We start from the raw sequence: 141,836 nt of genomic DNA on the forward strand, positions 1-141,836 counted from the left end.
ATTGCCGTCGGGATGGCATATGGCATTTCTTCCGTCGCCGACTCGTATGTCTTCCGCTAACGCAACGGTGCAGGCTATTGCTTGCCGGACAGTGCGGATTCCGCCTGGCGCACAAATGTTAGTGCCCCTCCAGTTGCGAAAACCGCTTGATGTGCGCACTGTGGATGAGGGTGTTGTTTTGGGGCCCTCTAATAAACTTAGTCTCGGTATGTCGCTAGTGGCAGCCCAGACATTGGTGTCCCAGGTCCAAGAGCCTTTTATTCAGGTTCTTAATGCTGGGCCGGACACAATGGTCATCCAGGAGGGTACCGTGCTGGCACATTCTTCGTCAGCACATCCAGGGAGGGACGTTGTGGGAAGTGTCGGGGTCAGCACTCAAGCTCGCTGGTTCCGGGATGTGGACGAGGGATAGATTGATAAACTTTGCTCTGACTGCAGCGATTTATCTATGGGACAAAGGGGGAAGCTGCGTGTTCTCTTGCGTGAATTTTCTGACATTTTTAATGAAAGTACATTTGATATTGGCCGCACGTCCCTTTTGAGCCAGCATATTGATATGGGCGATGCTGCCCCGATTTGTCAAAATCCTTACCACTTGAGCCCGGCCGAGAAGGAACACGTTCGTGTGGCGGTTGATGAGATGATGGCCGCGGACAATCGTATGGAAGATTCCCTGGACGCCCTGGCGGGAGCATGGTTCTTTTCCACCCTCGACCTTCTATCAAGATTTTGGCAATTGCCGCTCGATGAGGCTTCCAAGCCCAAGACAGCCTTTCGTACGCCGCAAGGGTTGTTCGAATTTAACCGGCTCCCTATGGGCCTCCACTCCACGCCGGCCATGTTTCAGAGGCTGATGGAGCTGGTTTTAGCGGGTCTCTAGTGGGATTCATGCCTAATATATTTGGATGACGTTATTGTCTTCGGTCATACGTTCGATGAACATTTGGATCGCCTGCGGGCTGTTTTTCTTAAGATGCATGCGGCCGACCTGAAATTTAAACCACAGAAATGTCACCTCCAAAAATAGGTTCGATATTTGGGTCACATAGTGAGCTAATCGGGTATTGCTACGGACCCGGAGAAGACGGCGTATGTCCGCATGTGGCTGACACCCACCTCGGCGAGCGAGGTGCACAGTTTTATCGGCGTTGCAACGCGGGCTTCGAGCGCGGAGGATCCGTCAACCCGGCCTACTGCTCCCCGTGAGGAGCCGGTTTCGGTGGAACATTTGCACATTCCCCCCGGGACCTCCAGGGGGAGCGAGCCCACCTCCCCTGGGGGCCCGGCATCACGCACTCGCTCAAAGACTATTTTTTTTTTATTCCCTTGCACACACGCTCCCACACTGTCAGTTGCTTGTCGTGCTCGCTGTGTCGTGGTGGTCATTGGCTGATCCTGGCCACCATTGAGCTCATGAGCATCGTTACACGGTGAAGGCTGGGAGGTGTGATGGTAAGAGGGATCCCGAGGGTTTATACAGGTGGTGTTGTTGTCGTTACGGGTTCGTTGGTTCACACCCTTCTCACTGTTGGTTTGATAGTTTCATTTTTGTACAGGTGGGTTGGGGTATTTTTTTTTGTTCTGTTATTGTGAGGCACACTATGTTTCTTGCATTTCTATAATTTGTTCGGTTAAAAGGGGGACTTGATAGCCGGGATGGCTGAATGCTTTAAAGGGGGGGGGGGGGTGATGTAGTGACATCAGGTATGTTACTGTATGGTGCCGATCTGAGAGGGCCACGGCACGCGATGCACTGTCATCGCGTACACCCCGTAGACGGGTGTAGTACCAGCCCTAGCGGGGATTGGTGTGCACTGGGATGGCACGGGCACCACGAATAGCATGTAGTGCGGGCTCCCACAGGGGGGAGTAGGAGAGTGTCAGCCCAGGGGCAGGGTTGCCCCGGGCCATGGCACTCTGGTTGACCCCACAAACATGTGATCTGGAGTGTCCACAGAGAGGCCCCCAGGTTGGGGGGACTAGGGGGTGATCACGTGTCTGGGGAGAGCTCTCGAGAGCGATCGAGAGGGAGCTAGAAGGCTCCAGAAAGCGGGTGGGGCCAAGGGCGGAGCAGCCCCAACCGTGGGAGGATATAAGGCGGGTCCCTGAGAGGGACCGGGGTCGCTGCATCCTACAAGCTGAAACTCCACGTCCACAAGCTGAAGCTCTACATCCTACAAGACATCAACACGTGGTCGAGGACCTGAGAGAGAGGGCCCGACCCTTCGTAGCTGTAACTCCTCAGTATAGCATAGTTAGCTGGGTGGTCACCACCCTAGGCTGTATCTGGTAAAGGGGCAGTTACCCCTTTGTGTTAGGTGTTGATGTTCCAATAAAAGTGTTGCCTCCAAAGAACAACGTCTGCTACTCAGTTGGACTCACTACACATGCATGAGAAGATTCAGCATGCCATGACGTACATCAGCCAATATGGCAGGCCCGATCTCTTTATCACGTTCACTTGCGATCCTAAATGGAAGGAGATCCAGGTTGAGCTTTATCCAAACCAAAAGCCAACAGACAGACATGACATCATTGCAAGGGTCTTCAAACTCAAAGTTGATTAACTCATGAGGCTTATTACGACTAAGGAAGGTGGCGTCTTTGGGAAGACAAGATGTAACTTGCACACCATTGAGTGGCAAAAACGTGCTCTTCCTCATGCTCATATTTTGCTATGGATGAGGGAAAAAATTCATGCAAGTGACATTGACACATTTGTCAGAGCTGAGCTACCTGACCCCCATCAAGACCTTGCCCTTGTTGATGTGGTCTGCAAACAAATGGTCCATGGCCCATGTGGGCAGTTCAATCCAAATTCGCGATGTATGCAAGACCGCAGGTGTACCAACAAGTATCCATGAAATTTCTTGAAAGACACTCAGTCAGGCCATGATAGATATCGTTTATATCGTCGCAGAAATACTGAGCATGGTGGATTTGAAACAATGCTCAGACCTGGCACTAACTCTGAAATGAAGGTTGACAACCAGTGGATAGTTCCCTACTGCCCTCTTCTGTGCAAGATCTGTGAGGCCCACATTAATGTGGAATTCTGCAATTCTGTGCAAGCCATCAAATATGTTTGCAAATACATCAACAAAGGCTCTGATATAGCTGTCTTTGCCTTACAAAAAGAGGGGCAAAGTGTGGATGAGATAAAACGTATTTTCCAAGGAAGATACATCAGCAGCAATGAGGCCATTTGGATAATTCTTGGCTTCCCCATCCACGAGTGTTCAACCACAGTCGTCCATTTGGCAGTTCACCTCCAAACTGGTCAACACATTTACTTCACCAAAGAAAATGCCCAACAGCAGGCCCTGGCTCCATAAGATACCACCCTCATGGCATTCTTTGTTTTGTGCCAAAGTTACCCATTTGCTGCCAACCTGATCTACTATGAAGTTCCCTCCTACTATACATGGACTGCTAAAAAAAAATGGAAGCGACGTGCTGGTGACGGTGAATCCGATTCCTTAGGAAGAGTCGACACAGTTCATCCTAACAATCAGGAGTGCTACTTTCTCCGAATGCTTCTCCATGTTGTCAAAGGGCCCAAATCTTTCGAAGACCTCAAAACAATAGAAGTAGTTGTCTGTCAAACATACAGGGAAGCTTGCAATGTTCGTGGAATTCTTGAGGATGATCAGCATCTTGATAAAGCTATGACAGAAGCTTCTGTTAGTCAGTCCCCTTCTCAACTGAGATTGATCTTCTGCATAATTCTTCAGGTTTGCAGCCCATCTAACACCATGGGACACACGCGTGAGGACATCCTCCTCGGAGCTCAACGAGAAAATCCAAACCTAAACATCATTAACCAGGCCCTCATCCTCCTTGAGGACTAACTTCACTCCATTGGACTACCAACACCCTACAGGAACAACCTGCATGTCCTTGCTCAAGAGATCCTATGTGAAATATGCTACGATGGTTTAAAGCTTCTTAAATGTATTGAGGAAAATGAACCAAAGGCAATTCTAAAGGTGAAGACGTCTTTCTCCCTCGCATACCTATAATCCCAAACAACACAGTCTTTGATTTTAGGAGGCTTCAATTTCCCATCCAGCTCAGCTTTGCAATGTCCATTAACAAGGCGCGTGGACAATCTTTAACAGTGGTGTGACTGATTTTGTCAAATCCGTGCTTTTCTCATGGCCAACTTTATGGTGGATGCTCTCGTGTAGACAATGACAAATATTTACATTACTTTGCACCAGCAGGCAAGACCAGGAACATTGCTTACAAAGAAGCTCTTTGATAGGGGGGTGCGGCTCAGCAATAAGTGGCAGTTTCATTATTTTGGAGAGGCTCTATTTTGTGTTTCATTTCTTTGGAGAGGCTCTTGCTTTGGTTGGGGACGCGACTCCCCTCCCACGTGTGCACTTTACCCCACGCCTGCTGGGGGGCAGTTCGGCTGTCGGCGGGTGCTCGCTGAGCCGCGCTCACACCTCGCTGCCCTGTGCAGTTTTCACGTCGCTTTCTTCCCGGGTCTCCTGCCTGCACCCGCGCCTGCCGGCCACCATTTCGGCGGCCTGGCTGCCGGCGACTGTTCGTGACGGCGCTCATGCAGTGTGGCTTCTTCGCCATCCTACATCTCATCGCTCCATCCCCAAGTCTCCTGCCTGCCTCCGTGCCTGCCAAGTGTCCTGTCGGCAGTCTGGCTGCCAGCGGTTGTTTGCGGCACCGCCCGCGTGCTGCTCTTATGTCGCTTTGGCCATTACCTGCCCTCTCTCCCTTCTCCCCATTCACCCCATTTATGTATTACATATTGTAGACCGCCTTGTGCTTCCTCAAGCGCCTTACTACAGTACTATTAAAAACAACAGGAATAAAGACTACAGTACGATTAACCATTTACTTATGACTCATAGCATTCAATACAAGACAAAGACATATCATACAAGTTAAGTATGACCTTCACCTTCGATTACAGTGTGGTGATCCTCAAAGGTACATTACCAATTGTTTGCATTTTCCCTCTTACTTGGTTCTTTCCTTAACATGACTGAGTTAGTAACCGAGTTAGTAAATAGAAAAGTTCAAATGTGTGTGTGTGTAAGTCGATGTCTGTGTGTGTCTTTTTCACCCGGGCAATGCCGGGTACTTCCCGCTAGTTGAATATAAAGTCAGTGGCATGGGGTGTGCAGTGGAAAAGCAACCGGTGTCTCCTGACCCATGCCACGCTGGTTTGGCAAAGCCCTAGCATGGCTCTGGTACCATGGAAATTGGGGCTGAGCCCATTTGTTGAATTCATAAAATGGGCCAGCTCTACTCCCAATAATAGGAACATGGCATTGGTAGGTATTGTGTATATCTTGTCTTTAGAGGGTTAGAACGAGAAGAAACATGGAAGTCAATGCAAAAGAGATGTGGTTCACAGTGCTCCTCAGTCGAATGTTATGGCAATGTTTTTGTAAATAAAACACGGTAAAAATAACTGAAAGATGTGTTACACCTGCATAAAAACACGAGAGATGTTAAACTATAACCGGTAAAACAATAACCATTTTCATAATCGATTTCCGGTTCCAGAAGTCAGAAACCAGTAATCAGCATTGTGCATCTGCGTCCACTCCAGTAAGTGTTGAATGCTGCCGCTCGCCTGATAATTTGTAAGTGAAAAATGTATTTGATCACGACCTCATCTACAAGAGTCTGCATCATCAATCCACTCGACCCTATCTTGCCGAGCAGTGTGTGTCAACCTCAAAAGACCCTAAACGACGGCTTCTCCATTGCCGCAGCCCATGGTGATGCTGCTGCCATACTCAGGTGAAAACCTCGTGTAGATATGGCCAGTGCAGTTTCGGGGTCTCAGGCCCGAAGACATCCTATGGTCAGACATCAAAGAAAAGGTGGTTGGACATTTGATATTCGTTTGACATTCATTTGACATTTGCAACGAAAATACTTAGCCACACCATTTCAACAGGGATATAAATAACTTGTGGAAATGTGTGGTTACCACTGCTTTCGCTGATTCCCATAAAAAACTCACGTAACACACTGTAACGCTTTTAATTCAATAAACAAATCCTACTTTAAACTCTCACGGAAAAAAACAAAGCACTCTGCCACGCAGCTGAAAAGCTGTGTTTTACGTTCTATGCTTCTTCCAATGGTTTCGAGATGAAAGAGTTTTACTATTACAGGAACATCCTGAGTGTGTGATCACCTTTGGCTATACAAGTTAGTAAGGTACTGGATAAGTAAACAGACTACACCTGGGGAATAAATTAGAAACTTGCAACCATTATTTGAAGTGCGATGCCGGGAGGTGAAATCAAACTGGCGACCTCTGGATTGCAAGTCTAGTGGCGCTGCTCACGATTCCACCACCATTGTGGAAGCTCCCTTTCTCATTCATTGCTCTGGTAATTGATATGTGTAAAACCTGTTTTTCCGCCCCTATGCGGTTATATTTACTGTGTCCAGATATTTAAAGTATTTGTGAGCTCCTCACACTATCCAGCCAGGTTAAACCCAGGATGGATCGTAGGCAGGCCAGCCTGAATGTTTCTAACCGGCGTAGATTTCCCATTAGGGAGGTCCACATTTCGCAAGCATAGAGAAGAGAGGGCATGCCTGTGGCCGAGAAGACCCGAAGCTTCGTGTGGAGAGACAAACACACAGTCATACGCAGCCGATGACAAGACAATGCCGCTCGACTGATTCGGAGTGAGACCTCTGCTGGTCTTAAGCACACTGCTCAGGTACGGTAACGTCTCCACTCTTTCCACACCTGCCCCGCAAATAGGGAGTTGAGGGTGGAGTGTTTGATGATACAAAATACCCAGGCAGGTGCGACGTTTTGGAGGGGATCATGGTAAGGCCCGACCTTTAAGCAGCATGCTCCAGATCAAACAGCGGCGCCTCCAACTCCTCTGAGTGAGCAGCAATCACCAGATCATCAGCATTCGTAACATGGTTGACCAATAGGGAGCCATCCCTCGACCGCACCCGGGCATCAATCAGCCTCCAATTGTATCTTTAACAGATGGAGATTCCTGCAGTACAGCCATGGAAAGCTACTCGAACTATGTGGTTGAAAAAGTTGTTGAAGAATATAGGAGCGAGAGGACATCCATGTCGCACCCCAGGGTGAACAAGGAATGGCTCTGACTCCCGGCCACGTAGTTTCACCAGGGCCTGCCCACCATCATGAAGGTCCTTAATGATTGTGAGCAGAGAGTCAGGGACTCCGAAAACAACCCAGAGCCCAGGCCTATTGATGCTATCATAAGCCTTGACCAGGACAACCACGTGTGTGTGGTTGTGTTTTTTCAACCACGTATGTGGTTGACGATCGCCGAACTGATGCGAACGCCGAAGTACACAACTAAACTTTTCGCCGGATCGCACTCTTTACTTTATGTTTGTATCAATTATCAGTTACGGTGAAAGCATTTACGTGCAGCGTTTTAATTGCTTACGTCGTGTTGTTGTACGTAGTGTATAATGTACTCTATTTAATATTTACACTTAAATAAAACAATAGCTATTTTGTTTTTGTCACACACGTCGTTACTGTTCGCCGGATTGGGTTACAGCCTTTGGAGCGGTTTAGCCGGATCGGCCCTTGACCGCCCGATGGATAATGTTGGAAGCAGCCGAATAACACTATGTAACACAATTTTTGTTCCTGGGTAGTAAGTGTTATTTCCTAATTGCTTATGCCTAAAAAGTATAGAAAATGGCTATTATTCCCCAATGAAAAAATGGGCGAATTTGTGTCTTTTCGTTCACATAAAGTCTGAAAAAAACAACATATCAATCAAAATTAACATGTATTTATACTAAAGTAATATCAAAATAACAACAAAAGATTTAGAAGGGAGTAGTTTTTCGAGATTTATGATTATACTGTAAATCACTTTTACGAATCAGCCCCCAAATAAAGTCTCCCATCATGTTTTCGTTATACTGTCCTTGGTCGCGGCGTTCAAAGTCCGGCATATTCTGGTGGAAGCGCTCGCCTTGCACCCATGTTCTCCTTGAATTTATCAAGATGAGCATCAAGGATATGGACTCTGAGGGACAACCTACAGCCCATTGTGCCATAGTTCTTCACCAGAGTCTCAACCAGCTCCATATAGTTTTCGACCTTGTGATTGCCCAGCAAGCCACGAACCACTGCGACAAAGCTGTTCCATTCTTTGGTTCTTTAGGTAAAGCTGTTCCAACCCGATTTCTCCTTACTAGTGAGCTTCTTGGGGAATTCATTGCACTCCAGGATCTTCTTTATCTGTGGTCCGACGAAGACACCGGCTTTGACCTTTGCCTCAGACAGCTAGGGGAAGAAGTCTTGAAGGTACTTGAAGGCTGCCGAGTCCTTATCTACAGCTCTGACAAATTGTTTCATAAGGCCCAATTAGATGTGCAGTGGTGGCATCAGCACCTTCCGGGGGTCCACCAGTGGCTCCCACTTGACGTTGTTTCTCCCCACAGAGAACTCGGTCCGCTGTGGCCAGTCCCACCTGTGGTAGTGCGCCTTGGTGTCCCTGCTGTCCCAAAGGCAAAGAGAGCAGGGAAACTTGGTAAAACCGCCTTGGAGACCCATCAGGAATGCCACCATTTTGAAGTGAGCCAGGGGAAGAGACGGGTACTTTTTAAATCCTTTATATTAAGTTCACTTGCTTGCTTGCTTGCGCGCTTACGACCGTGCAAATCTTTCGGTCGTTTTTTAACCCACTTCCCGTGATCCAATCGAGCTGACATTTTGCACACAGACTCGTTGTGCGTGACAATTTATTTTCGTGAAAATTGTTTTCCAAAATTTTACACTTTTTAGGAAAAAATAAATTATATTTCATTACCAATTGCTTAATGGTGGCAGGCAATCATCTGACCCATAGGTGGCAGCCATCTCAAGCCAGAGGACGAGAGGACTCTAGCCGCCACGCATATAAAGGATTTATAGTGAAAAACTTTGTTTTTACGGGTTAATTTTTTACCATTATGGAGCAGCACGGCTTTGAGGCTCCTGGATGAGCTGTCAATGAAGAGGTGCCACTCATTATGGTTACAGGCGATTCCGATTGCCTCGAACAGACTGGTCACATTGTGGCAGAAGTAGAGCCCATCTTGACGGCTGAGGAAGCTGCAAAAAAGGTTGGTGACGCTTCCTCTGATCTGCGACTTGCACACTTTCATCCGAACAAGTTCCACTGCTTGGGCCCAGACATCAAAAGCTCGGCATTGGACTTGGTGAGACCAAGATCTCTGATCAAGTCGTTTGAGGTTTTTTTTGGTTGGGGTAGTATGGGTTTCTCTCCTCAGCTCCACCTCTGAAATTGTCATCTGGATCTACAACGTCTTACTCGCTCTTTGACTTGCTGCTCTCTTCTAAAGACGGCTGCTTTCTCTCCGAAGGCGTGGGTATGGGGAGCTCATGGCAGTGTGGCACCGGGGCGATGGATGAAGGAAGGTCCGGATACATGATAGCAGGTGCATTCTTGCCAGTCCGACGTTTGGAAGGGTCCACCATGCAGAAGTAGCAGTTGCTTGAGTGGTCAGTGGGTTCCCGCCAATTTCTTGGGATAGCGAACTTAATGGCTCTCTTTTCCCCTCTGTACCATCCTACAAAAATACATTTATTTCACCCATGACTAATGTGTAAGAGATTTTCGCAACATTTTTCATACATAATATATTTTTTCAATAACATTGAAAATTGTTAAACATTTTTTTATTTAAAAACTTTTACAATTTTGTTTACAAATTTTATAACATCAAATTCCGAGCAACAATTGTCCATCTTACCTTCCACAGTTGTTTTGCATTGCTTGGAGGTGAAATGAGGTGCCCAGGGTTTGTCTTGATCCCCGACAGGCATGCCGAAATATGCCTTGTAGGCCTCACACATCTTAGCAGATGCTTCCACAGAGTACTTTTTCGCTCTTGTCTTGATAAATTGGCCGCAGACATAGCAAAATGCATCTGCCGGATGCTTGCAGCCTCTTGATGCCATTTCAGAAAAATGTAAATATGTATCCACTTAGGCAGCTGTAACGAAACTGAACTGGTGGGCTTAAGGCCCCTGTATTTTCCTAATATTTATATTACAGGAAAGTTCTAGAATGTTCTAGAAGTTCCTCCAAGTTTACTCAGCACTGAATCTATCTGGAATGTTCTGGAAAATAGGTAAATTTTAAAATATCACTGTCCTGGTCACAAAAGCAAAGTTGGTGACGAATAATAGCCATTTTCTGTACTTTTGAGGCATAAGCAATTAGGAAATAACACTTACTACCCAGGGACAAAAAAAATGGTTACACAGTGTAATGGAAGATCAATAGTATTCATCTGCTCAAATGTCCACACAACGATAAGCCACTTCGTCGAGCTATCATTTGTGATAGACAGGTCGCTTCTGAAAAAGAGCTTACGTAGCTTCGTAGAGTCTTGCCTTTGTAAAATAATGAATAGTTTAAAATATGAATACATCGAGTATGATCTAGATTTGAAGTTTTCGTGACTGCAGGGATCCATATTCTTTGGTTCTTTCGGTAAAGTCATGTAGGTATAAAATAAATTAAATCACGACGTTCAGCAATTGTGTCTTGCTGTGGTTGTCCCACCTGATGACGGACGCTTGTTTTGCGCCCGAAACGTCGTGATTTAATTTATTTTATATTATACCTACGTGACTTTACCGAAATAACCAAAGAGTATACATCGAGTACAAGTTGATCGTGCTTGTGCAGCACTGACGAACACAGCAGCAGGAGTATCACCAAGTCATTTATTTGGAATTTTTCTTTCGATTTAAAGCTTTCGTGATTGCAGGTATTCATATTCTAGATATGAAGTTTTCGTGATTGCAAGGATTCATACTCTTTAGTTTTTTCGGTAAAGTCACGTAGGTAATAAATAAATAAACTACTAAATTAAATCACGACGTTTCGGAGGCAACACAAGCTTCCGTCTTCAGGTGGAACCGTTACAGCCTTATTACAGTGAATTTGCCTGTAACGATTCCACCTGAAGACGGAAGCTTGTGTTGCCTCCGAAACGTCGTTATTTAATTTAGTTGTTTTCATTTATTTATTTTTTACCTACGTGACTTTACCGAAAAAAACACGTAAAAGGGAAATAAAATAATAAAACAATAAATAAAACAATACAATTCTCACGACGTTTCGATTGCAACACAAGCAATCATCATCAGGTGTGAAACCCACAGCAAGAAATTTTGAAAAAAGTAGCGGTTTTATTTATTCGGACATCTTTAAGAACTCCCTGTGTCATCCTTAAGAGTTCACCCCCCCCTCACAGGGCGGTCTCCTTAAGAGTTCCGGAGCCGCCTCCTCCGCTGCGCCGCGTGTTCGAGCCACGTGTTTGGCCAAGCCGCCGCGAAGCAGCCGATGTGCGTTCTCCCGCACAGTACTCCCGAACTGAAATCTAATTATATTTATAGAAGTAAAACTCCGCAGTTTCCACCGGCCATCCAACGCGATCACCTCGCAGGTTCGCGCGACACTCATTTGGCTGTCGTCTCCGGGTATTTTTCGAATGTGCAAGAGTTGTGCGTTTGCGCGGTTTCCCGGGCCGGTCTCGCCTGGTTGGGTAGCCGGATAAGGTGGCGCTTGGCCGGCATGCGGTACAGGCTTAAGGGGGTCCTTGATGCCTGTAACGTTTTGTAGTGGGCCGTAAATCACACGCTGGCTATGGTGTTATAAGATTGTTAAATATAACACTGGTTTGTGTATACGTTGCTTGTGAGTTGCCAGGAAACTGGCAGTATCACCAACATGTGGTTAATATTGTATATGTTCTGTGCTGTGATTGTGGAGTGGTGGGGTAGTTGTTATTCAGCGGGCTGTGTACACCTTCACCGAGTTTGATTTTAGGCCACGGCTAACATCAGTAGCGAGTTACATCTTAACCGTTCCTGTGCCCCCCCCCCCCCTTTAACAATCTGTACTATCCAGCGTGGTGAAGTATGGTCATACAACCTCCACGACTGCAACGGCGTGGGTAGGCCTCTATCTAGCAGTGAATTGATCAATGTTTGTGAATTATAGTTTAAAGCACCGCAGACCAACTTCGTGTAGGATGTCAGTTGTTAATACTAGATTGTTTTCTTATTTAAATGCCAAACTTTTCATCTAAAATAAACTCCACACATTCGTCAATATTACTGCTTTCAAAGAAAAAATACAATAGGTAACGTTTCGAGCAATGCCCCTTATTCATGACGCACAGAGAGACCGGAGATACAGAGTCGGTGTTATTGAGTAAATGTGTTTTAGTTTGTGTTAATTGAGCTTTTGCATCATTACCAACACGTACAGCGCCCCATACATTCAACTAACGGGGGTATTGTTTTTCATTAACCGGTTACTGGGTCGTAATGGTTGGACTGCAAGGGGTATCCTGGAGAAAATGGTAACCCACATTTGCTTGTCAAGTGTTTACTGTATTCTTAAGATAACCCACCTTGGTTTGGGTCTTTCCCATAAAATATTATCCATATTGTGCTATCGGCCGTCTTGTTGCAAGATGATGAAACCACTCTGTACTCCCACAGAGCAATGTAAAATCTTCATGCTTAGAGAGTGCGGCTGTGACCTCTTGCCCACACGGTGGAGGGCACCTCCCTCTCACCATTCCCGCTATACAGTAATATTCACGGCATGACAAACCGATAATTCAAGTTCTTGGCCGAATTGAGAACAAACCAAATTTAATCTGGGGAGCCTTTATGCGTAGCCGTTGGTGAGCGGGTTCTGAGACCATCAACTCAATGTACTTGAGAACACGGTTTAATCAGAGGCAGCTGCCTAGCTTGGAACCCCACATCTCAGCGGTGTCAGCTCAGCGCTCATGAAAACGACAGTAAAAAAAATAGGTTTATAGTAATGCTCTTCTCCATCACAGTTGCACAAACTAATTGTGTTTTTACTTGACCCCGCGCGCAGGTAACAACTCCGGTTGTTGCGCGTCTCCCCATCGACATGGGGGAGTTCTCCGTGCACCGGGTGCGTCTCTTTGACTGGGTGCCGAGCGCCGCGCGCTGTCTCGCCTACTGTGCCGTGACGGAGCGCATCGCGGTGGGGCGAGCGGACGGCTCCATCGAGATCTACAATGCCACGGATAACTTCTACCTCGAAAGGGCAAGTGTGGCGTCGGGAACGGGGGGGGGGGGCTATGCTTCACAAGTGTGGGCGCCACGGTGGCGAGATGTTATCTCCCTCGCCTGGTATGCAGAGGGTCGTGGTTTCGATCCCGACTATGACGCCTGCTGTTTATTTGGAGTTTGGTCCTCTGGGTTTTCCCTTCACATGTAGAAACATGGGTTTAGAGCAGTGGTTTTTAACCTGGGGTGCGAGATATGCCAGATTTTTTTAGAAGAAAACACAAATTAAGCATGGGCACGTAAGTCCAACTACTTTGTTTCATCAACCCTATGTATTTATTAACGTTTTTTTTTACGATGGAGAACCAAAGGGGTGCAAGGCAGCAGTAAATGTTAAGAACCACTGGTTTAGAGTATTTGGCTGCTATAAATATCCACATGATAAGCCACTTTATTTAGCTATCAGTTACGTCCAGGTTGCTTCTCAAAAAGAGTCATATAGCTCGGTGAGCCGTACCTGGTAAAATATGAAATAGTTTAAATATTTGAGTTTAAGTATACACAAGTATACCGGCAGTGTACACCGTTTACGGGATTGTGCGCAGCGCTCGCAGCGTAAGCTCTTACAGAATGTATTCTGCTGTTGTGAAACATTTTCGACGAGAACAAAACGATTGGGTTTTTTTAGCCTTCTCCACCACCACCTACTTGCTACCCTGTAAATCGCTTCTATTCACGTCATTTCGATATTCGTCGTCGCACCTTTCAGAAATGCATCCCCACCCCCCCGACGTAAACCGGGGTATTGCTGTCGTTCAGTTGTCGCGCAACCCTGACGATGCCGCGTGCTGCTGCGTGCCACCGCAGGCGATCCCGGGGGGCTCGGGGCGGGAGCCCGAGGCGCTGTGCTGGGCGGGCGCCGGGCGTTTGTTTGGCGCCGGGCTGGACGGCGCCATCCTCGAGTTCGACCTCCAGAGGCTGCGCGTCCGCTTGCGCGTCGACGCCTTCGGCGGCCCGGTGTGGTGCATGGCGCCCGACTCAAACGGGTCGCGTCTCGCCGTACGTACACGCAAAATCATGCACGCACGCGTCTACAGACACACTCTGCTATGAGATGGCAAGAAACTCAATTTAACCCGATGGCTTTGTCTGGCTAGGCATTGGTGACCGGGATGAGACAATCGACCCGCTACACATTTGTCATAGGCGGTTGGATCCTGGATGTGATCCCAGGATCATGGCAGTGTAAGCTCGATGTGCTGTGACCTCTTAGCCACCAAAGACAAAGATCTTTCATGTCGCCTTAACAAATTGCTCGGGCAAGTGCTGTTAGCGAGCACCTATGGAGACCAGCATGGCACATGAGGGGGTTGGTGGCCAGCATCACACCCGATCGCCTGTCTCCCAACTGGCGATGTTTACACATTGCATCAGGTACTCATTTAAGGTTGAGACGACCTAGGGGAGGCCCAGGACTGGTTCAGCTATTTGTCACTGGTGTTGGCCATGAGGGGGAATTGAACTCGCGTCGCTGGGTTCATCGTGCAGCGCGTTCAACTCTGCGCCCACCGCTCCCTACCAGACCCCTTGTGACATACGATGCTTGCAAGCGGAAAATTGTGCTGCAAAGTGAAAATAATCTTTGCGCGCAGGTCGGGTGCGAAGATGGATCTGTGAAGATATTCACTGTGAACATAGAAGGCATCCAGTTTGAGAAAAATCTTGAACTTCAGAAAGGTATTCGCCCCCTTCCCACCCACATAACATAAGCACATGGCTGGTAGAGTGACCGACTGAGTGGGTTCATGGTGCAGTGCAATTACCACGTTAAATCGGGGTGGATCGTTGGTTCGTGCCACTGTCAATCCACTGCTGGGTGACGGGGCCCCCCCATGCATTTATCAGTCACGGGCTTCTTTGACAGTACTTCACACTGGTCAGTGCGGTTTAGTGAAGCATGGCATGCACTCTGAGACCGGATCACTCGCTGCTAATGTTAGACGTGGCCGGGAATTGAACTTGGGACCCTGGCGTCAAAGAGCAGCGTGCAAACCACTGCGCCGCCGTTACAACCAAATCTGATTTATAATATCGCCGATGAAGATGCCCGTGTGAGTTTAGATGAACTGTGCACAGAAAAGCGTGGAGAGGTGCACGCTGGGAATTACACTTCTGCCAATACGTGGCGAGGCCTTCACTTTTTCCCATTGTTTTACCTTCGCCATTTTGGTGACCCCAGCTCACTCTTGCAAATGAGACTCTACTCCGTGTCTCTTAAGTTTCTCCCTCGGGTTAAACAAAATAAAAGCTTGGGGCACTTCATCTTTTCAGTACTCGTGAGTGGCGATTCAGCGCCGTAGCCGTGGCGCGTCGGCCCTGCCCTCGAGCGCCGTCTTTGTGTCCCCACGCAGGTCGCGTCGTCTCCATCGCGTGGCACCCGTCGGGCGCAAGGCTCGCCACCGGCTCCCTGGACAACATCCGGGTCTTTGACGTCAACTCTGGTACACTGGGACCGCGTTTCTCGCTCCGTCTCCTCGCGTCGTGCCCTGCGGAAAGTCACTCCGGCCTTGTCGGTCGTTTGCCTCGTCCGTGCAACGTCTGATGATTAGTGTTTGATTTATGTGCGAGCGAGCGAGTGAAGGAGCGGGTAGATGAATGGTTGGGTGACCGAGTGGGTGACGAGTCAATGGATGGATGAGTGAGTGATTATATGGATGGGGGGTGGGGGGGGGAGTGTGCCGAGTGAGTGCATGAATGACATAACAAACGGATGTGCGAGCGAGTAAACGAGATTCTGCAGGAATCGGGAGAGTGAACGAGATGGCAAGCGTGCAATGGAGTGCAAGTTGGCGAGTGAGCCAGTGACGCACAGCAAAGACGAATTGTGTTGACCGGCGAGCAATCGCACGAGCAGGCGAGCGAGCGAGTAAACTGCGAGAGCGGAAATCCTCGACCGAGCGCGCAAGCAAACGATCGCACGGTCTCCCGACTTTCACCGGCGTGGAACGCAGGTCGCTGCACGCAACGAATGGTGGTGGGGCGGCGTAGCGGCAGCGTGGTGAACCAGGAGACGGTGGTGTGGGCCGTGGCGTTCCTGACGGACGGCACGGTGGCCGGCGCCGAGTCGTCGGGGCGGCTGCAGCTGTGGGAGGCCGAGCACGGCACCCTCGTGCGCGGCTTCACGCTCGGCCAGGCCGACATCTTGTCCCTCGCCGTCGAGCAGGTGTGGTGAGATGCCTGGTTGGTGACCGACCTCCCTCCTCCTCTTCTCCTCTCTTCCTTCCCCATCCTGGATCCTCTTTTCTGCTACTGCGTAGGTGGGGGGGGGAGAATCGACCGCCCCTTTTGCCCTTCTCCTTCGGTTCCGCCGTGGTGCATGGGTCGGTTCCGCCGTGGTGCGCGATGGGGCGTTGTTGGTGCGATTGGATGTATGTAGAACTTCTTTCGCACAGTACATAGCCAACTTTGCTAATCAGAAATGCGGGGGAAGGGCAAAAACTAAACACAAAAAGCAGTTCTACAGAAATGGGTTTTCAATCTAGATCATGTAAAAGTGCATAGCTCCAGTGGCTTCCTAATATCGGAAGAAATAACGTTCTAGTCGGCCGCAGAAGCGTATCTGAAAAAGCGCGATGTAGTGACCGTCTTTGTATGTCCGCACGAACGTACGTCTGTACGTACTTTTAACTTCTTTCGCACCATACGCAGCCAACCGTGCTAATCGGAGGTGCGGGATTAACTTCCGTCGCATGCCGCCCCCCTCCCTCGACTCCACCACCGCAGGATGAGACCAGCATGTTCGTGGGCACGAGCGACGGGCGCGTGGCGCAGCTTCAGCTGGTGGAGTCGAGGGTCGACGCGGCCGCGTGGGTGCGGACCAAGACCTTCAAGTACCACACCCACGACGTGCGCGCGCTCGTGCTCAGTGGCAACGCTGTCATCTCCGCCGGTACGACACCTTGGGCCGACCAACGATGAGTGCCGCTTCACGCGGAGGTTTTCTAAGTCGCTTGGATCTCAAGTGCGCGTTTTTGTTTTCCCCTACTCCAAGTTGGGCCACGCGTTGAGCGTTTCCTCTCTTTCCCCAGAGCTTTTGCCACACGCTACTGTGGGCTCCTTAACGAGTTGAATTATCCTGCGGGAGCTGAATTTAGATTTGGTTTGCGGGCCTCGGTTTCGAAGTGTTAAGCCTCGCCTATGAAATTAACCCGTGGGTCTTAGGTTCCTCACGGCTAACTTATTCTAAAATAATAAAAATAAAACAATTATTTCCCTTCTACGTGACTTTACCGAAAGAACCAAGAATATTAATCCCTGCAGTCACGAAAGCTTTAAATCGAAATTTAACTTATTCTAGTCGTGTTTTGTTTAACTGGGCAGGAATTCGAGAGACCAGGATTGGTTTCATTTGCAAGAGTTAACCTGGGTTTGCGAACACCACAAAAGCAATAACGCTACACAAAGCACAGCAAAAAACGGAGAAAATACAACCAAAGAGAAATCGGAGATAATCCTAAGCGATGCACAATCAATATGAAACGGGATTCCATTTCCTGCGCTCGCATGAATTAATTTTACAAAACTGTCCATGGTAACGTTACCTTACAGAAACATCAAAATGGATTCGGTGGCGACGATTGTACGAGAGCACGAGCGAGCGGACAGGGATGTGCGTTGAACACATCGCGTCTCCGCCGCTGCTAAATATGATCCCCTCCACCCCCGTGTGTGATGATGGACGCGCCAGGCCTGGACGCTCAGGTAGTCGTGCGTCCGCTCATGGAGAGGATGGACGGCCCATCGTACGAGGCTGCGCTTCGCAGGATCCTCTTCCCCCACGTGAGTGGTGTCGCCGGTGGCGTTGCGCCGGCCTCCCGGTCTCTCCCCCCCCACTCCTGCTCGCTCGGAAACCCCCGTGGCACCGAACCCACTCAACGAGGTCACCACAAAAGCAGCGTCGTCATGGTCGCCTTTGCGTAATTGCTACGTCATTTCAGCTCGTGACATGCGCTGGGTCGCCAGGTAAAATGTGGTGTGGGAAAACCCACGCCTTGCACGAAGTGGCAACACAATCACCGTACAGATGGAAACGGATGGAAATCGGTCCACTTGCCGTTTGGCGAGCGAGGGTGTACGGCACCTTCTCGACGCCCACGGGGAAAGGAGTTTCGCGACATCCGTACGGCGATCCGCCAACCCTTGCTGCCGCCTACCGCGGCGCTGGCTCACCGCGTGCGCCAACGCCCCCTCGCCTTGCGCCCGCTCGTTCACCGACCGTGCGTTGTGTCTCCCGCAGCGACGCCTGGTGTCGTGCGCCAAGAAGGCCGGGCGACTCCTCTTCCAGTTCCCCCGGCAGCTGGAGCTGTGGTCGCTGGGCGGCACCGACTCGCGCACCGGTACGCCGGGACTCGCACCGCCCTCCCTGCGCCGGACGGCCCACCCGTCGTGTGCAACGACGCGGCACGCCATCGCGAGTTGCTTCTTCCGCATTGATGGTTGTACACCGATTGCCGCGCTGTACGGACGAGTCCTGGCGAGGGCGAAACCAGTCCACGGGGTTGTGTCCGCTGTTGGGACGGTCGTCGTTTTTCCAAAAAAAATTTGAGTCGCCGTTCTAAACAACAGCCACAGCCGCACGTTCAGCTCTTTGAGCCGGTGGTCTGCCACAGGGCTGCGAGCATTCTACGTGCAGTGCGGTGGTGGTCACGTGACATGTGTGCAAGGCATGCTGGGGGTTGTTGTTTTCGCGCTGTTTGTGAGCGGCGCACCTTTGTTGTTTAGTCTTTATCTTGCAGCCTGCATGGAGGTTTAGGGAGTGTTGGACGTAGCACTGTTTAGCATCTAAGCATCCGAGTCCACATCCAAGCACGCTGCACAGATACAGGTGGGGGGAGGTGGGGGTTGGCTATGTATGGTGCGAAAGAAGTTAAACGTGCATACACAAGCAGCGTCGCTTTTGTGTAATTATTACGTAGTTTCAACTCGTAACGCTCCGCTGGCGGACAACTCGTATCGCGTGACGAGGAACAACAGACGAGCGGCTGTCCGAGCTCTGCGATTCTCTACATATTTTAAGGTGTTATCGGCCAATTAATGAGTGTGTGTTACTTGTGGGAGGAAATCGGAGCACCCGGAGAACATCCACAGATGGGGGAGAGGGGGGGGAAGGTGGGCGGGGGACAGACGTGCACCTTGAGATGATTTGAGGAATTTGGGAATTTTTTTGTTGTAGTTAGGAGAGAATGTGGTGCAGCGGCTCGCGCATTGTGCTTTGAATGCGATGGCCCCGAGTTCGAATCCCGTTCCGTTCCCGTTCCATTCCCGGCCACGGTTGCCAGTATCGGAACCGATCCTGGGTGCCCCCCCCCCACCCGATTCACCAGTACGGTCACAACAAACCCCCACGCTACGCGTGTTTATACCCGCACAGATTGGCTAGACACTCATTCAGCGGTAGATTGAAAAAGCGGCTGTACTTGTGGATTGGGCGGTGAGCCACCACGCTTGGATGTAACCGCCACACCGTCCTCCATTGCCACAGGAACAGCCGAGTCCCAGAGTGGAAAGGGAGCGCCCCTGTGGATGTGTGTATGCCATCGAAGTCGGCTTTTGGCATATTTTAATAACTCTTTGTAATGCTTACGCTTGTTTACCCAGGGAAGCCTCGCCGAGTCCCATGATTCTTAATTCGGGAGGGTCCCACCAAGGTTTGGCAGTAGAGGGCTGACAATTGCTCTGCATCACCCCATCGCAATGGAGTCATCTGCTGTGTAATTTTTTTGTTACCACGACACCTTCATAAAGTGGCCTATTCTTGCGAATGAGGGGAGGGGGGGGGTGATCCGTAGCGTCTCAACTGTGAAACAGCCTGCGCCGGTAGCATATTTATACAGTTCACGCAAACGCCGCGGTAACATTAATCGGGGTGGCTGCTGGACTTGAACCGTGGATGCCTGCAACAAGCGGCGAATGTATCGCCGCGGCCGCCCCGTGATGACGACGACGCGTGTGTGTGTGTGGCTCTTGTATCCGCAGCCCGGGGTCAGGACGGAGACGTCCTCCCCATCACGAAGCAGCCCGTGAAGCTTCTGCAGCTCAAGTGCAAGGTGGGCGGGCGGGCGAGGTGGTGGTGGCGGCGGCTGCGGCTTGTGTAACTAAGGCACGAATCTTTTTGGTTCTTTCGGTAAAGTCACGTAAAAGGGAAATAATAAAATAATAAAAATACAACATAATAAAATACAATTCTCACGACGTTTCTGCCACAACGCAAGCAGCCATTCAGACGCTGTCTTTCCGACAGATCTGTTCTTCACCTGAGGACGGCTGCTTGCGTTGTGGCTGAAACGTTGTGAGAATAATTTAATTATGTTTTATTTTTATTATTTTATTCTTTTTCTTCTACGTGACTTTACCGAAAGAACCAAGAAGATGAATCCCTGCAGTCACGAAAGCTTTAGATCGAAATTTAACGCACGAATGCCACCTGGTGGCCAGATTTTGTGTCGCTCAGAAATAGTTTTTGTGTCTTGGGATTTTGCGGCTATAAAATTGTCCAGACCTCTACGATCGCCGCGAGCTCTATTGCGGCCGCCGCAAGCTCGACGAATTAACGATCTTCACGAGCTCTCGACGAATTTACGATCTTCACGAGCTCTCGTGCTGTGGGTTTTGCGGCGTTGCAGGACGACGAGAACGTTGGGTGCAGCGCGGTGTCGCCGTGTGGCACGTGGCTGGCGTACGGCACAACGGAGCGCGTGCGAGTCTACAGGCTTCACGAGAGCGGAGGCGAGGGCCCAGTCATCAGCAAGGTGAGGGGCGGCCACCTCGTCGCGTTGCCCACGACTGTCTTTGTCGTCGTCCTCGGCAGCGATGCAACTGGAGCCATTGTCATGACAGCAGTGATTACACCATCAATCTATCAATGATATCGTGATCGCAGGAGTTGATCTTAATCGCCAATACTTCCGGTCATCCTCGCATGGGCTTTTGACGAGCCATCGAATGACGACACTCAATGCATCATCACGTGCTTTCGGATGCGCTTCTGCATCTTATAAATGTAAATTGAAAACTCATTTATTTAGAGCTGCTTTTTTTGTTTAGTTCGTTGCCCTTTCCCCGCACCTCTGATTCAGCACGGTTGGCTACGTACGGTGCGAAAGAAGTTCAACATACTTGCATGTCAGCCGTGACTCCACATCGCTGCTTTGACCTTTATCATTGCGATGACAGCAAGTGTCTGACATCCGAACCAACAACCCCCATGACGGACAGGGCATTCCCGATACTTTCATCCAGCAGTGGATGGACAAAGGGTTCTAAGTTATTTGTCACGTCATTCCTAAGCATAATGTTAAAATATTCAAGCAACTCAAACGCCCCACGTTTGTAGACGACTCGCCGAGCTCGGCACAAACTAAATCGACCGCTGCCACCTGCTCAGGCTCTCCACGTTGGTACGACTCGCTCGCTCGCCCGCTCACTCTCGTGCGCGCCTTGTGAACCTGTGCAGGTTGGGGGGCTGCCGTGCGCAGCGAGGGGGGCCCACCAGCTGGCGTTCTCGGCCGACTCGTCCCGCCTCCTCGTCGCGGGGGACACGGGCGCCCTCCACGTGGTCGCCCTCGGCGCCAGGCGCCCCAAGCTCCTCCACTCCTTCAGCCCGCCCAACGGTCAGAGCCGCCGGATGGTTGCCCGCTGCTGTGCAGGGTGATGGGTGACCACCTCTCGGCAGGGTGATGGGTGTCCACCACTCTGCAGGGTGATGGGTGACCACCTCTCGGCAGGGTTGATGGGTGACCACCTCTCTGCAGGGTGATGGGTGTCCACCTCTCTGCAGGGTGATGGGTGTCCACCTCTCTGCAGGGTGATGGGTGTCCACCGCTCGGCAGGGTGATGGGTGTCCACCTCTCTGCAGGGTGATGGGTGTCCACCACTCTGCAGGGTGATGGGTGTCCACCACTCTGCAGGGTGATGGGTGTCCACCACTCGGCAGGGTGATGGGTGTCCACCGCTCGGCAGGGTGATGGGTGTCCACCGCTCGGCAGGGTGATGGATGTCCACCACTCTGCAGGGTGATGGGTGTCCACCTCTCTGCAGGGTGATGGGTGTCCACCACTCTGCAGGGTGATGGGTGTCCACCGCTCGGCAGGGTGATGGATGTCCACCACTCTGCAGGGTGATGGGTGTCCACCGCTCTGCAGGGTGATGGGTGTCCACCACTCTGCAGGGTGATGGGTGTCCACCACTCGGCAGGGTGATGGGTGTCCACCGCTCGGCAGGGTGATGGGTGTCCACCGCTCTGCAGGGTGATGGGTGTCCACTGGCCATAGTCAGTTGGGGATGTGTATTGATTTGCGAGCTGTAGCGGGGCGGGTGGGAAAGTGCTGCTGCCCCCCCCCCTACTCTGTGGACCAGGGAGCTCTGTGCTATGCACTCCCTGTGGGCCGTTCTCTTCACACGGGGTGATGCACCGCTCTTCAACGTGACACGTTCACTCGGCCAGCCAGTCGGTGTCTGCGCTCGCCAGGAGTTTGTCAACATTTTTATGTTTTTGGCTGGGCCGCCATCGAAGTGCAGGGGCGGGGCTGTAGCTGTGTGCGTTGGCCTCTCTTAAACAAGGATATGTCCTGTCGCCACAATTGTATCCCAAGTTGCTGTAGGTTTCATGCCAAGACGAAAGAATCAATTCAGATCTGTCGGCCCACGTAAGCAGATCCTCTCCAAGGGACTTCTGATGCAGAGAGTAGGGGGCGGGCAGCACTGGGCCCGAGGAATAACGTTCATCGCACGGGAGTCAAACAGCTGTTGTCAATTCACACGCCGCATTGTGGCGACGACGATTTAATATGGACGATTACGGTCATGATCCTGTCTGGTGGGATGTTTGTGGTCGTGATGACGGTGATCAAGGTGATGATGCTTCTGGAGATTTTTATGGTTCTCGTGACCGTGATGATGACGATGCTGATGACGGTCGCGTGCCCGACGCACGCAGGCTCGGTGGAGCCGATCCAGCTGCTGGCGGTGAGTGAGGACGGGGAGTGGGTGGCGACTGCCGCCTGCGATCGGGCCGTCCACGTCTACAGCCTGAGCAAGTTCCGAGTGAGTCCCCGGTGACGCCACCAATGACCCACTCCCCCCCTCCCAACCCTTACAACCGCTTCGGCCCCCACAACCGCGATCACGCTTCTGCTGCACCGCCCATCATCCCCACCACCACCACCGCCGCCGCCACAGAGACAAAGGTCCCCCGTATAGCCTTGACCGACTGTTGGGGAAAGTGCTGTTTGCGAGCACCTATGAAGGCCGGCACGGCACACAAGGGGGTGGGTGGCCAACACCACGCCCGGCCGTCTTTGTCTCCCGAGTGGCGATGTTTTTACGCACTGCACGACGTTCTCATTTAAGGCTGAGTCGACCTAGGGAAGGCCCAGGACCGGTTTAGATAATCGTGGCTGGTGTTGGCCGTGAGCGGGCATCGAACTCGGGTCGCCGGGTTCGTAGCGCAGCGCGCAGACCGCTACACTGCCACCACATCATCCGCGCGCCGCGACCAATTTCCAACCACGGCCACCGACGGGTGTAAATCGCGGCGACGCACCGGCTGTGGCGACGTCTGTTGGGCTAAGAGGTGTGCACCGTGCAGGACCCTCGTCCGCACGGTTGAACCCAGGGGGGTCGGCAAACCTGCGGCTCTTCGGGGAACCGGTCCAGCGGTGTTTACTTATTTATTAAGGACCAACGCCGTTCTCGTAGTCACCATACGGTGCATCGCGGCTCTTGAAATATTGAGTTTGGTTGTTTTTTTACCGATTTCGAAACAAATGGCTCGTTCTTGTTGTTTTGGTTGCTGGATCCACCTGGTCTAACCACTGCTGACCGATATCACGAGTCATGGTCTAGCCACTGCTGGAGATATGATGAGCCCGACACTGGAGGAAACCCATGACTAGTGGCAGCACTCGAGTAGAGAGGGACCACAACCACTCTGCTGCCACAACCGTCATCCCCACGGCAACCACATCGTCACAACCACTTGTTCACGACGCAACCGCTCTCCTGACACAGCCACAACCGCTCCTCACCACACTGACGTCACCCCATCCCCACCGCTCCTCACCACAATGACTTCGCCCCATCCCAACCGCTCCTCTCCACACTGACGTCACCACATCCCCACCGCTCCTCACCACACTGACGTCGCCCCATCCCAACCGCTCCTCACCACACTGACGTCACCCAATCCCCACCGCTCCTCACCACACCGACGTCACCCCATCCCAACCGCTCTCCTGCCAGTCAAGATCCTCGCCGCCACTAGAGCCCCCCCCCCCACCGTGCCACGCAAGAGGGGGTGGGGCTTTCGATTTAAAGCTTTCGTGACTGCAGGGATTCATCTTATTGGTTCTTTCGGTAAAGTCACGTAGAAGGGAAGTAATAAAATAATAAAAATAAAACATAATAAAATAAAATTATTTTATTTTATTATGTTTTATTTTTATTATTTTATTACTTCCCTTCTACGTGACTTTACCGAAAGAACCAAGAAGAGGGGGGTGGGGCTCTCGTCGTCGTAGTTCCTCCGCGGTGTTCATTGGACCACGACTTGCGTCTCGCACTCCTACTTGTATGATCTCAAGTGTGTTCCGTTGTAATATTAAACCTGCTGCTGCTTCTTCTTCCACCCCCACCCCCCGCCTCCCGCCAGCACCACTGCGCCCTGCCGATGTACGGCTCCCAGCCGTGCGCCATCGCCATCGCGCCCGGCACCAACAACGTCGTCGCAGTGCACGCCGACCACCAGGTCCCACGCGCCACCACCACGCTCACCCAGCGCTCGCACCCAGACCGGCTACTCCCGCTGAGACCAATAACTCCCACTGAGTACTCCCACTGAGACCCAAACCTCCCACTGAGTACTCCCACAGAGACCCAAACCTCCCACTGAGTACTCCCACTGAGACCCAAACCTCCCACTGAGTACTCCCACCGAGACCCAAACCTCCCACTGAGTACTCCCACTGAGACCCAAACCTCCCACTGAGTACTCCCACAGAGACCCAAACCTCCCACTGAGTACTCCCACTGAGACCAAGTACATTCACGGAGACCCAGAACTCTCACCGAGTACTAACACTGAGACTCCTCAGTACTCCCACTGAGACCGACTTAAACACAGACTCAAGTTGAGACCGCGACTGACTCGGTCGTGGTCGAGCAAGTCCCCTAGCCTAGCCCCCCCCACCGCCTTCTCTCACCATCCTGCAATGGAGCAATCCGCCTGGCGCCCGCACACGGACCGATTGTCGTCGCTCCGTCTCCTCGGTGGACGTGTCCTTCCCTCTGGGACGCACGGCGGAATGCGTAAAGCTTCCTGGCGCTTTCCGTGTTCGCCCTGGGTTTGCTAACCCCCCCCCCACCCTTCTCTGCCCCTCTCCCTCCTCCCCCCGGCGTTAGGTGTTTGAGTTTGGCGTGCGGGAGAAGCAGTACACGGAGTGGAGTCGCCGGCAGCGGAAAGCGGGGCTGCCCGCGAACTGGCAGCGGCGCGACACGCCCGTCACGCACGTCGCCTTCCACCCCGCGCGGGCCGAGCTGCTGCTGCTGCACGACGCGTACCGCCTCGTCGTCATCAGCACGGAGGAGGCGAGCAGTCGACCCACCTGCTTCCCCCTCCCTCGCTCGCTCGCTCCTCACCCCGCTTCACACTTCACCCTCGCTTCCCTCCCCCCCTTTTCCCACCTTAATCCCCCATCTCGCTTCTACCTCGCTTCCCAATTGCTACACATTCGCTACCCCCCCTCCCCCACCTTTGCTTTGCCCTCGGTTCTGCCCGGTTTTCCTCCTGGCTTTCACCCTCCCTCGAACGGACAGTCATCGGCGTGGCCAGGCTGCGAGGCCATCGACTCCGCCACCCTTGAGAACCCGGTTTTAACCACAGGCAGTGGCCGTACCCTGGATTAGAACCCAGGATCTCGGCGTCTCGGACATCTTGAGCCACCCGTCCTCATCGCTCAGGGCGATGCCCACGATACGGAGCCGAGCGGCTCATAGAGCCCTTGCTGCCGAAATTAAATCGAAATTTTTAAAAATCCTTAAAAACCCAGAATCCATGTCTTAATCTTTTTCTCGACTGCTGGAGGAATCCGATGAACTATTGAAGTTCGTTTTTACGGATGTCCAGTATGGCCCGGTTGGCAAGTTACAAAAGCAAATATTACAAAAAAAACGCAATTATCTGCTAATTGCATTGTCCTTGTCCTCTTTGCCTTTTGGTGTTCTCTGGTCTGACACTGGTGGTGAGACTCGGCCATAAAGAAGTCTGTCTCTGGTATAGGCCAATCAGTTTCAAAGGCAATGCATCACATGTTGTCAGAGCATGGTTGTTTGCATGATCAAGTACTGCGTGTGGTTAATGCAGGCTTGATTCCTCGCGAAAAGGTATCTTATTTGGTGTTTCAACGTCTGAACACCTGTTTTATTGCCAGAAAGGGTTAAACCTATTCCTGTTTTTCACAAGTCACTAAATATAAATAATGAGGGCGTTAAGTATATAAGTCCGATTCACCAAGATTTGCCGAGGCAGCAAAAATGAACAACGAATCAGTCCCAGACCTCACCAAGGTAACACACAGCAGTAGTCCCTTAATGGTTGACAGTGTCAGTGATTCATTTTAATTATTTCCCCCCACCCCCTCCCCCTTTGTCCCATGCAGACGATGGACTCGATGAAAGAATGCAAGAAGTACCAGGTGAGTGTCACGGTCTTTTGGATTGAATTGTGCCGCTGTAGTGAGATGTTAACTTCCTCGCCTGGTGTGCAGGAGGTCGTGGGTTCGATACCGACCCTGACGCCTGCTGCTGTATATTTGGAGTTTGCGTGTCTCTCTCTCTCATCATCATCACGGTGGCTAGGAGATGTTAACTACCACGCCTGGTATGCAGGAGGTCGTGGGTTCGATCCCAACCCTGACGCCTGCTGCTGTATATTTGGAGTTTGCGTGTCTCTCTCTCTCTCATCATCATCACGGTGGCTAGGAGATGTTAACTTCCTCGCCTGGTGTACAGGAGGTCGTGGGTTCGATCCCGACTCTGATGCCTGCTGCTGTATATTTGGAGTTTGCGTGTCTCTCTCCCCGTGGTCGTGTGGATTTTTCTCCGGGTCCTCCGGTTTTTCCCATCACATTTAGAAACGTTCGTGACGAGTATTTGGCTGCTATACATTTCCACACGATAAGCCACTTCGTTGAGCTATCATTTGTGGCCCGGTCACTTCTGAAAAAAGAGCTGTATAGCTCAGTCGGCCTTACCTAGTAAAATAAACATTTTTTAGTTTACTTTAAATGTGATTCTGCCTGTAACGTGGTGGCAGCGTGCGTGTTGGCTGCCATACAGAGAGGCAGAGCCCTGGACCAAATCACGTGAAGTCGCCCAACTTCATCAAATCTCGGAAGCTAAGCAGAGTCGAGCCCGGATAGTGGGCTGCTCAGGGGCTACGTTGAGGGAGCGGTGGACATTACAGCAAAATCCATCGTTGTACTGCACCTCTGTGTTCCAACTAGAGGCCGACCGAAATTTGGTTTCGGCGCCGAAAGTTGGCAAATGGCCTTTTTGGCATATAGTTTCGGTTTCGGCCGAAAGTAAATTTTTTACTTTCGGTCTGATTTCGGTTTCGGCAGAAACCAGAAATTAGTTTTTGGCCGAAACCAGAAATCCGGTTTCGGCCGGCCTCTAATTCCAACGTCTGTGTTCGCCACCTTCACCAACCCGCCCCGACCAGCGTGGTGAAGTATGGTCAAACCCACACCACCCGCTCTGCCCTCCACTACCCACCACCTCTATAACGCCACAGCCCCGTGGTGGCAACCTGTGGGGTGCAGCCGCGGTGTTCGCCCGTACGAGCACTCTCCAGGCTTAAACCTGTTTGGCTTCTGAGATGTGACGAGGCTGCGTCCATTCTGGGTGATCATCGCAGCGTTGTAAACTTGAAACGCGTTGCGTTCGTGCGACGTTACAATCCGGGCGTGGCGCTCGCCACTCCCCCCCTCTCTGGCGCCGTGCCCGGAGCGTCATCGGTGCTCGCTGAAGTCACTTGCTCCCAAACTCTCTGTTCGGGCTGTACGGGTTTTTTTTGCCTTTGTAGTTAGCATGCTGTAAGCCGCTCAACATACCCATTTGTCCCCATCAGCCACTGCTCTACCTGGACGTGCTGCACGGCGGAGACTCGCTGGTGGTGGTGGAACGACCTCTGACCTTCATCCAGGCCCACCTTCCTTCCGCCGTGCGGCAAAAGAAGTTTGGAACCTAAACGAAAAACACAACGAGCGGAGGGAATGTCAACAAGTCTCTGCAAGCTACGTGGATTGGACGCTGCCAAAACCGCCCACGTACGACGAGACAAGCCGCTCTTTTATAACGTTTTCCGCGCCGCCTCTGCCCTGCGGCACGTCTTATCTGATCTGCTGCTCACACGGAGAGAGAGAGCCCGCGAGTTGAGATAACAAAAAATAAGCACGTTTTCAAGTTGACGTGCGGCTCCCCACCTCCACTCCCCGGACTTACGCGTCTCGTTTTGAGACGCGTAACAAATGACAAGCAGCAGTACAATCGAGGCGGTCACATGCCGATCGTTTTTCGCATCATATCGATAACGTTAATCGAATCGTCAATAATGTGTAAATCGTCACGGGAGCGTTGATGGGGCGTTCGGCCCCATCACGCCTCGACGCGGAGTGTCAAGAGTAGAAGCCTGGCTCTGCTGAAGCATCCAAGAGGTCAAAACCAGTACACAATTTTCTTGCTTAAATTACCTGAAATAAGCCCGATGGACTCAAACTAATTTGCTACGTGGAGACGCGAAATGGCGTACTTTGCTTTTACCAACAAATTCCGCACAGCATCGCGTCTCTGTGTCGTTGTGTGCGTGCGTAAGCACGCAACGACACAGAGACGCGTGTGAGGGCAGAGCGTTTTATAAATCCCGTGTCCCCCTCATTCGTTTTGTCGTCCGGCTTAGTTATTTTTTTTGTTTCGAGAATTTGTCGGGATTTGTACGTTGGAGAGGGGGGGGGGGAACGGGATCGTGGGGTCGCGCTGCCACGCTGGGACCTGTCGGTTTGCTCGAGAGAAAGAGATAATAAAACTATTCGCTTATCTTCCAAAGCGCCGCTTCTCCTCGCTTCACTGGCGCTGTGGGGGAAAGTCCGTGTGTGCACACCAGTGGTGGTAGTGGTGCATCCTGAGAGGTGAACTTTATAATATAAAAGGCAAAGGTGCAGCCCTGGAATTGCTTGCTCGTGCCACTGTTTGAAGGTTCCTCCACCAGAGGGAGATCTGTAGAGCCGCTCTAGCAGAAGCTTCCTCCACCAGAGGGAGATCTGTAGAGCCCCGGGAGAAGTAGGTCCCTCTACGAGAGGGGCTCTGTAGGGCCCATCTGGGAGTATTTTTAGAATATATAGAACTCGTCCACGCTGGTCAGACTAATTTAACGAGGTTGGAGTCCCCACATTTTATGCCGTCACCTGCCGATCGACTCGGGTTACAAATGTAGTGCCGATTATTTTTGGACCGTATGCGGCGGGTTGTGAAATGTCCTTGTTGGCGAAGTCGGATTTCTGAATAACAATGCAAACGGTTTAATTGTCACAGGATTGACATTTGGAGGATGGTGGTTAGCGCACTTCACGATGAGCCTGTCAACCCAGGCTCGATTCCCACGCCGTCTTGCATCAGTGGCGAGTGACAACCTGAGCCGGAAGACCAGACCAACATCTGAACCGGTCCTGGGTCCCACACGAAGTGCGGTCAAAACAACCCCGATGGCCGGCACGTGGTGAAGAGGCCTTCATATGATGGGGCCTTTTTGCCAGTATCAAAGTATGAACAATAATAGGGTTTACCCTTTCTGGCAATGAATCAGGAGTTGTGTTAAGATGTTAAACCACAAAATAGATACGTTTAGCAAGGAATCATGCCCGCATTAACCACGCACAGTTATTGCGGTGAACATGCAAACAAACTCTGATAATATATGCATTGTCTTTGAAACTGATTGGCCTACACCAGAGACAGCCTTCATCCAGCAGTGGATTGAACAAAGGGCTCTGCTGCATGAATAATTGAGAGTCTCTCTGTCGCCACGGAGGCTTTGTTTGGACACTGGAGCAACTTGCCCAATGTCTTGAGCAAGGCGCTCGTGTTTTGTTTAGCGAGCTTGCCGGACAATAACTCACTTATACGGAGCCTAACTCTGTAAACTGCGGCAGTGGTTGACGTGCAAACTCAACACTCGACGCACGCGCGCGAGCACGCGGGCACGTGCAGCAGAAATCCGCGGAGTCTCCACGTGGATCCGCCTCCTGTTGGGTGGGGCGTGGCACGCGGGGTCGTATTCGGCAGCCTCGGCACTCGACCGGCGAGCGCCGGCAAGTTTACACGAACACGTCCAGCTGGCGTTACATTTGCTATACAATTGTAGTGTCAGCGGAGGTTTTTCAGGAGCACCTTTCATAATGAGTTTTCTTTGGGTTAGATTGCGTAAATATATAAATGTGTCGTTAAAACCCGCCACCACCCGACACAGCCAACTAGTAAGGGTTGTCACGTAAACAGAACGTGGCCAATTCGTCACTAGTACAGCACTAGTGTATAGTGTAGTGTATAGTGTAGTATATAGTAGTGTATTGTGTAGTGCATTGTGTAGTGTATAGTGTAGTGTACTAGTACAGCATCACCGGTGTGTTGGAGAGCCAAGCCACAACATTTACAATCTTGACTACGACGTTTCAATAGTAATTACAACTAGCTTCAATTACTGGCAAAACGTCGTAATCAGATTGTTGTGGCTTGGCTCTCCAACACACCGGTGACGCTGTACTAGTGACGAATTGGCATGTTCTGTTTACGTGATGACCCTTACTTGTTGGCTGTGTCGGGTGGTGGCGGGTTTTAACAACACATTTATATTTAGACTTAACTTTCGTGACAGCAGGAATTCATATTCTTGGTTCTTTCGTTAAAGTCACGTAAATAGAAATAAAAAAATAAAAGCAAAAAACTCACGACGTTTCGATCGCAACACAAGCGGTCTTCATCAGGCGGAGATTTATATATTTACACGATCTAACCCCAAAAAACCTCTTTTGGATGATATTGGTCACAAAAGCCTCCGTGTTAAAGCACCTTTATTAACGCCTTCAGGTTCACAGGTTCACCCTCGCACTCTCCTTAGTCGTCTAGCCGAGCCTTAACACAACCCTGACCGTGTAGCACCCACGGCGCCGACCGGGACAGCCACCAACTCTCCGGCCGCACAATATCTCGTGAAGACGACAGCGACGACAGGACGAATCCACTCCCAGAACCGGCAGCCCCGAGCTCCCGCTCTCCGCTGCTTTTATTCTACTCGGCACGGCCTGGCTTCGCCCTGGCCGCGTCTCCCTTCTCGAACTTACTAGCGGGTTCCAGGGGCTTCCAGATGAGGTCTTCTTTGACCCTTGCCCCAGTTCCTCCGCCCTGCCGGCACACATCCGCGTATATGCTCACCGGCGTGTGTACTGCTCGTCCACCGCAGTTGCCGTTGCTGGACAACAGTTGGCGCTCTTACACTACACAATTGACGAATAAAGTCGCAATTATTGGGGCGTGCACAGCCCGTTTGTCAATCCACTGATGGATGAGGGAGACAAAGGCGGTCGGGCGTGGTGTTGGCCACCCACCACCTCGTGTGCCGTGCCGGCCTTCATAGGTAAACGCTAAAAGCACTTGCCCCAATAGTCGGTTACAGGCTATACGGGGTATATTTGTCTTTGTTTAAACCTGGGTAAAAAAAAATGAAATTAATCTTTTGGTTTGCAGTTCACTCGCTCGTGAAGTTTGTGCGTGTCTAATTGTGTGTATGTTGAACTTCTTTCTCAGTGTACGCAGCCAACCGTGCTAATCTGTGTGAGTCTATGGGTCTCTTTGTGAGTCTATGGGTCTCTGTGTGAGTCTATGGGTCTCTGTGTGATACTGTGGGTCTCTGTGTGAGTCTGTGGGTCTCTATGTGAGTCTGTGGGTCTCTGTGTGAGTCTATGAGTCTCTTTGTGAGTGTATGGGTCTCTGTGTGAGTCTATGGGTCTCTGTGTGAGTCTGTGGGTCTCTGTGTGAGTCTATGAGTCTCTTTGTGAGTGTATGGGTCTCTGTGTGAGTCTATGAGTCTCTTTGTGAGTCTATGGGTCTCTGTGTGAGTCTATGGGTCTCTTTGTGAGTGTATGGGTCTCTGTGTGAGTCTATGGGTCTCTGTGTGAGTCTGTGGGTCTATGTGTGAGTCTATGAGTCTCTGTGTGAGTCTATGGGTCTCTGTGTGAGTCTGTGGGTCTCTATGTGAGTCTGTGGGTCTCTGTGCGAGTCTGAGTTTCTGTGTGAGTCTATGAGTCTATGTGTGAGTCTATGAGTCTCTGTGTGAGTCTATGGGTCGCTTTGTGAGTCTATGGGTCTCTGTGTGAGCCTGTGGGTCTCTGTGTGAGTCTATGAGTCTCTGTGTGAGTCTATGAGTCTCTTGAGTGAGTCTATGGGTCTCTCTGAGTGAGTCTATGAGTCTCTGTGCGAGTCTATGGGTCTTTGTGTGAGTTCTTCTTTCTCACCGTACACAGGCAACCGTGCTAAATCGGAGGGTGCGGGTTGATAAAGCCGGGAGCAAAGTACATTAAAGCGGAATGTTTCAGCACCGTGCTCTCTTACCCGTCATCATCATAATCGATTTACACGGCATTCCAACAACGCCGATGACACAGCACTGTGGAGGGCAGCTAGCGGGGATTGGTGGATCACCGCACAGATGTTGCCAAACTCCCATCCCGTGGGTGTCGAGGGTGTGCCGTACTTTATCTCGCCAGGAGAAGGCGGATACGGCAAAAGTGCGGGCTATTCTCCATCCGTTCCATTTGTACGGGATAGAGCGTTGCTCCCTCGCACGCGTGGGTCTTTCTCAGTGAGGCCAGTCTTCTTCTGTCGCATGCTCTGCCGATGTAGATGTAGAGCAACGACCACGATTTCACATTCACGTGGGTCAAGCCAGACAACCGAGTGAGGAGCAGCGGAGTTTATCGCCGTGATGTATCCTTAGTATGTGTGGATCGAGGGGCATTGCGTCGTTAGGGGCCGTCCATAAATGACGTCACGCGATTTTGGACGATTTTTGACCCCCTCCCCTCGTCACACGGCGTCACAAAAAGTCAGACCCCCCTCAACTATGACGTCACAAAGCTCTGCCCCCCCCCCTCCGAGTAAAACATGCTTCAAATCGCTTTAAACTATTGTCATTGTAGTGCGTATTTAATGTGGCGCTGCACTCTGATGTTGTAGGAGAAAACATTTATTAAAAAGTCTATTTAATTAAGTAGAACGTGTTGTCTATATTTATTTAAAGTTGCGCATTTTGATGTGACGTCACATTTCTCAACCCCCCCCCCCTCGTCACACATCGTCACAAATGTCTGACCCCCCCCTAGGTGCGTGACGTCATTTATGGACGGCCCCTTATGCATTGTTACGGTCTGCTCTGGATGACCGCCAGTCACACACCGGATAGTTTTTATTTCAATGTGTGCATCATCAAGGTGTCCGCATCTACCGCTGCCATGGTTTGTGCAGCGAATGTGGTTTATTGTGGACCGTGAACTTCGTAAAAGATGAAAACCCCAGGGACCTGCTGCTGCGTTGGCTCTTTCTCGGCATCGTGTTTGGTAGCTCCTTTGAACTCCGTTCAGCCCCTCCAAGCTTCATCGGGGTCGGTGAGGCCGAGAGACTCGCATGGATACCCATCGACTCGCACGGAGATCGATACGAAGGAGGCATCGTCCCAGCGATAGACCAACTCAGCTGCTCTACGCTAACAACGACTACAGCAGCAGCAGCCATCCGAAGAACATTTGATCCTTTTGGCGGGACCCAGGGGTTAAACAATAATATAAACTGGCCGAGGCAATTAAACACATTCCTGCGGAGGGAGCTGGTGGGAACGTTGGGTTGCTCGGTCAATGGCCAGGGTCAACGGCGACGTGGTGTATTCCGCAAATATGCCCGACTGTGAGGGCGGGCACAAGCCGGCGTGAGTAGGTGAAACGTTGAGTTTTATAAGGGCACCACGGGGTGGCCAGCCCCTCCCCACCAAGCCCCACCCCTCCCACCCCCCACCCAGCCCCTCCCCACCCTCCCCTCCCCTCCCCACCCTTCCCTCTCCACCCAGCCCCTCCCTCCCCACCCATCCCCTCCCTGCACGACGGACACAATAATCCCGTGGGCTGGTGTAACCAGGAAGTTCCTACCAGTAATATTTTATTTCAGGGACACTTTTTTTTCCAGGGGTGTTACTTAACTCCGCGACTGCGGTACCAATCGATCCGAAATCAGTGCCACACTACGCGATGTCGCAACGCCAAACATGAGCATAAAAAATCCGTTATCGACAAATTCAACTTTGAACAGCGCATCGTGTACAGCTCGTCGAGATGAGTCGATTGCCGCATCGCCGACCACCAACAGACTAAAAATGACTGAATCACGGCAAGGCCGTAATTATAATATATATTCAATATTCAAATATGCTCAAAATGCCCCCCCCCCCCCCCCAATATATTGCTATGAAATAGATTTCTGTTTATATGATTGTGGTTATGGTTGTACTTTATTCACCCCTAATCTCTGCCACTACATACAATGAAACAAGAGAAGGTAAAAAAGAAAAAAACAGAGCAATGTAATACAATACACTATTAGACATTATTGTAAACAAAAGTCAATCCTGTGTGTTAGTGATTTTTGAAAATATTTTAGGCAGGAAATTAGTTTTAAAATTTAATTTTTTTCTGGGGGGGGACCCCCAAACCCCCTGGAAGATTTGCCCCCCCCCCAATGTTGACTTCATGGCTACGGCCTTGCATCACGGGCGAGAGCTGGGGTCCTACGGTGACCCCGGGATACCGCCATAAGGTTCACTTTATTCTGATCTTAAATAAACAAAATAAGAACTCCGTGGCCGAGCGCTCACGAGCCTGGCGCTAGGTTTCCGATTACGATCCGGGCCACGCGGGCCCGTGACGCCAGCACGAATGAGGTGACGTGGGGGGTGGGGGGGAGACGTGGGGGGTGGGGGGGAGACGTGGGGGTGGGGGGAGACGTGGGGGGGAGACGTGGGGGGTGGGGGGGGGAGACGTGGGGGGTGGGGGGGGGGAGACGTGGGGGTGGGGGGAGACGTGGGGGTGGGGGAGACGTGGGGGGCGGGGGGGGAGACGTGGGGGTGGGGGGAGACGTGGGGGTGGGGGAGACGTGGGGGTGGGGGGGGGAGACGTGGGGGTGGGGGGGACGTGGGGGGAGACGTGGGGGGCGGGGGGGAGACGTGGGGGTGGGGGGAGACGTGGGGGTGGGGGAGACGTGGGGGGCGGGGGGGGAGACGTGGGGGTGGGGGGAGACGTGGGGGTGGGGGAGACGTGGGGGTGGGGGGGGGAGACGTGGGGGTGGGGGGGACGTGGGGGGAGACGTGGGGGGCGGGGGGGAGACGTGGGGGTGGGGGGAGACGTGGGGGTGGGGGAGACGTGGGGGGCGGGGGGGAGACGTGGGGGTGGGGGAGACGTGGGGGGCGGGGGGGAGACGTGGGGGGTGGGGGGAGACGTGGGGGTGGGGGAGACGTGGGGGGAGACGTGGGGGTGGGGGGAGACGTGGGGGGTGGGGGGGCAGAGGTGGGGAGCGGAGCCGGAGGAGGAGAGGTGGGGCGCAGGGGGAAGAGGGAGGAGGAGGGAGAGGGGGGGCAGAGTGAGGGGAGGGGGCAGAGTGAGGAGGAGGTTGAGGGAGCAGGAGAAGGTGGCAGAGTGAGGAGGGGGGAGAAGGGGCAGGGGCATGAAGGGGCAGGGGGAGGAGGCAGAGTGAGGGAGTGGGTGGAAGGAGGGCAGGGGGAGGAGGCAGAGCGAGGTGGGGAGAGGGTGGGCAGAGTGAGGGGAGGAGGCAGAGTGAGGGAGTGGGTGGAAGGAGGGGAGGGGAGGGGGAGGAGGCAGAGTGAGGGGGGAGGAGGAGGCAGAGTGAGGGGGGAGGAGGAGAAAGTTTGCGCCACCACCAGCAGCAGCAGCAGCGAGGGAGCGAGGGAGGATTTTGTCCTCAAGGCAGCCGCGCAACTCGCGGGAGTCGGCGGCCAGGACGTCGCTGCCGCTGCTTTACATTCAAGTGAATTGCAGCTCCGTTGGTTCATAACAATAACAACAACAATAACAAGACGACGACGACGAGGGGACTGATTCATTCGCCCGCGTGTGAAGTTGCCGACGCGTCCGCTCCTGAGGTTGTTGTGGCCGGGAAAAAGGAAACACCAGCAATGAAGGTCGGATCGGTGTGATTATCATTCATTGCGGGTACGTGCGCGCGCGTGCGTAAGTGTGTGTGTAAGTGTGTGTAAGTTTGTGTGTGTGTAAGTGTGTGTGTGTAAGTTTGTGTGTAACTGTGTGTGTGTAAGTTTGTGTGTGTGTGTAAGTTTGTGAGTGTGTAACTTTGTGTGTAACTTTGTGTGTGTAACTTTGTGTAAGTGTGTGTGTGTAAGTTTGTGTAAGTGTGTGTGTGTGTAACTTTGTGTGTGTGTAAGTTTGTGTGTAACTGTGTGTGTGTAAGTTTGTGTGTAACTGTGTGTGTGTACGTTTGTGAGTGTGTAACTTTGTGTGTAACTTTGTGTGTGTAACTTTGTGTAAGTGTGTGTGTGTATAAGTTTGTGTAAGTGTGTGTGTGTAAGTATGTGTGTGTATAAGTTTGTGTAAGTGTGTGTGTGTATAAGTTTGTGTAAGTGTGTGTGTGTATAAGTTTGTGTAAGTGTGTGTGTGTGTGTAAATTTGTGTAAGTGTGTGTGTGTATAAGTTTGTGTAAGTGTGTGTGTGTATAAGTTTGTGTAAGTGTGTGTGTATACGTTTGTGTAAGTGTGTGTGTATAAATTTGTGTAAGTGTGTGTGTGTAAGTTTGTGTAAGTGTGTTTGTGTAAGTGTGTGTGTGTAAGTTTCCGTGTGTAAGTTTGTGTAAGTGTGTGTGTGTAAGTTGGGAGTGGTAGTGTAGCGATTCCCGCTCACGGCCAACACCGGTGACGATTAGCTGAATCGGTCTTGGGCCTCCCCTAGGTCAGCTCAGCCTCAAATGAGTATCCGGTGCGGTGTGCAGTAAACATCACCACTGGAGAGACAAAGGCGGCCGGGCGTGGTGCTGGCCACCCACCCCCTCGTGTGCCGTTCCGGCCTTTATAGGTGCTCGCTAAAATCACTTACCCCAATAGTCTGTTACAGGCTACACGGGGGATCTGTCAATTAATTATTTGGTTTGCAGTTCACTCGCTCGTGAAGTTTGTGCGTGTCTAATTGTATGTATGTTGAACATCTTTATCACCGTACGTAGCCAACCGTGCCAATCGGAGGTGTGGGGGAAAGACAACAAACTATGGGTCTCTGTGTAAGTGTATGGGTCTCTGTGTGAGTCTATGGGTCTCTGTGTGAGTCTATGGGTCTCTGTGTGAGTCTATGGGTCTCTGTGTGCGTCTATGGGTCTCTGTGTGAGTCTATGGGTCTCTGTGTGAGTCTATAGGTCTCTGTGTGAGTCTATGGGTCTCTGTGTGAGTCTATAGGCCTCTGTGTGTGTCTATGGGTCTCTGTGTGTGTCTATGGGTCTCTGTGTGAGTCTATGGGTCTCTGTGTGAGTCTATAGGTCTCTGTGTGAGTCTATGGGTCTCTGTGTGAGTCTATAGGCCTCTGTGTGTGTCTATGGGTCTCTGTGTGTGTCTATGGGTCTCTGTGTGAGTCTATGGGTCTCTGTGTGAGTCTATGGGTCTCTGTGTGAGTCTATGGGTCTCTGTGTGATGAGTCTATGGGTCTCTGTGTGAGTCTATGGGTCTCTGTGTGATGAGTCTATGGGTCTCTGTGTGAGTCTATGGGCCTCTGTGTGTGTCTATGGGTATCTGTGTGAGTCTATGGGCCTCTGTGTGTGTCTATGGGTATCTGTGTAAGTGTATGGGTTTCTGCGAGTCGACGTACGTGTGAACTTCTTTCGCGCCGTACCGAGCCAACCGTGCTAATCGGAGGCCTTGGGGCAAGGACCACAAGATTGATGCTGTTGTTGATGTTGTGTCGCTGTGTGTTGTTGTTGAGGTAGTGAAGCAGTGGGACAGAGCTTCACGGCTCCCTTGCGAGGAAACGGAAGTCACGGCAGCCGGGTTGGGCCAGGCGAGGTGAAACGGAGACCACCTCCAGAGGACAATTTCAGACTTTCCGAAGTAGATTATTCTTTTATTACAACGTCCACCGTGGAAGATTAATTAATTGCAGGAAAGGAGATTAGATCCGGGCAGGGCGAGATTGTAAAACTTCTCGAGAAGAACGAGAGAAGAGGAGGCTTTAGGCTAGAGAGATCCCAACAACAGGAGGAGATCATCATCATCACCACCGCCATCATCAGATTTGACGCTACCCTCAGCAATCCGGAACGACTGAATCGGCGTGCACATCACCAACAAAACATCACCTCGAGACCAAGAATTTAGCGTCCTCGGAAAGAAACAGAAACATTTGGTCGAGCGGTAAAGAAAACAAAGTCAGAAAATATTTTAATTTAATTTGCCCCACGATGGCTTCTACGGGGCGCGTGCGCGGGGCCCAACGGAGCGGCCTGCTGGAGGTGCTGGTGCGGGACGGCGGCTGGTGCCGAGTCCTGGCCACGCTCGGCGAGGACAGCCTCACGCTGAGCGCTGAGGAGGCCGCCGCCGCCACCAACAACGGCGGCGGCGGCGGTGTTGGTGTTGGCCCGGGGGCGGGTGTCGAGAGCAGCTTCAACGGCCTCAACGGCCCTCCGTCGACATCCCCGCAGCAAGGACGCGGCCCGGCGGAGGACGAGGGGCCTGAGGAGGCCGTGCCCGAGTCGATCGCCAACATCAAGCGGGTGGTGCGCGTCCTCAAGCAAGAGGTCGGCGGCCTGGGCATCAGCATCAAGGGCGGCAAGGAGAACAAGATGCCCGTGCTCATCTCGAAGATCTTCAAGGGGCTGGCGGCCGAGCAGACGGGCGGCCTGTACGTGGGCGACGCCATCCTGTCGGTGAACGGCGCGGACCTGCGCGACGCCACTCACGACGAGGCCGTGCAGGCGCTCAAGAGGGCCGGACGCGAGGTCGTGCTGGAAGGTGAGCGGGCCGAGCAGGGCGGGCGAGCGGCCGCTTCGTGCCCCTTGCTGTGGAGGACCGCGCCCGGTTCGCCGTCGAATTGCGAGTGCGAGTCTAGCCCTGTGTGGTGCTCCGGGAAAGTAGGGGGTACAGCTGGTGCATCTACCAGTCATCTCAGTCGGCCATCGCAAAGCACTACCTGGATCTGTCCAGAGACCTTCTGTCAGCGAGCCTTAGACACTTCACGTGGCCTCAAGGTGCACCTCGCCTGGCACAGGCGCTTGGGGAGGTCACCGTCACTTAGTGGCGAATGGAGAGTGTTGGTATTGGTACTCCGGGAGGAGAGAGCGGTGGTGTCGCGGTTGCGTGTGTGTGTGTGTGCAGCTCTTTGTACCACATGTTGAAACTTCATTCACACCGTTATGTAGACAACCGTGCTATGAACCCGGCGTTCCGAGTTCTAATTATATAAACCGGTGTTGGGCTTCCTCCTCGGTCGATTCGGGCTCAAATGAGTACCTGGTGTGCTACTCGCTAACAGCACTTCCTCCAAAAGTCTATGAAGGATATACGGGGGATCTTTCTCTTTGGTGCCGTGTGTGGGGAGCGGTAGTGCCGCAGTTAAAGCGTGCTGCGCTACGAATCAGAGTTTGCTCGATTCCCGCTCGAATTATCTGAACCGGTCCTGGGCCTCCCCTAGGTCGACTCAGCCTCGAATGAATACTGTACGTGGTGCGGTGTGTGAACATCACCATTGGGGAGATAAAGGCTTTCGGGCGTGATGCTGACTCCCCCCCCCCCCCTCATGTGTTCATAGATGCTCCTCGCTAACAGCACTTGGTCCAGAAGTCTGTTGAGGCCATACAGGGGCGGGGTGGGATCTTAGTCTCTATAATTGGTAAAAAATCTGGTCTGTGGACCAATGTCTGGTCTATAATTGGGATGCAAATGTGCAGGGATAGCAGTTTCTTTGCCTGCATCTCCGGGGACAGCAGTGTCCAACTCCTCAAATTTGCTCGTGGTCATCCTCCACATGCTGTTGATGTCGGTGGTCGGGTAAAGCTTTTGGAGAGGAACGATTTGTTTTCGGTGGCCCGAAATATTTGCCTTGCGCATGTCACATTCACGGCCAGCTGCGTGTGACCGTACGTCGGGAGTGTTGAGAGGGGCCTTGGGAAAAAAAAAATGTTCATGAAAGAAGATGTTGTGTGTGAACAATGTTGATGATGTTGCAATGGTAATAGGAGAGCCATTGTATCCAGAAGGGTTTCGACGAGTCTCAAGACTCATTTTCAAGGGGGGGGGGGGCTGCAGCATTGGGATGTCTGGCAAGTTTCTTTTAAGGAGTTTTATTGAAGTCATGGGCTCATGTTAAATTTAGCTAGGCTTTATAACGCGTGCATATTTCGCGTATCGGACGCAATGTTTGATCGAGGTGAGGGCCTGAGAAAGGTGAGGGCCTGAGAGAGGTGAGGGCTTGAACCAGGTGAGATGCTTGAGCAGCTGCTTGAAGGTAGATGGATGCTCCAGGGATGTGTTTGCGGGAGTGCAGCAGTGGGAAAGAAAGAGCGTTCCAGACGGCTGCTGCCGGTGCAGCTATGGAGAAACGTCACTCGGCCTGGACACAGGTCCTGGCTGTGGGTTGTTAGACGCCCTCCATCCGTCGGTCGCAGCGGTTTGCCGTGGTCAGTAGAGTGGGTTAGGGTGGAGAGGAGCTACGGTGCCGGAGCCTGAAAGATTGGAGCCGAACTAAACTCTACAAACGAGACGGTAATCGAGGAGTCAGTAACAGGGGAGGACATGCTAGAAATGAGACAAAAGGTTTATTGATTCCAGCGGCCGCCGGGCAAACGCTCGCACGCCTCCTCCTCCTCGTCGCTCTCATCCAGGCAGCGGCTCGCAGTCGGAAGGTTGCGGGTTCAATTCCTAGTTGTGGGTTGACTCGGCTCACCACCGTCACTCCCTCCGGAGGGGGTCAATAAAATTAGTACCCCCCCCTCCCCACAACACAGGAATGTGGAATTTGCACCACCGGCTCTGACAGCGTTGCGAACAGGAGATGAGCACCAACGCCCGCCGCTGCTCATCGGAGCAGGAAATCACCTCGACTCTTCTGAGTTACCGCAGGAACATGAGGAGACTCCCCCCTCCCCCGCATCATCGAGGATCGAGTTATCCATGATGGGATGAAAGTTAAAAACTCGGGAGGCAGTCGTCCCCCAGCCCAACCTAACCCTCCTCTCCCCCCAATTCCGATACCTTCGTGCGTTTTGAAACACCCCTCGCCCCCTGACGCCCGCTCGGCTCGCAGCTCCGCACAAGACGCACAACAAGCGAAGGGAACACTCGCTGCGAGCCGGCCTCGTCAGCTGTTGGCTGTCGATCCGCCAGGCCACCCCCGAGCGCGCGGCGGTCACGTGGGTTAACAGGTGCTCCCCGAGCGGGCGGGTCCCGTCTCGGCGCGCCGTTTTGGCACGGGGTGGCGGTTGGGATTGGGTGGCACCGAAAGTTCGCAAAGAAGTGCGGAGAGATTTGTCGATTGTTTTTTGGACGGCGGAAACACCCGTTGGGCAAGAAATGCACATTTTTCGATGGGAACCTGGGGTTTTCGCGATAAAAACCGGATCACGGCAGCAACAACAACATCTACAACAACACACGAAAAAACACGTGATGAAACTATTTACAAAAAAACAATGGTGCTTTGCACGGTCACGTTTCCGAACGTGGCACGGTAGAGCATTGCTTTGGGATCGCAAGGGAGAGAAAAGGGATTTTTGGAATGCGTGGACGAGGGAAGGGGGTTGGCTGTTGAGAAGGGTTCGCCGACTGGGAATGGACGCTTCGTGGTTGAAAGCGATGACGGCCGGCGGTCGAGGCTGGAGACAAGAGTGGCAGCTGAAGGAGATGTTGACGACTCGATGAGGCAGGCCTTCATCCAGCAGTGGATAGATAATGGCTGCTTCTGCTTATGGTGGTGGTGATGATGATGATGCATGCAGGTTTCAAGATGTAATCCCGAGTAGATTTGATTTGCATGAGGCTCTTTATGGCAGTGGTCAAGTCAAACGTCCCCCTACTCAAATGAGTAATGGCTACAGGATATCGCCTGTTGCAACGTTGCAACATACGATTACCGTATTCTCTGGATTGTAAGATGCACATTCACCACCCACCCACACGGTGTTGAAAAGCTACATTTGGGGGATGCCTTTTTTAAATCCGGAGAATCGTCTCCAGGAAGACAGTCCTCCACAGCAAAACCTGACCATGCAGACGGGGGAACACGAGAGACGCCACGAGCGTCATCTTCCAGAGGGGCATCCCTGCCCATTTCAAAGCAGCGTGCTCATGATCACCTTCTGGCAAGACGGTGGGACCCTCCGTGGGAGTTACCGTATTCTCCCGAATATATTCCTCGCACGTCTATTTGTCGTTGTGGTCAAATGACCCCAGAGTTTTGAGACTCCGTTTTACTTTCCGGAGTGACTTACGCTCCAGAGAATGCGGTAGTGATGCCGGAGTGGAGTGGGGTTGAGCGCAGAGTTTGTTATCGCTCGGTGCGTGCGGAGGAGTGGGTCAGGGGGTTTGCTCCCGGGGAAGATTAGACACGGGTTGGGGGACAGGATGGGGGGGGGGTCAAGGTGAGGGCCAGTGCGGTTAGCGAAGTCGCCCATCGTTTTTTTTTGTTTCCAAAAAAGTTCACCCGTGACGACTCGAGGGATTCATTCATTGGTGGAGGGAGGAGGGAGTCGCGGACGAAGCTGGGTGATTCCCCCGCCCCCACCCCCAATGCGAAAATAATAATTTGCAGCCCCCTTTGCCAATCCACTGCTTTACCCCTCACCCTGCCGGTTGTCCATACTTCACCGCCGTAGTCAATGCGCGTCGGTGAAGTGTACGTACGTATGTACGTTGAAATTATTTTCGCACCGTACGTAGCCGACCGTGCTCATCGGAGGTTGCGGCGGCGGCGGTGGTGGACCCAGGGCCCGATTCGAATATCACTCGCCAGCTGATGTCAGCCGTGGCCTCGAAGTCAAAAGGCCCAGCTCTCCAGGTCCACAGTGCGGTGCCGCTGCCCGCTTCACCCCCGCGTAGTGTAGGAGTGTACTCTATACACGGGCGTTCTGCAACGGGAAGAGCCGGCTGCTCTTGCCTCGTCTGGTGAGTCTGAGATCACAACTGCGCCACCACAACCCCTCCCAACACTGGCAGCAGCAGCAGCAGCAACAATAATAATAATTACGAGCATGTCCTTTATCCAGAAGAGCGTCACGGAGGCTCAAGGAAGCCTCTTGTACCGGACGGCCTTGAGTGGGAAGTTTGGCAAAATAGCACGTGGAAAAAAAACGAAACGCCCACTGGGATGCGAGTGGGGCGGCATGATGGCGAGATGTTAACTACATTGCCTGGTATACAGGAGGTCGTGGGTTGGATCCCTACCCTAACGCCTGCTGTATATTTGGAATTTGCGTGTTTCTGTCCCCGTGGTCGCGTGGATTTTTTTCTGGGTTCTCCGATTTTTCCCTCCACTATTTAGAAATATGCATTTCGGATATTTGTCTGCTATAAATTTCCACACGATGATAAGCCACTTCGTTGAGCTATCGTTTGTGACCAGGTCGCTTCTGAAAAAGAGCTATACAGCTCAGCAGGCTCTACTTGGTCAAATAAAAAAAAAATCGTTTAACACGCGGAACTCTGTGCGCGAGTAGATCGACAGCCTCCTTGTACCAGAATGAGAGGGGGAAAGGAATGGTGGGAAAATATTAGACGTTCGGTAATGGTGACAAGTTCCAAACCTGCGAGGCAGTCAAACCTGGCTTAACCGCAGGCAGCTACCGGGATTTGAACCCAGGTTCTCGGCGATGCTGGCTCCGTGTCTCTGACCTCTGAGCCACCTGGTGACCTCTGCAGGGGGAGGGGGGGGCGGCTTTTGAAGGCGGTGGCACCGTTTAATTTTAGGGCGGCGAAGTCGGGTGCACTGACCGCTCACACACACGCTCGCACACATGCTCGCACGCTCACACGCACGCATGCTGACGCTCGCACGCACACATGCCCTCATGCAGGCATGCACACACGCTCACGCACGCACACTCACACACACACGCTCACACGCACGCACGCACGCTCACATGCACACTCGCATACTCGCACTCACACATGCTCACACGTACGCACACGCTCACACTCTCACACTCTCACACGCTCGCACTCTCACACGCTCGCACTCTCACACGCTCGCACTCTCACACGCTCGCACTCTCACACGCTCGCACTCTCACACTCTCACACGCACACACTCACATGCTCACATGCTTACACGCACGCACACACTCACACGCTCACATGCTTACACGCACGCACACACTCACATGCTCACATACTCACACGCCCACGCACCCGTCCAGCCACAAAGAGAGAGCAAGAGGCCACTGCGTAGGTTTTTGCGGTTGTGCTGATCTGGCGCGTCTCTCCCGATTGTACCGCGGGTTGTTCGGCATGACGCCCGCTGCCGACGTTTCGCGTCCAGCACACGTGGAGAGAAACGTCGGACATCGTGCCGAACGAAGATGCACGTTGGAGCGCCGTAGAGATAGAGAGGGGTGGAGTCACGGCAGCTGTCGAGCACTGGCCCCAGTGACGAAATACGGCCGGAGCTAACGGCCCTCCTCAAATCAGCCGGCTTCATGCGTCCTAGCGCTGGGTCTCTGAATTTTCGCTGATTGTTAGGGGTGTGCGCTTGTGTCCCCCCCCCCCGCCCGTTGTTGAATGAGTGAAAAGAAAAAATTCAAATAACAGCGCGCTCGGGTGTCCGTTTTCCTGCACGTCTGTGCTCTCTCCTCCGCGAGCTGCCGAGTCTCTGCCGCCCGAGTTCAACTCCGATTACCCGTGACCTTTGGTCGTGACTGTGTGCACACGCGCCCGCGAGAGAGAGGGAGAAACAGCAGTGCGACGTTAATTACTCGAGCTGATACGATAAGCACGATTATTGTGGTGCAGCGTCGCAGGTGCCAAGACCCGCTCGGCCGTCGGGGTCGCGCGATGACACATTGACCTTGGCGGATTTTGTTTATTCGTGGCAACAAGAAATGAACTTGTTGAGCAAGCCTTCCAGACAAGGACTTGGGGATTACTGAGTGGGGAAATAAACCGAAATGTTGTATTTGCTTTTTCAGTGGCGCAAAAAAATAGTGTGTGTGTGTAGAAGTGGTTTTCCAAACATTGTAACAAGACACTCGGGAACTTGGTGGGCAAAAGACAAATGTCATGTTTGTAGTGCCCCATCGAGTTGGGTTAACAGACGGGCGGACAGAGGTCGCCTTACTAATAGAATGGCGAATCGGGAACATTCAGTCCCCGGGTGCGGAGCGACACGGTGAGTGACTCTCGCATTAGGTGGCACAGGGACACGGTGACACCGATCCCAGCTCTCTCAGTGACACTGAACACAGCTGATAGTGGCACGGTGTCACTGAGATCAGCCCTCTCGGTGACATCCCAGCTCTCTGCTGACACGGTGACACTGATCCCAGCTTTCAGCGACACTGAACCCAGCCCTGTCAGTTACACGGTGTCACCGAGGCGCAGCTCGCTGATGTATATGCATCCCTGTAAATCCCCGCCACGTCATCATCATCATCATCGCGGTTCGTTACGATCGGCTTCCAGAACAAACAAACCGACGACCTTCAACAGCCGTTCCGTGGCGCCGCTGCCACCTGTGGTGCCACCCCCGCTCCGACCGTTCCCCTGCACCCGGCTCCCGTCCAGCCACAGCAAGCAAAGAGAGGAGAGAGAGGGGGGCCACTGCACAGGCTTTTCGCGGTTGTTGCTGGTCTGGCGATGTGTCGTCCTCCGGGTTGCCCGGCACGACGGCCCGCCGACGTTTTCGCGTCCAGCACGTGGAGAGCGAAACGTGCATTCCCCCACGGCCACCACCCTTCCACCCCATCGTCCTCAACTTTCCCTGCTCTTCCTCCCGCCGTCCGAGCTGTCGACTCCCCTCTTTGCCACACCCGATTCAAGTCCACGGCGCGCAAGGGCGTCTCTCTATTTTTAAATTTGTTCGCGAGGATTTTTTTTCCTCCGTTCTTTTCTCCCCCTCCAACATTTATAATGAGCACCACACGCCTTTAAGAGTATTTCTTTCTTTTTTTGACCGCTGCTATACATTTTCCCACGTGGTGACGATTGACTATGATGATAAGCCACTTTCGTTGAGTTTTTTTCGTCATTCGCAATGGCCACGAAAAAAGAGCTTGCGTAACCTCAGTGGGCCTTACAACCTGGTAAAATAAATATGGGAAAAAATAACAGCCGAAGTTTTAGTTTCTCACCATAAGAGAAGTGCCGCCCACGGGGTGAGATGTGGCAAGTCGCAGTGGGACGCCGCTACACGAGTACAGTACAGCGTCGTCTCGTATTCTGCAGGACGGGGCTGTGCACAGACCCCGTTTTGACCTCAAGGGCGGTGGCTGCTCACGCGTCGAGTGAACTTGACGAGGTTCATTTCTTGACTCTTACCTCCCAACCGCGCCACGAGTCCGTCGTCCCGCGTTGAAAGTGTTCCGGCTGTGATGAACCGATCCAGAGCCCCCCGCTGTACCTGTACCGACCGGGCCGGCGTGGTGAAGTATGGTGAAACAGCCCTCACGACTTGACAACTGCTTGGGGGGATATGCCTTCATCCAAACTTGGATTGACAAAGCGCCGTAAATTATCATTCCTTTTCATGTAATTATTGAAAATTCGATTAATCAGCCATCGTAAGATTTGAGAATGTGAACACTCAAGCCAAATAATTTCACTGAGACTGATAGCGTCAAGGGGCATAAACCATCATCACGCAAACTCCAGTCATCCTCGCAGCAGCAGGTTTTGGCTAACCATCAAACAAAAACGGTGACCACAACACGCGCTTTCAGATGCGCTTCTGCGGCCGCCTGGAACGCTCTTCCTTCCGACATTAGTAAGCCACCGGGAGCTATGCACTTTTAAATCATCATCTAGATTGAAAACTAATTTCTGTTAGAACTGCTATTTGTGTTTAGTTTGTTGACCTTCCCGCGCACCTCTGATTAGTGCGGTTGGCTACTTACGGTGCGAAAGAAGTTCAACATCCAGTGCATACATCCACAATACAGGTTTTTTGTTGGATTAAATCTCGTAAATATAAATGAGTCGTTAAATCTGCCGCCACCCGACACAGCCAATTAGTAAGATTTTTCAAGTAAACAAAACATGCCAATTCGTTACTAGTACAGTACACCATTGTGTTGGAGAGTAAACCCACTACAATATTTATAATTAGAGTTCCGTGACATTTCGCCGGTAATTACAACCAGCATCATCAGGCGACAGCCAGAGTTGTAGACAAATCCTCCTCCTGTTTCGGTCTTAAATAGAGGAGGGATAAATATAGAGATAAAAAAACAAGTACATAAATGCGTCCGTCATATCCAGCGAAACCAGCCACACCTGGTCAGCCCTCGCCAACACATTCATACCCTAGCCTCTGCAAACAATGCACCGTTGTCGAAACAACACTAACACCACCACCCCATCCTCCCAGGTACCAATACAGCTGGGACTCTGTCGCTACGAACCATAGGTGCGGGCGGGGTAGCAGCGCAGTGGTTCACGCATGCACCTCGCAGCAAGAAAGCGCCTGGGTTCGATTCCTGACTCGGGCGCCTTTCTGCGTGTGGAGTTTTGAACGTTTTCTCTCTTTCTTTCCTCCCCGCCGTGTTCTGCGTGGGGTTCCTCCCGGGTTCTCCGGTTTCTTCCCATAGCTACGGTGCGATATGCTGGTATCTTGGCCAGAACGCCCCAATGCTGGAAATCTACCTGCAATTATGACTCAATTGGGATTCGACATTGCAACATTTGGCTAGCCACTCGGTGAGGCTGAGCACAACAATAACATGAAGAATAACAACATTTTTCAATATACCCACATCGCGCTCGCAACCGGTGTGTTTGCAAGTCATACGTGCGCCGATATGTTTCGGTGACGTGTGAACACGCAGTTACACATTTGGCATCGTCGTCTGTAAAGCCAGAGAAGAAACCGGTCCCACCAAATTATGCGACGCTTTCAAGCCGTACCGATTTAGTTATGTGGCTGAGAGCAAATAACTTGATACCGGCCCCACTCATTTCAAACGGTTATCACATAATTGACAGTTATTTTGTACGTATGCATGTTGAACTTCTTTTGCACCGTACGTGGCCAACCGTGCTAAACGGAGGTGCGGGGCAAGGACAACAAACTAAACACAAAACTCGGTTCGAAAGAAATGAGTTTTCAATCTAGATTTAAAAGTGCCTAGCTCCAGTGGCTTCCTAATATCGCGAGTAAGAGCATTCCAGATGGCCGCCAAAAGGAAGAGCGTTCCAGACGGCCGCAGAAGCTCATCTGAAAGCGCGCGATGCGGTGGCCGTCTTTGTTCGATGGCTAGCAGCCAAAAGCCGCTGCGAGGCTGACCGGAGTTCACGTGATGGTTTATGCGCCGGGTGGTTATCGCATCATTCACTGTTATTGGCCACGTAGAGAAGTAAAAAACACAGAAGGGATGCCACCTCACGTGGAGCTGACGTGTTCGATATCGGGCCTGGGCTGGGGGACTACGAGAAGAGGCTGGGCATTGACGCGGTGAAGGAGGGGGGGTTTGCCCAGAGAACTCAATGCCTGTGCTTCCCACACAGCTGCGCTCAGATGCAGGGGATGATAAAAGCACAAAGGTTTAATGATAATAGAACACAGATCGTCTCTGTGTTCTGTTTTTTAAAACAAGGTCTTCTACCCGCACTGCCGCACCGTTAACTTTGTAGAGAACTGCATTCCACAAGGATTCCCATGACCCCACCCTTAATCTCCACCATCACTCACCACCACCTTCGCCGACCACCACCACCTTCACTGACCACCACCTTCACTGACCACCACCTTCACCGACCACCACCTTCACTCACCACCACCGTCACCGAGGGCCCGTCGAGCTGACGCGCATCCAGATCTCGAGGTCCCTCTCGGCGACAGTTAAACAAACCAACCCCCCCACCCCCCCCACCCCCCTTGTTAAATTATGTGTGTTCCGCTATCCTCCGAGTGCGTCCGCAAGCAGCGGCGGTAACTTTGACAAAGCGCAGCAGCGTCTTTGAGACGCCCTCGGAGATCTTTTACTACTTTCTCGGCACCAGTAAAGTAATTTTTTTTCCTCTCCCCAACTCGTTACTTGAAGTATAAAACATTTTACGCGCTCGGTAGACGAGGTCAAAGTGCCCCTCCCCGCTCTCAAGCGACTTTGTCCCATGGCTCAAACTGCCCTTAAGCTGGTGAGTGGAAATTCCACATTCCTATGGCACGGGCCGGTTTTTTGCTTCGATAACCACCGTTGAAGCGACGTAAAATGGAATACATTTTAATGATAGCAATCAATGATAATAATAACAACACCTGAGATGTTACGGGCCTTTGTCAATCCGCTGCTGGATGAAGGCCTCCCCGTGCTGTGTCGTCGGACAAGGGGGTTGTTTGACCATGCTTCACCACGCTGGCCCACCGCCACTCTCGGCAAATCATCCCTTCGGGGTTCAGTAAAGAGAGCACCCGTAACCAGTTTGTGGGGGAAGTTTAACAGCGGTTGTCCTTTGGGTAGACTCGCTCACGCCATAGGAATGTGGAATGTCCACCACTGGCTCAGAGGTGCAAAGAGTTGATGAGCCCCGTATCAACGCCCATTTGAGCAGCAGGCCACACACACTTGAATACGTGGAGCCCAAACACCGGGGAGAATCAGTCGTTCCCATGCCTGTTCCCATGCCTTATCAGTGCCCTGCCTTATTACAGACCAATTCAGACCTTATTGGTCACCCCGTGTCCTTATCAATCTCAACTTTTATCCTATACACCACTTTCCACTACACTACAGGGAGTTTTAAAAAATTGGACCCAATTTCAAAGCAGTATATTTCACGATGGAAACATGTTACAATTACACAAAAAGTTACAAACAGTTTAATGAGTTATCAAGTTTTAATTACCTTTTTATAAATGCTCTATGTGCCCTCCACCTGCTGTATGGACAACATCGAGACGATAGTTGAATTCGTCCCAAATGCCTCTCAAAGTGTCTTCTTCCACTGAAGTCACCGCTGCTGTGATTCTGTTTTTGAGTTCATCCAGATTAGTCGCTGACGGTGACACAAAAACACCTCGGTCTTTGACTTATCTCCACAAGAAAAAGTCGCAGGGTGTGATGATGTCTGGGGATCTTAGGGGCCAAGAGTGTAGCGCCAAGTCTTGGGGTCCCGTGCTACCTATCCAACGTTGAGGCAGCGCGTCTTGCGAATGACTGAGGCTCGGGGCTGTTTGTGCGCTGGGAGAGGCATCTAGCGGTTATCATTTGAAACTCTATGCCCCGCCCCCTCTATGCCCCGCCCCCTCTATGCCCCGCCCTCTCTATGCCCCGCCCTTTCAAGTGGTAAGAGTTTTATTCATGGGCGGTTCGTGGTTGCAGAGATATAGCGATTTTAAAACCCCATTTCCCTGCACGAGAATACGGGGTAAACCGTATGGGTTGACAGCTCTGCGGTCGTTTATCGAGTAAACATTTTTAGCACGTCGTTTGCGTCGGCCTCCGAAGCCTTTTATTGCCTCTTTTTTTACTTGAGCAGCTTTGTCAACCCAATCAGCATAAGGGTGCAACGTTCGCAATTGCGTTTCGCGAGGGGTAAAGCCGTCGGTTCTCATGCGTGCAACGCGGTGACTTCAAGTCGGGGGGCGGGGGGGGTGCGGTCGCTGCACCCAGGAGTCCGTGCGTTCCGGCCACTCCGTCGCGACCCCACAAAACCCTCGGCTGCTCTTTTAGGAGGGCGGCGGTGACAGCACGTGTCCCCGTTGGTCTCCGTTGGTCGTGAGCCCGACAGGAGGCGCGTCGTCGAAGGCGGCGTGCCCTCAAACCCGAGATGGCTAAGTATAGAGTGGACCAGTAAAGATCCCGCCCTGGGTACGGGAGAAAAATCCACGCGGCCACACACGGAGAACACGCAAACTCCATGTATACAGCAGCAGGCCTCACGGTCGTGTTCGACCTCATGACTTCCTGTGTACCAGGCGAGGTAGTTAACATCTCCTAGCCACCGTGATGATGATGAGAGAGAAAGAGACACGCAAACTCCAAATATACAACAGGCACGGTCAGAGTCGGGATCGAATCCACGACCTGCTGCATACCAAGCGAGGTAGTTAACATCTCCTAGCCACCGCGGTGCCCTGTCTTGCGATCCTGTGGCCACCCGGACGTGTGCTTGTATATTGAGGCTGGATGAAAAAAAATAAAGATAACGATTCTCGTTCGTGTCGGTGCACGGGCGTGCGCAAACGTGGACGCGCGTTCTAAGCGCGTGCGCACCTCAACGGCGCACCGCTCGCAGCGCACCTGCACCGATCTCCCCGCGGCGCTTGGGACGTATTCGTGGCACTGGCCGTGGTAAATTCGTTTTTTTTCCACCGTAACCGCCAGCAAATGCGGACGCCCCTGTCCTCGCGTGACCCCGGCCGATTGGCGCAAAGCCGCGGCGGCTGCCGGTGAATTTAAATTTTCTCTTTTGGCAGCGGCGGCGGCGGCGGATGGAGGCGCTGACCCAACAATAAAAAATCTTTGGACAAACGAAAGCGTCGCTTCCCGGCTACACCATCCCACAGCGCCGCTGCCCCGTGGCGTGGGGGGCGGGGATGAGCCCCCTCCCCCCTCCTGCAGAAGGCCCAACCACCCCCCCCCCCCACTAAAGTTTTATAGTCGAGTACAAGAATGTTGGTACAATATTTAACAAGTGGACGATTCTATTTTCAGGATGCCCACACCGATGGTGCTTTATCTGCTGCAGTCTCCTTGTGTGCATGCATGCATGTACGAACTTCTTTCACACCACCGTACGTAGCCAACCGTGCTCAACGGAATCACGGGGAAGGACAACAAACTATGGGTCTCTGTCAGTCTACGCATGCATGTTGAACTTCTTTTGCACCATACGTAGCCAACCGTGATAATCGGAGGTGCGGGAGAAGGACAACAAACTATGGGTCTCTGTGTGAGTCTATGGGTCTCTGTGTGAGTCTGTTGGTCTCTGTGTGAGTCTATGGGTCTCTCTGTGAGTCTGTTGGTCTCTGTGTGAGTCTATGGGTCTCTGTGTGAGTCTATGGGTCTCTGTGTGAGTCTATGGGTCTCTGTGTGAGTCTATGGGTCTCTGTGTGAGTCTGTTGGTCTCTGTGTGAGCATATCGGTCTCTCTGTGAGTCTATGGGTCTCTGTGTGAGTCTGGGTCTCTGTGTGAGTCTATGGGTCTGTGTGTGAGTCTATGGGTCTTTGTGAGTCTGTTGGTCTCTGTGTGAGTCTATGGGTCTCTGTGTGAGTATGGGTCTCTCTGTGAGTCTGTTGGTCTCTGTGTGAGTCTATGGGTCTCTGTGTGAGTCTGTTGGTCTCTGTGTGAGTCTATGTGTCTTTGTGTGAGTCTGTTGGTCTCTGTGTGCGTATGGGTCTTTGTGAGTCTATGTATTTATGTTGAACTTCTTTCGCACCGTACGTAGCCAGCCGTGCTCATCGGAGGTGCGATGCTTGTGTAATTTGCCAAGCGTCATGTGGTGATGCACAGGCTGTCTGCAGTAGTAGGCTGAGATATCCTCGATAGAGGCTCGCGAGAGAGATGGATCTGGTGGGGAGCCCCTTTCGTCAGCGGTGGCGGTGTGAGCGAGCGATTGCAGGGCTCCACCTTTGCAGTTTTAATGTCTGTGGTAGAGTCGACGCAGCCTCAAATGGAGTGCCTGGTGCGGTGTGTCGTAAACATCTCCGCTGCGGAGACAAATGTGGCCCGGGCATGGTGCTGGCCACCCAGCCCCTCGTGTGCCATTACGGCCTTGATAGGTGCTACTCGCTAACACCACTTGTCCCGACAGTCTGTCAAGGCTATACGGGGATCTTTGTCTGTGGGGGGGGGAGGGCGGGCAGGGAACGAGCACAATGTGGTGAAGTACGTCACAGCGTTCCCTGCACAGGAGGGGGGGGGGGTGGCGGGGAGCGGAACGCACGACGGACAATAGCGGACCGTATCGTCGCGCATTCCCTCCGGCGTTCGTTTAAAGCCCATTGAACGTTGACCGTGTCGTGCCTCCCCCCTTCCGGAGGTTTTGTTTACCCCCACCCCCGACCCCTCCCCCCACTGAAGGTCAGGCGACAAGGCTGGAACGGCAGAGTGAGGGGGTTAACGTCACGGCTTGGCGCTGCGGGGAATTTGCTCACTTTCGCGAAGTGGATTTCTCCTGGGCGTCCGAAACCCGGGTTGAACCCGGGCTCCCTCGGCAGTGCTGGCTCAAGCATCTCCGACGTGGCCAGAGCGAGCACCCAGCCACCTCACATTGTCAATGCAGCATTCCCTCGTTATTCATGAGCTTGCTGTCCGCGATTTTGGCTATCTGCAAATCGTATCTGGAACTCTACACGACTGCATCTCTCTCTCTCTCGAGAGAGAGAGAAAATAACAGAAAGTGATGATATAAAGTGACGAGAGATAAAGAGATGAGATGTTTCGATAATTTTCATGTATTTAATCGGTTATTTACGTATTTATTTACGGTGATTAATTACAAATATAGGTTTTCGTAGGCCAATATTATTACGCGCGAAATGTACTTCTCGCCAGCATTTCCGGAACGTATCCCTGGTGTATAACGAGGGAACGCCGTATTTTCCGTCATCTGCATTGTTTCGGGATGTTGCCTCCCAGTCGCGTGGTGGCAACGCGTGCGGGGTAATCGGTGGTGGAAACCTGCCGGTGTGCGATGGTCGGGCATGCCCCACCGGTGCATCCCAGCGACGCGCCAGCTGCCGATAGCGGAACTCGTCAGAACGGTTCTCCTATTCTCCGCCGTGTCTCCGCGGAGGTTTAAGCCGCCGTGAGTGCGTGGGCCCGCGGGCAGGGCAGGATGGGTTTCGCGAGGGCACGTCCACGTTTTAATTTGGGTAAATCGTGAGCACAACATCATCACAGAGGGGCTTTTTTTAATCCGGGTCATATCGCATCGACCGAATGGGGGCTCTTGAGTCAAGATATTAATAACCCGTGGACCTTTCCTGATAGGGGGTGGGGGGGAGGAAGAGGTAGGGGGGTTAAAGACGTGCAAATAACATACCGGGGGCGCTGTTGGACGTAATCAAACGATTTGACCTTCGCACACAGCCGGTAGAAGGAGCGGGGGAAACGTTCGCCCCAGGGAAAGAATATTCATGCCTCCCCTGGGGGTGGGGCGGGGGACTAAGAAAAATATTCAATCCTTCCCGGTAGGGTGGGGGGTGGGAACAAATATTCTTGGGGGCGGGGGGGGGACCAATATTCGTTTACACCGGCAACAGTTGTGGCTATATCCGGAGGTGAATGTGACCGCACACGTGCGGCATGCGTTGGCACTTGGGTGGCCTGCGCGCACCCCCCCCCCCCCAACGCTTCCAGCAGCGTTTGTTCTCTCCCTCTTCTCACCTGTGATGAGAGGAGGGAGCGAGGAAGAGGAGAGAGAGAGCGAGGACCCCCTGAGAATACAGAGCACGCTCGTGTTGAATAGAAAAAGCCCGTTGCCGCGCCGGTGGCGTCGGGCTCCGGGGATGACATTTTAGCTGTTTTGCGATCAAGCAAAAAAAAAACATCTGTTCCCGCGCCCTCTGACCGGCCGTCACGCTCCGCCGGCTCGTTTAGGGGCAAGGTGGAAAATTTACGCGGTCGCGCATCGGTGCCGGCGGCGTCGGCGGCGGTGACGGTGATGGAGGGAGGAGAACTGACGAGCCGGGGGTTGGGAGAGAAGCGGGAGTTTGGGAGCTATGGAAAATGCAGTCGTGGCTGAGCAGTGGTGGGGCGCAGTTGTCACGGGCCCTGGTGCATCTCCACCGCCTGCACACTCGATAGCTGGCGCCGCTGACCGAACCCTAGGGGAGCCTTGACACTGAACCCAGGGGCGTAGCGTGGTTGGCACGGGCGCTCGTGCAAAGAATGAGATGGGGGCCCATATCCAATTTCCCTCATCTTCTTCATAGCCCAGTGCCCGGGCCTCTGTGATGAGATGTTAACGACCTGGCCTAGTATGCAGGAGGTCGTGGGTTCGATCCTGACCCTGACGCCTGCTGCTGTATATTTGGAGTTTGCGGTGTCTCTCTCTCTCCCCATAGTCGTGTGGATTTTTGTCCGGTTTTTCCTCCCACATTAGAAACATGCGCGACGAGTATTTGGCTACTATGAGCTATGATTTCTGAAAAAGAGCTACATAGCTGAACGGAGCCTTACCTGGTAAAATAAAAAAAATTGTGTTTCGTTTAATTCTCTAGTTTAGTTTATGGGCCTTGGTGCAGCCCCACTGGCTGCACGCTCAATGTCTGGCACCATTGACTGAACCCTCGGGGGGGAGACTTAAGTGTGGCCCTGTGAGCCTCATTAACACAGAGCCCAGGGGCATAGCGTGGTTGGCATGGGCCTTAGTGACAGTAATCAAATGGGGCCCCTCTCATTGCTCCATCTTGCATGCAGATACGCCGGATGGATTGTTGCATTGGTGCCCGTGAGATGACAATGACTTTGGGGATGCCTTTATCCAGCAGTGGATTGATCATGGCTACTGTTGCTGCTGCTGCTGATGCTGACGAAGGCAACTCGCGCGCCTGTGAGTACGTGTGTCGAACTTCTTTCTCACCGTACGTAGCCAACCGTGCTAATCGCGGGCGCGGTTGAAGGACGTCAAACTAAACACACAAAGCAGTTCTGATGAAACGAGTTAGCTTCATTGCGAAGGGCAAAGCTGATTAAACAAACGGGCGCCGCGGGAAGAGTGCCACGTGCCCGCGATTGAAAATGCCAGCGTGGGGCTGGTGGCGGCGCAGAGTGGGGGAGACGAGAGACAAATAAATAGATAAATCGAAAAGGTAACATTCGCAATAATTCCTCTCTCTCTCTCTCTCCCTGCGGCCGGCCGGCAGAAGAGGAGCGCGTAAATATTTGGCCGCTCCAGAGCACGCGTGGAATGTGACGCGAGCGGCAGCTGCGCCCTGTGTGTCGGCCAAAGAGCGCACGTGGGAGTGTGGGTGCTCACCCGCTCACCCTCCCACTCGCTAGCCCGCTCACCCACTCGCCTGCTCACCCTCCCGCTGCCTCGCCCGCTCACCCTCCTCCCGCCCGCTCACCCTCCTCCCGCATGCTCACCCGCTCGCCCATTCACCGTCCCACTCGCTCGCCCGCTCGCTCACCCCCCCACTTGCCCTCTCACTCTCCCACTCTGCTCACTCAGCCTCCTGCTCGCACGCCCGCTCACTCGCCCTCTCACCCAACACGCTCATTCTGTTCTACCAATCATGTCAACTCGCACTCTCTCCCACACGCCCGCTCACCCTCCCACTCATTCACTTGCTCATCCTCCCGCTCATTCACTCGCTCACCCTCCCACTCATTCACTCGCTCACCCTCAAACTAATTCACTCACTCACCCTCCCGCTCATTCACTTGCTCACCCTCCCACTCATTCACTCGCTCACCCTCCCACTCATTCACTCGCTCACCCTCCCACTTATTCACTCGCTTACCCTCACACTCATTCACTCGCTCACACTCCCGCTAGCTCGCTAGCACCCACGGCAGAGATGGAGCGACGAATTCTGTTCGTTCATGAGATCCAAATCGATTGCTGCAATGTGAGACCGTGAAAGATGTGATGACATGGGAGGGAGGCCTTCACCCAGCAGTGGATAGATCATGGCTGTTGATGATGATGATGACGACGATGATGATGCTTATCCAGTGGGCATTTAAAAAAAAAAAAACTCTTGACCGGTTTTGACCTTTGGGGTCTCACCAGCATGATTCCACATCAATGTAAGTATTTGGCTATGAATGTCCACATGATGAGCCACTTCGTTGAGCTATAATTTGCAATAGCCAGGTCACTTCTGAAAAAGAGCTATTTAGCTCAGTGGGCCTTACGTGGTTTAGTTTTAAAATTAGTTTGTATGCAAAGAGTGATGACGACCATGATGGAGATGTCAAAACCGGTCCAGGGTTTGCTTGTATTGAACCAATGCTGGTGAGATTACACACTTCTCAGAGGGTCTTACGGCTGATAGGAAGTGTAATCTATTTTTTTTCCTTTTAAATACAAACTAAAAAAAACACTTTTATTTATCACGTGGAGGGACAGAAATATAACGGCGGTGCATTGTCGTCCCCTCCGAAACCGGGACGTGCGAAGCCCTCGTCAATGTCCTGATGCGACTCGGTCAGACATTGGCGAGGCGGTGGCGGTGGCGGTGGCAGCCCCAGCAGTTTCGCGGCCGCAGCGTGTTCGGCGTCGTTTGTGGAGTGTGTCTCTCTCCGCTGCCGGACCCTCCGTACCCGGACGCGCGCGGCCACGAGTGGCAGCTGTTTTTGCCCACGTGGAGGGGCGCGCGCGTTAACGGGTCAACACGCGTCGCCAAGTGCTCCGTGGGCCACGGCAGAAATTAAAGCCTGCGCCGGTTGTTTTATACGGCCGATGAGGTGCGATGTTGTGTTCATGATAAAAACCCCGGTCAATTCGCGTGGTTACCACATAATTCACTGCTATTGGTGGCCTGCGTAAATAAATTGGAACCGGTCAAGTAATGGCACCTCTGGGCGGGTCGGGGCGGGGCGGGGGGTACCAACGAGTGGGATACCTGGTCTGGGCTCATGGGACTACAGCGAAAGAATCCACACGACCTTCGGCACCGCTGCGGGTGGGCGCCGTTTGCGAGCGCCTATTGCACACCGGGCAGCCCGGCGCGGGTGCGGCAGCTGCGTTGGGGAGGCCTTCGTCCGTGAGTGGACGGACAAGAAGGGCCGCACGTCGTTGTGTTTGCCGACTCGTCGGGAGTTTGTGTAACTGCTTAGGTGGCCTTCTGCAATGTCACGTGCCTTCCTCTCTGTGCATCACCAGGCTCAATAGCTCCTTGCTCTCCTGCTCTCTCTATGACAGCATCGCTCTCTATGAAGTGTCTTCTCCCCCCCCCTCCACACCGATCCTCTTCCCATCTGAAAATAATCCTTCCTCTGTGACTTGCTCCCAAAATATGGGAATCCACCCCGCTACCCACCCCCCCACCTTTTCTCGACTCTTTGTATAGCATCTTGTGCCGTGTAGCAGCAAGTACAGATGTAACAACTACTGTAACTTGCACCGACAGCGGACGTTATGCCTGGCAGGGTTTGCCGGGTTGGGTTTGCCGGGTTGGGTTTGCCGGGTTGGGTTTTGCCAGGTCGGGTTTGCCGGGTCGTGCCACGTGTTGAGCGTTGCTTCTCTCAAGCTAATGCCACTACGACACTTGCTACTGGGCGTCTCCACACGTTGAATCCGGCGATGTTTGCCGAGTGTTCGACCGCCTGACTCAACTCCTGAAGCCCGACCCGGATAAGCGTGCTTGCGTAACCGACAGCCCTTATGTCGATCCACTGCTGGATGAAGGGCTTCCTATCGTCGTGTTGGCCGTAGGGGGTTGTTTACCCCACTGATAACTTCACCACGCTGGTCATTGCAGGTATTGTCCATGCCCGCGTTTCGGATCCACGCGTATTCGAGGATCGTAAAAGTTATTTTATGCAGACCCCCACAAAAGTTTTTTACGATTTTTATTGTTTGCCCAGCCACTGCCGACCGCGAACTCGTAGCACTCCGCGCGTCTTACTGCCCACGGTCGAAACCTGGATTAGCACCCAGGTTCTCAGCGGCGGCAGCTTGGCGGCTACGACACGTCACTCCCCCCCCCCCCCCCGAGCCACTCGACCACCACCACCTCACCCCTCGCCTTTTCGAGCAACGGCTCGAGCGAGGCCTCGAGTCACCGGATACAGGAAACGAAAGGAACGGGGGGGGGGGGCATCATCGATCTGGTAACTGAAAATACCCAGCAGCGGCTGTCCCCGTCGCACTACGCGGCATTGGCGGTGGCGTTACACCGCGCCGTCAATATTCCCGCGCCACTGGGCGCCACGCTAACGCCCAAGCTGGCGTGCGTGCGTGTGTGAGTGCGCGTGTATGTGAGTGCGAGCGTGTGTGTGCACACGTGTGTGTGTGCACACGTGTGCGAGTGTGTGAGTGCGTGTGTACGAGCTGGTGAGCCGGCTGCAGCCCCCTTTCCTTTCCAAGGGAAAGGTTTTGGCCACGGACGCTCCATTGCCTTGACGAGAGAGGGGTGCGTTGGCCTCTGCTGGAATTTAGGCCGTCGGTGGGGTCAAAGTTTTCCCCGAGCCGGGGGGCGTTGCCGCGCCCTGGAAGTTGGGCGCACGCTCCGAGCCAACGGATCCCGACGGTTATCCGTTCGATGAAAAGACGCAGAGTGGTGATGTATTATGTTCGCTCGCGCTCTTGTCAATTACCCTTGCCACGCGCTCTGCACGGTGGACTGACGAACCGTTTAGCAAAATTTGAACCACCGACGCTACTTTAATATTAAAGTCTGCCCAATGAAACTACCAGCATCTGGAATTAATAAAGTGAGCTCCACCTGATGGGACCGCATCACTGTGAGAAAATTCAGTGGAGTGGGGGGAGGGCAGATTTTTTTTTGGGGGGGGGGGCGTTCTAAGGGGAGATGGATCCTCACCATAAAAAATTTGAATCTCTGCCACTTGCCGTAGAGTGCCTGTGGGAGATGAATTCCTGGACCCGCGAGGTCTCCCTAAAAAAAATAAAGACACACGTGTGATCTCATCGGGCTCCCACCTGGTTTAAATACACAACATCAATCGCATCGCTGTATACGTGTCCATATTCTGGTTTAGGGCGCTGAGCTTTGTAACATTTCCCCCCCCCACTCCATACGAGAAAACTGCTCTCAACTTCAAACACGGAGCCAAAACCGCAGCTGTGCCACGTTTTATTTATTTAAATTGTATTTCTTTTTTCTTTCCCCGTTCTTCTTCTACTTAAAGGAGCCGGCGAAAGGGGCCGGGTGTGGGGGGTTGGGGCGGCCAGTGGGCGGCTCCCAGGAATTTTTCGGAGGAATTTCCCTGCCACGAGTGGCCGTGCGGGGCTCGGAACGGGAACGTGAGGGTTTGCTGGCGTCTGCGTGCGCGCAACGGCGGCTTCGCAGCGCTCTCTGCTCGCCGGCTCGCCGTCCTCCCCCCGTGGACGCTGTTTAGCGAGCAAACCCCCCATCCCCCCCCGTGTTGAGATCACGGTAGCGTCAAGCAACGACTTTCGCACGCCTGGCAATGTGCGGTGGCGGCGTGAAGAACGTTCGACGCACTTGCAGGCGTGCGTCAGCGCTCACGCGCGCGCAGATTCAAGACACGCACGCAAAATTTGAGATGTCCGTATCGACCGATGAGAGCGGTTAGCGGGTGGGAGGGGGGGGGGCCTTGGGCAGGATGCGTCGCTCGTAGTGGTGGGTGAACGGTTTGGGTGGGGCGAGACTAAGGATGGAGTGACAGCCAAAGGAGGGAATGCGCCCGGTGCAGGCCGCACGCCGCGGAGACGGAGCGATGAGATTAGCTCGTGCGCAGGCGCTTGACAGATTGTTTCATCCTGGGATGGTGAGGGGCAGCGACAACGTGGGGAGGCCTTCATCCAGCAGTGGATTACGGTTGAGGATGATGCCCCCCCCTCGTGTGCCGTGCCATTCTTTCATAGGTGCTCGCACTCGCACACGAAAATCCCCCCAGGAGCCAACACGGACTGATAAGCGAGCAACTACGAATGCCGGGATTGTGCACAGAGGGGGGTGGCATAGCTGATGTGAGCCGTGGTCAGGGATTGAACTCGGGTGGCCCGGGTTTGTGGCGAAGCGTGCTGACCGCCAGACCCCACCGCTCCAGCCCAGACGCGGGAAAACTCAACAAGGCCCGCGCGGAATTGACGAACGCTACGTTTGTCCGGGACGTGCAATTACGGTGGCGGGAATTGTGCAGGCAGGGTGGTGGAGGTGGGGGGTGGGAGGGCGTGTGGAAGAGGTGCTTCAAGCAGAGGTGGGACAAAGTCATTGTTATGCAAGTCCAAGTCGAGTCGCAAGTCATCAAATTCATGACTCGAGTCTGACTCGAGTCCAAGTCACATGACTCGAGTCCACACCTCTGGCTTCAAGGTCTGTGGGGTGACGCCGCTGCCAACGTCTCTGCCACCGCCTCGCCTGGGGCATTATCTGTCCCCGTGAGCCGCTCGCCGCGGACCCAAAATAGGCAAGCCGAGCGGTGCCCGTTTACTTAAAATATCCCCCGCGGGCGTTGGGTTCTTTGGGCACCGCGAGTGGCCACTGGAGGTAAGGGGGGGGGCAGCGTGGTTGGGCGGCGGGGAGGGGGGCGGGATGTGACCATTAAAAAAAAGAAGTCTGGTCTCGTGTTACTTGGCGTGTCGATGAGGATTGTTGTGCGAAAACCCCAAGTGCGTCGCTCGGTTTTGGTCCGGTTCATTGGAATCGTCGCACGGGGGGGGGGGGGGGGGGGGATGCAATCCAATCCGTGCGGCAGCCGATTCAAGCGAGGTGTCCAAACTAACGTGGGCGTCACATTCATCCAGTGTACAGTTACTTGCAGCCCTTTTATCATTATATAATGCCGGATGAAGGCGTCCCCCCCCCCGTGCAGCGTTTGATTATGAAGAGAGGGGTTGTTTGACCATACTTCACGATAGTTAGTCCTGGGTGATAAAGCGGATGGGGGGCAGGGTATGCCCCCCCCCCCCGCCAGGAACCAGTTCGCACATCACTCACCACTGATGTTGGCCTTGGCTAGGAATTGAACTCAAGCGGCTGGTCTATCACACGAACTCCGGTCGTCATCCTCGCAGCAGGAGCGGCTTTTGGCTGCCAGCCATCGAACAAACACGGTGGTCACAGCATCGCGCGGCGCTTTCGGATCCGCTTCTGCAGCCGTCCGGAACGCTCTTCCTTCCGACATTAGGAAGCCACTGGGAGATGTGCACTTTTAAATCGTCATCTAGATTGAAAAGTAATTTCCTAAGAACTGCTTTTTGTGTTAATTTTGTTGTCCTCCCCCCCACACGTCCAATCAGCACGTCTGGCTACGTACGGTGCAGTGCGCTAACCACTGCGCCACTATTCCAGCCAGTGTTGGTCGAGAGTCATAAATAGACAAGGAGTTGGGAGAATCGTTTTAGGCGTGGCCTGGTGGCGGTAGCTCCCCTGCTGCTCGCGGCTGCCTGTGACCCAGCGCTGTGGAGTCGGCAGCGAGGGTCGGTGGATCACACGCAGATGTTGTGAAACTCCCTTCCCCGTGGGCGTCTAGGTGCCGTAACCCTGCTTGGCTCGCCAGGTGTAGGCAACGAAGCAAGTGGACTCATCGCCATCTGTACGGGGATAGAGCGTTGCACCCTTGCGCAACGCGTAGGTTTTTTCAGAGTTGATCCGATTTTCTCCCACGTGTTTCACAGAGGCACCGATTGGCTGAAAATCTCTTAAAATAAAAACCCAGTGCAGGGGACACAGCTGAAAAAGATTCCGATGACTCAGTGTGGCTTTCCTATATAAATAAGTTAATTATAATTATTAACATTCGCTTGAAAAAATATTCTGAGCACGAACAGAAGCAGACGAAGCCGCCTCGTTTCTCAACATTTCCGCTGCCGCAAGTGCGCTGAGCCCTGTGCAGTCTTCCTCAGGGGCTGGACGGCCGCCGTAAAATGCATTGGCGGCCAATGGCAGCCGGTCGCCAATGGCAGGCGGTCGCAAGCATCGCGTCACCAGACCGGGGGGGTCGGCAACCCACGACTCCGAGGCCACGGGTTGCCTTATTAAGGACCCACCGTCTCGTATTCAGGACGTCCACCGCAGCTCTTGAAATACTGTCGAGTTTTTTTTTGGCCCGAATTCGAAAAGAATGGCTCTTCTCCCGTCATGTTGGTTGCCAACCTCCTAACTTAGTTCCAACGGAAATTTGACCAAAACATCCAAATGCAGGTGCCTCCTGAGGAAATGCCTTGACGCACTTATTATTATTCTTGTGTTGTGAGCATCCAGAGGTCAGTGATCAAAGGGGAAGACCTACACCCAGATGGTGGTGATGATGTTGAGACTAATAACAAGCCTCCAGGAAGGACACGTTGACCACGTGACCTCTGAGGGCGCTAGCAGAAGGTATACAGGTTTGTTGGTGTACGTATGTATGTTGAACTTATTTCACATCGTACGTAGCCAACCGTGTTAATCGGATGTGAGGGGGGTGGGGGGAAGGACAACAAACTAAACAACAAAAAGCAGTTTTAAAGAAATTAGTTTTTAATCTAGATGATGATTTAAAAGTGCAGAGCTCCAGTGGGTTCCGAATATCGGAAGGAAGAGCATTCCAGACGGCCGCAGAAGCGCATCTGAAAGCGCGAGGCGATGACCGTCTTTGTTCGATGGCGTAGCCAAAAGTTGCTGCTGCGAGGATGACCGGAGTTCACGTGAAGGTTTATGCTCCTTGACGAGACAAGTAAGGTCATTGTGGTTCACTTGTGGAAAGCACTTTGTGTGTAATAAGTGCGACCTTCCAACGTATCTGATCGGCAACCGGAAGCCAATGCAGCTCAGCGAGCACTGGACAGATTTGGTCGGATCTTGCAGTGCCCGTCACGAGACGCGGCAGATAATTTTGTGCAATTGCGGCATCACCGACATCGTCCGTGACGACCTATTGACCTTGACCTACTCTCTCCCTCCCTTCCTCCCCGCGCACGCGCCAGTCAAGTACCTGCGTGAGGTGACGCCCTACTTCAAGAAGGGCTCTCCCATCGGAGAGCTGGGCTGGGAGGTGGCGCCTCCGCTCACGCCCAAGCCCAGCCTCGCGGTGGCGGCAGCGGCCGGCAACGCGGCGGGCGGCTCGCCGGACGCGGGGGTCCACGACGCCGCCAAGGACAAGAAGCGGATCCCGCTCAAGATGTGCTTCGTCACGCGCAACCTCAGCAAGCCGGACCCCGAGAACAGGTGGGTCGGGGGCGGATCAGTGGGGCTCGGGGGACAGGATGAGCCCGTGTGGTTCGGCGGCACGGATTCATTGGTTATTCTTCTTCTTCCCTCGTACGGCTTACTGACGCAGATGCAGAGCAACAATGACAGCCTCACGTTCAGCCGGAGCAGCAGAGCGTATCGCTGTCATCTCTCCTTCCTATTTGTGGATAGGGCATTGTTAGACGTTGTGTGGTCTGTCCTGGATGACCACAGTCGCACACTGCTGGAGAGTTTAAAATTTTCCAGCGGATGCGGTTGAGGGTGGACCATGAGCTTCGTGAAAGCTTCGTGAAAGCTCATGGGACCATGATCTTTCATGGACCATGAGGGTTTCTTTTGCGTTGGGTTTTTCACAGCAGGTGTTTGTTTGCGAGTTTCTTTCAACTCCTTTCAGCTCTCCAAGCTTCATCGGGATGATTTGGTGATCGCTCGGATTGAGGCCTTGTTAAGGCCCGCACCTGAGCACGTGACGGTTAACCCCTGTGCCCCACCGCTCCATCCCACTGCAGTGTCCCCGCACTTCTATAAACACTCAGAAGTGGAGTTGGCCAGACATCCCAATATCGTTCATAATACAGGTTTTTTTTGGGGTTAGATCGCGTAAATATATAAATGTGTCGTTAAACCCGCCACCACCTGACACAGCCAACTAGTAAGGTTTGTCACGTAAACAGAAGATGCCAATTCGTTACAAGTACAGCACACCGGTGTGTTGGAGACCCAAGCGACAACATTTACAATCTGAGTACGACGTTTCACCAGTAATTACAACTAGCTTCATCAGGCGACAGCCAGATTTGAGGAGAAGGCCTCCTGGCGGGTTTAACGACACATTTATATACAGTGGTACCCCGGAGATCGAACTTAATTCGTTCCAGAAGGCCATTCGAACACCGATTTATTCGAACATCGAATTAATTTTCCCCATAAGAATTAATGTAAATGACATTAATTGGTTCCAGACACAAGAAATCTCTCATTATAAAGCATTTTTACACGAAGTTTACAGTAATTACATGCATAAAATCATACAAAAAAACAAGAAACACAATAAATAAATGGAATAAATGAATAAATATATGGAATAAATGAAATAAATTAACATTGAACTTTACCTGCAGTAAGGAGAGTTGTTGGCTTGAGTGGAAGGTGGTGAGGAGGAGGAGGGTGGTGGTGGTGTTATTGTTTGGAAGGGGAGTCACCTTTGTCTGGGCAAGCGTCATGCACGCTGGGCCATACGCGTCTCAGCCGTACAGTTTCTTTCAAGATTTCCCGTTCGACCTCCGAATTTAGTTCGGTTTCTGGGGCAAAAAATGTTCGGAAATATCGTTCGAACACCGATTTGTTCGAGTTCTGGTGCGTTCGATCTCCGATGTTCTACTGTATTTACGTGATCTAACCCAAAAACAATGGCATTATGGATGATGTTGGTCGCGAAAGCCTACGTGTGAAACCATCCCAATATAAGTTCACAGAGCTCGGGCAGTCGTTGGCGCCGGTTCTGGCCGCCTTCCCGCTCGCCTGTGGTTTCCTCGCCGCCGTGCGAACAGAGACGCACACGTTACAAACTCTGCAACGCCTCTGAGATGTGCTCAGCAAGAATGACACTGGAGTAAAATAGAAACGATGACCTTGTTCTGTATTTTTGACCATTCTTGACCAGTAACCTGACTGTGTCCCGTCCAGTGCTCGCCGAGCTCCATTGGCTTCCGGCTGCTGAATGAAAACATTAGAAGGTCGCACTCGTTACGCACAAAGCGCTCGCCACAAATGAACCGCAATACCTCGCTGATCTCGTCAAGGAGCATAAACCATCATCACGCGAACTCCGGTCATCCTCGCAGCAGCGGCTTTTGGCTCAGACATCTGACAAAAACTGCATCGCGCGCTTTCAGATGTGCTTCTGCGGCCGTCTGGAACGCTCTTCCTTCCGACATTAGGAAGCCACTGGAGCTATGCACTTTTAAATCATCATCTAGTTTTAAAACTCATTTCTTTAGAACTGCTTTTTGTGTTTAGTTTGATGTCCTTCCCCCACACCTCCGATTAACCCGGTTGTCTACGTAGAGTGCGAAATAAGTTCAGCATATATGTGTGTACATTCGGTCACGTCTCGCCCCCCCCCCCACCCCCCGCGACCAGGCTGATCGAGCTGCACTCGCCAGACAGCGCTCACACCATCGTGCTGCGCTGCCGCGACTCTGCCGGCGCCCACGCGTGGTTCGGCTCGCTGCACGCCAACGCGGCCGCCCTGACGCAGGCCGCGGTGCGAGAGGCCAACCAGCTGCTGCAGGCCGCCGGCGGTGGCGGCGGCGGCGGCAACTGGGGACCCGTGCAGCACATGGGCTGGCTGGCGCAGCAGGTGCGTGAGGTCCGGGGGGTGGGCAGTGCCCTGCGTTGTATTTGGCAGGCCACGCAATATTTAAAAAGCGTATTTACACAGAAAAGCCACACCGAAACCGAATACTCTTTATCGAGAGGGTCCTTTCTGCATTGTTTGGATGTTTGGCCAACGCTAATGACGTCGTAACGTTTATAGCGATGGGAAGTAACCGGTTGGGCCGGAGGAAACCGATGCAGAATGGGGTGGTGGACCGACTGCACGCGCTCGCGGAGAGGCGCCGGAGTGAGGAATCGAGCCCAATTCTTCCCGATGATCGCGCAACAATAATACAAAAAAATATCACCAACCGAAGGGTAACAATTGAACAAATGAAACTGTGGAAATAATTTACAGCCATCGGCCCCCTAGATGGCCTCCATGGTACGTTGGTCGTTGTTTGACCATACTTCACCACGCCGGTGATGGTGATAGACGTGAAAAAAAGTACCTCTCAACCCTTCTAACCCTTTTACCCTCCCTCCCCCCCTATCCTTGGTGTCTCCCCTAAGTCTGTTGGTTATTTCTGCCTCCCCCCCCCCCCACCTTTTTCCCAACCCACCCCCCCCCCATATAAAGCTTCACCCCCACCCCCCTGCCCCCCCCCCGACGCAGGGTCCCCACTTGACTGGGGCAGCGAGTCCAATACCCTCCGCCCCGTCGAATTTTCTCAGATTCTCCATCACCCCCTCCCCCCCCACACACACGTCTGCTGGTTACCGGGGGCGTTGTACCGGGGGGCTCGCGCTTTTGTTGCAATAAACCTCCCCCCCCCCCAAACGAAACTAACGTCACTCACGACGCATCCCGTGTTACCCCCCCCCGCACCGTCTCAGGTGACGGCAGAGGGCCACTCGCAGTGGAAGGCCGTGCTCATGGTGCTCACCGACAGAGACCTGGCGCTGCACCAGACCATGCCGTGGACGCGCGAGGCGTGGGCGGCGCCCCTCGTCAGCCACCCGCTGCTCGCCACGCGGTGCGGCCACGCAGACACGGTGGTGGGAGGGCGGTGGGTTGGGGGGGGACATGCTGAGATTGACACTTGACGGAGACAGAATCGGAATATTTATTTGTACTGGAGGAATCTGATGAGCTGTGAAGCTTTGTCACAGATGTCCAGTAGGGGGCACGGGGTCAGAACGTGACAACAACAACCGATACAAAAACACCATGGGAGTGCAAAGTTTAGGAAAGGTAAACAAAGCACTTGTAAAATTATATACAAATACAACTAAAATATTTTTTTACGAGCTAAAAAATTTACGAAAGAACCTTTTTTACCTGACCAGGTAGAAGCCCACCGAGCTTTTAGCTTCTTTTTCAGAAGCAGCCTGGCCACAAATGATCGCTCAACAAAGTGGCTTATCATCATGTGGACATTTATAGCAGCAAAATTATCTAAACACATGTTTCTAAATGTGGAGGGAAAGACCAGTTGTGCTCTTGATACATGGGCACACGTGGAGCATGGGAACAGGATAGCGGTGGAGGGATGACACAGGACACGGGGTACACATCAAGCAAAACGTTTTCTAATTCAAATTGCACACACGGTACGAATGTTGAAATTCTTTTGCACCGTGCATAACCAACCGTGGCAATTGGAGGTGTCCCATGGCCCTCACAGTGTGTGGGAACACACAAAGGACACGTGGAAGGAATAGGGCACTCGGCGGAATAAAAATATGAAATGTTGCACTTGAGGCCCATGGGAACGTGACATTAGTAGCACGGGACATGGGGCACGTGGGAACATGACATTAGTAGCATGGGGCATGGGGCACGGGGCATGTGGGAACATGACATTAGTAGCATGGGACATGGGGCACGTGGGAACATGACATTAGCATGGAACTTGGGGCACGTGGGAACATACCCCGGAGATCTTAGGTGTTGGGTCTTTCAAAGATGGACGTATTTGCACAAGGCTTGCTTATCCACAGACATACATCTGTTGCATGCACGCACGTGTCAGCGCCCGTAGTACCACCGTCATAACCCGGCCCCCCCCCCCCCCCCCAACACGGCCACCGCCTGCAGGCTGGTGCACTCGGGGGCACTGCACGGCTCTCCTCCGCCGCCCCACACGGAGCTGACGTTTGCGACTCGCACGGGCTCGCGGCACGGCGTGGAGACGCGCGTCTTCCGCGCCGAGACGAACCGCGAGTTGGCGGCGTGGACGCGGCTCGTCGTGCAGGGCTGCCACACTGCCGCCGAGCTCATCAAGGAGGTGTCCGTGGGTACGCGCATAGACGACGAATCAACGTCGTCCATCCTAAAAAAACACATCTTACACTCGCAATGAGCGCATCCCAATCGTTCGCGCGAGAGCCGATCAAAAGCGATTCGCGTGTCCGCCCCTGGTCCCTCAGCGTGCAAGCTGCGGGACGCCGACTGCACGCTGAGCATCCACTTTGAGGAGGGGTTCTGCCTGAGCCGCGACGGCGGGGGAGGCTCGGTGGGGGGGGCGGCGGTACCGACGCCCATCCTGCGCTACCCGTTCGAGCGCCTGCGCATGTCGTCCGACGACGGGGACCACGCCCTCTTCCTTGACTTCGGTGGCCCCGAGGGCGAGCTGGTGAGTGAGCCCCCGACTCCCGACAACCCCCACCCCCCTGCTGCTTGCGTAGCGAGCTTTATAATGGATATTAAATCGATATTCAATCGATGGGAGTGAGGTAATAATCAGTGCACGGACGCTATGAACATGACGGGCTCAGTTCGATTCCCGGTCATGGCTAAGATCAGTGGCCAGTTATATCTGAAAAGGTCCTAGGCACCACGCCCCCCCCATTCACCAGCTCGCACTGACCGGCATGGTGAAGTATGGTCAAACAACCCCCTGACCAACACTGCATGAGGAGGCCCTTGTACAGCAGTGGCTTCACTAAGAGAGAGTATTCAATTGACGATTCGAAGCGTCTAATCGCCCGCAGGGTCTTAATTTTAGAGCTTTCGTGACTGCAGGAATTACTCTTTGGTTCTTTCGGTAAAGTCACGTATAAAGATAAAATAATAATAAAGAAAATAGTAGCTATTATTTAATTTATTATTTTATCTTTATACGTGACTTTACCGAAAGAACCAAAGAGTAAGCCCGCAGGGCGCTTAGCGGCAGCAGCGTGTCCGTGTCGCTGACCACGCCGTTTCCGTGCGCTTGTCCCCCGACTGCAGCAGCTGGACCTGCGCTCGTGCCCCAAGCCCGTGGTGTTCATCCTCCACTCGTTCCTCTCCGCCAAGGTGACGCGGCTCGGCCTGTTCGCGTGAAGCCGCACGCGACGTCACCTCGCACGCACTCGAGAAGCGCGCAGGGATAACGACGAACTTTCGGGATGAGCGCGAGGTCACCGGGAGAACGGCGCGCGCGTGTGAGCGAGCGCCAAGCCGGCCGACGACGAAGTTGCTCGCTTTGTGTCAATTTTGAGCGAATCGGCGCCCTCGTTACGGTGAAGTTTTTTCCAGGGGCGTTGGGCTTCCTTGGGAACACCCACAATGCATTGCGAGGAGCACAAAGAGAAGGGGGGGGGGTGCGGCTGTAAATCCGACCTCGTGTTTAGCGCTGTACGCCAGACGGGTCAACGCAAACACCGGCATTGTACACGGTTTTGGGGGGGTGGAGGAAGGGTGCCCGAGTGTTAACGTGGAAGCGTTGTAAATTAAAACAAATTAGTCAAGTCGGTTCAACCTTTGTGTGATCCAATGATGTTTGTGTGCCTGCTCCAGCAGTGTGCCTGCATTCATAGCAGCAACGAGGACCGCAATTGTTGACGAGAAACTTCCATCGATGCCATGCTCACAGTTGTGCACAGTGAATAAACTGTGTAAAAAAGAGAAAACGACGTGTAATTACAGACCTATGCAAGAGACGTAGAGGTACAAGGTACGCAAGTATAGAATTTAGAGTTTGTGATGGATGACTGTTAATTGTTTTACTTTTAAAAGGGCTATGCAAATGTGTTAAAATCTACCACATTACGACATCATTAAGAAAGACAATGGTATAATTTGTGTTGCTGCTGCTGCTGCAAATATTTTCCTTTTTAATGGCATGAACTTGACAAGAAATCCACTCGGTTATCAAATTTTACAGTGCATTTTTTTGGAAAATAAAATAATAATCCGTTACATGAGAAAATGTTACGAATAATTATTCGTATTTTCTTTCACTTATATTTGCCGAAGCTGCATGAATTCAGCTTAAGCTGAAATGTAGGTTGCAGTGAACTTAGTAATACATAAAAAGTTTAACTTTACTCCTTAGATATCTAAAGTATGTATTTAAAAACGATTATAATAATATATTTCATTGTATTCCCTAGCCTGTGCCAAATTAACTACAATCTTATTTATTTGCTCAAGTGCAAGTATTACAAAAGTGAATTGCAGTGGTCCATGCAGTGACCAACTACCTAAAACTGTCCCCAATTTAAGTAAAACTAAATAAAACTTTTTTTTTATTTTACCAGGTAAGGCCCACTGAACTATATAGTTCTCTTCAGAAGTGACTTGGCCACAAATGATAGCTTAACGAAGTGGTTTATTACCATGTGGAAATGTATAGCAGACAAATACTCTAAACGCAGGATTCTAAATGTGGAGGGAAAAACCTGAGGACCCAGAGAAAAATCCATGTGACCGGCGGGGAGTACATGCAAACTACAAATTTGTATTCGTCAGGGGCCGGGATCAAATCCGCAACCTCCTGTTTACCAGGCGAGGTAGTTAACGTCTCACCACCGTGGTGCCCAAGTCTAAAGAGGTCCTGTCTGCGATATGGGCGAGAGTCATCGGGATGGTGGCTTCATTTCTCCATGGATATTTTCTAGGACATTTGGGAGACTGGAGTAGGCACGTGACTAGCATGCGACTAGCAGCCATAGGCGAGAAGGCACACTGTACGTGGAAATATTTTTAAGGTCACTGACCCGGACAGACCCGGCTAAAAGTAAGCCAGCCCTGGCCAAAACGTGCCAGCTAAGAAGTGGGTTGCCTGAACTAGAGACCTTGGCGATTTGACCATTGGGGACACAATTGCAAGGCCTCTTCCTCAAGATGAAATGTCAGGGACAACATTGGCAGCGGTGGAGAAACGCAGGCTCGAACCAACTTTTCCGTCGTGGCTGCCAGTAAATTCCTTGTTGGCGAGGCCCTTCCAACGCTGCTACTGCCGCCGCAACGTCTTGCACAAATTCGTAACGTCGTTAAAGTAAGCAAGTGAATGAAGTAATTTTGATAGCAAGATTAATAACTAAAAAGGAAAATGTAACAAAATACTGAAACGGTCTGTGATGTAAATGCATGTTTATAGTAAATTGTTAATTACGATTATATTTGAGGCAGTGAGTCACGTTGCCTACACATTACTTACAAATACCTATTGTATGAAAATTATACTTTCATGTCTCGCGTGGCACGGATAATTAAGTGACTTTTGCCAAAGATAATAGGGGGCAGAACGTGTATTCACGACTTTTTCTTGGCACTGGATTGGTTAAAAGAACATATTAGCATTCAACCTTAAAGACATTTCAAAACTCTTGCCTTTCCCTCCTGCCATACGAAAGAAGAAAAATGGCACGATCTTACGTGGAGCACTGATGCAGCGCACTCACAATGTGTCGGATCCGAGGTGTGGTCACACACGACGATGCCGCATCGCACGCATTTGCTCGGGAAGCGACTCGAACTTTGTTTGACACCATCTAAAAACACGAATTCAATCCGATTTGTTTTTCACCGTCCGGGTAAAAACATTCGAGGCTTAACGATGCTGTCAATTCGTCAGCAATATTACATTTGGCTAAGAATCATGAAAGTGACTGATAAAATACCACAGGCCTGACACAAAATTGCAACTCATAACTTGAAATGTGTTGTTAAAAATTATTGCCAAACGTGTACATCCATAATTATACGCTGCTTGTGTTAAAAGTGCCTTAACCTGTGCTGCAATGTGTAAGGGAAAAAAATAAACAATAAATACCGATACATACTTATAAACGTTCCTGCCCATTGTCTCCAAGCATGCACCTCGACACATTTCTTCGTACACGGCTCCACTTACGTTCCATTTTCATTGTCAATGACGTGCGCGAATCGTCTGTTCGTCAAAGTGAGCGGGCTAGGACAAGTTGCAGCACGAAAGGAGTGGGGATGCTGGCCGGAGCAAACATGCCCTAGAAGACATCCGAAGTGGCGATGGAGCAATGAAATCAGCTCGGTGCGCAGGAACGAGACGGACTGTTCCTCCACGAGACTGAGGGGATGGCGACAGCCTGGGAGGGTCGGCATCCAGCAGTGGATACGATTATGGCTACGATTTCAAAAATATTTTTTTTGGCTGCACGGTGTGAGCAATGACATTGGTGGTTCTTGAATGCAGAAACAGCCACAATCACAGTGTTGGGGGCTGTCACTTTGAACGATGCTTTGATGGAAACACCTGCTATTTTTTTTCTAAATCAAGAGCCCGTTTGTGTTATCCCAACGGCTGTTTGATTATGATGTAATTTGCTTCGTTGATCGATTAATCCGTTCAATTGCTCAACTATTCGAATCACGAATCTAGTTTGGAGGGAGGGGGAAAGTGTCACCGTTTCCACGTGTCGGCAATGTCATCGGCAATATCAGCCCCATCATGCTTGGCGCGCAACTTGTCGGGGCTTTCCTGCCTTCTGGAGGCAGAATTTTTCAAGGGGCCCCCCCCACGTAATCGACTCCAAATTAAGTTAATCAAATACATATTCTTTGGGTCTTTCGGTAAAGTCACGTAGATAGGTACAAATTAATAAAAAATATAAAATAAACCAAAAACTACGACGTTTCGATCACAACACAAGCGATCGTCATTAGGATGACGATCGTCAGGAGGATGATGATCGCTTGTATTGTGATCGAAACGTCGTAGTTTATTGTTTATTTTATATATATATTTTTGTACCTATCTACGTGACTGAAAGACCCAAAGAATATGAATTCCTGCAGTCACGAAAGCTTTAAGTCAAGATTTAATCAAATACAAATTTAAAAAATATTTTTCCAAGTTATATATTTTTTAGACAAATGCTCGTTCAATATTATATTTGAGCGGCTTTATTTCCAAAATGTAAGCTTAAATATGGTAACACAGTCCGTTTAAGAAACAAAAGTGTGTGGGATAAACATTATTTGAACAATACCACAAAACGGCAGTACAATAAAAACACATGTAAAAAAAACTCTAAGATTTCAGTTAAAAGCTCACACCGAAACAATGTTAACACACGGGATCTCAAGCCGTTCCTGCTTGCCCAAGTTGTGTAGCACAATGCCAGTTAAAACAACAGTGGAACTAGCCGTGTAAAAATAAGCGACACGCTCCGTCTGTGATGAGGGTGTCTGGTTCACAACTTACCACAGAAGTAAAACTTACAATATCACGAGGGTGGCACAGACCAGCACGGGTGCTGCGCTAATTCTATAAAAGGTCGCGAGCACAGATGCGACCAACTTTTTAGAAACACAGAGTGCGCAAAACCACGCTGAACATTCTACGGAGCATCTCAAGGAGACGTAGAAGCTTCAGAAACACCTCCAGGGTCAATTGTAAAAGTAGACTGTCAAACGATGCAGGGTAGGGTTTCATTTTGATGGCTTGGGAAGGCCTTCATCCGGGTGTGGCTATATCATGGCTTGATGATGGGTTTTTTTCAGAGTAGCAGACGAAAATCGCATCATTTTTTGGCATTTTTCTCCAGAACCCACTCCACCACCTGTTTGTGAAACAGATCAATAATTACACTCTTTGGTTTTTTCGGTAAAGTCACGTAGGTGAAATAAAATAAAATAATAAAACAACTAAATTAAATCACGACGTTTCAGAAGCAACACAAGCATCCGTCATCAGGTGTGACTGCTCCAGCAAAATTACTGTAGCGTATGAAGAGAGCTATTTAGAGACACGTGTTTATATAGGGTACTAGGGGGGGGGGGGGCATGCAGCAGGCCGTGTGGCGTCGCGGGCGGTTGTGCAGGGGATTAGCATGAGTTAAGCCGATAGATAACCATCTTTTTTTTTGTGATGCCAGGGGAGGTGTACGACAAATGTGGCGGTGGGGGAAACGGGGGGGAGGGGGAAGAGTAGGATGGGGGGGACAAGATAAATAATTACCAAACCGCTTTGGCGTTGTCGCCCAAGTCACTTCAACACTACGTCCCAGCAGCAGTGTGATTTGTGAGCAGCTTAAAATAGCGTAACATTTGAAACATTTCCAAAAGTGCATTGCATATTAAACATGTTTTCATCAACGTTTTAACAAATAATTTGTTCATCCAATTTCAAAACCGCACCCTCCATCTTCAAGATCATCCATGGACTTGTCCAAGCCTACATCTCCTTTCTTATCTCACTCCCCTCCACGCACTCTCCTACCACTCCCCTCTCATCTCACTCTGCTCCCCTCCATGCACTCTCCTACCTCTCCCCTCTCATCTCACTCTGCTCCCCTCCATGCACTCTCCTACCTCTCTCCTCTCATCTCAATTTACTCCCTTGCATGCACTCTCCTACCTCTACCCTCTCATCTCACTCTACTCCCCTCCACGCACTCTCCTACCACTCCCCTCTCATCTCACTCTACTCCCCTCCATGCACTCTCCCACTTCTCCCCTCTCATCTCAATATACTCCCTTGCATGCACTCTCCTACCAATGCCCTCTCATCTCTCATCTCACTCTACTCCCCTCCATGCACTCTCCGATCTCACCCTCTCATCTCACTCGACTCCCCTCCGTGCACTCTCCCACGTCTCCCCTCTTATCTGACTACTCCCTTCAATCTAGATTTGAAGTTTTCGTGACTGCAGGGATCCATACCCTTTGGTTCTTTCGGTAAAGTCACGTAGGTATAAAATACATTTTATTTATTTTAAAATAAATTTTATTCTAATCACTTCCATTCACTGTATGCTAAAGCAAAGCAAGGATCTAGTGTCAAAGTCCCCAGTTAGCTTTCGATTTAAAGCTTTCGTGACTGCAGGAAAGACATTCAGACGCTGTCTTTCCGACAGACCTGTTCTTCACCTGAGGACGGCTGCATGCATTGTGGCCGAAACGTCGTGAGAATTGTATTTTATTATGTTAAAATTGTATTATTTTATTATTTCCCTTCTACGTGACTTTACCGAAAGAACCAAGAAGATGAATCCCCAGTTAGCCTTTTGCTCTATGGGAGGTTTCTTGTTCTCCTCAGCTGCCTCCAAAGGCTGGAACTCCAGTCCTCCAACTGTCCAATGCCTGTCCCTCTTCAAGTCTTGGCTCAAGACCTTTTTTATCTCCTCTGCCCATGACCGACCACCTCTTGAGAACTCCTCTGCTTCTGCGCAGCGTCTTGACATATGGTCGCATTTAGCCGCTACACATTGTATTTGAATGCCGCGTGAAAATCTGGCACTGCGTAAACTTCTCTACGTTGCTGTGCACAATCGACCATTGGTCGCCGCCAATGAAGCAAGATGTAAAAGTCACAGTGGATCAATTGTGCTCAACTATGAAAGATGGATTTAATTACATAATGCTCACAAACAAGCTCACGCACAACCACTTATTTCTGCAGCAGTGCTTGAAGCGAAAGCTTAGGTCAATCTTACAGACGAGCCTTTACTGGACGCGAATTTTAAACTTGAGTTAGCCTGTAAAAAAGGTTCGTGCCACTGGGTCCAGCAGCAGCGTTAATAAAATAAAAAATTGATTCGTTTATGAAAATGGATGCCACCGTTCCTAATACACGCATTGAATTGTGCGTAAGAATGAGAATATTTTACAACCATTTAGTGAATCTACCTTGTGTTCGTTCTCATATTTTGGACTGCTCAGTGCGAGTGCGCATCTCTCCACGCTTCTGTGCGCACGTTTCGACTTTTGCTCCAATTCTCAAGGTCAAATTTCCTACCTTGGGTCGCAGACGTTAATCTACGCCGACTCAAAACTTTTCTCACAAAGCATAATTCGAGCGTAAGCGTCGATTTTAATTGATGATTAATCGATGCAATGTCACCTCCCTACGGAGCCCCAAGGAGGAGGCGGAGGAGGGACATACGTACCTGCTGGACATTGTTTTTGGCCGACTTGATCATCTCTTCATGTAGACCTCTTGACGTGGTCAGATCCTGCCCAGGAGGAAAGGGAGCATAACGAACCTTCATAAAATCTCGTTCGCTCTCTCAAGAAATATTCACTCTCAAATATTGAATAAGAATTTACAGCCCTTTGTTGAGCCACTGCTGGAAGATCTTCCATACTTCACAACGCTAGGAAGTGTGGGTTTGTGACAGGGGCAGATATATCCATCACCGGCCGCTGTTAGCCGTGGCCGGGAATTGAACTCGGGTTGCTGGGTTTAGAGTGCAGTGTGCTACATCTTCCGTAGATGCTTGGCATGAAATTATCTATTCCATCAAAATCAATTTGTCGCGCCAGCAGTGACATTTACACACCACAGCAGGTACTCATTCACGGCCGAGTAAACCTACTCGGGGCCAGATAAAATAATCGCACCTGATATTAGCCATGATCGGGAATCGAACTCGTACCACTGGGTTCACGGCACAGTGACTAAACTAAACAATTTTTATTTCATCAGGTAAGGCCCACTGAGCTATATAGCTCTTTTTCAGAAGCAGCCTGGGTATCACAAATGACAGTTCAACGAAGTGGCTTATTACGTGAAAATGTATAGCAGCCAAATACTCTAAAACGCATGTTAATTTTTAAATGTGGGGAGAAAAACCAGAGGACCTGAAGAAAAATCGACACGACCACGGGGAGAGAGAGACATGCAACCTCCAAATGTTCAGGTGTCAGGGTTGGGATCAAACTCGCGACCTCCTGTATACCAGGCGAGGTAATTAACTTCTCGCCACCAGTGGCTACGACGGTGGACATCCAGTGGAGCCCTCACTCACCTTGAGGTACAACTTTGAGATCTGGAAGAGGCGTTTGCTGCACGCGTCGTAGCACGGGTGCCCGAGGGCGATGCCGTGATCCTCTACGGCGCGAGAGACGACCTCAAGCAGCATCTAGGAGCGAGGGAGGGGCCGTAGAGACTCTTTTGGGAACGCTACACGATTCCCGCACAACTGACGTTGCCGCGGCTAAGTTGCAATAACGCAACTGCCGTGTTCGTTGGGACGCCAGCTTATACGTACATTCATTCATGCATGTATGTTGAACTTCTTTCGCATTGTACGAAGACAACGGTGCTAATCAGAGGTGTGGTGGAAGGACAACAGTTTTAAAGAAATTAGTTTTCAATATCGGAAGAGCATTCCAAACGGCCATAGAAGCGCATTTGAAAGCACGCAATGCAGTGACCATCTTTGTTTGATGGCAAACCAAAAGCCGCTGCGAGGATGACCAGTGTTCGCGTGATGGTTTATGCTCCTTGATGAGATCAACAAGGTATTGTAGTTCATTTGTGGCAAGCACTTTGTGTGCAATGAGTGCGACACACAAGGCGTATAATAATTCACCCCCATTGCAACGAGTCACGATCCAAAGTCATACTTTTATTAAAAAGTGGTTTCTTAAAAAAGAAAGAAAATGTTATATGACGCCTCCATGGCTGCAGGAGTTAGGTGAACGCACAACATCTAACGCTCCCGAAAGTAAGCTGTTGTTGAGAATATGCAGATTTAGGTAGACGATAAAAGCTAGATTTGGGCAAGGGTGCATCAACAAGCCAGGCGGGGCACGGTGTTTCCGAGGCACGACAGAGCCGCAGTCCGTGCCGTGGCATACTGGCAAAGCGGGGGAGCGAACTCCGGCTCGCCGAGGAGGAGCTGCTGCTGCTGCTTACCCGGTTGTGTTTCTGCAAGCGAGACTCCTTGGGCCTCTTGGAGGCTCCGTCTGAACTCGAGTCGAGCGACCTCCGACCTTTCTCAGATGCTTGCGCTTGCTTCTCGTCGTGCACCTGTTCCTGGAATTTGTGGAGAACCAAAATAAGAAACGGGGAAAACATTCAACGTCGCACTGGCCGACCTTTTCCAATAACATTCTCACGTAGCCGAAAACCTTTATGTAGATGATTGAATCCTAAATTAGTTCTTCAATTCATTAAAAATGTGAATCAAATGAAGTTTTAAATAGAAATAAAATGGTGTCCATCAACCCATGGCCTTTTTGGAAAGATGTTTTCAGCAGCAGTTGTGTTAGTAGGAAGCCTTAGACTATAACTCGTCTACTCAAATATTTTTCTTGTCACGGTTTATATAGCGAAACAAACCGGTATCAGTTTGCTGTTTAAATTCCGTTACCCACAATCCATCATTTCTGCGCATAGCAAAATAACATGCATGTAACTACTTACATGTTGGCACCAGTTAAGTTTCGCATCCAACGAGTGTCACCGTCATGTGGAATATTTCATTCATCTGGACGATATGCTGCATGCCAACAACGTGGCATGTAGCAATGTGTCGACAAGGCTCGATTATTGCAACTCACTACTCTACGGGATGTCTGGCAAAAATATTAGAAGGCTGCAACTTGTGCAAATTATTTGGCACATGTCGTAATGGGTACCGCAAAATCCGACAGTGTCCGTCCGGGACTCGTTGAACTGCATTGGCTACCGGATGCTGAACAAATACATTATAAGGTCGGACTCATTGCACACAAAGTGCATGCCACAAATGAACCTCAGTACCTTGCTCATTTCGTCACAGAACATAAACCATCACGCAAACTCTAGTCATCATCGCAGCAGCTTTTGGATAATCATCAAACAAAGACGGTCACTGCATCTCACGCTTTTAGATGTGCTTCTGCGACCGTCTGGAGGGCTCTTCCTTCCGATATTAGGAAGCCACTGGAGCTATGCACTTTCAAATCATCCAGCTTGAAAACTAATTTCCTGAGAACTGCTTTTTTTGTTGAGTTTGCTGTCCTACCCCTGCACCTCTGATAAGTACAGTTATCTATGTACAGCGCGAAAGAAGTTCAACATACATAGATACGAGTAAAGATATTGAACTGAAATGTGGCACCGTGTGGCGTGGGAGCGATGGCGTGCCGTCTGTAGGTGGTGCGTCCCGCGAGGGCCCTGGGGGTCGGCACTTGACGGGGGCGACCTTGCTGCCACCACCACCACCGCTGCTGCTGCTTTCGACGGAGGCGCTGTAACGAAGGGACGACCAGGAGCTGAGCGACTCACCGCTCTCCGAGCGCAGCATCCTGCCGCTCAAGCGAGAAAACGAAGAATGTAATTTTCGTAAACAGTATGAACAACAATAATGTTGATGTTACTAATCAAGGATAGCATCACTGACATTAAACACATATTGAATGTCAGTTAGCAGCACAACCTCCTTTTATAGAATCAATGGCATAGAATGGGGGCAGGATGTTAAACGTGAGAATAGGTTTTCCCCTTTTTTCTGGCAACAAACAGCTGTGTTACGATGTTAGGACACCATACTGAAACCTTTTACAAGGAATCATGTCTGCATTAACCACAATACTTGTGGTCAGAATGCAAACAAAAAACATACTCTGATAATGTATGCATTGTCTTTGAAACTGATTGGTCCACACCAGAGACAGCTTTCTTTTGAGCCTAGTCTCAAAACGGTGTTAGACCAAAACGGTTTAACACCGTTTTGAGACTAGGCTCAAAAAGAAAGCTGACCATATTTCACCATTCTGGTCTGTGTGGATTAGTGAAGGCAGATCATGGATGTGGACATATATATACAGTATAATCATGTATTTTGCTGTATTGCCCACAATGTAGTGCCACATTATAAGTTTGCACTCATTACACACAAATTGCTTGCCACAAATGAACCACATTACCTTGCTGATCTTGTCAAGGAAGATAAACTAACACAAAAACACCGGCCATCCTCGCAGCGGCTTTTAGCCAGCCATTAAATAAAGATGGTAACTGCATCGCGCACTTTCAGATGCACTTCTGTGGCCGTCTGGAATGCTCTTCCTCCCGATATTAGGAACTCACTAGAGCTATGCACTTTTAAATCTAGATTGAAAACTAATTTCTTTAAAACTTATTTTTGTGTTTCGTTTTCTGTCCTTCCCTCACACCTCTGATTCACACAGTTGACTACATACGGTGTGAAAGAAGTTCAACATACATACACAACCTCCAATAGCAGTAAGGCACGCTAATCTTCAATTTAATCACAAGCCAGGCTCAAACAGTCTTGGCTTCCGAGATCTGTCGAGGTTGTGTGCATTCCAGGTGATTTGGTCAAGGGCCATTAGCTTAAGATACGCATAAATTCACACAAGCGATATTCAATCACAAGAACTTAGGCCAATCGATTAAACCGACGCGGCCACTCCACGCCTAGTGCTCTCACCTCCTGCCGATTCCAGGCGGCTCAGCCGCCCCCCTGCTTCGCTTACGCAACCTCTCGCCGTCCAGAACGCTGCTGCTACTGCCAGCTTCCGGGGCCCCGGGCGCCGGCGACGGAGCAGGCGACGGCACTGGCGACGATGCAGCAGTGGCGGCGACGGAGTAAGCGATGTCTCCGCCGAGGCCGCAGGGCGATCGCGTCTCGTGCCGTACGCAGCGGGACTGCAGCAGAGCCAGTGTGCGGTCGACCTGCAGTGACCGCTTGCTGTCCAGGCAATAGCTGGAATGGAGAACCGTGGAGGAGATGCGGAAACCAGCGGCCAATTAGCGAAGGGATGTTTTAACTTGACTGGGTCAGGTGTAATGAGGTGACCGTGTGGCTCAGAGGTCAGAGGGCCGAGCTGGCACCACCACTGGGATCTTTGTATCTCATTTGTGTTTCAGCTGCCCGTACTTAAACCAGGTTCTCAATTTTAGCAAGTTGATGGTCCCAGCCCGATTCACATCAGAGTCCCATATAATTACACCTAATGAGTTGTAAGTTGACTGAGGTTCTCAAGTGTCGTGAGTTGATGATGGACTCAACCTGGTCACCAATATGCTTCCGTGTTTAATTTAGGCAAACTCAAGCTCTGATAATTCAATATATTGGTGTCACCGTCATCCTGCAAACTTTACTCTCGTTGGCAGCGTAGGTGAGAGGTGCTGCTTTGATGAGGATGAGAGGGCAGAGGTACCTCTATGATATCCAACAATGAATTAACAAAGGGAGTGTAGATTAGTATTTTGTTACTTGAGGCTCCTGCAAGCAGTAGTCACATCAGAGTGGTGAAGGTTTTAGGGTATGTTTGTATGAAATGTATACCTTGAAGTGTTTATTCTGATTGTTCTTTAACAAAGTATGCCTACTGTATTTACTTTGTTGTCAAAGGTTAATGTTTGATTTCGTTTTTTTATCGCTGTATTGCTCGTTTCCTACTGAAATATACTTAACATTCCTTATTTTACACAACAGGTCTCCCTTGCAAAATAAACCGATCTTATTTTGGTTATAAAATTCACGTGTGTGTCGGTATTTTCAGGAACACAGCAACCCAAGTTCAATTCCTGGTCATGGCTAACATCAATGGCGAGTAATATCTGAACTTGTCCTGGGCCTCCCCTATGTCAACTCAGCCTTAAATGAGTATCCAGTGCGTTGTATCAACACCAGAAAATGGGAGATAAACGCCATCGGACGGGGTGCTCGCCACACCACACTGTTGCGTATCGTGCTGGCCTGAATAGGTGTTCACAAACAGCACTTTCCCGATCAGTCTGTAAAAGGCTATACGGAAAAATATTTGTCTTTTGTATGTAAGTCTGGCTCACGCACCCTACGGTGGCAAACGCGGAAACAAAACTTCAACTCAATCCTCAGCTTAGTGTTAAGCTCAACACATAAACCTAACCGACACTCGAAACAGCATGTGGCTCACCTATTATCGGACTATTATTATTATTTTTTAAACTGGAATATCCATGATGTTCCTTCTTTGACTGTGTGTTTCATAGTTGTATTTTTGTTTCAAATAAAAACATTTATTTAAGACCAATGTATCATTAAAAAGTGTATACATTGCCATACTACCTTATAAATAAACTATTAAGCTGTTTAAGGTTATAAATTGAGATTAGGTTTTCTCCTGGCATCTCATAACCCTAAAAAAGAGATGTAAAAACGGGTAGTATACGATCCAATTAACTACCACTTATTAATAAGTGATAGGTAAAACTGCATTCACAATACAAGTTGTAGGATTAAGAATGTGCTCAACGTCCCTTATGTTATAATCATAACACTGTGGAACGCCACAGGTTAACACAAAGTTTAGGATGTACTGCACCAAACAATCCTCACCATGAACATGTGTTAAAGTTTGTTTCAGTAATTATTTTTTAAACCACTTGTCTCATCCTGACAAAAGTTACCAAGATGAGCATTGGACAACATAGAGTGTGGCACTACATTTTTGCCGATTGTTGGCGTTTAAAAAAATTTATAAAAAGATTTCACTTTGTGATACTGGGCGGAGAAATTTTATCGCTGGCTGCGTGGCATGCCTGGCTGGTACGAGAGGGCACGTGAGACCCTGCCAACCCTTTCCCGTTGTTTATTTTTAACTGGGACGGCCGGTTACAGAGTGCAGCCAAAAAACACTACGCCAGCACGGGTACAATTGGGCGATGGGTATGGAGCCCACGGGCGGGTTATGTTCGCCTATTATAAAGCGTTAAGGAAAGCACAATGAAGGTAAAAAAATATATATATTTAGCCAGAAGGCTTTTAAAACAATGTCACAGGACATGACAAAAATACGATTCAGCAATTGTGGATAAAGAGACCTCTATTATTGTGGGGACTTCAGAAGGCATTATGCAATCTCACCTTCTGGAGCCGTTCTCTGCTCCTTGCTGCAAGAGTTAAAAATGCAAAGTTTCATACAACCTGGCAGAAAAGTCCATATATTCCAAACTCTCCAAGCATCTCGCTCAATGATGGTCAGTCAGCTCCTTATCACTCTTCTATAACTACAGCCAACATCTATTGTTCCCATAAACATTTCCCCCTGATTCCACCACCTATGTTGAGGACTTGGTCTACCACACGGACCGTTTTGTCTCAACCACACTGTTCAACCACCACCAACACTGCAGGTCACAACGCTTCTCTTTCTGCTTTTCCCTCCCACTTCTCCACTTTGGAATTACCTTCCATCGTCTCTTTTCCCAAACACGTATAATCTTGCTAAATTTAAAAAAACGTGCTCACTCTTATCTCTCACAAATTTTATCGTGCCGTTTTCCGATGGCTGCAGTTTTGGGCACTTGGGCCTGCGCAAAGTAAACATGTTTTAATAATTCAATTTATAATTATTATTTTAATTCAAAAAAACTCTTCTACCGATTGCACAGGTTATAGTCGTGAAGGTGGAGACAGAGGGCATGGTTGTCTGTGCCCACTATTCAGTTGCATGCATGTGTGGGCAAGGGAGCAAGTTGTCCTTGTGGGTACACTTTGTAAATGTGTCATAAGGCAGGGGGTGGGAAGTGACTATACATACCCCGATCTGCTCAGACGCCTTCAAAGCCCCCATGGGAGTAGGCTTTTTTAGAACAGGACCACCACCTCTTAAATACCTCCTGCACTTTACGGAGTAACCCTTACCACTATGTAAGCTTAAAAAATAACTGGATAAGCAATGACTGAAGCGCTACTTTCTTTTTATCCGAGCTGCATGTGAGAAGTTTAACTCTGAGTGAGAAGTCATTGCGTGTATCACTTCTGCCAAACCAGGCAATGTTTTTTACTTAATACCGAAAAAATATGTGAAACTGCTCTGCTAATTAGGTGCATTCAGGCACATTCTAAAAAACAACACTTTGGGTTAATATAGTCAAAACAATTAAACAAGTGGTGGTCTGGGGGCTCAGAGGTCAGAGTGCTAAGCTGGCACCATTTAAATCTTGGGTTCAAATCTCGGTGTCTGCCTGTGATCACACCGGGCTCTCAGTGCAGTGAGGTTTTGAGCGCACCCCAGACACGAATGACTACATTTAAATGTTGCTACATTTCACCTCTGAGGATTAAAAATATCAGATGAGTTCTTCTTGGTTCTTTCGGTAAAGTCACGTAGAAGGGAAGTAATAAAATGATAAAAATAAAACATAATAAAATAATTCTCACAACGTTTCGGCCACAACGCAAGCAGCCGTCCTCAGGTATTATATTATTTTATTTTATTACGTTTTATTTTTATTATTTTATTACTTCCCTTCTACGTGACTTTACCGAAAGAACCAAGAAGATGAATCCCTGCAGTCACGAAAGCTTTAAATCGAAATCAGTTGAGTTGTCATGAGACGAATATTTTTCTCATTGGCAGAGCTGGTGGGCAAGGGCTGGCCTTTACTGTGTGCAGCAAAGGTCACTTTAAGGGATCTTAGAGGTCATTCTGTGATATCTGCTTCCATGGGACATTCTCGAACACATCATGGGAGGGGTGGCACTGATCTAAGAGAAACATGCCGCCAGTGGCACAACCGGGATAACACTGAGTAAAAAGCGAGTGTTTATTAAATTAAACAAAAAAAAAAGATGTGCGAAGCCAGGGTATGGACAGATCCTAACCACTTGGCACACCACACTTGGCAAACTCTGGCAGGATTAACGAGGAAGCAGGCTCTGTGACTCTGTCAGGAGAGACGGGTTCACTTAAATTTTTTTCGCGACTGCTGCACTCACTCGAGCCCGTGGAACCGGCAGTGTTGAAGCTCCTTGAAGGGCATGGATGAGAGCTTCTCCACGGTCAGCCCTTCCGTCCACCTGCTCAGACCGCCACTGAGACAAACCAAAATAAATCACGACCAATCACAGCACGGTCAAGATTAAACAACGAGGCAGCCAAGCAGGATGGCTTGGGACTATTCTCCCACTACTATCCTTAGGATCTGCACGAAGTTGCTTTTGTTATGCGTTTGGAGCCTCTAGAGCCCATAGTTAAAATCCGAAACATGGTCTGGTGTGACGTGGGTAACTTGCAGACATGCGGTTCTTAAGCTGGTTGTGAAGGATTTAATCTTCTTTTGAGTAGTATTGTTCACATGCAGTACAAGATGTGCTGTTGTGCACAACCATGAAGTAAACAAATATATATTTATTTAATAGCTATTGTGTAAAATAGAAATTCTTAAATTGTGCGTTTTTTAAAACTATGCGTATTTGTGATTTCAATTCGGAGGCCATGAGCTTCAAAATTTATTTAACCTTATGTTTAAGTTTGTTTTGAAAACTCACCCCTTTAAATTGGTCTTCACCCCCTAGTTCTGGCCGTTAACACTGCAGTTTCTGTTTATTTCCTGATTTTCATTGGTGGGATCTACCGATTAAATGCGCTTTACAAATGTACATTATTATTATTTGTAGGTAATGTCTGGGTGAAAAGGGTGGGGCTATTTACCTATTATGTTATAACGAGCCTTTTGCCCGTCCAAGGACGTGTGTATTGCAGTAAATCTGAAAATTGCAAGCGAAAAGCAGACCGAGACGTGATATTCATTGCATCCATTCGTGTGCATTTTGTAAGGCTGCGGTGACACAGACTTATTTGATTTAAAGGTTATAATCCCTTGTTCATCATGACGTCCTTTTTACTTCTATGTCTCAACAGCGTTACGGAGATCGCGTGACGTGAGGGTTCTGCCTTTGTAGTGAGGGTTGTAAGTTGACGCTGAGGAGGGGGGAGGAAGCGCCTCGCCCCCCCCCCGTGGATTGACGTCACCCTCTTAATTATTATTAATGGGGGGGGGGGGGGGTCCATTTGGAGGACGTCACCTGTTCATGATTATTAATGAGGGGGGCTGGTCGACGTGGAGTGACGTCACGCGTGGGACACACAGACATTCTTGGCTCATTATAGTAGTAATGTATATTTGTATATGAAACTAACTGGCCTTACATGACAAACATCTACCAGATTGACGTTTCAGGCAATTGGCCACCTTAAAGTATCCCAGATGGTGGAATACTGTAAGAGACACAGACCTTGGAGGTCAGATGTACACTATGCAACAGCTGAGGAATCTGGTGGAAGGAAGAGACTGCAAGCTGTCGTATCATTCATTACAGGAGTCCCATCTAAAGTTTAGACCAAGAAAAGTAGACGCACATAAATACTCCTCCTCGAATCCCAATGGGAAACTTTGGATACAACGCCCATAAGCGGCACTGGTCACGATGATATCTTGACCTATGTAGCATGGTAATTGGAGGCAAGCAGGCTGGAGTGTTTGGCTTGCGGATTTGGCTGTGGGACAACCTCGGGGGTTTTGCATGAATGGCTTTCGTCCACACGCATAACAAAAAAAAACTCAGTGACATTTTGACCAAACAGAACCCTTCTATAAAATATTCCAAAGGCTCGGCTGACACATTTTTGAGGAAGTAAAATACTACAACTGTAATGATTATCATTATTACGAGCATTAACAATGGGTGAATATTTATTCACAAACGATTCTCACGAAAATGAACCGACTTTGGCCTTACTGATTTAATGATCACTTAATTAGGCATAGGGAAATTCATACATTCGTTCAAGAGCCCTCTTTAATATATTTTCATTAATAAATGCAGAGCAAGCACTCGCCAGGGAAAATAGGGACAGAAAAGCACTGCCAATGCCAATTGGCAAAGCTCACCACAACACGCGGCCAGCACACCGCATGAGCACCACCTTAACATCACCCCAATATATTGTTCATTCAAACCTTTTCCCGGGCAACCACACAAAATAATGACCTTCAAGTGTTATTGCTACAGAAACAAGCCCCATTTTGTTCATAATACGTTTGAAAGAAATGTTCTACTTTCAATGCACTTCACCAAATTCCTTCAGAACGGAAATTGCAGTTTCCTTTGACAATCCTCTTAAACAGGCTGCTCTAAACGTCAACAGGTCGAGGCTCGTCGTGCTAACGAGAGGATTTAGCGGAATTACTCTACGCGGCGGGGACGAGACTACGACAATCGCACCGGCTTGCTACTGCACTCAACGACGTTTCAAAAAGCCCTCCCCGGTTACCGTTTCTTTTCATTTTACAAACAAACCATCTGCTCACTCCTCCACCCCCCCCACGCCCTCCCTTCCCAGACCAACACTCCACCATCCTTTTCTTGTCTGAATCGAGATTAAGAAGATTTTTTCAATCCGGCAGTAGGTATGCTTATTCTTTCACTGCACATAATTTAAGAACCACATTATTAACGCACAACAGCACTGTTAATGAGATTTACCAGACTGCCATTCTATGGAAACCAACTCAAGAGCATCACCTGCTGTTTAGAAAAAGGCTCTTGTCAGCACCAGTACAAAATGTCGCGCAAATAAGTTAAAGATACAACCACGCAATTGCTTGCTCACGCCACTGTTGGAGGAAGTGCCTTCACAAGAGCAAAATCTAGAGAATATTTGGCCTACTCTTCCACGCTGACCGGATGTGTGTTGGAAGAGGTTAACTGTAGTGAAATGTAATAATAAATATAATAATTTGCCAATCCACTCAGAAATTAGGGCCCCCCCATGTCGTGTCGGTCATGAAGGTTTGTTGGAACATATTTCCCCATGGTGATCAGTGCGGGTTGGTAAAGATGGTGTGGGGCAGCGCAGGACAGGTTCAGAAAACACTTGCCACTTTCCGTGGTCGGAAATCAAACTCAGGTCATAGGGTTCATAACACGGTTTCGCTAACCACTGCATCACTGCTTCTGATAAAACATAAACCAAGCAGAATGTCTTTAAAGGAATATACAATAAAACTACAAACATCTTTTAGCTTGGGAGATAGGTATTTGGGGGCTCTGTGCTCCAAGCAGAGTCAGCATGGAGCCCTCACAGTATGGCTGGTTTTCCACTGGATATTTGCAGTACCGCGCTGGAACCAAACCATCATATATTGGCCCCAAAAGAAATCCGAATCTGCCTCAGGGCCAAGCAGGGCCAGGGCTAATGACATATTCGTTCTGTGTGATATCAGCGGCATGGCTTGGCTAAAAAAACCTGATGCTTCTCAAGCGATGCCAGGCTGGCAAGGCCCTAGCGAGGCTTTGTGGTAGAGTGTCAAAATATATTTATCTGAGTTGGACTCAGTGCTCTGACGTGGTCCTTTGGATGAACTGCCATGCCTTCAACAAGCCTTCTCTTGCTCAAAAGGCAATGGGAACCCGCCTATAATAACCTTCACAGTTTGCCTGACGTGTCCTCTTACCGTACGGGTGCCGGCAGGGTGGCGGCTGTGGTCCCCGCCGCGGCCGTGCCGTCCTTGTTGAAGAGAAGCAGCAGCTCCCGTGCCGAGAGGACCCCTGAGGGGCCCGAGGGACGGGTCCCGCGGACGGGCCCCTTGGCTGCCGCCCACGGCTGACGCTCGGCGCTGCTCAATGTGGACGAGAGACGAACACGTGTCTGTGGCGTGGCTGAGCGTTAGCGAGTTCGATGCTTGTAGGATCAAGCAACCCAATAGCATGTCTCTCCTAATAAAAACCGTCTCGAGACACAGAAAGGCTTTCCTGGATAAATATACATTATTACATACATACAGTGTAGACACGTGTGGACACATGGATTGTTAATGCACACTGAAATGAATTATGCAGTGTGCGCGTGTGGGGACAAATGAACTTACTCACACCGCTCATCTGAAAAAACTGACTCACTCCGCTTACCTGACTTGACTCACTCACTCTGCTCACATGAATAGACTCACTCACTCCGCTCACCTGCGACCCTGTGCCCAGCTCTCGGCTGCTTCGCGATTCTGCAGTGCCCGGATTTCCAGCTGCGTTGATGCCCTCCGACCTGTGGTTTGGGCCCGGGAACAAAGGTTACGGCTCAAGAGTTCAGGGCACCATGATAAATGTTCGTTTTGCATCGTAACAAAAAATATTCCGCGGCTTTCATGGAAATGGAACCTCCAACTTTAGGTGTTGAGACCGAGTGGCAGGCAGGCTGATGGCTAGGTTATATAGTGCCATTGTTAACATTATGAGTGATAGCTTGGTTAAGTGTAAACATCACAGTTAACTACGTACAATGTCAGCATCATGGTTGTTATCTTTTAAACCTGGTTTTAACACAATCATATTGATCACTACCATATTTTAGACACGCTCACCATCATCGTTATCACATAATTAAGACCCTTGCTGTCTCGTGTTCATCTCACTAACTCTACTGTCATCCTAATCATGGCTACTGTCTTTTAAACATTATCAGGATAATTGTTAAGAATTTAATCTGGGTGCCACGATTGTATTATTATGAATATTACGACAATGCTGAGAGGGTTTATGAGGTGGCAGCAATGAATGTAAGAATATCCATAAGGTAGTTACAACGACTGAGAGTTTGTTATGAAAACGATGGCACCAATTCGGTTAACGCGACAATACCAACCATAGCAAGAATGTAAACACACCTGTCAACGTCGTTATGTATGTATGTATGTGTAATGAGTGACTTCCGCGACACGTCGTGTAGAGGGTACTCTCTTCTTTATTCACATTCGGGCAGACCACAGGCCAACCTTATCCTCTTCCTTCTCCGAGTACACACGTAGATATTAGCATCCCTACAGGCTACACGTGGTCGATCCCACGATCCCACAGCGTGGTTCTGTCCGCCCACTCCCGGCCTCGCCGCTGGTTGACGGCGTGCCGGCGAGGGTGGTGGGACTTCGCAGATCTGCCACGTGGCCGAACGACGGCGAGAGATGACAGCGAACAGCGAGGCAGTCCGGACCCAAGGCTCCCCACGTCGACGAGTCCTCCTCCGCCTCCGCTTATATTGCCGCAGGCACGGCTAGGCTCCGACTCTGGCCACGCCCTCTCGTGGAACCATCTAGCCGGTTCCCGGAGTATCTCGGCCATCCCCGCCCTTTACCTTTGGCCCAGATACCTCTCCCTTTGGGATTAGATGATGTTTATAGTGGTGTCTGTGCCTCTCTTTTCCAACCAGTAGATGTCACTATGTCATTACATATGTATGCATGCTGAACTTATTTTTCACCATACATAGCCAACCGTGCTATCTTTCCTACAACCTCGTGGGCACCACAGCCGTCACCCATCACCGTTGCTCTCACCGCTCTCTCTGTAGCGGGTGATGTGGATGGGATGTGAGTCGGAGGTAGGGAGGGGACTCACGTGCGGCAACGAGTTGGGCGAGCGATGGGCACGGGCGCCGGGCAACGTGGGCGAGAGCGGTGGCTCCCCGGGGCAGCTCCCGCTCCGCTCGCTCCACGCAGCGCGCGCGGCACTCGCGTAAAACGTGCACCAGGTCGTCGTCCGCCTTCTTCGGCGCCTCCTCCGCTCCGTCACCACACTTCTCACGCCGGCCTACGGCACCACCAGTGGTGGACTTTACTATCATTCACCCGCCCGTTCACACGTTCGGCCAAAAGTACGCTCGCTCATGATTTTAGTACAACAGGAATAATAATAACATGATAATGGAGCGAACTTGTCAAACCACTACTGGATGAAGGCTTCCGCGCTGGTCATGTGGGGATCTTTGAACATACTTCATCACACTGATCAATGTGGGTTCGTGAAGGGGGATGCACAGGACCAGTTCAGATATCACTTGTCATTGATATAAGCTGTGGTCAAGAATCGCACTGAGGTAGCCAGGTTCATAGCAGTGTGAGAACCACAATAAGTAGGTAGTACAATTAGGTAGAAGGCAGTACATCAAGTAGGATGTTTACTTATCCATTGGCATTTTTTTAGGGGACTTTTATTCTCTGGCATTTCATTTCTCTGTTACACGTAAAAATACCTGGAACGATGTTAATTTTAGCCATTTGCCTTTTTGTTTTTGTGAAGAAGTTTTGGCAGAGGGGTGTGGAAGGAGCCCGAGGTGTTGCTCACCATTCCACTCCTGCAGCATCAGCATCTGCAGATGGGCCACGCTCATCTCCACGGCGACCAGCTCATCGCCGCGGTAAACAGGCAGGCGACCCAGAAAACCCATGGCGTCAAAACCTATCGGAGGCACGCGTTTGTTAGAAACCATATCTGCTCCTTTGTTCACTTACGACAATCAAGGGAAATATATTTTATCGGCAGAGAAAAATACATCTTTTTTTGATATGCACATATACATAACGAGGATAAACTCACTGATACCATACTCATTTGTTAACTCTACTAAAATTTACAATAAAGTATAGTGCTTTGTCATGTTACTGCTGGATGAAGGCCTCCCTCCCCACGTCATTTCGTTCATTAAGATTGATCGTCTATACTTCACCACACCAGTCCGCGCAAGCTTGTGAAGGGCTTAGGAGGCGGCGTAGATCAGCTCAGACACCCCTCGCCGGTGAAATTATCCACGGCAGGGAATCAAACGTAGGTCACCGGATTCATAAGGCAGTGTGCTAAATGATGTGCCACCAGTCCCGCACCCTCGGTAACGCTTTCAACATTTTGAAGCTTTAACTTTCACGCTGATTTGCTCTCCAAACTTCGTGCCATGTGTTTTTGCTTTGCCAGCTATGTCACACAGCATACCAGGCAAGGTCAGACTGATCAATTCCCATGCATTCCGTGTGCATATAAATCATGCCAATAGTACCACGCCTCCCCCCCCCCCCCCACCATCCTAACCCTACTTCATAATTTCCCAATGGTCTCACGCCACCACCACTAGTTAATCATCATGCCCCCACCCCTCCCTCCACATCCACAATGGTTACAATGCACAGAAAACGCGAACTGGATGATTTGATGAATTGTCACTTTTTGCAGTTGCTATTTCAGCTAAAATCATTGATTAGAGTTTGTGCGAACCAGTTACATATTCTAACATGCACAAGGCATGTGTAGTGACACAGCGACGACTGCTGTCCAGCAGCGGCAACTGCGGTGGACAGTTAGCGCACACACCGTCGAGTAAATACACGGCTGTGTGCCGGCAGGGCGGAGGAACTGGGGCAAGGGTCACGGAAGACCTCATCGGGAGGCCCCTGGAACCTGCTAGTGGGTTCAAGAAGGGAGGCGCGGCCAGGGCAGAACCAGGCCGCGCCGAGTAGAATAAAAGCAGCGGAGAGCAGGAGCTCCGGGCTGCTGGTTCTGGGAGTGGACTCATCTCATCGTCGTCACCGCATTCGCCCGATCATTGCGCGGCCGGACAGTAGTTGGCTGTCTCAGTCGACGCCATCAGTGCAAAGCGTTCAGGGTTGTGTCTAGGCCGGGCTGTACGGCAACGTAGTCGAGAGAGGAGGCGATCCGAGCGAGTGTGAACGGCCGGAGTGGTGTAACGGAAATAAAGAGAGAGAAGGTGCCTCCTGCAACTACCTCGTCTCCGACTGAGTGTGTGCCACACACACCGAGGACACTACACATGTATAATGAGTGGAATAGCTGATTTTAAATTGATTAATCGATCCATTGTTACTTGCCCAATACACAACACACAACCAACTTCTGCGCAGACTTTAAAGTGATTCAGATTTTAATCTATCTATATATATATAAAAAATTCACAAATTGCGTGTGGGTTTGTGGCGGGGTTTGTGTGTGGGTTTGTGTGTGGTCGTGCGCTTGGCTCTCCAACGGTGGGGTTTACGTAAAAACAAAATTGCCAGGTACCACGCCGTAAGCCCCGCGGTGAGCAAGCGCTATTCCTTTTTCACATCCGTAAACTTTTAATTAGTTTAATTGGTGATTTAGTGCGCTTCCCATTTGTTTCTTTATCTATAACGCGTGCACGACCATACCAACTAACGCGCCTTTGGTGGAGGGGACAGTCCATGCCAAGTCGTAGTGAGGGGGACATTTGCTTTTGCGTAAAAAATGCTATAAAAGTACACTAAACGCTGACGTTAATTCTTCACTGTGTGATGTCCCACCCACCCCGATGTGTGCAGTTACTAATATATACAGTCGCTAGATGCTACCACTTTAGGCAGTAGACCGTTTAGGGGTAGCAGCCCAGCCCCAGCCTGCCAAGGTGCCACCTCGGCCGGCTGGACAATCTAGGCGAGGCCGGAGACTCTGCACGGGACTAGGCCTCACCACGCCACTCTGTCAGGTGAGTACTTTGTGCTATACAATCGATAAATACTGCTATAGAGTCAGCATGTACTACTGCAGTGATAGCAGGTACCACCACAGTCGGTATGCACTGCTGTAATCATAACAGGTACCACCATAGTCGGTATGCACTGCTGTAATCATAGCAGGTACCACCACAGTCGGTATGCACTGCTGTAATCATAGCAGGTACCACCACAGTATGCATTGCTGCAGTGAAAGCAGGTACCACCACAGTATGTACTGCTGTAATCATAGCAGGTACCACCACAGTATGCACTGCTGTAATCATAGCAGGTACCACCAGAGTCAGTACGCACTGCCGTTAGATTTTTAAGAGTAGTTGTGAATTATTTTTAAGACCCGGGCAACGCCGGGTACTTCCCGCTAGTGTTTTATAAAATAGATTTTGTGGTAGGACGTAGACGCAGTTGTTAGCACACTCCGTTACGAGTCTGGTAAACCGAGTTCGATTTTTTGGCATGGCTAACAGCAGTGCCGAGTGGACTGTGAACAGGTCTTGGGCCTCCCCTTTCACCAACCCCCACTGACCAGCTCAGGAAAGTGTGGTCAAACAACCCCCATGGCAAGGGAAGTCCTTCATCCAGCAGTGAATTGACAAAGGGTTGTGAAATATTATTTGTAAAATACATTTTATCAAAGTTTTCACCTGTTTAAGTGCAACAGGCTCACTCAGTACCGGTGCAATGGAGTTTGTGGCTTGTGCTGATCAGCTGTTGCGCGATGGTTGCTGCTGCCGCTCCATTTATCCCGTCGGCCGTCCGTATCAGCGTTGCGCGGCAGCCATTTTGCCCGCCCCCCTGGACGAACAGGAAGCGGCTGCTGCTTTCGCCTTTGACTTTGACATTGGGCACTGGTGGGGAGCAACGGGAAAACACAATACTTATCACCAATAGTAGACTAAAGTAATCATCAGCCATGATCACTCCACTGCTAGATGACATTTTAACTATTTTTTTCATATTTTACCAGGCAAGGTCCACTGAGCAATATAGCTTTCTTTTAGAAGCGACTTGACCATAAATGATAGCTCAACGAAGTGGCTTGTCATGTGGACATTTACAGCAGCCAAATAAATGCTCCAAATGCATGTTTCTAAATGTGGAGGGAAAAACCGGAGGATCCGGAGAAAAATCCGCGCAATCACGGGGAGAACAAGCAAACTCCAAATATATAGGTGTCAGGGTTGGGATCGAACCCACAACTTCCTGCATACCAGACGAGGAAGTTAACATTTTGCCATTGTGATGCTTCGGCAGAACAAGTCGCTTGAAGGGATGACAACCGATGGTCAATAATAATAATGGAGTGGCAGTCAAGGAATGGAACGCATCCAAAAGGATGTCCACTACTGAGATGGAGTGGTGAAGTCCGCTCATGTGTAGAATCTACATTAATTGATACATTGCAGGATCATTAGAGATGGTGCAGCATAGGGAGATAAGTAATGCATAACCAAAAAAACTAAAAAGGAAATTACACTTATCTTGGAGACACATCTAGGGTTTGTGTCCTAGGTGGGCCCACATGAGACTCAAGCTTAATTAAAATATATATACTGCATGGAACACCGTTACAATACTTTAGTGATGTTACGATAATGTCACTAGGGCACAACAGCAACACGTTTGACTACAACTTTAGAGTGTTTTCTCATGCGCAAAACTTTAAACGCAAGTGTCTGGAACACAGTTTCAGTATTTCAGAGATGGAGGGATGAGATCAGCTAACGTGAGTGAGGGTTTCAGAGGACTGTGAAGGATGGTGATGATGTGAGAAAGTCTTCACACAGCAGTGGACAGCTTTTGGCTGATGGTAACGATGACAAGCGAGAATAATGTACAAGAAGCAAGCGCTTCAGCTAATGGTTACTTCTTTAAGGGGAAGCTGCATGAACACTAACATTTATTATGGGCTTTTAAAAAAGTGTTGTCTTTCCCCACAAATGTATCGCTGATTAGACTGTTGGTGTTGTCATGAGACAAAGTATCCATTCAGATTTATTCAAGAGCCACGTATCCCTCGTATTAAAGAATGGCCCACAAAAAGCAGATATCAGAGAGCGACTACTGAAATCCCTTCAACCGACATCTGGTCCACACAGTAGGGGGGCAATGCTTTCCCACCCATTCTGCCGCTTCGGAAAATGTTCACCGCATGACAGTTCAACAAATATTTTGAGTCTCAGAGCTGAAATGAACAAAATAAAGCGCAGAACCAAATTTAATTTCAATGGTTTGTTCATGCAATCATCAGTGACCGAGCTGAGACTATCAACTTGCTACACTTCAGAACCTGGTTAACCATAGGTGGGCTGCTGGTTTTCAAACCCTAGATCGCAGCTGTGTCAACTCAGCGCTTTGAGCCACCCAGACACCCCATCCTGGGCTCTTTTTGTCGAGGACAACTTGCCGGAAGAGTGATCCGACTTCTTAGCTTTCAGCTCCTTCCACTTGCTGTAGCTGCGCTCACTGGGCGGTGGCGCCGCAGTGCCAGTGATGGTGCAGCCCAGGCGAAACAAGGCTCCCACCTGCATGGGGAGTAGAGGTTATTAGTTAATACTGGTAGGAACGAAGTGAACCAGCCTACAATAGATTATATCGTCCGTCCGTCCGATGTCCGATTAGGTGTAGCAACATCGCCCCCTACTGCAAACACTTGGCAAGACCCTACAAAAACCTTTACACTCAGTGAGGCTTTCCTGGCTAAACAAGTGTAATAATACATTATGTTTATATTCTTTGGTTATTCGTTCTTATCAGCCCACCCCGCAGGGACCTGTTTCACCTCCATACTTTGCTGAATTGTGAAAAGTCTGGGTAAAGACAATAGTCAAGAATTTGTTATTTTACGTCTCGTTTGCATCATCTGTCTCAAATGATCTGTTTGGTGTGTTTTTTCTGCATCAACCTACAGGTTAACACGGGTATATTATTTCCACGATGAAAACAATTAATTGTAATGTGCGCACTTCAATGTGTGTAGTGTTTTGGTATAAAAAAAAGCAAGTTGGCAGTGAGGAGCACAGGTGGTGCATGTGCCAGTCATCTCAGTCAGTAACACATAACACTTGGGGGTCTCTCCCGTGACCTCTTGCCAGTGAGCCTTCCACACTTCGCATCACCTCAAAGAGTACCTACACTGCACTGTGGAGATGTCACCATCAGTTAGTGGTGGACAGAGGCTGTTGTCGTTGCTGTGTCTGTATAAACGTGTCTGTGTGTGCGTGTCTTTGTATCCGAGATCTGTGTTGTCTGTAAGTCCCTTGTTATATTCTTATCCCCACCACAGGTGAGAAGCAGAGTGTGTGGGGCTACAAATAGAGACTCTAGGGGGGACTTGAACAGTGGAATATTTACAGGCATATTATCGCAACAAGCAAGTTGGCAAAGAGGAAAGTATGCAATATATTACACTTCATAAAATATATACCTAAAGATCTGCTTTCATGATTACTTGAAGCTTAGGGTCTGCAGCGTGAATCCAAACATTATAACCAGAATGCCCTATTGTGTAGCCGATCTCGTACCGTCCCCTTTAAGGCGGAAAGCTTTTCCAGGAATCGCACAGCGGAACCAGTTTCATCCTCCGCTACACTGTCCACAGCACTCAGTCAAAGAACTTTCAAAAGATGGAACCAATGCAAAAAAAAACAAACATAGATCTTATTTTTGTAGATACCTGCCTGAGTTATGCATCATACCTGAGGTATGTATCATCCGAACAACATTACATGCAGGGCATGTGGGAAAGAGCACCATTTAGGGTGGTTAAGAGGCAATTGGAGTGACCTCAGAAGTAGGTTCTGTGACATCAACTTCCAGGCTCCATACTGACACATGGCCATACACTGCGAGCTGCAAGAGTCAGAAACAACAACTTCCTAGGCTCATAACAACATGCCGCATACACCACAACCGTAGGCCCTCGTGCTGGGTGTAGGATACAGCTCAAGACGAGTGGCTGAGATGAGGTGAGCCGGGATTGTCGTTGCGTCTACCAAACCGACCAGGTCGAGGCTCTGCCCAAAGTACAGGCGCACCTAGCACACGGTCCAAAGCACGCACAGATTCACACCATGAAATTCGATAAATACAGGGTGCTTCAAAAATCTTTTAACACTTCTGAGAATTTGCAACAATATCACAAGAAATGTGCCTCCAGGCTCTGGAGACCACCAGCAGAAGATTCAAGGCATGTGTTGAAAATGATGGTGAACAAGTGGAGACTATGACTTTTTGAAGCTATTAACATACATTTGTTATCATGTTACCGTGTATTATTAGTTATTTTTCCATTAAAAACGATAGTCCTATATCAGTGTTAACTGTTTTTTTAAAGCACCCTGTATATCTACTGCTTCACCTTAAATGGCGGGGAAATTAAAGAGAACACAACACCTAATTATAAAGCCTCTACACGTCTCCCACTAATTTCAATACACAAATAAAGTATGCTTAACACTCCTGATATGCTTTATGCAATAACACTGTGGGCCACAAAATTAAATTACTGTGAGCTGTTGCGCAATGTGACGTGTACAGACGTTACGATGTCACGTCGCGTCATCACGCCATCTCACCACCCCTGTGTTTCTAATTTCAATTTTTTTTATATAAAATCAGCTGTTACGCATAATATGTCACTAAAGCTGCAACCTTATGTTATTTGCAGTATAGAACTAGTTTCCCTTTAGTTACATTTTCCCTCTCAACTTATATTGGTGGAAATTTTCCATTTAGTAAAGCAATATAAGTTTACGGAGAAAATACTGTAAACCTAAGGTGTTACATGTCACGAGCCACTGGTCTGGACCCAGTGACTACAACAAGCACCTCTGGAACGGCGTTCCTCCTCCACCCTCTGGCGTTCCTTCTCCGCGGTGTTTTCTCCGCTGTCGAGTTGCCGGGTGGGTCCAGGGCCTCCGAGAGAGAATCTCTGGGCAGCGTCTTCAGCTTCACTCCTGGGAAGATCACATCCGAACCCGGTGCCTGCGCAGAAGTCAGCGTACAGAGAACAGCACGTTTTTACTGTCCTGCAAAGTACATTAACTCGGGATCCTGCCAGATCCAAATTCAAAGATGAATAGTAAATCTGACTTTTTTTTAGATACACCAAAACGTTCAGTTGCACTCTGAAGCCCACAGCTTCTCGAGCACAGACCCTCCCCCTCACACCCAACTACCCCTCAACAAACACCTCACCACGCACCCTGCTACCACTCACCACCCACCTCTCACTACGTAACTCTCTCCACCAACACAGCAACGACTCACCCCAACGCTTTACTGCCAGTGGCCTCTCATCACACACACCACACCCTGCCATTCATCACCACACTCCGGTGCACTGAGTCGTGGAACCGATTAGCACGGTTGGCTACATACGGTGCGAAAGAAGTTCAACATGCATACATCTCCTTGCCACCACACATCCCCTACCAGTTAATCACTCGCCACATGCTCTGCTACCACTCACCACACATCATGCCACCACAATACATTTGTCGAGGAATCCATACATATGCATCATTTTGTGTTCCTTGCTTTGCATTGCATTATACTTTCAGGCCACGGGGACGACGCTCACCTCGTTGTTGAATACGCGTACATCTCCCCGCCACACCATGTGCACATCCACGGTCCTTGCAACGTCCGCTGGACACAACACACCGTCACCCAACTCACACGTGCGCGCCTGCAGGAAGCTCACAATGCCAGGGCTCACCCTGTGCCACAAAAACAACAAAACATGTAAAAAAACAATATGGATTCTCCTCGCTAGCACTGTGATTCGGGTGCCTACAGTCGAATGCTCACAAGTTTAAATCCAGCATCTGTGTGCGAATCAGCTCATCATCAATACGGAGTCCACAAAGTGGAAAGTGAATGGTGGTAAACCCACGCAAATAATGTCTCTCACAGTGAGAATGTAGAATTTGTAAAGAAAGGGCGGCTACAATGATCTTTTGAGCAAGAGTAGAGAAACACTTGGCAGCTCACCATCATGAAAATCATATTTAATTAAATATCAAACCTCTCTTGGTGCAATATGTACAGGAACCAGTTGTGTAATATGAAAGAAAATCAAGCAGACTGCAACGTGAAATTGCAACGTCATAATTTTTTTGTGGAGTGCTTTCATCCACTCTGCAATGATGTCCTCGCCACTCTGTATCGACCGTGGAGGTTGTCGGACCACACTTCAGTGTGGGTTAGAGAAGCAGGAGAGCCCAAGACTGGTTCAGATATCACTCCTAGCCACTGATATTAGTGGTGGCCAGGAACTGATCTCCGGTCGTAGTATGCTTCTAACCTAATAAAAACTGACAGTTAATTAAACGTAATGTTGGCTGCTTCGGTACTACTGCATCTGCGTTGCCGAAGGTGGTTACATTTACCGTAAAGTGTAGACCGTTTCATCAGCAAAGTGTAATTAGGGAAATAACAGTGAGGGGCGGACGTACGTGAAGGTGCCCGACGAGAAAACGGAGATCCGTGCTGCATGCCACTCTGCCATGCGCCGCAGAGCTCCGAGCAGAGGGAGGAACTCGAGAGGGGAGGGCAGGCGGTACGCGGCCCATGTGACGTCCAACAGCGCCCGGCCTTGTTGCACACCGCGGAAATAAAAATGAAAAATAACAAATGCACAATTAAGACCGTGCAGGAATTATGACCGTGGGGTCGGAGCAGAAATTATAGATATAAAAAAGACAAATAGATAACTTGTCTGTTTTACAACAAGATACAGGCAATTGTTGGTCTAGGCCCATGACTGATAGAAGGAAAGCCTGCATGGTTCGTCACCTGGTGGTGGGAGATCGTTTGCCAAACGGTGCAAACACTCGGCCGCTTCACCAATGTGACACCTGCTGCATCACAGAATGGACGAGAATTCAAGTGAGACCTGAGAGTCCATTATCAATGACAATTTCACGAAAAATTGCTGAACAGTACTCAAGCACCAGCTCAAAACGGACACTTGTGCTATTATTCATCACATTTTTTATTCTCATAAGCAACATGACACTGGAGGAGATAGATGTTGAAATAGTGGAGAGGGTGCAGCGTAGGCACCTGTCCTCGCCATTGTCTTGGCTGTCCACCTCGTCCTCATATGACCGCACAGCTGACAAACACTCGGCCAAGGCTCCATCCGCCTCCGAGCCCACCTCCAACCACTTGGGGCTGCACACCTGCGCAGCGTGTGGATAGAGACACTGAGAAAAGTGTGGCAATTTCAATGCCAAGTAGTCAGGCTTAGTGATGATCCAGCACAAACTGATTCACTCCAGCAACTCGACCACCGGCGTGTCAGTCACCTGCTTATTACTCTACTTCTATTACCATGGTTACTGTTCCTGTGAACTTCAATCAGCCATGCTGAGAAATCAATCTAGCAGACTGACTATTTCACCTCATCCATCCTGCGTTCAACCACCACCTTACCATAGGTTTAAACAACTTTTGTGACTGTGTCTTTCCCTGTGCTGCACGACTTTGGAATTCCCTCTCATAGCTTATTTTTCCCAAATTCTTATGGTCTTATTCAATTCAATAAACGTATTAAGTTTTAATTATTGCACCTTCAAAAGTGCTGTTTGTTGCTGGCCACTTTGTGTTTTGGGCCTTTGGGCATGTGCTCAGCAGCTGCGATTTAGAGAGAAAAAAACCACATCATCATTTCATGGGTCCTGGCTACAGCACTTCTGGCCAGCATGGGAGAAAGATGCAAACGCCCACTAGAGGAGCTCTCTAGAGCTTCTTCTAGCCAAGGTGCTTCTACCAGCAGGGGCATGAGAAAGAAATTGCACAGCTCCACCTTTACACCTTTATTTGTAAATGCGAGTGACATTGCACCGATGTGTAACGACCGAAAACGTACCTCAAGCCAATGTGCAGCCTAACGGCTATTCGAAGATAAACCAAAGTCTCCGATTGGCGGAAAGAGGCCTCCACAGGGATTGTTCGGGAGACAGGCGTTTGAAGTGATTGGAGAAAAGGGTTTTCATGAGAATAGGCAGGAAACAAAGTGGAACCCAGAGGCGACAGTTAGGATGCGTTAGAGGGGAAGGACAGTGAGGGAACATTCGAGAAAGGGGACTGGAACGATATAAAAGGGCAGAGGACAAGGGGAGGGCACGTTCGAGGGAAAGTACAGCTTCAACTTTAAGCACAAAGCCTGGATTGTTCTGTGTGAATAAAGTGGCTCCTATACTTTGCCATCTGGGTCATTACACTTGTACATTTAAGTATGCATTATCATTGACAAAGATACCAAATCTTGTCAGACAGGCCAAGTAGGAAATCACTGAAGCAATGCGCTTTTAAACCTAAATGTAAAACTAATGTAAAATACGTTGTTTGTGTTTAGTTTGTTGTCCTTCCCCCGCACCTCCGATTAGCAGTTGGCTATGTACGGTGCAAACGAAGTTCAACACACAGGAGAGGCCTACCCTGGGTTTGTGTAGCAGTGTCAACACACAGGAGAGGCTTACCCTGGGTTTGTTTAGCTGTAAAAGACGTGGAAAGGGTAAAACCTATTCTAATTTTCATCATTTTGGATACTGGCAAAAAAGGTCCCACAGATATAAAAGAGGTGTTTGTGTTGAACATTACAGCACCTGGTAATGTTTTCCCACAACTTGGACAGCAAAATACCAGCGTGGGGGAGCAACGGTGTGTGGAGAGCATTCTGTGAGAAAATAAGAACAGCTTAATGTAAAACAAGTCAACATAGCTCCAACACGGTGATTAGCGATTTTACACAATCAAGCAAACGTCTGTCAAGTGCTAGCCACTAAATTGTAATATTACGCAACAAAAATTTTAAGGTTTTTCTGTTTTTTGGGTGCATTATTTGTGACAGAAACAAAAATTTTTCTCATTGTTTATGATCTAAATAAATTCACTAAAATAAAAATTAATTAAAGATTCTAAAATTCAATAACATACTTTTTTCAAGGTGTGTTCTATTAATGCTCTGCGATGTTATTTTTTAAAATAATCATTGGTACTCACTCAAATTAATCATCTCATCAGAAACCCACTCCACATATTGCACGTTGGACTGTTACCTGAAAGGCAACGTGCTCGGTTATTGTTGACGCTCTCCACAAAACACTCCTTGGTGTGTGCGTAGAACTCCTTAGCTGTGGTGAACTCCTCTGGTTCGCCTTGAATAGAGCAGAGAAGTTTAGAGAGGTCTGCATACCCATGAGTAAGAAGATTGACAGTGCAGTTACCTGGATGCAAAAGGGTTATTCTGTAATGTAACTCTGGCACAAAATATAGACATTAATGTGAGTTGCTGTATGGGTAAAGACTTAACATTATCTTAAAACGTAGGTTTTCGTAGTAAATAGGTTCACATATTTGATTTGGGGTTTGGCCACTTAGTGTTTGGATGGCAAATTAGTGGACATTCCAGCAGTCACGAAAGCTTCAAATCAAGATTATTGGACATTAGTTAAGGGCAAGAATATTGGCATAAAACTACTCACTGTGTGGTTTAACCTAAATATAAATATGGATCGGACTTAACATTGTTCTACAGTACTATAACCGCATGATAGACTGCACAGTGGACTTTATTATAAATTGCAACATTGGTCTGTGTTATCAAATGTAATGTGGCATGTACAGGAGCACTTAGCCACATCATTCCAACTCGTATATGATGGAACGCGCTTGTGAAAATGTGTCGTACCACTGGTTTCGTTGTGAATCCTATTCAAAAAGCCGATAAACATATCAAAACTAAATACAAGGGATCATGTTTGCAATAACCACAACACAAGCAGTCAAAATGCAAACAAAAATAAACTCTGATAATGATATGCACTGTCCTTGAAGTTGATTGGTCCACACCCGAGACAGCTTTTCTTAGAGCCTAGTCTCCATGGATCCCTTGTATAAAGGTGTCAGTTTTTGTACCAGTTGAAAGGGTAAAAACCTATTACTATATTTTGCCACTGGTAAAGGAGGTCTCATAGTATATCAAAACTTAGGTTTTTTCGGTAAAGTCACGTAAGCAAAAATAATAATAATAATATAATAATAAATGAAAATAACTCAATTAAATAACGACGTTTCGGAGGCAACACAAGTCTCCGTCTTCAGGTGGGACCGTCACAGCTAAAACACCTAAGAGTATGACATCTTGCAGTCACGAAAGCTTCAAATCTAGAACTTATCAAAAGTCCAAGCAGCGTGTGACCTGTGTCATAGACTACATTGCAGACTGTACAAGGTGGTCCAGATGTCTTGTCACCCCCCCCCCCCCCCCATTGAATTATCAAACAGTGAATAATTTTAAGTGAGGTTTATTTAAAACAGAAATGAATATGCGAAAGAAAAAAGTGTTTAGGGGTCAATCAATTGGTGGGTCACAAGACATATGGACCTCCCTGTACAATGGGACGTTACATTAAGGTGCAATTCGTGCTGTATTGGAGTACACACTAGATTCTAGTACATAGAGATACACGTAGGCTGTGATAAGTGTAAATTGTCATGACTACTACGTGTTAATTGACAGAGACTGCTTGAATCGGCCAGTCTGTTCTCAACGTTCAATGCGAACGATAGTTCTTCTTTAGAACCCATCGGCAAGATCCCTTTAAACTTTACCTCAGCGCATGGTCAAAGGCCACCGCATATTAAAGTACAACTGCAGTGCACGTTGCTCGAATATGATAAAACGTCAGACCAGACTCACGTTCATCATCGCCGCCCACGTCAGGCGAAAGCGCGACAGTGTACACAAAGTACCTGTCCATAAAAATTAAAATAAAACGCTACGATTTAAAATTACAGACTAAAAGTCAGGTCTAAACAAAGAAATCAGACGAATAAAATCTGTGCGCGAAATAAAATAAGACTGAACACTTAACGAAAGTGATCGGAGCGAGACACGTTTAAAAGAACGCCGCGACTTCCCGCCAAAATAAAAGGGTACCGCCCACTCCGGGTCCGCACAGCGTGGGGGCGGGTTCCGGTCCGGGTGGAAACAAATATGTAACTCCGCCGCGACTTTTCGGTTCCGAGTTCACGAATGTAAAACAACTTCAAAGTGTACCACAAATAAAGCAGGCGTCTCTCCATAATAGAGGTGTTTAGGGGTTAGATCGCGTAAATATACACACGCACGTGTCGTTAAACCCGTAACCACCCGACACAGCCAACTAGTGAGGGTTGTCACGTAAACAGAACGTGGCCAATTCGTCACCAGTACAGCACTAGTGTATAGTAGTGTATAGTAGTGTAGTGTATAGTATTGTAGTGTATAGTAGTGTAGTGTATAGTGTAGTGTATAGTAGTGTAGTGTATAGTGTAGTGTATAGTAGTGCAGTGTATAGTAGTATAGTGTATAGTAGTGTAGTGTATAGTGTAGTGTATAGTGTACTAGTACAGCACACCGGTGTGTTGGAGAGCCAAGCCACAACATTTACAGTCTAAGTACGACGTATTTCCAGTAATTACAACTACAGAAGCTTAATCAGGCGACAGCCAGATTCATAGGGCGACAGACACATCTGGCTGTCGCCTGATGAAGCTAGTTGTAATTACTGGCGAAACGTCGTACTTAGACTGTAAATGTTGTGTTCGAGAGTAGATCCACAACAATCCGTCCCAAAGTTAGTAACGAATTGGGGGCCGTCCATAAATGACGTCACGCGATTTTGGACGATTTTTGACCCCCCCCCCTCGTCACACGGCGTCACAAAAAATCAGACTCCCCCTCAAATATGACGTCACAAAGCTCTGACCCCCCCCCCTCCCCAAATAAAACATGCTTCAAATCGCTTTAAACTATTGTCATTGTAGTGCGTATTTAATGTGGCGCTGCACTCTGATGTTGTAGGAGAAAACATTTATTAAAAAGTATATTTAATTAAGTAGAACGTGTTGTCTATATTTATTAAAAGTTGCGCATTTTGATGTGACGTCACATTTCTCACCCCCCCCCCTCGTCACACATCGTCACAAATGTCTGACCCCCCCCCCCACCAGGTGCGTGACGTCATTTATGGACGGCCCCTTATTTGCGGTTTGTGACGTCAAATTTGAGGGGGGGTTTGACTTTTTGTGACGCCGTGTGACGATGGGGGGGGGGGCAGAACTTTGTGACGTCATATTTGAGGGGGGGGGGGGTCTGACTTTTTGTGACGCCATGTGACGATGGGGGGGGGGGCAGAGCTTTGTGACGTCATATTTGAGGGGGGGTCTGACTTTTTGTGACGCCGTGTGACGATGGAGGGGGGTCAAAAATGGTCCATAATCGCGTGACGTCATTTATGGACGGCCCCTAAGCCTCCACGCTAGAGGGGGCTGCACTGCGCACGCACGTGCACTTTGAAGTTCAAACAGCGTAACCTCGGCTAACCTTAACCGCGAATTAAGGAACCGCGGACGTTTCCCGACCCCTCTAATTGTATGCAGACAGTACTTTAAATAAAGCGACATTCAAAAAGTGTGAATCGTAAATAAAAAGAAAGGCCGTGGGCATTTTGCGATGTTTGCAGCACTGACGCTGGGCCCGAGGCGCGGGCTTCCCGCGGGGTGGGGCGGCCTCGGATGGAAGCTCTGCCCGGCTCGGGGTCGCATCGCCGGGCACGACGGAAGGCCCGAGCCGGTCTCGATGCCCCGACTCGCTTCAACTTCTTATTCTTCTTGTGCCTTCACCGAGGGTGGTTTGTTTGACAAAGTGCGTTTATTATAAGCACAGTGATAATGTTCATAAACAGTAACATCGGCGTTGGCTTTACACGATCGCGTGCTTGTTGATAATTTCGATTGCTTATGTTTTCGGTTCGGATTTGGTCCACGGGGACACGTTTGTATTTTAATTGGTACAACACAACAGACTTTATAGTTTGTTTAACACGTAGGCTTTCGCGACCAATATTATTCATAACGTTTTTGGGTTTAGATGGCGTTATTTATAAATGTGTCGTAACCCTCCACCACCCGACACTGCCAATCAGTAAAAAACTGTCACGTTGACAAAAGACAAAATATTTCACTGCTTTAGCCCACCGGTGTGTTGAAGCGTGAAACCACAACATTTACAATTTTTGAGTAGCACGACGTTTCGCTGGTAATTGCATCCAGCATCATCGGGCAATTCTGGCTTCAACACACCGGTGGGCTAAAGCAGTGAACTATTTGTCTTTTGTCAACGTGACACTTTTTTGCTGATTGGCCGTGTCGGGTGGTGGAGGATGACACATTTATAAATAACGCGATCTAAACCCAAAAACGTTGATTATATATAGTTTGTGTATTCTAATCTGCTCTTTTGGCAATTTCATGTTTTTTTCTGGGTACCAGTGTACTGTGGATTAACCACTTTTAGTAAATATTGCCTTTAATTTGTAACGCGCCCATTTGACAGACAAATGAGCAGTTGACCAATAACATCTATTGCAGTATTCGGTATATGTTTTGTAATGATAAAGCAAGGGTTATTAAGGAATGTGACGTATTATCTTTGTTATTGTTAGTATTTATGCTATTGTAAGCAACTGTGTAGTTGGTGCCGAATTGCCATTGGCTGGGTAATTTTTGTTGCAGTAAGTGCCCGTTTTATTAAAATAATCTTTTTGTGCAATTTCTTGACAATATTTCACCATTTTTTATTTAAAGCTTTCGTGACTGCAGGGATTAATATTCTTGGTTCTTTCGGTAAAGACACGTAGAAGGGAAACAATAAAATAATAAAAATATAAAACAATCTTTTTATTATGATAAAAATATAAAACAATCTTTTTATTATGTTATTGTTTCCCTCCTACGTGACTTTACCGAAAGAACCAAGAATATAATGTTTCACCATTCACAGTCTTGTGTGATTGATGGCCGGTCTTTCTGCTTGCTCTCAGGTAACTCTGCAAGCGTCACGCTGGCGGCCGTGGACCAGACGGGGCTTGTGCAGCAAGGTGAGCGGTGGGTCGACCGCCTCTGCTCAAGGGTGGCTCATCTACGACGGCAACTTCACCAGCAGAGTCCGAGGTGGGTGGTGGTTGCTGCTGCTGCTGGTTGTTCTTAGGAAGGGGATAGTCCTAATTCCATTGTGTCCTTTGGGTGCTACGGTGGCGAGATGTTCACTACCCCGCCTGGTATGCAGGAGGTCATTAGTTCGATCCCAACCCCTGCTGTATATTTGGAGTTTGCGTGTCTCTCTCTCATCATCATCACGGTGGCTAGGAGATGTTAACTACCTCGCCTGGTGTGCAGGATGATCATGGGTTCAATCCCAACCCCTGCTATATATTTGGAGTTTGCGTGTCTCTCTCTCATCATCATCATCACGGTGGCTAGGAGATGTTAACTGCCTCACCTGGTATGCAGGAGGTCTCGTGGTTTAAATCCAAACCCTGACGCCTGTTGTATATTTGGAGTTTGCAAGTTCTCCCCGTGATCGTGTGGATTTTTTTCTCCGGGTCCGCCAGGTTTTCTCTCTACATTTCGAATCAACGTGCATTTCGATTATTTGGCTGCTACAAATTTCCACATGATGATAGGCCTCTTGGGCTATCATTTGTGATAGCCAGGTCGCTTCTGAAACAGAGCAATATCTGTGAGTGGGCCTTACCTGTTAAGATTAAATAAAAGAAAAAATTTGTTTAGTACTCGCAAGCACCGGAACAAAAATTAACCATGCTAATTTCTTTGGTCAGTGTGATATGCAACTCATTTGAAATGTTATTAAATATCGTATTGGATATTTAAAGAAATGAGTGGGGTGGAGTGGGGTGGCGCAGTCGCTAGCATACTGCTCTCTGAAATTACCGATCCGAGTTCGATTTTCGGGTTACGACTCGCAGTGGCAATATCTTTCTGAACTGGTGCTGACTTCTCTTTCACCAACCCTCACTGACCACTCTTAACAATCAACAGGAATTGAACTCATGTTGCTGGATGTATAGCGTGATGTGCTAACCACTGTGTCATTGTTCCACCCCATTAAGAAATAACTATATTTCTGAATTTAAAGCTCAAAAAAGTACACACCTAACCCATTTCTGAGATATCTTAATTCCCATTATAAGTCTGGCGGGACTACTTGGAGAGTGTATATGTGTGTGGGGAGCGGTAGTGTAACGGTTAGCACGCAACGCATTCGATTTCTGCTCATGGCCAACACCAGTGACTATTATCTTGAACTTGTCCTGACCCTCTCCTAGGTCGACTCAGCTTTAAATGAGTACTGAGTACGGTGTTTAAACTTCGTCACTCAGGAGACAAAGGTGGTCGGGCATGGTGTTGGCTACCCAACCCCTCGTGCGCCATGTCGGCCTTCATAGGTGCTTCCTAACATCACCCCGACAGTCTGTTAAGGCTATATGGGGGATCTTTGTCTTTGTGTAATAATGGATGTCTGTCGGATGTGTAGGAGTGAAGGTGCTATCTTACTCATCCAGTGTGATGAGCCTGGCCATAGCCCCTACTCTGATGGCTCAGACTGGACTCGCTGAAGCAGGTACTGCCTTCCAGGTATGTCTGCCACCCTTTTCCAAACCTCTGCTGAGGAGATGTCTGTGTAGTACCGTTGAGGACGCGTGGACAGCGGAGTAGAGGCACACGTATTTATTTCACAACAGTTACTGGGGACATACAGTACTGGAGGGGGTATCGGCCCCCTCACCCGGATAGCTGGGAACACACGGCTAGCTACCCCTAGCCTGCCCCGACACTGGTCAGTCGGGCTACGGTACCCGGAGTCCCAGAGTCCTGGCTCTGGTTCACGGGACCACGCCGCTGGCTCGGTCCTGCGCGGCCCTGACAAGGGCGGCGTCCCAGGGGAGTCCAGGGCTCTAGCTAGACGATCTTCGCTCTTCACTCGTTTAGCTTTAACATTCTGCCCCGAGCCCTCTGACACATCCCCCTTTATACTCCACCCCCGCTGAGGGGTGGGGCCCCGGGCTGCCTGGTGCGGACGTCGTTGAGAGCACCGCCCCCCCCCGTGCACTCACGTAGCCCCGCCCACTGTGTTTGTTTCCCATAAGCTGCCATGCATAACGGCTCTCTCTCTAACACCCCTACACATACAGCTCCTCCGTAACACCCCTACATCTGCAACAGCCATAGTTTTTAAGAAAATCCAGAAAAACTGTGTAGCGTCGTTTTTATGCATCATTCATTCATGCTCCAATGTAACACATCTTTGCGTTTTTTATCAATCATCTTCAATTGTTTTTCCATGACAAAATATTTATCACTGTACATAATTGGTATATATAGCTTTTATGTTCTTTGCAAAGTAACCAATAATGAGCGCTAGATAACATTTACCAACTCTCCTTTGGATACATTTTTGCTAGATTACAACGAACATCTGAAGGTTACGCATTGATGCACTTTGAATTGCGTATCATAAAGATGGCCACACACCTCAGCTTGCAGATATTTTTTTGACAATGCACGTAACATTTTTGTTCTTTACGTGCAGGCGTTGCTGGGCACGGCATGGCTCATCTTCACGTTCATGACTCCGGCAGCGCTGCACTTTATCACGCGCTCCTACGTTAGCCGCCTCTACCACAACCCGGAGTGCGAGGAGTACACAGCCGTCACGCTAACCGCGTTTCTGACCGAGCGCCACACCTCCTTCCACCGCGATGCCGTCGCCGTGCCGGGCGTGGCGCGCATGTTCACCACCTTCACCGCGGCCGGGCGGCCCTTCCTCGTTGACCCGTCGCAGTTCCGCGACTACCTGGACTTTGCGCACCTAATGGGCCACGACCAGCCGTTTGTTTTCAAGCAGGAGGAGAGCGTGCACGATCGAGACGACGACGACGACGATGACGTTGTTGTTCCTGAAAAACCGCGGGAAAAGGAGGAGGCCAAGATGGCACGCAAGGAGTAAATCATTGCAGGGCAGAGCCATGATTCCCTCCCTAGCCCCCTTTGAGTTCAGATGGATTGTGGCAGTCGTTGGAAACAACAGTATGGACTATTGTGCTTCCTTTCAATGTCACTGGAATCCGTTCACTGCAGATTTTGTTGTTTTTCCTCCGCAAAAAATAAGAGGTTTATTAATGTGAGTGAATGTGTCGTGCGATATTTGTTTTCTGTCTGTGAGAGATGTGTTGCCGTGGTGTTAAGATGGTCAAGACATGCTTGGGAAAGGCAATGGAAATTGGATATTAATTGACAGTGTGATTGTATGTCCTTACAACCTGGATAATTCCCAACAAAATCCAATTTTTTTCCATAAACACACATGTACAGCTCGTAATGTTATTTATTTTATGTTTAAAATATGGAAAGCAATATTACTGCTTATGAACATCGCTGAAACCACCTAAAATCACAAAGTAATTCTGTATCGCGCAATCTAATGTGAAAGTAGCTACTGAACAATACAGTACTAAACTGGCACTACCTGACGTGATATTTCTGCACAATGTGGATATGCAGCTAATAATAACTCAGCATTGCTTGGCATGCTGTAACATTTTTGAACTTCAGAGAGTTGAATTTTCATTGTTTTTTTATATATGTGGGAAACATGGCCACGTTGTTTCAAGAACAAACTATACCCAAACTGGCAATGCACACCAACAGCCACTATTCACGAATGGATATGGCGTTGAGACTAATTGTGTTGCCCTCATCACTTTGCGTATTTATTTTGCGGAGAGATGCAAAGCAAGCGGGTCTTGTTGGGTTTCGAGGAGGCCTTCAAATCGTTGCACACAACTGCTTCGCCACTCTCCCAGGTGCATCATACCACCCGATGTAGCAGTGAATGAAGTACCCCAAACGTTTTCGAGAAGATTCATGTCATTGCACTTAACAAGTGTGAATAAATCTACAAATTTCCTTATCACCCAAAATATAGTTTTCTTGTACTTTTTTCACACTATTCTACATATGTCAAAAAAACAACACGAACATTATATTTCACAGTATAAATTCTGTTTCGTTTAATCGCTATAGGGGGGTGTGTTCTGGAGACGCTATGGTGATATCTAGTAAGTCCAACAGCCTGTTGATTTGCAAACAAGTGGCAGTGTTTGCTGATCCTGCGTTATGTCTAAAACGTGACTGGGAATCAAGGCGATCATCTGATGTGCTTAGCCTCCTATGGCTGTAGCCCTCCCAAGTCTTCCACAGTTGCTCCATAGTATATACCAGAGGTGGGACAAAGTCATTGTTATGCAAGTCCAAGTCGAGTCGCAAGTCATCAAATTCATGACTCGAGTCTGACTCGAGTCCAAGTCACATGACTCGAGTCCACACCTCTGGTATATACTACACAGTAGCGTACATTATGTAAGCCCACTCTTAACGTCTGGTGACATTTTAGCAATTCACAAGCTCCGTTGCAGGTTTAGCGTCACCGCGCCAGTGAACTTTCTGACGTCTTTACGAAATGCAGCGACGTCGCCACCCATGTACAGCCATACCTCGGTTTACGTCGGGGATGCGTTCCTGAAGGCTGCGACGACGGATATAAAAACGACGCCAAAGCAACTTAGAGGGTAAGAGGTGGAGGCGACGGATACGAGAAAGGACGGACGATGCTGCCGGCGACGTAAGTGAGGGCTGAGGCGACGCAAATCGGGTCGTGGTGTTCATTACGTGACGACGTCTTTGTGAAACGACGTCAAAGGAAGACGTAAACCGGGGTATGACTGGATGACGTTTCGATGATTTTGCTGCTTATACATGTCCACGTGATATGCTACCTTGTTGAGCTATCATTTGTGGCCAGGTCGCTTCTGAAAAATAAGCGAATAGCTCAAGTGGGCTTTACCTGGTAAGATGAAACAAAAATGTGTTTATCTTTCCTATACCTTGCATCGCGCGCGAGCGTGCGCGGGCGATATTGCGTCATCGCGAGCGCGAGCGTGCGCGGGCGACATTGCGTCATCGCGAGCATGCGCGGGCGACATTGCGTCATCGCGCGCGAGTGTGCGCGGGCGACATTGCGTCATCGCGAGCGTGCGCGGGCGACATTGCGTCATCGCGCGCGAGTGTGCGCGGGCGGCATTGCGTCATCGCGAGCGTGCGCGGGCGACATTGCGTCATCGCGCGCGAGCGGGCGCGGGCGACATTGCGTCATCACGCACGCCGGCGTTTAAATTTTTTTTTTAAATTACGGTGGGCGGATGCGCGCTGTGCATTTGCTAGAGCGGATACGCGCACCCTGCCAGGGCCCATTCCACCACCATACGCGCTGGGAATTCTAATCGGGGTGGCGTGCAGGTGAGTCGGGGGTTACCTGTTTGACAACGCTGTTGTGTCTCCTCGTCCTCGGTTGTTGTTGTTGTTGTTGCTGCTGTTGTTGTTGCTGTTGTTGTTGTGGTTGCTGCTGTTGTTGTTGTTGCTGTTTTTGTAAACCGAACGCCGGCCCAACGTTGCGCGTCGTACCGGGGCGAGTGGGGGGAGCCGCCTTTGGAACATCCGAAGCGGTGCCGGGCCTCCCCTAGGTCGACTCGGCCTTAAAACGAGTATCCACGCGTGCGGTAGGGGGGGGAGGAGGGGGAAGACAAAGGCGGCCGGGCGTGGTTTGCTGGCCCACCCCACCCCCCTCGTGCGTGCCACGACACACACGCGGGGATTGGCAATCTACTGCTGGATGACGATCTCCACCACCCCCCCCCCCCCGGCACGTGCTACGGGTCGTGGTGATTTTATTTGACCATACTTCACCATCCCGGTAACTGGGGGTTGTTGTTAAGGTGCGATTTCACCGTCGACGTGGCAGAATAATACAGTACAATGGGTTTTTTTTGCATAATAAAGGTAATTTTGTCGTGTGGTTAGATCGCGTAAGTAAATACAAACGTGTTGTTAAATCCGCCACCATCCGACGCAGCCAATTAGGTTTGTCACGTAAGGGGCCGTCCATAAATGACGTCACGCACCTAGGGGGGGGGGGGTCAGACATTTGTGACGATGGGGCCCCCACCTTAACAGCACTCGAGCACGTAAACTCATGTACGCGTAAACTCATGCACACGTAAACGCATATACGCGGCTGTGTGCCGGCAGGGCGGAGGAACTGGGGCAAGGGTCACGGAAGACCTCATGAGGAGGCTTCTGGAACCCGCTAGTGGGTTCGAGAAGGGAGGCGCGGCCAGGGCGGAGCCAGGCCGCGCCGGGTAGAATAAAAGCAGCGGAGAGCGGGAGCTCCGGGCTGTCGGTTCTGGGAGTGGACTCGTCTCGTCGTCGCTGCCGCCTTCGCCCGATAATTGCGCGGCCGGACAGTTGTGGGTTGTCTCGGTTCGACATCGTCGGTGCAACGCGGTTAGGGTTGTGTCTAGGGCTCTAGGCTGGGCTGTATGGCAACGTGGTCGGTAGAGGAGGCGATCCTGTGAGTGTGAACGCCCGGAATGGTGTAATAAATAAAAGGTGCCTCCTGCAACTACCTCATCTCCGACTGTGTGCTACACACACACACACACCGACACTACACATACATTAAGGCAGGCATACATACATAAATGTAGAAATACATAAACTCGTACATTATGCATACATAAACTCAATCTTTAATTGAACCTCAACACGTTCATCAATTCATAATAATCGTTTGTGGGTTAGATCGCGTTATTTATAAATGTGTCGTAACCCTCCACCACCCGACACGGCCAATCAGCAAAAAAGTGTCACGTTGACTAAAGACTAATAGTTCACTGCTTTAGCCCACCGGTGTGTTGAAGAGTGAAACCACAACATTTACAATTTTTGAGTCGTACGACGTTTCGCTGGTAATTGCATCCAGCATCAATAACACTGTGGATGACGCCCGACAATGAAAATAAACAGACGACGTTTAGGGCAGTGGACCTCCCGCGTGGCGATGACTGTCGGCGTGTCCTCTACATCTCAGGACATCCCCGCTGCCACACGCCACGCAATGGACAATGCCGCAGGCGCAGCCGAGGTGGACGGTGGAGAGAAGTTCGTGATTACGGGCGGCGGTGGATATTTTGGATGCAGGTTTGTCCGTTCCGCACAACCGCCACCGCAACGGTCATCATCACCTGTCGACTTGGAATTTCTCTACTAGCGCATTTAACCGAGGCGATTTAAAAATAATTAACAACGGTACAACAACAGCAACGCGTGTGGGTGTAATGGTGGACATGAGGTGAATGAAATAGAGAGGAAGCGATGGGGAAGGATCTGTGATGATCGGTGAAAGCGAAATTGGTGATGGTAAATGATGATGAATGGATTTAAAGAAAGGGTTTATGAGTTATAGCCGTGCAATGGGAATATGAAGAGGAAACAGTAACGGTGGCGGTGATGACGGGGAGATTAAGAAGCGGTCGTGGGGTGAGCTCGGGAACAATGAGTGAGTTTTGCGTGAGGAGCGGAAACTTAGCGAGCAAAGGTGACCGCTGAATGTGGATGGGGAAGTTTGTTCCAGTGAAGGGGGGCGAGAAGAGAGAGAGAGAGGCAGTGTGGATTGAGCATGAGGAGGAACAGAGAGAGACTCCCCCTTCCGATAAACCTCTCTCTGTAACACGTCGCCAAACCACCTGGATTGCCCACCGTGGCCATTGCAGGCGTGAAGCCATCGCTTGCAATTGAGAAACATGCTTTAGATTTGAAGTTTTCGTGACTGCAAGGATTCATACTCTTTAGTTTTTTCGGTAAAGTCACGTAGGTAAAAAATTAAAGTAAATTAAATCACGACGTTTCGGAAGCAACACAAGCCTCCATCATCAGGTATAACCGCTCCAGTAAAATTGCTGTAGCGTATGCAGAGAACACGTGTCAGAGACACGTAAAACACGTGTCTCTGAATAGCTCGCTTCATACGCTACAGCAATTTTACTGGAGCGGTTACACCTGATGACGGAGGCTTGTGTTGCTTCCGAAACGTCGTGATTTAATTTATTATTATTTTTTACCTACGTCACTTTACCGAAAAAACCCAAAGAGTATGAGAAACATGCATTATATAGATTATTTGGCTGCTACAAATTGTCATGCCATTTTTGTTGAGCTATCATTTGTGGCGAGGTCGCTTCTGAAAAAGAAGAAGCTAACGACTCGGTGGGCTTTATCTGGTAAAATAAAAATAGTTTATTTGAAATAAAAGCTAAATTTTTGTTGTATTTTTTTTTCTCACGATTTGCTTACCTTTCCTGTACTGTGCACTCCTATCGTGTGTTTATGTTGTAACGTTCTGACTCGCCCCTACTGGGCATTTGTGAATAAGCTCTTCATAGCTCATCGGATTCCTCTTGCAGTATAAATAAAGATTCCGATTCTCTGACCCGGGTCGCCGGTGCCAGGCTCGGCGCGGCGCTGGTGGCGCGGGGACACCGCGTGCTGCTGCTGGACCTCATGCCTCCGCCACCGTCCGTGCCGCTTGCTCCCGGCATCGACTTCCGCCAGGGCGACGTTACGGACGAGCGCTGCCTCGAATCGGCCTTCGCCGGTGAGTCGACCGCTTCTCTAACAGCCCGTTGTTGCCGATGGTGCCCCGGGCCGCACACAAAAGAGGGGCCCCCCCATAACGTGGCCTGGTTTTTCTTGGTCACTCGTGAACACGGAGGGACCCCACGTTTGGCATTCTGTACTGGGCCCCAGGCCATGGGACCACCAGGAACCTCTGGGTGGCGCTATGTGGCGGTGACGGTTTGGAGCCACATCTATGGGGCAACTGATCCCATCGATCGACAGTGGAGGATACCTTCCGATCACTGGGGTTGATCAGGACTCTGGAATGACTTTGGCTGGCAACGACACTTGAACGATCGCCTCAGTTACTTCTGTCCCCGCAAGAAGCCCCTGCAGTGCCAGAAGCAAGTGAGCGCGCTAACGTTAGGAACGGTGTTGTCAGGTCGAACATGTGCCCCTCTGGTATCCGATTAGTGCAGCGAAGATGTGTGCAATGAATGAGAAATATAGCGTGCGGGCAGTTTGTAATTTGGTAGGCCTCATGAAGCAGAGGATCAGTTCCTGAAGAAGCTCCCAGCATGTGAAGTGAAACGTCGGACATGACGCCTAACGATACGTGCTGCAACCCAACAAACACATCGGAGAGTTGGACAGCATAACCGTGAACACCTGCATGGTAAGAAGACACATTCGCCTTGTATTGTATTGTTCGTAAAGCAACGACATTGCCCAAGCTCATTTCCTCCCTTTCCGTGTATGTGCGTGTGTGTGTGCGGGGGAAGTGGTTGTGTAGCGGTTAGTGCACTGCGCTACGCACCCGGCCACCCGAGTTCGATTCCCGCTCACAGCCAACACCAGTGACGATTATCCGAAACGGCCGTGGGCCTCCCCTAGGTCAACTCAGCCTCAAATGAGTACTCAGTGCGGTGTGTAAACATTGCCGCTGGGGAGACAAAGGCAGCAGGGCGTGGTGTTGGCCATCCCCTCATGTGACGTCGCCGGCCTTCATAGGTGCTCGCTAACAGCACTCGCCCCAACAGTCTGTTGAAGCTATACGGGGGATCTTTGTCTTTGTATGTGTGCGCGCGCAGGTGCGGACTGCGTGTTCCACACGGCATCGTTCGGCATGTCTGGCCGCGAGCAGCTGAAGCGTCGCCGGATCGAGGAGGTGAACGTGGGCGGCACGGAAGCCGTGCTGCGTGCATGCGTGAGCGCCTGCGTGCCGCGCCTCGTCTACACCAGCACCTACAACGTCGTGTTTGGCGGGCAGGTGTGGCACACTGAGCACATCTAATAATAACAATGCAATTTATGAAGCGTGCAAATTTGCGGACGTAACGGCCGCACCTCAGAGGCGCGGAGCCAAGCTCAGTCGCTCGAAAGCGCGGTCGTAGAGGTGAGTTTTTAAGTGTCTCTTGAAGGAAACAATTGAGGGGATGCTGCGAATGTGCAGAGGGGATGGTGTTCCAGACTGTTGCGGCAGCCACCGAGAAGCGGCGCGTAGACATGACCATCCTGGATCTTGGTATAAAGAGGAGGTCGTGAGTCGCACTGCGAAGACATTTGCCGTGTGCTGTGCTGCAAGTTGTCAATAATGAAGAGAGGTACGGGGGGCAGGCAGATGTGAAGGCGCGGTGGCAGAGGCAGGCGATCTTGTACATGACCCTGCTGGCAATGGGTAGCCAGTGGAGGGCACGGAGAGAGGCAAGGGAGTCGAGACGGGGATGAGTGCGGCCAATGACGACGCGTGCCAGGTTGCTTTGTAGTCTTTGAAGTTGTTTGAGGTTGCCAGAGGAGGACCGGACGAGGACGGAGTTGCGATAGTCGAGGCGAGACCCAACTATGCAACGTGCCAATGTGTTGGCAGTTTCAGTGGAGATGAGAGGACGTAGGTGTCCGAAAGTCTTCAGGTGAAAGTTACATGTACTGATGATATGATTGGTTTGACGGTCGAAGGATAAAGTTGAATCTAGGATGACACCGGGGTAGCTGAAGTGGTCGGTGAACCTCAATGTTAACTGCCTCGCCTGGTATACAGGAGGTCGTGGGATCGATCCCGACTCCGACGCCTGTATATTTGGAGTTTGCATGTCTCTCGCCCTTGTGGTCGTGTGGATGTTTCTCCGGGTACTTCGGTTCAGATTATATTTACTCCACCCAGGCTGTGTACAGGAAGAGGTAAAAAAATTAGTCCTAACCACTCTTTTACAACGCTCTTTATAGGATGGAATTGGTGCGTCTCTCTCTCTCTCTCTCACCGGTGGTCGTGTGGATTTTTCTCAAGGTCCTCCGGTTTTTCCCCTCCGCACTTAAAATCAACGTCACGCGTCTAGAGTTATTTGGCTGCAATACATTTCCACGTGACGACAAGCCACTTGGTGATAGTCAGGTCGCTTCTGAAAAACAGCCATAGAGCTCAGTGGGCCTTACCTGGTATAATGCGCATGCATAATGTACGTTGATTATACAAAATAACCCAACCTTCAATGGTTACCCATTGTCATTTATATGCATTAATCCCCTCCACTTCACTCAAGAAGGGTTCACAAGTGACGTCATCACATCTATCCCTCTATTTAAGGAACGAAACAGGAGGATTTCTCCACAAATCTGGCTGTCGCCTGATGAAGCTGGTTGTAATTCCTGGCAAAACGTCCTACTCAGATTGTAAATGTTGTGGCTTTGCTCTCCAACATACCTGTGTGCTGTACTAGTGTAGAGATGTACGCAGTGTGCGCAGATGAGCGGGAGCAATCGAGGACGAGCAGGTGTGCGTATTGGAGCATGAGGTTGGCGCCTTGGAGTGCCGGCAGTAATTAAGGGGAGAAGCGGGTGCAATCGAGGACAAGCAGGTGTGCGCGCTGGGGCAGGAGGTTGGCGCCGGAGAGACAGGAGATGGGGGCGTTGATTAGGGATTAATGAGTGCGAGAGGCACCGTGCAGGCGACAGCTTCAGTGGGGAGCACGCGAGGACTCGGATTGAGGAGGGGTATATAAGTGGAAATGTGCGTGAGCAGAGTTGAGTTGTTCGGGGACCAAGAGAGAAGACATCTCGCCGTTGTAGCTCGAGCCGTCAACGGGACCTTGCCCCTCACGCCGTCGCCGGGCGGGTGTTGGCTGAACCCCCCGCCCGGGACAGACGGGTGAGTGGGTACGGGGCAGCGTAGGAGAGGGCAGTGGCGAGATAGGAGAGAGTAGGCGAGATAGGAGTAGGTCAGATGCAGAGTAGGTGAGGTGCAGAGTAGATGAGAGCGGGTAGTAGGAGAAGCAGAGAGTGTGGTGACAGTGGAAGGTAGTCATAGGAGTGCCTACAACGGGTGCGAGAGTAAGATTCATAAAGTATAAGCAGGTGACCTGTTACTCCGTGTCAGTGAGTGTAATTTCAAGACACTACACTACTAACGAATTGGCTACGTTCTGTTTACGTGACAAACCTTACTAATTGGCTGTGTCGGGTGGTGGTGGGTTTAACGACACATTTATATACAGGGTGCTTCAAAAAAATGCTAACACTTCCGAGAATTTGCAACAATACCACGTGGAATGTTACTCTTGGCTCTGGAGACCACCTGGACAAGATTCCAGGCATGTGTTGGCAATGATGGCGAACAAGTGGAGACTGACTTTTTGAAGCTATTGAAATCTATTTGTTATCATGTTACAGTGTATTATCTGTTCTTTTTCCATTAAAAACGATAGTCCCATATAAGTGTTAAAAAAATTAATTAACCACCCTGTATTTACGCGATCTAACCCAAAAAAACCTGCATTATGGATAAAAAAATTAAGTTAAATAGTTAGAAATAGTAAACCCGATCGTGGTCGACCCGCTGCCTCCCACCTGCTCGCCTGCTGTCGTCGCGCAGGTCATCGAGAACGGCGACGAGTCCCTCCCCTACCTGCCCCTGCACAAGCACCCGGACAACTACTCGCGCACCAAGGCCGTCGCCGAGATGGCGGTGCTGCGCGCCGACGGCAGCGCCCTCGCCTCCCATCGGCCCGGCGCGCTCCGCACGTGCGCCCTGCGGCCCGCCGGGATCTACGGGCCCGGTGAGCGGCGCCACCTGCCGCGCGTCGTGAGCTACATCGAGCGCGGTCTCTTCGCGTTCGTGTACGGCCGGCCCGACAGCCGCGTCGACTTTGTGCACGTCGACAACCTGGTGGACGCCCACGCGCTCGCGGCCGACGCCCTACGCGCCGGCAGGGGCAGCCCCGCCGGCGGGCAGGCCTACTTCGTGTCGGACGGCAGGCCCGTCAACAACTTCGAGTTCTTCCGGCCGCTCGTCGAGGGGCTCGGGTACGAATTCCCGCGCGCGCGGCTGCCCCTGCTCGTCGTGTACGCCGTCGCGTTTCTCACCGAGTTGCTGCACGCGGCCGTCGGGTGGGCCGTCGACTTCCAGCCGCTGCTGACGCGCGCCGAGGTGTACAAGACGGGCGTGACGCACCACTTCAGCGTGGGCAAAGCGCGCCGGGAGCTGGGATACGCGCCCGCCGAGAAGGAGTTCGGCGAAGTGGTCGAGTGGTTCCGGCAGCGCGGGCACGGGAAGCGGCGGCGCCAGCAGCAGCAGCGGCATGGCCGCTTCGGGTCCGTGCTTCGAGACCTGGTGCTCATCGCCATTTTCGCCGCGCTGGTTTTGGCGTTTCTTCCGACCGTCACCACCGCGCTTTCGGACAGCTGACGTTTGGGCGAAGGTGATCCACGGGTAATGAAAAGTCTCCACGTGACTTTTTGCGACCCTTTCAGTGGCGCCGATCAGTGCAGGTTCGTGAAAGGTGGGGGGAGGGGAGCATTGACATGGGAGTGCTGGACTGCCCTCTGCTGCCCACAACGTAGCCCCCACAGTGCACCAAACGAATAACGCTCGCGTTACTTGCATTCCAGTGCGGCGCATTCTGCTACCGCGCAATAAATAATGTCAGACTGCTGGGTAATCACGTCCCTCCGCTATCTCTTCCGGTGGACATTTCTCCCATTCAGTGGAACGCTTCTCTCCTGCGCGCCGCCCTTTAGCACGACGGGGAATATTCACTTCGAATAATTAAGAAGAGATGACGTGGGTGCCAATGTTGAATTAATAAATAAAAACAAATTCAACTAATAAAAAACTGTGTTAAGAGTTAAACAATATTGAGTGTCCTGGCTGTAGCTGTATGCAAAACAATGCAAATCTGTCTCTGACTGTAATATAAACATTACATCAATCATGTAATTGTAATTGAAAGTTAGCCATGGTACCCAACATAAGGGAATAAAAGTTCAAACGTGTGTGTGTTTGTGTGTGTGTTTTGTTTTACCTACCTGCTGACATCGTTTCTGCCTGTGAAAGATGGTCCTTCTGGCGTTTGCCTCCCACAGTAATGTACTTGTCCGTTTTCTTACAAATTATGCACAAGGCAGAAAGCACAGGACCAGCACAAGCTACTGGCAGGCCGGTCCTGGACCTCAGTTTTTTTGCGGGACAATCAACTGCAGCGATACTAACGTTACTACTCGATGGCACAGGCTGGCCTTGATCTTGAGCTTCAGGACGCTGTGTGGCCCGTTTCTCGGCCGCATCCAAGCGCTTTTTGTCAATGAAACGCCTTTAGCAAGTGGAGTGAAACCCAGCGTCTTCGGGAACATTTTTAGACAATGTTTGTATGTTTATGCTATTCTCCGATTCTCACCTTGCAAAAAAAGCCACCGTTTGACGCAGTTTCTGAATGTATCCCACCGTGTGCGTGTAAAATCCTTTGTTTCTTCTTTCTTTATGGACGTGAGATGCATGTAGCATTGTTTAAAATACTTTTTACGCACTTTTGAAGGAGGTCTGGCCGTAATTTCCTCCTCTTCACTACTCGATATTGACAACAAGGGCGCAGACATCTTGGACTAATGTTTACCTCTCGTCCCAAAAAAGCGGCCACATTATTGGTCTAGCGGGAAGCACGTGACAATTGTTCCGCGAAGCCTCATCACTGATGATCAAAATGTGATTACGCGAGGAAAGAAATATTGCCGACTTTAAACAGTAATACAAAATAAACTGCAGGATTAGACATGGAGAACTTTTATTTTCACGCCCAAAAACAATAAATCTTTTTATTAAAATGAAAATAATTTAGTGCCCCATATATGGGAACGGGATTAAACGTAGAACGTCTTCACCTTACGGCCTACATTTAAAAAAACATGCATTTAGAGTATTCGGCTTCTATACATTTCCATACGATAAGCCACTTCATCGGCCTATCATTTGTGATGGCCAGGTCGCTTCTGAAAGAGCTACATAGCTCAGGTGGGCCTTAACTGGTCAAATAAAACACATTCCTGCGGAGGGAGCTGGTAGGAACGTTGGGTTGCTCGGTCAATGGCCAGGGTCAACGGCGGCGTGATGTATTCCGCAAATATGTCCGACTGAGGGCGGGCACAAGCCGGCGTGAGTAGGTTAAACGTTGAGTTTTATAAGGGCACCACGGGGTGACCAGCCCCTCCCCACCCAGCCCCTCCCCACCCAGCCCCTCCCCACCCAGCCCCTCCCCACCCAGCCCCTCCCCACCCAGCCCCTCCCCACCCAGCCCCTCCCCACCCTCCCTTCCCCTCCCCACCCTCCCTTCCCCTCCCCACCCTCCCTTCCCCTCCCCACCCTCCCTTCCCCTCCCCACCCTCCCTTCCCCTCCCCACCCTCCCTTCCCCTCCCCACCCTCCCTTCCCCTCCCCACCCTCCCTTCCCCTCCCCACCCTCCCTTCCCCTCCCCACCCTCCCCTTTCCACCCAGCCCCACCCCTCCCATTTTTGGATGCACGACGGACGGACACAATGATCCCCTGTGGGCTGGTGTAACCAGGAGGTTCCTACCAGTAAAATAATTTCAATAGTTGAGATAAATCTGGAGTCATGCTGAACAGAGATGGAGACTCCACTTGCCCGCATCGTTGGACATTTCCAGGAAACCTTGGTGAAAAAAAACATTTCATTCCAATAAATTTTGAGGGGCGTGTATTATTGCTGTTAAAAGAAAACAATGGGCTTTGGGTGTTTGTATGTCCACAATAAAGACCACTCGGCAGCTTCTGGAAGTAAATGTTTTATTGGAAATTACATGATCGATATGGATAAACAGAGAGCAATGACATGGCTACATGGAGCCAGTTTGTAGTCTACAAAGATGAGACTCGAAAAAATTAAGGGGGGGGGGGTGGGGAAACAATATAAAAAGCGACACACAACGTAGTTTATTAACGACTATGTTTTAAAGTATTAAACGCAACTGAACCTCGGCAGCGGTTTGACAAATACATGATTAAAAAATTACGCAATAAATCAAAAGGCAGTGAAAGCTGTAAAAATGGAACTGCAATGGACTTGAGGGGGGGGGGTGGTGAGATAGGGTCGGGTCGCACTGTAAAATTAAAACCTAAAAATCTTTCACAGCGCCGAGTCCTTTCCTTTCAACACGAGAGGTCGCTTATGTTGGTCTCTAACGGCCGCGTGTCCGTGCAAGAGCCCGCGACGTCTTCCGTCGGTCCTCGCACAGCGTTTTTAACGAAGCATTTTTTTGTGCGATCGTTCTATCACCGTTCTTGACTGGCTGCCACCTCGCCTTGAGCCGGGGCCCACCCTTGCCATACACGTGCGCGCGCGCACAGAGTGAAAAATACACAGGCAAGGTCACGGGAAAGGGCGCTGCTGCGCGTTGATGGTGGCGGTTCCTTCCGGAGCGACCGTCCAAAAAAAAATTCCAAGCCGTCCATGAAGTGGCGAGGGGCAGTAAATTGCGTTCACGAACTCCGCTAGGTTCCGCCGCCTTAAATCGGGAGGCTGCCGAGATTTGCTGTAATGAAAAACACTCCTGCAACCAAGCAGAACCCACTTTGGGGGGGGGGGGGGTGGTTACTATGGTTGTGTTAACGGCCATGCCATAAATAAACTGTAGGGCGGGGAGACAAAGGGGATGCCGGATTTGGGATGGGATTGGGCGATGGGGTTCGGGGCTTCCGACGAGTTGCAGCGCTCCTCCAGAGTGGGGGTATTTTAACATGAGTAGCAGCGCACGCACCCTCCTCAGCGCGAGCCAAACTGCAGTGCAGGCAAAACTTCGTGTGTGGGGGGTCGGGGGGGGGTCCGGCGAGGTCAGTTTCACTGCCAGCGGCTACTAGCACACCCGCACGTCAACGTTATCGGCTTCCCGAACCAACTTGAGCCGTCATTGGCAGGCTAGCACAGTGCGGGTGCCCCTCAGCACAGCAAGGATGCTGGGTTATATTCCCGATTTTGGGTGCCTTGTGTGCGGAGTTTGTATTCTCCCCCCTCCCCCCCCATGCTGCTTGGGTTTGCTCCAGGTTCTCCGATTTCCTCCCACAGCTCAAAACGTTCAATGTCACTGGCGTCGGACAAACATCCCAGTGGCAGGACCCTCTTTGAAAGAGAGGCTCCGGACTGCCGTGTGGTTTTCCTGGGTGAAACGAGCGATTATTACTGGCAGGGTCGCGAGGCGTTTGCTCGACGACCCCTAGTAGCGGTGAACGGTCCCCTACCCGACGGTTCCGTTTTACGAGCGGCTGAGTCGCGGCCGTAGAGCTTCGTAAGCGAACGCTACAAAAAAGACAGCAAGAGATTAGGCTGGGTAGTGAATATAAATGTCGGCGCTCGGTTTCGTCGGTTTTTTTGGGGGACACCGCACTCCTGGGTCTCTCCGCGTGCGCCGAGGATTGTACTGCAGCACAGTGATGCTGCCTACGCGTCGCTAAAACATTCAAAGGAGAATCGACAAGGTAAAGTGCAAGATAGAAATACACCATCTGAACAGGACGCAAGACGTAATCATCGCAGGACTGTTACATCGTTTTTAGCGAGTACAATTCCAGGCCCTTAGCACAGGTAGCCCCCCCCTCCCCACAGTGGCCTACACCGCCTGTATTGAGCACAGTGCGGTAGGTCGTAGGCAGTGGAGGGCATCGTTGTACTATCACACGTCCGTGCTACCACGTCCGCCGTCTTCGCGAAAAACCGCGCCAATCGGCGTGGCGAATCGCGGTCAGGTAAACCGTCATCACGGCCCATGCAGTGTGAGGTGTGAGGAGGCCCTTATCCAGCAGTGGATTGACAATGGCTGCCGCGGGTACCTTTCCAGGGTGGAGTTGTTTGACCATCAGTGTCGCTTGCCATCCAGCAGAATTCACTCTTTGAATTCGATATTCTACACACTCGAGCAGATCCTTGCAGGACCACACGGTCATGTCGTTTCTCAAATAAAACTTCACGCTCAACGCACACCAAAGTCGTGCCCTACCGTGTGCAACACAAACTTGTCCGCGGTGTTGCATTTCCCAAACCACTGTGGACAAAGCGATCGAGGGCCGCCCACACTCGGCATGTAGGCGTGAGAGAAGCGGCCCAGAGGTTAGCGCAGCGTGCCATCCACCTGGCGACCTGAGTTCGAACCATCGCCACGGCTAACATCACAGGGGCGAGTAAATGTACGAAGTGGTCCAAGGGATCACCCCTTTAGCAACCGGCACGAACTATGGCCAAACAACTCCCGTGACTTACACGGAAGCGAGGAAGCCTTCGCCGAGCAAGGCCGGACGGCGGTAAGCTAAAACTATCGGCATGCGCAGGTGAGGTGGGGTTGTTATCAATAGTTCCCCAGACGGAAACATTTTGCATCCAAACACTCGGTACAACAGTCGGCGTCAGTGCGATCCCTGAGTTGAGGAAACGTCAAGTAGTAATTAACATTGTCATAGGTTCACAGACGCCTCCCTGGCATCCAAGACTGGGTCCACGCAAAATACTTAAAACACCTTCCCCCATTTGAAATCGATGGCAAATAAAAGCTGGCGGCCACCTTCCGGATCGTAACGCTAACCGTGCCGCAACACAAACCCCGACCTGTACCCGTGTGTCGTGAAGCGATGACAATTTTACGACTGCAATTGTAAGATAATGGGGCGAGGCTTTTTTTTTTCTCATCTCTTCACTTGAAACTCATCGTGACGTCTCTTAAGAGACGTTAAAGCCATTTCTGTTTTTAGGACACTTCAGCAAATTACTTGACCCGGGTCGTTAAACGTAGCAAGTTTTTGACACGTGTGCGCTTCGGAGAAAACCTTGCTCCAACGCTTAACTCCTTAGGGCCGGGGGCATCGACATGCCACACGGACCGAGCGTTCGTTTCAGCGTTGAACACTGCAATCAAACAAACGGACCTCTTAACCCTTTCCCGCTCCGAGACGTCTGCAAGTTGCAGGGTGGGTGTCCCATTCAACACCGAATCTCGGAACCCGCAAGCAGTTCAGTGTTAATATTATTTAGAGGCGGCATAGCGCCGCTGTTTTTGAAGACATTGTGCTCACCGCAGAGAACTGTAGCGACACGACCGCCGCACTCTATGATAGCTGGTGCAAAACTGTGCCCACACGCCCCCCTCCCGCATGGCATTGTTCTTCCGATGACGTACCGTGTACCTACACGGAACGGAATCAGAAAGGAGACCGATGACGTACATGCACGCTAAAACACACACACAGCTTGGTGTGCGATTGTTTTTCCTTAAGGGGGGTAAAGTCGCAGGGTGTAGTTGTAATCGCGTGTCGTCGGCAAACAACGCGCAAGGTCAGACCTTTCCGCTCAGTAGCTCACCATCCTCCCTCCTGCAAGAGATCTGCATCTTAGAACTGCATAGCGCCGGAGGCTAACATGACAGAAAGGATATTTCACCCTTTCGCGCACAAACTATTAAAAGCAAAAAACCAAAGTTTGTTTTTGGTTTAACGCGAGTTGTAGGGGTGTTATGGAACCCCTTCCAAGTTTGTTTTAAAAACGCCACAATTTTCACGAGCGTATAATTTTGGGTGACACTCGCACATCACGCGTCGAATAGCCGCCCAGTGACCATGGATCACGAAGTGGGGGGGGGGTTTAAAACGCCATCAGTCTCCGACGAGGCGGTGGCCGTTCCGATTGGATCGCACGCACGTGGACGGGCACGTGGACGGGCACGAGTCTCCACAGACGGGTCGCCATTCTGTGACCGCCGGGTAACCCACAGCCGCGACTGTGGGCGGACTGTGCGCTCTTCCCAACGAGGACGCGTGGCGGCTTTAGTGTTTACGCCCCAGCGCAAACATTTCGAAACAATTTTTTTTTCTTTTTACAAACAGATAAGTGCTTAGCTTTTTTGTTTTGCCCAAGACCACAGCTGTGGAATGTGAAACGTAAACTCACGCTCGTCGGCGGCGCGTTACCCTTGGGGTGTTGCAAGGTGGGGGGGGGGGGCATTTCCATCACACGGGGCTTTGCCCTCGTGGCGACGGTTAACGGTATCCACGTGCCGCCACCTTTCTGCCAAGACGCCGTTGGCAGCGAAATCGTCTCCCCGTTCCTCACGCGGGTTTGGAGGCAATTCACTGCTCATCTCCGTTTGCAGCCAGGCAGGGGAAATTCCACCTTATGGCTCACGCGCACTCCATAAATGGTATAAATGGTAGATACAACCGCCGACGACTTCCCACAAAGCGGTACTCACAAACACGCAGCGTCGATCAAATGAGTCCACGTAGCCGAACCGTGCCAGTTCATGATGCACACGTAGCAAAGGTTAAGCGAACGGCTCAGCCCTGGCTTGAACTGGAAAGGAGAACACAATTTTGTCGGTTTCACGGCGATTAAACTAAAAAGTGGGGATTGAAGCAACGTCTTAAGGCCCACGGTGCGTCCAACGTTTCGCGGACCGAAACCGAACACCGTCGCATCAGCAGTGCCAAGTTGGCGTTTCTTCTCCTCCGTGCCCCTCAGCTGTACCACCAGCCCCCCCCCCCCTTTCCCAAGAAATCTTTAACATACAACTCGTCCGGCATAAATGTTGTAGTGTACTTCCTAGTGTTCTCCTGCCAAACTGAAACTCGTAATGCTTTAAGACGCACTCGTGACATTGCAACCGACTCCGAGCGGCGGACAGTTTCCTGATCCCCGATATACTCCACATCGCCGAGCGCACGGCAGTGCTGCTCGGCGTTCGTTAAATCGCAGAGCGACTTTTTGGTTGCGACGACGGAACTATTGACGACGACGACGACACAAAGGGCGACGGGCGTGCGAGCTCGTGCAAATGCCAACACGTCGGAGCGCCGCGCAGCGCAACCACCAAAACGTGCGCGCAAACGACGCCGGCGTTTCGTCGTCGTCGTCGTCAAAACACGGGAGAGCAATTGCTCGCGTTTGTATAAAACACGTCTGTGATTGTGGCGCAGCGGCGGCACATGCGTACAGAGTGCCGTTAAGATTCTCCGTTGAACACATGCACAATTTATCGTAGCTTCTGAAATGTTTTTGTTTGTTTTTCGTTAAGAAAAGACGAGAGATTGAGGTTAGGAGGAGAGATGCGAGCCCGCGCGCCGGCGTCCGTTGTGACGCCTTCGTGCAATGGAAAAAGGTTCTCCTCTTTGCCGCTTAGTCCATTTTTTTATGGAACAGAAATTTTAAAAACCTTTTAAAGTTGCTTGCTCAGGTGAAGTATTGGGAGCAGCCGGCGGAGGGGGGGGGGCACACGTGGATGAGGTGCAGTCCCCACCTACACAGGGGATGCCACTTAAGTGCGCACCCCCCCCCCCCCCCCCAATTTTTCATTAGCAACAAAAACTCGAGGCCTGGGACAAATGCTCCCTTTTAACCCCCCCCCTCTCCCGCTACCTCTTTGCAGCCCTGGGTGGCAACTTAAATCAGGACCCTCCGATGCCAATCTGGCTACAGCAGAGGGAAGGTCAGAAGAGGCGGGGGCACCGCTCGATTTTCAATCGCGTTCTTCGCGCGGTTTGCTCGGTGACGTGCCATTGGCCCCGTGTTGCGATCAGTAGTGGCCCCCATTGAGGCCTCCTCAACCGTGGCGTTCAGATTGCGACAAAGACACCAACCATCGGGCGGCCCAAGCTACGCATCATTTATGCCTGGTCTGCGCTCTATTAAAACTTTCTAAAAAGCCTATTTTTATTTTACCAGGTAAGGCCCACCGAGTTATATAGCTATATATAGTGACCTGGCTATCACAAATGACAGACCAATGAAGCGGCTTTTCACGTGGAAATGTATAGCAGCCAAAGACTCTAAACGCACGTTCATTCTAAATGTGGTGGGAAAAACCAGAGGACCTGGAGAAAGATACACGTGACCACGGGGAGAGAGAGACACGCAAACTCCAAATATACAGCAGCAGGCGCCAGGGTCAGGATCGAACCCACGACCTCCTGTATACCAGGCGAGATAGGAAACATCTTGCCACCGCAGCCAAACATCCCAATATAGAATCGCAGACCTCAGGCAATCGTTGATGGCGGTTCTGGCCGCCGTCATCGTTTGTGGTTTCCCTCACCTCCGAATCACTCTCTACTCTCGGAGTCAGAGATAATTGTGCGCGTGTTTATAATGATCAATTCCGTGCCTTAAGAGGTTCGTGCGTGGGCCGGATCGGTTTGGGCTGAGAGATATTCATGGCCCCCCCCCCCGCACCCCCCCCTACACCCCCCCCTACACCCCCCGACCACCGAATGTTTGCACCGCGGTCGCCGAAGGTCAAGCGCTCGGCACACGGACGGCCCGCGATCCGGTTCAGACGCCAACAACATAAATAAAAAATGAAATTACCAGGGGTGGCGAGCTCATCCCCGTTGTTTTAGTGTCTGCATTGAAGTCGTCCGATTATTTAAAATAAATAAATAACCGTAGCCTAATCATGATAATAGGAATAATACACCGCACATAGAGATGTTTAAAACTCCCCAATCACGGCGCTGTCGTCCCCCCTTTTAATGCGTCGCTGTTTGGGCACGGCAAGCAGGCAAAGGTTAATTTAAGTTAAAATTATTACCGTATTTTCTCTTTCCTTCTCTCCGGGGCTCGGTTTGAAGCCGACCTCAGCTCAACCAAAGCCCGAGCGTTCACCAGACGCTTGCACAACGCACGAATAAATACGTTCGGTAACGTTAGGTCACGCCAAGGTTCATCTTCCTGGGGGTCCTTAACGCCACCTTTCCTCCCACCCCCCCCCCCCCCAATCCACTCACAGCCTCTCCTCCGCTCCCCCTTCTCCGTTTCTCCTCGAACAAGAGACCCGCATTTCGGTCCCGAAAGATCTCGTCCTCACAACGCCACCACCACCACCGAGCTCGCACCACCACCGAGCTACCAGCGTTACATTCGTAAGACGGTAAGAAAATGGAAAGAAAAAAAAGCTGAACAAGTCCAGCTTTTTACCAAAACTGAAAACCTAAAACTGTCTCTCCCCCCCCCCTCCCCGCAACGGGACAGAAGCATCAGGGCTCACAGTATGTGTGCACGCAGGCGCGTTGGGCACACAACGGCTTTGCTACGCTGCCGATACGCAGACAGGCGGGAGGGCGGTCCAAGCGCTGCCCATCGCCCGATCTCGGCCAGTGGGGGGCGATGAACGTTCAGAGGAGGCGTGCGCCCGGCCCAGCTGTGCGCGTCTTCTCCCGCGCGGTTGCGAGGACGAGCGCGCCCAACCGTGGGACCAGCAACGGCCGTACCGCGTCGGCTAACTCACAGCAGCGGGGGTGATGCCCGTGATGCGACGCGTCGCCTGCCTGAAACGTTTCACGAAGTAAAAAAAAATTGCACCGGGCAGCGTTATCCTCCCCATGGGGGGGGGGGGGGGGAGATGGGAGAGCTGGGAAGAACGTGCTAATTTAGGCCTGGCTACGGGATGGTGTCGGGCTGCGTACATAATAACGGAAAGCGAAGATGGGAAAAGCTCCGGCAGCTCCCGGGAAGAACGTCACATGCACGCGGGCGTGCGTCGGTTCCGTCCCGAGTTCTCTTCGGCTGCCCGCCGCCACAACCCCGAGCGGCGTCGCAAACTGCGGCGAGCGTGAAAGCACCCTTGTGTGAATTTTTCTTTTCTATTCTATAAGGGAAAGGCACCGGAGGAGTAAAGAGGCACGGACGCCCAGAACGGCAGCCGCCGCGGGCCGGAGCGCCGGGTGACCGAAGGCCAACGATCAACCGATCGGCGGCAAAGACGCTCCCGATGATGATGTGACCCCCCCGTTCGGCTCCCTCCCCACCACCCCCCCCCTCCCCCGCAGGCGTGGGGAGGGGGGGGATGACTATGCGTTTGGTCAAGGCGGTCGGTGGTGAAACGAATGCCGAGTCCTCGTCGCGTTCGTGCAACTCCTGGCTTGCCGCGACGGTGACGGCGACGTCGCTCGGCACGTTGTTTTGTTTCTCCCTCTCTCCTTCTTTCGTTTGCCCGATTCTCTTCGCGGGCACCGGCACGCAGAGGCCGCACCACCAGCTCTTTGCGCTCACAAGTTGCGTTCGCGAAGGTTGGTTGGAGGATGTTCGGCAGCAACGTCCGTGCCAGCCTTTTTTGTTTTTTAGAATCCTCTGCGTGCCTGATTGGTCATTTCTCGCCTCCGACGGTCTTCCTTCTTCTCTCTCAACCTGCGCGGAAAATTTGCAGAACCGGTGATGTCATGGTGACGACAATCGCAAACAACCAAGGCAGGTGGCGGCTGGCGGGCCACATCTGGCCCACGAAGGCTCGGAGTGGCCCGAGATACCGATTTAGGAATAATGGAGATACATCTAATGGTACCTCCCCCCTTGCCAGTATCAAAATATAAGAATAGGTTTTACCCTTTCTGGCAATAAAACAGTTGTGTTAAGATGTTAAAACACCAAACTGAAACCTTTTGCACGGATTGATGTCTGCATTAACCACATATACTTGTGGTGAACATGCAAACAAAAAAATGATCTGATAGTATGTGCATTGTCTTTGAAACTGATTGGTCCACACCAGAGATAGCTTTCTTTAGAGTCTAGTCTCGAACATTGATAGACTGGAGGTTTGAGACCAGCGACGGCCGTACCGCGTCAGCTAACTCACAGCCGCGGGGGTGATGATGCGACGCGTCGCCTGTGGTTATAAAAGAAAAAAAAAATCGCACCAGGCAGCGTTTTCCTCCCCGCGGGGAGGGGGGGGGAGATGAGAGAGCTGGGAGGAACGTGCTAATTTATGCCTGGCTATGGGATGGTGTTGGGCTGCGTAGATAATAACGGAAAGCAAAGATGCGAAAACCTCCGGCAGATCCCGGGAAGAACGTCACATGCACGCGGGCGTGCGTCGGTTCCGTCACGAGCTAGACCAGAGGTTTGAGACGAGGCTCTAAAGAAAGTTGTCTCTGGTGTGGACCAATCAGTTTCAAACACAATGCACATACTGTCAGAGCATGATTTTTGTTTGCATGTTCACTACAAGTTTACGTGGTTAATGCAGACATGATTCCTTGCAAAAGGTTTCTGTTTGGCGTTTTAACAGCTTAACACAACTGTTGTGTTGCCAGAAAGGGTAAAACCTATTCTTAGCATAACGGAGGAAGGATTTGCATTTACAGGGTGCTCCTCCGATTAGCACGGTTGTTACGTACGGTGCAAAAGAAGTTTAACATGCATCATTACATACATATGCCCTACAAACTCGGAACACCTTCCATCTCATCTCGGCGACTCCGATGCCCAACTGTAGTTTTTTTTACTTTCGTTTTTATCCTACATTAGTGAGACGCAAGGAAGGTGAACGAGCAATCGTGACGAGACAGCTGGAGACGAGAGGTAGAGATGAAGCGGTCACGTGTACGGGGGCGTCGTGACGTCACAACGCAACACGTATGGCATCACGTGCCCCCCCCGCCCCCCCCCCCAATATTATTCCACGGCCCGCTGCAAGGAAACCAGGGCTCAAGCACCGCCGGCTGAGTCGACAGCCGCAAACGACAACAACAACCGCAGCCGTGGTCGTACCTGGTGTTCCTCTCCTCCGTGAGCTGCACCAGCTGCTCCTGCGTGGCCCTCAGCTCGTCCAGCTGCTGCTGGTAGTGCCGATAGCGCGCGTCGAAGGACGAGTCCGCCGCTCGTCCGTTAGTCCCACCGCCGCCGCCACCGTTGCCGCCGTTGCCGCCGTTGCCGCCGTTGCCGCCGTTGCCGCCGTTGCCGCCGTTGCCGCCGTTGCCGCCCTCCAGCGCCGCCAGCTGCCCCCGCAGCTCCGTGGTGCGGTCGCGCAGCCGCTGGATGGACGAGTAGAGGTCGTCCTCGCCCTCCTCCTGCGCGGCGGAGCGGCAGGGGCGAGAGTCTACGCGGTGCTGCGGTTCGGGAGCACGTCCACTTGCCCCCCCTTAAGCTCTTCGTTTATACGGGAAGAGGTGTAACACCACACACCTCTTCCTAACCGCTGTTACCAATGCCCTTTACAGGACGCTTTGCCAATTGCTCATTTGGAGTTTGCATGTCTCTCTCGGTCTCTCCCCTTGATTGCGTGGATTTATCTCCGGGTCCTCCGGTTTGTCCCTCCACATCGGGAAGTCGCTCATTCTCCTCTGCTGCCCCCGTCGTCTGAAACTCCATTCCCCCAGCCGTCCGTGCTCTCGACTGCCTGCCTCTCTTCCAGTTCAGGCTCGGGGTCTCTTCATCCTGCCTTTAAATGGTGCCACGGTGGCGAGACGTTAACTACCTCGCTTGGTATACAGGAGGTCGTGGGTTTGATCCAGACCCTGTATATTTGGAGTTTGTGTGTTCTCCCAGTGGTCACGTGGATTGTTCTCCAGGTATTTGGCTGCTATAAATTTCCACATGATGTTAAGCCACTTCGTTAAGCTATCATTTGGGGCCAGGTCGCTTCTGAAAAAGAGATGGATAGCTCGGTTGGGCCTCAGCTGGTAAATTTTTTTTTTATTTAAGTTCAATTAATTAGTCAAATCAATAAATTTCGCTACGTTTCGTTTTTCTTCCAGCGCAAAGGTTATGACGACGGTGCTTCTCGCCATGTTTCACTGACGGTATCGTCTGCATTAGTAACGCCACCACCCGCTTCGTTCAATCGCCGGCAGCGTTTTTCAGATATTCGCCAGGTATGTGCGCGCGAGTCTTTGAGTGTCGCTACGAGTCTGTGGGTTTCTACGCAACCCTACGAATCTCCACGGCAGTCTCCGTCAAACAAAGCGTGGACCGCTACGGTCACCCCCCACTGGCCGCTTCGATCACTCGCTGGCAGCGTTTCGGGTATTTCGCCACGACGCTGCACGCGAAGCCTTTCACTGGCTCACTCACTAGCTCACCGACCTCCACACAAACGCTAAAATCAGCTTAGCGCGCTTTCGCTTTGGGTTGGATCACGAGAATATAAATTCTGATGAAGCCGGTCGTAATCGCCAGGGAAACGTACTCGAATTGTACCGAAGTAGTAACTAATTGGCATGTTTTGTGTACGTGACAAACCTTACCAAGTGGCTGTGTCGGGTGATTGGCGGGTTTAACGATGCGATCTAACCCAAGAAAACCCCTTTATTATGGACGAAAATCAACGCCTCGCCGTACGAACGAAGAAGAAGCGGAATTCGCCGGTCTCTGGCGGAACGTGCGGAACGTCCGTCTGTCCGTCGCTCGAGAGCCACGCGCTCGCCCACCACCCGACGTGCCGGCGCCGGTGCCGGCGGCGGGGCCGAGCCAGCCGTCACCTTCGCGTTGGTGACGTCAATGTGAATGAGCAGCGAGGCGAGCTCCAGCTCCTCGCTGTAGCTGTTCTTCAGCGGCACCGAGCGGTACCCTGCAGCGAGAGCGCAGCGAGCGGTTAAGAGCCGGCCCTGAACAAGGCCGTGCGCAGCATGCACACAAACAAGGACGCACGCGCGGGGCGCCGGTGACGACACGCGACGCGCAAGGCATGACGGGAGGGACCGAGCCCGTGGCCGCGGTCGTGCCTTGCGCGGTCGAGACGTCACGGTGCGTTATCACTCGAAGCGCGTGGCCGACGAGGCTTCTCAAGAAACTCCACGGCATCTCCCACATCTCCCGCTTACCACCCCCCAGCTCGAGGCCCCCTCCTCATCCCGACGACCTCGGCTACTGCAGCTCTCCCCCCTCCACGGCCTCCCCCAATCCCTCACCCTTCAAACCCCAAACACGTCATCCCATTACTCCGATCGATTAAAATGACTACTGATACGATCCCGGATCAATGTTAAAATCGCACTCACCGTTTTCCAAAGTCCTACATGGACTTCCCACGACCTACCTATCCCCTCATCTCACTCTACTCCCCTCCATGCACTCTCCTACCTCTCCCCTCTCATCTCCAAGCACCCAGTAGTCAACCTTCGCTCATTGGGAGGTCGCTCATTCTCCTCTGCTGCCCCCATCATCTGAAACTTCACTCCCACATCCGTCCGTGCTGTCGACTGCCTGCCACTTCCAGTTCAGGCTCAGGGCCTTTTCATCCTCCTGCCTTTAAATGGCGCCACGGTGGCGAGATGTTAACTAACCCACTTGGTATACAGGAGGTCGTGGGTTCGATCCCGACCCTGACGCCTATATATTTGGAGTTTGAATGTCCACGCGACCTCCGTGGTCGTGTGCATTTTTCTCCGGCACCTCTGGTTTTTCACTCCACGTTTATAATCAACATTCGTTTTAAATTTCCACGTGATATAGCCAATTTGTTGAGCTATGCTTTGTGGCCAGGTCGCATCCGAAAAAGAAAGAGCTTCATAGCTCAGTGGGCCTTACCTGGTCGAATAAAAGAAAAAAAATTGTGTTTATAGGTTTAAAATGCCACAGGGGCTTATGATGACCACACTCAAGTCGCGTGACCACTCTCTACGGCCTCATCGTGGGCGGCAGCGCAAACTCGGTTGGGCGCCATCCCCACCCCAATCTTCCCCCCCGTCCCCCACCCCCCGCCCCCACCCCCCAACGTACCCGGCTTGAGCCCCTTGATTGGGAACGTCGCCTGCGCCAGGAAGTTGGGATCGCTGAACATGTCCTCCTCGTACACCACGAAGCGCAGGAACGAGAACTCGGGGTTGTTGACGTCGAACACCGTCGGGGCCACCTTGGGAGTCCACACGGGGTTCAGGCCGTTGTCCGCTGCGGGAGGTCACAGAGGTCACCCGGCTCGTCAATCTTGCTGCGTCTCCCTCCACGGAGAGTCATGTTCGTGTGTGCGCGCGTGTGCGTGACCCAAGTTCGACTCACCGCTCACGGCTACCGACACCAGGTGACAATTTTCTGAACTGATAATGGGCCTCCGCCCTAGGTCGGCTCAGCCTGAAAAAGGAGGACTTGGCGAGGTGTGTAAACATCACCACTGGGGAGAAAAAGGCTGCTGGGCCGGCCTTCATAGGTGCTTGCTAACAGCACTTGCGATCGCCCTGGTTGGTACTGCGGGCACATTAACCATAATGATATGTGCTTTGTCTGGTCGTAAACAAATCCTGTGACGTTACTCGAAAACAAAGAGCGCCACGTCACGATCCAAAGTTGCCAAATTACCCGCCAATGACTTAACCCTTTCCCGTTCCGAGACGAATGCAAGTTGCGGAGAGGGTGTCCCGTTCACCGCTGAATCTCAGAGCGCGCGAGCGGTTCAGCGTTAATTTTATCCAGAGAGGCGTAGCCCCGCTGTTTTTAAAAAAACATTGTGCTCACCGCAAAGAACCGCAGAGAGCCGCAGCGACACGACCGCTGCAATCTACCATAGCTGATGCCAAACTGTGCCACACGCCCTCCCGCATGGCCTTGTGGGAGCCTCGGAACGATAAAGTTATTTTACTTTGGTTTTTCTTCTGGCTCCGTTCCGATGACATCAAGTGCACGTCATCATAAGAAAGAAAACAAAAAACGGTGACGTATACACGTGAAAGGGTTAACTGGATAAAATTGACTGCGCAGCAAAGGCGCTACTCACGCACGACCTCCGTCTTGTACTTGCTGTAGTCGTAGTCGGCTCCGCACACCTCCACCTCGACGAACGGACACGCGATGCCCCGGCCGTTCTTCGGCAGGTGCCGAGCCGCCAGGATCTGCGAGGCCGTGCGGCCAAGGTGGGGGGGGGCGGGGGACATGGGTAGCGGCGGTGGTGACGGCGGCGCATAGCGATGTATCGACGGACGCAACCGACGTGCGGTCGAGAAGGAACTCGGGCGAACGAACACGAGAGCGGCAGGTCACGAAGACATTCGCCGCCCTCATCTTATTCTTCTGGGCATCGGTGAAATGGAGCTCTACGAGGCTCAACGGATTTCTGCAGCACGAATAAAAGATCCTGAAAGATAAAGATTTCCGATTCTTCGACAAAAAATACCTTCACGGTCTCGGATTATAAAATGCGCGACGTGCTGATGCTGCATCGGCAGTGGTGCAATAAGCACAATTAACAAAAGCGCTCGGCACATTTGTCAATAATAACACTTTGCGAGTATGGCATTAACAGGAAAAATAGAAACTAGGCGACGTTTCGGCAATGGCCGATCTGCATGGCATAGAGCGAGGTTATTATTACATGGGGTCGGCTGCTCCAATTTGTTTCTCCAAGTCACGTATATTCTGTGCCTCTGCCCACGGTGACAAGATGTTAACTACCTCACCTGGTATGCAGGAGGTTGTGGGTTCGATCCTGACCCTGATGCCTGCTGCTGTATATTTGGAGTTTGCGTGTCTCTCTCCCCGTGGTCACGTGGATTTTTCTACGGGTCCTCCGGTTTTCCCCCTCCACATTTAGAATCAACGTGCGTTTAGATTATTTGGCTGCTATACATCTCCACGTGACAATAAGCCGCTTCATTGAGCTGTCATTTGCGGTCAAGGTCGCTTAAAAAAAAAGAGCTAAATAGCTCAGTGGGCCTTACCTACTGGACACCTGTGAAAAAGAGCTTTATAGCTCCAGTATAAATAAATATTGTGATTTCTGATTACCTGGTAAAATAAAAAATAGTTTAGTTTAGTTTTATACTCTTTGGTTCTTTCGGCAAATTCACGTAGGTAGAACATTTTAATAATAAAAATATCACGACGGTTCGGTCGCAACACAAGCTCTCTCGCTGGTTTAGCAGTTCCACTGCTGGATTATTTTTTCCGCCTGAGGACGACCGCTTTCTGTTGCGATTGAAACATCGTGATATTTTATTTTTAGTTTAGTTTTAGTCGCATCCACTCTCCTTCACCCCCCCTTCTGCCTCGCCCTCCCTCAACTCCTTCGTGCCCTGCAGCGGCATCTCTGCAGAATGAACCCGAAGCAAACACCCTTGGCCCCCCTCTACGCGGGCGAGTAAAACCAAGCAGCACAGCGCCGAGCAGAGAGATTTCGCCACACGGGCGCCGTACAAACCCACGCGGCCTTTGCACTGTGCCAAGTGGACCGTCGGAGGTCAGTCATGAGGGTCACGCCCGGCAAATAAACAGATGCAACCCGAACAAAACAAACAGCCCTAATCTTGTAGTTACCTACCGAGGCTGTGTGTGTCCGCCGCTGCCCGACATTTAGTTCAACGCTTCATTGTCATCAACAGCCCCGATCTATCCGCTGCTGGATGCAGGCCTCCCCTCCTCCAAGCGAGACTTCGCTCCGTACATCGCCAACCGTGCGCACCTCCGATTAGCACGGTTGGCTACGTACGGTGCGATAGAAGTTCAACATACATACTTGGGTGTTACGTTTTTAGAGAATCGGGGGGGGAGGTGGTGGCGGTAGGTGGCGATGATGTCACCGCGCCCCCCACCCCCCTACCACTTCGACCCCGAGCTGCCAGGGAACCCAGACTTGCGCGCGAACCGCCGTGCGCCCTCACCGTCAGCTGGATGCTGATTGGCTCGAGGGACTTGAGCGACGTTTTGTCAAAGGGGTCGAAGGAGTCGTCGCGCATGATCTCCGGCTGCAGGACGTAGCCGCTCCGGCCGCCCAGCAGGAACAGGGCCTGGTTCAGCTGCATCGGTTTGTCTGCAACCACGACGACACCGCGTGTGAGCAGCACCGCCTCAGAGATGGCCGTAGGACGGCTCTGCGCCAATCTGCTGCGTTCGTGGGGCCACCGCAGGTGTTAATGCACGCGTACGTCTACGAAGACAAACATCCCCCCCCCCCATTCCTTGCCCCCTTGGAAAGCCCTAACAGACTTATGAGGCAAGCGCTGTTAGCGAGCACCAATCGGATGGATGACTCGCTCTCGCACTGTCATCTTCACGTGAATGCGCACACGCGCTCGGCAAAGACAAATATCTCCCCCCCCCCCCCCCGTATTAGATTTAACAGACTGTTGGGGCAAGTGCTGTTGGCGAGTTGCTCCTATGAAGGCCGGAATTGCACACGAGGGGGTGGGTGGCCAGCACCACACCTGGCCACCTTTGTCTCCCCAGTGGCGATGTTTACACACCACACTAGGTACTCATTGGAGGCCGAGTCGATCTAGGGGAGGCCCAGGACCAGTTCAGATAATTATCACCGGTGTTGGCCGTGAGCGGGAATCGAACTCGGGTCGCCGGGTTCGTAGTGCAGCACGCTGACCCGCTGCACCACCGTTCCCCACAAGCACAGAAACACACGAGCGCGTGCTGTTTGCGAGCAACTGTTATCACCAACACACACGAGAGGCTGGTGTGGCCAAGCGCTACACAAAACTTGGCTTGCACTCCACACGGCCCCCCCGCACCCTCTCCGCTCATCTCGTCAAGCGATGGTGCCGATGCAACGTGGCCCGTAGGCCAGCACGGTGGAGGCGACGAGGTTTGGTGGATGACTGCACAAATGTTGCGAAACTCCCCTTGGGCGTCGGGGTGCCATACAACTGGTTTACCAGAAGAAGGCGGTACAGCATTGTGTGGACTAATATCTGTACTTTCTATATGGGATACAGCGTTGCCCCCTTGCACACGTGGGCTTTCTCTGTGTGCTCTGGATTCCTCCCACACGTATAAACATTCAGTTTATAACAAACAAATTTATTTTTCGATTTAAAGCTTTCGTGACTGCAGGGATTCATATTCTTTGTTCTTTCGGTAAAGTCACGGAAAACAATAAAATAATAAGAAAAACATTTAAAATTTTCTTGCTGTGGTTTTCATACCTGATGATGATTGCTTGTGTTGCAATCGAAATGTCGTGATAATTTTGTTTTATTTTTATTATTTTATTGTTTTCCCTTCTACGTGACTTTACCGAAAGAACCAAGAAAACTAATTTATATATAGAGGGCTGCAGATCTTGGGCAACTGTTGGCGCTGGCTCACCGCCTGGTTGCCTTCCCACTTACCTGTGGTTCTTTGCACCTCAGGGTCGTTGCCATTTTCTTCTCCTCCAGATGAGTGAATATGTTACAAATTGAAGTTATTATTATCATTAAGATACTATCATCATCACATCTCGATCCCAGCGCCACCGCCCCGCATACCGGGCGTCTGGAAGTTGAGCGCCACCAGCTGGCTGCCGCAGGCCCACAGGGGCAGCGGGTCGTAGTTGGAGGAGTCGAGGCGTTGGCCCTTGGGGTAGACGCGGCTGAGCTGGCGACGGTTGTACTGGAGGAACTTGCGGCCCTTGTTGCGGTTGGCGTACTTCTCGGCCTTCGTCTCGGGGAAGGACGACATGTCCTTGAAGGACGCGCGCTCCGTGCCGATTTCTGCCGCGGGGGTGGGGGGGGCGGGATGAGAAAAGACACGCATTTTTTTTCCCTCCAAAAGTATTTTTTATTGAACAAACGATTACGGTACACACAGAGGGCATGTTACGGGACACTGACACCGGTAGTAGACACAATGCCAAGTACAATGATTACGAACGTTTTATATTTTGAACCTGTCTTTGCCGTGTGTTTCAATAAACTCTACCATGGTGTCGACTTCCTGAACTCCGATAACCCTCTCGGGAATGGACAGAGGGTGGAGGGGGGGGATAAAAGGGAGGGGGTGGGCACAGATACATTTTTTTTATCACAAAGCCATGATCACTCCACTGCTGTATGATGACCGCCTCCCCAAAACCGATGTCATCTTCTCACGTTCCTGTTTGTCTCCGTGTGTCTCTGTCCGTTCCCTTGTATCTCTCTCCTTCTCTCCCCGTGTCATGGAATCTTTTCCACGCCCGGCCCACACTCAGAATCTCCTCGCTTCCAGCGGATTGAGGGAGACGCGAGGAAACTTCCGTCACGTGAATGGTATCACACGTTTGCGAGCGTGACATCGGCGCCGCGTTTTTCCGAACGCCGCGTCGCGAGAGCGATGGCGCCATCACGAGGCCTACACTTAAGGAGGTGGCAGAGCAGGGGCGGCGCGATTCACTCACTCTCCTCGTCGAAGGGCACAGGACGGCAGTAAACGACGAGCTCGGAGAGCTCCAGGGCGATCTTCTTCCTCCGCTCCATCTGCTTGCCCTCGCTGAGCTGCACGAGCAGGAGTGCACGCACGCACACGCACGCACACACACATGCACGTACACACACACACGCAGACACGCGCGCACACACACGTACACACGCAGGCACGTACACACACACACACATGCACGTACACACACACACACGCAGACACGCTCGCACACACACGTACACACGCAGGCACGTACACACACTCGCAGGCACGTACACACGCACGCACACACACACGCGCACACACACACACGCAGGCACGTACACACATACACGCAGGCACGTACACACATACACGCAGGCACGTACACACGCACGCGCACAGGAAAGCAGGCATACACGCGCACACACAGACACGCGCAGGCACGCACCCTCTTGCACACGCAGGCACGCACACACGCACAAACACACGCAGGCACGCACACACGCACAAACACACCCAGGCACGCACACACGCACAAACACACACACGGATGCACGCACCACATTACACACATGTATCACATTGCTACAGAGACATCATTATTGATTGTCACTAGGAGAGTCCGATTGGATTCCTCTGACATCACACTCCACCGCCCACACCCTCCCTCCCAGCCTAGGCATCCGTGCAGCATAATCGCGAAACCACCACCGCCACTTTCGACCGAGTTTCCGAGAAAAGCTATTAAAA

General features: G+C 50.7%; 6 protein-coding genes across 12 annotated transcripts in view; 4 read left to right on the top strand and 2 right to left on the bottom strand.

Annotated features, from left to right (window-relative positions):
* Positions 1-11,315: 11,315 nt before the first annotated feature.
* Positions 11,316-29,205, top strand: UTP4 (UTP4 small subunit processome component). Of its 2 annotated transcripts, none has more exons than XM_078879674.1 (17): positions 11,316-11,509; positions 12,930-13,124; positions 13,955-14,146; positions 14,740-14,824; positions 15,499-15,588; positions 16,099-16,310; positions 16,871-17,036; positions 17,835-17,926; positions 18,384-18,483; positions 20,123-20,193; positions 20,770-20,895; positions 21,600-21,756; positions 23,082-23,188; positions 24,795-24,890; positions 25,544-25,729; positions 26,800-26,835; positions 28,272-29,205. In XM_078879674.1, exons 2-17 carry the CDS (start codon positions 12,966-12,968, stop codon positions 28,389-28,391), a joined length of 1,995 nt encoding a protein of 664 aa, XP_078735800.1. In that variant the 5' UTR covers positions 11,316-11,509; positions 12,930-12,965; the 3' UTR covers positions 28,392-29,205. The 2 variants fall into 2 exon arrangements, with proteins under 2 accessions (XP_078735800.1, XP_078735799.1); XM_078879673.1 differs by having other exon boundaries at positions 11,316-11,475; positions 28,272-29,204.
* A 6,947-nt stretch (positions 29,206-36,152) lies between these two features.
* Positions 36,153-72,576, top strand: LOC144949673 (beta-1-syntrophin-like). Of its 3 annotated transcripts, none has more exons than XM_078879670.1 (8): positions 36,153-36,462; positions 38,231-39,251; positions 63,957-64,197; positions 66,364-66,583; positions 67,438-67,577; positions 68,642-68,841; positions 68,974-69,179; positions 69,776-72,576. In XM_078879670.1, the coding sequence occupies exons 2-8, from the start codon at positions 38,702-38,704 to the stop codon at positions 69,866-69,868; spliced, it is 1,650 nt and encodes a 549-aa protein (XP_078735796.1). In that variant the 5' UTR covers positions 36,153-36,462; positions 38,231-38,701; the 3' UTR covers positions 69,869-72,576. The 3 variants fall into 3 exon arrangements, with proteins under 3 accessions (XP_078735796.1, XP_078735797.1, XP_078735798.1); XM_078879671.1 differs by having other exon boundaries at positions 36,153-36,431; XM_078879672.1 differs by having other exon boundaries at positions 36,153-36,431; positions 38,236-39,251.
* A 1,667-nt stretch (positions 72,577-74,243) lies between these two features.
* Positions 74,244-101,031, bottom strand: MTBP (MDM2 binding protein). Its single transcript, XM_078879457.1, has 21 exons — positions 101,023-101,031; positions 100,683-100,801; positions 100,413-100,477; positions 100,073-100,211; positions 99,196-99,334; positions 98,442-98,597; positions 97,554-97,648; positions 97,136-97,202; positions 96,019-96,136; positions 94,286-94,459; positions 91,420-91,533; positions 90,694-90,885; positions 89,269-89,347; positions 88,761-88,922; positions 85,240-85,335; positions 80,959-81,234; positions 79,624-79,816; positions 78,435-78,554; positions 77,542-77,655; positions 76,681-76,746; positions 74,244-74,352 (listed from the first exon to the last, which is right to left on the bottom strand). The coding sequence occupies exons 1-21, from the start codon at positions 101,029-101,031 to the stop codon at positions 74,314-74,316; spliced, it is 2,532 nt and encodes an 843-aa protein (XP_078735583.1). The 3' UTR covers positions 74,244-74,313.
* Positions 101,032-105,905: 4,874 nt separating this feature from the next.
* TMEM70 (transmembrane protein 70) lies at positions 105,906-111,439 on the top strand. The gene is made up of 4 exons (XM_078879421.1): positions 105,906-106,314; positions 107,492-107,621; positions 109,006-109,106; positions 110,062-111,439. The coding sequence occupies exons 1-4, from the start codon at positions 106,123-106,125 to the stop codon at positions 110,476-110,478; spliced, it is 840 nt and encodes a 279-aa protein (XP_078735547.1). The 5' UTR covers positions 105,906-106,122; the 3' UTR covers positions 110,479-111,439.
* A 1,290-nt stretch (positions 111,440-112,729) lies between these two features.
* Positions 112,730-121,173, top strand: SDR42E1 (short chain dehydrogenase/reductase family 42E, member 1). 4 transcript variants are annotated; one of them, XM_078879676.1, is made up of 5 exons: positions 112,730-112,826; positions 114,393-114,566; positions 115,874-116,019; positions 117,074-117,252; positions 119,848-121,172. In XM_078879676.1, the coding sequence occupies exons 2-5, from the start codon at positions 114,427-114,429 to the stop codon at positions 120,658-120,660; spliced, it is 1,278 nt and encodes a 425-aa protein (XP_078735802.1). In that variant the 5' UTR covers positions 112,730-112,826; positions 114,393-114,426; the 3' UTR covers positions 120,661-121,172. The 4 variants fall into 4 exon arrangements, with proteins under 4 accessions (XP_078735802.1, XP_078735803.1, XP_078735801.1 ...); XM_078879677.1 differs by having other exon boundaries at positions 114,457-114,566; XM_078879675.1 differs by lacking the exon at positions 112,730-112,826 and having other exon boundaries at positions 114,375-114,566.
* Positions 121,174-129,501: 8,328 nt separating this feature from the next.
* LOC144949676 (1-phosphatidylinositol 4,5-bisphosphate phosphodiesterase gamma-1-like) overlaps positions 129,502-141,836 on the bottom strand; it is a 66,032-nt gene continuing 53,697 nt past the window's right edge. The window contains exons 26-33 of the mRNA XM_078879680.1: positions 141,082-141,178; positions 140,195-140,419; positions 138,599-138,747; positions 136,720-136,834; positions 135,732-135,899; positions 134,492-134,580; positions 132,783-133,081; positions 129,502-131,420 (exon numbers count right to left, since the gene is read on the bottom strand). Coding sequence (XP_078735806.1) covers positions 131,354-131,420; positions 132,783-133,081; positions 134,492-134,580; positions 135,732-135,899; positions 136,720-136,834; positions 138,599-138,747; positions 140,195-140,419; positions 141,082-141,178 — 1,209 coding nt within the window. The 3' untranslated portion in view covers positions 129,502-131,353. The remainder of the gene's footprint in view (positions 131,421-132,782; positions 133,082-134,491; positions 134,581-135,731; positions 135,900-136,719; positions 136,835-138,598; positions 138,748-140,194; positions 140,420-141,081; positions 141,179-141,836) is intronic.

The sequence above is a fragment of the Lampetra fluviatilis genome, chromosome 54, assembly GCF_964198595.1.
Source record: "Lampetra fluviatilis chromosome 54, kcLamFluv1.1, whole genome shotgun sequence".
NCBI lineage: Eukaryota > Metazoa > Chordata > Hyperoartia > Petromyzontiformes > Petromyzontidae > Lampetra > Lampetra fluviatilis.

Excerpts from the sequence above, each read along its gene's own strand:
- TMEM70 (XM_078879421.1), top strand. The coding sequence starts at position 106,123 with ATGTTTGCAGCACTGACGCTGGGCCCGAGGCGCGGGCTTCCCGCGGGG. Across the intron at positions 106,315-107,491 it reads AGGGTGGTTTGTTTGACAAA|GTAACTCTGCAAGCGTCACG; the intron begins GTGCGTTTATTA and ends GCTTGCTCTCAG. Across the intron at positions 109,107-110,061 it reads AAGCAGGTACTGCCTTCCAG|GCGTTGCTGGGCACGGCATG; the intron begins GTATGTCTGCCA and ends CTTTACGTGCAG.
- LOC144949673 (XM_078879670.1), top strand. The coding sequence starts at position 38,702 with ATGGCTTCTACGGGGCGCGTGCGCGGGGCCCAACGGAGCGGCCTGCTG. Across the intron at positions 64,198-66,363 it reads AAGCCGGACCCCGAGAACAG|GCTGATCGAGCTGCACTCGC; the intron begins GTGGGTCGGGGG and ends CCCCGCGACCAG. Across the intron at positions 67,578-68,641 it reads CACCCGCTGCTCGCCACGCG|GCTGGTGCACTCGGGGGCAC; the intron begins GTGCGGCCACGC and ends CACCGCCTGCAG.
- UTP4 (XM_078879674.1), top strand. The coding sequence starts at position 12,966 with ATGGGGGAGTTCTCCGTGCACCGGGTGCGTCTCTTTGACTGGGTGCCG. Across the intron at positions 14,147-14,739 it reads CAAACGGGTCGCGTCTCGCC|GTCGGGTGCGAAGATGGATC; the intron begins GTACGTACACGC and ends CTTTGCGCGCAG. Across the intron at positions 26,836-28,271 it reads AAGAATGCAAGAAGTACCAG|CCACTGCTCTACCTGGACGT; the intron begins GTGAGTGTCACG and ends TGTCCCCATCAG.
- SDR42E1 (XM_078879675.1), top strand. The coding sequence starts at position 114,379 with ATGAAAATAAACAGACGACGTTTAGGGCAGTGGACCTCCCGCGTGGCG. Across the intron at positions 116,020-117,073 it reads CCTCGAATCGGCCTTCGCCG|GTGCGGACTGCGTGTTCCAC; the intron begins GTGAGTCGACCG and ends GTGCGCGCGCAG. Across the intron at positions 117,253-119,847 it reads ACGTCGTGTTTGGCGGGCAG|GTCATCGAGAACGGCGACGA; the intron begins GTGTGGCACACT and ends GTCGTCGCGCAG.
- MTBP (XM_078879457.1), bottom strand. Across the intron at positions 96,137-97,135 it reads TTTCCGCCTTAAAGGGGACG|GTGGGAGCCTTGTTTCGCCT; the intron begins GTACGAGATCGG and ends CTCCCCATGCAG. Across the intron at positions 76,747-77,541 it reads TCTCAAAGTTGTACCTCAAG|GATCTGACCACGTCAAGAGG; the intron begins GTGAGTGAGGGC and ends CCTCCTGGGCAG.